Source organism: Grus americana, chromosome 1 (assembly GCF_028858705.1).
Source record: "Grus americana isolate bGruAme1 chromosome 1, bGruAme1.mat, whole genome shotgun sequence".
NCBI classification, from domain to species: domain Eukaryota; kingdom Metazoa; phylum Chordata; class Aves; order Gruiformes; family Gruidae; genus Grus; species Grus americana.
The window spans coordinates 12,536,011-12,680,189 of NC_072852.1; positions in this window are offsets into that span (position 1 = coordinate 12,536,011).

Sequence of the window (144,179 nt, forward strand, 5' to 3'; positions counted from 1 at the left end):
CACAAAGAAGGACAAACAGATGAATTTCCATGGCTAAGCTTAATGTGTATATTCCTCGTAGACCAGCTTCAACAAGTATTTAAGTACGAAAAATAAAGATATCACATCCATACCACTAGTACCACTAGTAGAGTAGACATCTTTATCCCTTTTCTGATTATACTGTCATCTGGAGGAAAAATATAGCTCTGTATTAGTGATCAGATCATAAGTTAAATTGCAGACCAAATGTTCATTAAACTGTGTTATCATTCTGCAGCTGGATAACCTTTGTGTTTCTGTTACCCACACTTTCTTACAGCTTCTAATAATTCCTGCAGAGTCAAATTTCTTACTAAGAAATATGCTGAGACATAAATCTATAGCTTTCCTTTGATCAAAAGTTCCAACTGTGGATTGCCACAACCTTCTTTATATTCCACACTAGGTGCAGAGTAGTGGAAAATCAAATCGCTAACAACAGTTCTATTAATTTTAATGTGAACTCAAATTTATTATTCTAATTTGAAATCATTACAGTGATTCCCTCTGAATTCCCTCTGAATCTTCTTCTTCATAAGACTTACTAGCAAATGTGCCAAGCTCTTTCATTAGCACAAATTAGAGCAAGTGCAAGGATTTGTACTTTAATAAATTTTCACAGATGCATGAAATTGCATGGCCAATAATTGTAGCTAGCTCAGTTATTTCAGCGATTATACAGTATGCAGAGGAAATTAAACCATTGCAAACTCTGATCCGGACAGTTTCCCACAAAATAAGCAGGATCCTGCTATACTCAAATGAGGGCCCTCAAGAGAAAAACCTTGGTAATTTTATTTTTGCGATCTGTGATTCTGGACCTCATGCACCATGCTGGGGCACGAGCTCAGTTCTGGCACAGATTTCCAAAAGGCACCACTAAACCCTGGCTCATCAAGGGATTTTAGAGGTCCTACAATGGTTTTCAGAAACTTGGGGTTTCTACAGCTTTAGGTAGCATATTTTTATTCTCCCAAGTTTTTGAGCAGAGCATTGTGCTTCACCCTGCATCATCGCTGTTTGCGTGCTGCTGATACAAACTGTTAAACAGCTGCTGCGTTCCACTGGAGAGCTTCTCTTTTATTGCAATGTGACTGAAACGCAAATCGTTACAATTAACAAACACATCTGAATAACAAGGAACCAACAGATGAAAACACACAAATTAGCCAGACAAATAAGTGCAAGCAGGGACCACAAACCCGCTGCACAGAAGCCACTAAACCTGCTCGCTCAGCACATGCCAGACTCGGGCTCAGAGCAGGGAAGTTCCCATGTGGAAAATGCCGGGTCGCTGGCAGACCCTGGCTTCGTCAGACGTATTTCTGCAGCAGCCACCACTCTGTCCTGTGTCCCAAACCAGCCAGTTAACTCACCATCTGCCCGCACGCTAACCTCTTAGCCAGGCAGAGTAATTTAGGAGGGCAATGAGTGATACCCACATGCATCCCGATGTCTGTGGACTGCTGGAGGTGTTCCCCGTAGCGATAGACACAAACCCAAACACAATCTGGAACAGACTCAAGCACTCTTTAATTATTCCCCTTGCCTGCAGCTCTAGGCTGGGACATGGTATGTGGGCACTGATAATGAACCACTTAGTTAGCCAAATCTCTGGTGCAAACCAGCCCTGAGGGTTACAGTTTTGGAGAAAAGAAAAAGCAAACCTCAAAATAAAAAAAAAAAAAAAAAAGGATACCCAGCAAATATAGGGTGTAAACTGTTAGGGAATCACCTCTTCATCCCAAAATACTGACTGAAATTGTAAGAACTAAAAGTTACTTTGTATGGACTTCAGCCTACCCAATCACCTTACCCTTAATTGCCTGAAAGGACTGCAAACTTCAGAGGATACTACACACCCCCAGTGTAGTGTACTACATGTACTACACGTCACCTCAGTGATCTTCAGATGTCCAGGTAGGGAATAAAATCAGAGGCTGTGGTGTAAGGAGCAAGTATGGCCGATTCTGGCACAGGGGCTGAGTCTGCAGGAAGGATTGCTGGGGACAGACTTGGTGAGGCCAGCGATGAGGAGACGGGGCCAGGAGGGATGGAGGAATGAAAATGGCAAAACCAGAGGTAAGTGCTGTGAGAAGAGTAGATAAATACTGGTCCACAGGGTTTATGAAGTGTGCTAGACAGCTCCATTTTCCAAAATATCCAGCCTTTCCTTTTCTGGGACTGTAACTGGTCACACCATTAGGGATAGGGAGAATTAAGATCTTTTTGCTGTCAGCGCTGTTCATCCAGTGTCCCATTAATTCAAAACATATCTGGTGTATGGGGCAAGCACCAGTCCTGGATTACTCTAACTCTTGGAGGAATGCCCTGTCTACACCATCACGTTTGCAGCTATTGAACGCCCCCTTCTGTATCTGGTATCACGTTCCTCGCTGAAATAAATTACTTTCTTAAAAACAGAACAATATTTGCTTCAAAAATCATGAGCAAGTGTAAATGAAGGTATATAACAAGTCGTATCTTGAAAAGGAAACATTTTGTGCAAACCAACTTTCACAAGTGCCCAAAAATCCACTTTCATTGCAATAACTAAGCGTTTTGCTCAGATGAGGCTCCTGTACAGCAACTCTACAAAGATAAATGAACCTTTCTACTATCTATAAGTGATTTATTGTCTCCACAGTGATGCCACATTTCATAATGGATGAAATTAGGGTTAAAACAAGGTTATGTATAATTGCCGGCAATGCTCAGCGTAAGTACCAGTTTGTCCCACCTCTGTACATCAAACCTAGTATTTTAAAATGTAATTAATACCTGTCTCATTATTAACTGCTAACATTGATATCAAAGGAAACAAGCCCAGACTTAAGATGAAAAGGTACTCTGCAATGGTTTTATTAACATTTGTTTTTCTAGTCTATGGACCAAAGCCTAAAGAACCTCCTGAAGTTAAAGATGACTTTGCCAAAATACAGAACATGCATCTCATTATTTGACCTTATGACTATGGCCTTCATAATTACAGGTAATTAGTGATGTAACTCAGAACTATCTTTCAGAAAGCAACATTAGTACTTCCTGGGAGATCTGGTCACAGCAACCTATTCTCCAATTTTATTGCAAATCGCACTGAGCGCTGATATCTAGTCTTTCGAATGTACTGTGGTAGAAATCCAGAAGCATAATCAAGTCTTCTCCAAAAGTGCTGAAACCTGCAGAGTTTGTTCCATTGACATCTTTGCTCCCGCTCTGGGTTTCTTCATCTCCTGTACAATCCTTCTAAAGTTTCCTGCTGCATCCTAATGCCGCTAACGTGACTGGAAGAAGGGAATTCAGTATGCTTAATAGTATACTCTTTCTGTTCAGACTGGTTTTATAATGGTAAGTATACTGAGAGTTCTGACCCACAATAGATCTGGGAACTATCAAACAAATATATTTTCAAAAAACCCCAACAATAAAAAGTGTGCTCCATCACCATGTGTTTCATTTTTCTTTTCTTCTGATAGCGAATCTTCTTTCATGTTAACTCAAGGATCCTGCTGTTTTAACTTTTTGAAATAACATATTCAAACTTATCTTCTATTACACGCTGCATATTTGTTTCCTACATGTCTGCAGGAGATTTATATACGGAGTGAATGATAAATGCAACAAAAAGGAGATACACAGCATGGATTAGGGAAGATCATTTTCATTTTAGATGACTTCTAACAGAGCCTGCAGTAATTGTAAGCCTTGTAGATAAGTTTATGAAAATTTGAATGCAAGAGCAATGCATCTCACTCTGTTGATGATAAATGACAGAGAAGAATGCAGTAGCCCTGGTCTCCCACATGACAAAATTCAACGGGGTCCTTTCGGTGCCAGCTGAAATAATTTAATATAATTTTATATTATATATATAATAAATATAATAATTTAAAAAATGGAAAATACACAGAAATAGGGGTTAATGCCACAAAAAGGACTTAATTATTTTTCAAGCTGTAAGGCCTGTAGATATCACACACAGAAGAGAACAAATGTAAAACCAGGTGGGATTGATTTGTCCTAACACAAGCAGTTAGAGACTGGATTCAGCTCATGTTTGCATGAAATCAAGCGTCTACATAAAGGGTGACAATTCAGTTGCCTGAACATTAGGATCTGCTGCTGTCTGAGGTGCCTGAGGTTATTCCACATGGTTTCATACTGCCTCTCCAGAAGGACACAGGTCTTCTGTAAACCACGTATCCCTGTGTCCTTCCTACAGAGATATTTTGGACAACCTAGGATATCTCAGAAAACACCTGGGACCATATTTTAGGCACCTGAATTTCACTTTAGAGGTACACAGCTGAGCTGAGTGCCCAAGTTTCCATTGCAGTCAATGCAATCAATGAGGCTTAGAAAACTACTTCGGTGCCTGATCAAGAGATGTCTATTCTGGGGTGAACTGAACCTCTCCTGTGGCTCCACTGCGTGTACTGACTTCGCCACTTCTAAGGACTAGCATTGGACCTGACATAGCTAGTTCACATGTAGACACCTGCATCACAGACACCTTAATTTAGAAGTCTTGATCTGGACTAAAGTCTGATCTATATTCAAAGTGTTCAACAGAAAAGGCTCAGTTCAGCTACATTTGTCAGGTGAATTGCCCTCTACAAGGGCATATCCTGGAACCCACAGAGGCTGGTTCAGACTCAGACACTAACTTTTAGACATCAAAGGTCAGATAGCATGCATCTATTTACCTTCATGATTTGGAAAGTTAAATGGCTACAAGAAGATAACACTGAAAAAACCTTGGAAAAAATAGAACTGAACTGTTTTTCCCTCTGTTGTAGAGGACAGGAACATGGATAGAGACTATGTCTGAGGGAGAAATCCCCAGCTGCAGTGGATCTAGCTCTGGTCAGCACTGAGGGCCTTGTTAGCTGAGGCTAGAGTCAGATTTATGGTCTATTTATCTCTGCAGGCCAGTGTTCATTTATGGTGCGGTAATAAACATATTGTACTCCTCTCCCAAGACTTACCACCATCTACTGGTTGTCTGCAGGCTGTTTTCCTGAGGTTACTCGTGTCTTAGTGATTTTAAACCATTTCTGCTTGTGAGCGATTGTCAAAGTGATTTAGAGCAGCCTTTACCCAGATCATAGCACATTGCTACAGATCCATTGCCAAGGCTTCTTGACCTTTTTTTATTTACAATGTCTAGGGTTGAAGGATTACTTACGTGCACATTTTGGTCATTTGAGATAAGAGCCCTGACAATTTCATTCACACGCTACTAACTTTATCGAATTGTCCTTTGTGCCATGGTGTACAGCGTATGCTATGAGAAGCACACAGATTTTTGATGGACAAGAGCAGTTATTCTGTTTTCTCTGGACTAAAACCTGCATGCTTCCAGATTCCTAAAGAAAATGCACCTTAAAATTTGTCATCCAGTCCTAGCCCTTGGGCACTTTCCCAGCTAAAAGGGACAGATCATCACTGGGCTTAAGTCAGCATGCTTCTACTGTAGAAACCTCAGGCGTGATAGTTTATGTTCAGAGATGATCTGATTTAGCCTTTGTAAACTTTGGCACCATAATTCTGCTCTTCTTTCAGCCCTACCACCACGTGGCACTCCTTAAAGAAAAAAAAAAAAAGGCTTTTGCTGCCATAAAAACCCAGTAAGATCAACTTTTAAGCAAAGCAGAGGAAGTAATATATAAGGAACTTCATGGGGAATATATTCAGGGTTCATTAAAAAGCATCAGTCATTGCCCCAGCCTCTGAGACACAACCCGGGTTAAACTTTAAGAGGTATCCATGCTTTCATTTCCTCTTCTCATTTTGACTGAGCATGTACTGTTCACATCTCTATTGCTTTTAATTCACCGACTAAGCTGAAAAGGATGAGTTTTATGTCCTCCTCCATAGCGCAGGCACAAAAGCATACAGAGCCACGCAGAGCAATGAAGCACAGTCTCACTCAAAGCCAGCACAAAACTGCTCTGTCCAGAAACAAATGGGGTCACAGCTCCTTCCTTTGATGCAAAGGAAAAGAATTTATGGCAGGCTTTAAAATGGTGCAACTTCTGCCCTTCTCTGCAACGAGCCCTGCCCATTGCAGTGGCCAGCGTTAAGCTGTGTAAAGACCCGTTACATTGCCTGCCGTATATCACATATCGCCTGCTCCTCAGTGACCCCCAGAGGAGGCACAGCCAAATCAAGGGTACTCAAAATCTTGCCCATATTGATTCAGTGATATTAGATATCAGTGTTAGATATCACTTCACTGATATCTATAGACACCTAAATCAACTAATTCCCTCTGGGCAAATTTTATTCATGGTAATACCACACATTTTTTTAGTATTGAGCTATTTATACATTTATTTATTGAACTGAATCGCCACCCTTTTATCCATATCCAGTTCCTGTTATTTCTCATTTAAAAGTACAAGTAAATGCAAGAAGAAAATAATACTCATCTGTAAAATGTTATAGATTTATATCATTTTTTGGACAGGAGCCAAAGCCTACTCTAGCAGAATAATCTATCACAGTAATGTTGGCTGGAAATAAGTGAGAGAAGAAAGACTGAGCGAGGATGCTGACCTGTACTAATAAGACGTTAGCTGTTAGCCTGTGAGCACAGAAGCGCATATAGGTATATGGTATAATCATCTTAACGGTATCTGTCGTGCTATACTTTGGAAGGGCAGGGTATAAAGGATCTGTTTTGCTGGTTTGCAAAAAAAAAAAAAAAAAGAAAAAGTCGATTCTTTATAGTCAGCAGAATTCTTTACAAAACTTCCCAAGGAGAAAGCAGATGCTGAGTAGCACAAAATTAATCTTGTAACATACTAGCTATAAAATACAGTAACACAAATCAATATTGCAGCCCTACACTATCAGCTGCTGAGCACAGAAAGACTCAGCTGTATTGTGTAGGACATATGCTCTGCTCTCTGGTTTTTCACCACGAATTTCTTTTTCAGGTCCTGAGTCAGTGCCTGTTGGAACCAGTGACAGAAACATGGCTTTGAATCAAGCCCTCAATCGTAGATTTATACTGACCTGTAACCGAGAAATACTGCAGTTGAGGCAGTGCTGCAGCAGAGTGGTGCTGGTTATGTTATCCTCTGCTGGAGCCAAATTGCTCTGTGATAGAAGAAAGCCAATCACTTTTGAACTGTATAATTTTAACACAGCTAAATCTGACCCTGTAAGTGTAAAACTGCACATGGCAATTATTCGGTTCTGCAGGAAATGAACTCACTGTGTATTTAACGCTTCTGTCCAAGAGCAATTAGCTTACTTTTATAGCTGAATGTGTAGCTCCTAATGCAGAAAACCCACCGCCTGTAACAGCCATGGCTTACAACTTCAGCTGCAGAAATACAGGCTCTTTCTGGCGACACAGTCATTAGCTCTTTTGCAGCTGACTGCAAAGGCAGCCCACGTTCTGCAGTAGCTCAGCTCACCGGGCCAAAGCTCAGGGAACAGGAATTTGTTGTACAAATACTCTGTGCCCAAAGCCTGCGTCTCATTCTGATTCACAGACAGCCTTCCTCAGTCCCCATGTTTAGCAGGTGAAGGCATGAAACAAGCGTTCAGCGCTGAAAATGAAACAGTCCAGGCAGCAACATCTCTTCCTTGAACTGATCATCTTTGAGGGCTGATATTTGCAATAAGAAAACATGGTGGACAAACGCAAAATGTACCTATGGGCTAGTAGGATTCATTCAAGTCCCTTTGGCCCTGGCCACAAAGCCTGACATCCTCAAAAGCATCTCCCACTCTGCCTTCCGAATGTCCCCATGATCTACGACACTGTGTGAGGATCTGCTGTACTCTTCAGCTCCTGGCATATTGTGGAATGACCTGGCAAAGCAGCTGTATGAAATCAAAGTAGAATTAAACAAAGTTTAATATCTTGACTGCTGAAAGTGATTGTTGACAATGAGCCTGGCCACAGACTTTCACTATAATAAAAGTGCTATTCATAGCGCTGTAGGTCAAATTGAATAATCTCTTGCAATATTCCTCTTTGATTCCCCTTTTCCAGTGAACAACGGTCTGATGTAAAGGTTTATCAAAGGACATGTTTACACTGATGTCCACAAATCCTGGGATCTCAGCTATCCCTTCTGCCATCTGCTTTCGTTTAGACCTCACGCGGGGGCAATACAAGTTACCGTTACCACCCCTTGGGGGGAGACTATAGCATATTGCAGATGCAACCTTCACAGCTGGTGAGGTAGGACCGCCCCGATGAAGCAATTTACTTGGTCTATACCAGCCACTTATTACCTCCAGTGCCCCACTCTCTGCCTTTCCGTTTTGTATTTGCTGTGTCATACCTTTCCTATATGAAGCCTTTTCCAATAAACCATCAAACCTAAACTTTAAATGGAAAAATATATAAAGCTTATATAATAATTCTCCTTAATCAGCATCTGCTGATGAGTTTTATATTTTATGACACTTTCTCAGTTTATATTTACTTACCATATCTATAAAGATGGCAATAAATCCCATAAATGTTCAGCACATAGATGAGAGTTGCTGTGAATTCCAAGATGCAGCTCCTGATTATATAGCACACGGAACGATGAAAAACGCATAAGTAACTCACTGTAAAACAGGAGCCATACTTGGGCACATATTTTTTGTTCTTTGTATCAGTGATATGCAAAGGCAATTATGTTTATTGGTGCTTTATCAAGCACTCTGGCAGGAAGATGCAGAGACACTGGAAGAGACATGCTTCATTTCCTTGCCAGTACCTGACGTTCAAGACATTTCAGACACAGAGAGAACTTAAAAAATATTCTCTTTGCTTTTCCCTGTGCCCCATTATAGTACTAGATCTCTGAAAATAACAGATTTTATAGTTCAGTGGCTCAACCTGGGGAGAAAATAAATAGTTTGGGTTGATATCATTCTTTTTCCTAAGGTTTCATATCATTTTGAGGTCATAAACCTGTGAATTTTTTATCCTTAAAAAAAGTTACATCTATTTGGAAAAGAAAGCAAAGTTTTCAAAGGAAACCAGGGGAAAAAAAAAAAACACAAACCAAAACCAAAACCAAAAGAAACTATCCAAACTTAAAACTTCAATATTTTCTCAACCTTGTTTTGAATTAGTCTTGGGCTTCTTGAGTCCATGCCAATTCAGCCAAGCGTGTCTGTGCATGACAGTGGTTCAGTATGTAGGACATCAGCATTGCAGACAGAGGATGCCAGGACATACCCGTCTTTTTGTGGTCTTTCCAATTGCTGCTGTCCCTGCCATCTGCCCATCAATGTGACTACTCCATCCTGCTTCCAGAGGAGCATTAGCAGCAGTGACCAAAATCATAAGCAGGGCTTGGATACACTTGTCTCTTCTGTGCTTCTCCCTATAGCTCTGAGCTTGAGTGGAAGCTGGGAAGATAACACAGAATAACAATTGTGATCTAATGTATAATTCTTACTGTGTTTTGCAATAGCATCTGCTTGCAGACACATCATTAGAGGCACACAGGTGCACATCTGTAGTTTTGTTAAGCCTTCAGAATGTAAAATTTGATTAACTCTTTCTTGGTTTTTCATAATTTATTCTACCTGATACTTTATGACTTGCATGGATTTAATGTAAATTTAACATGTTCAATGTCCTGGTTTCAGCTGGGATAGAGTTAATTTTCTTTCTAGCAGCGGGTATAGCGCTGTGCTTTGGATTTAGTATGAGAATAATGTTGATAACACACTGATGTTTTGGTTGTTGCTAGGTAGTTGTAGTGTTTCCAATTAAGATAACGACTTTTCAGCTTCCCACACCCTGCCAGGTGCACAAGAAGCTGGGAGAGCACAGCCAGGAGAGCTGACCCAGACTGGCCAAAGGGATCTTCCCTACCATAGAACGTCATGCTCCTGTGTAACTGGGGAAGCTGGCCGGGAGGTGGGGTGACTGCTTGGAAACAGACTGGGCATCACAGGTTTTTTTTCCTTTTGCATATGGTGAGCAATTGCATTTGTTCACCACTTGGTTTATATATATGTATTAATAGTAATAGTAATCATCATCATCATCCTTTGTTATCCTATTAAACTGTCTTTATCTCAACCCACATGGGGTTTTTTACCCCTTGGGTGGTAGGCGTGAGCAAGCAGCTGTGTGGTACTTAGTTACTGTCTGGGGTTAAACCATGACACCAAAGACCACTAAGGAAAACAACTGCTAGAAAACAGCTACCACTGCTTGATTGGTGTCTGTCAAATTCAGTTGGTTACAGACTTTTTAACTGGAAGATAATTCTTGCTATTATTCATGACCATTGATGCAGAATTTCCTCTCTGAGTTCTTTAGCTAACTGAATAGACAAAGAATTAGATTTTAAGAGTTTAAATGATGAGCTGTTAATTAGACATACCATGGCCAGGCTCACACAATTAATTAATATATCAATCAGCCACCTAATCATCATTACTCAAATTACCATTGGAGGTTTTGTTTTTATTCTGAATACAAAGATATTATTTGGCTTATGAATCTGCTTAAATGTGTAAGTGCAAACACATTTCTAATTTTTTGCAAAAGATACAGACAATCAACATCACACCATGGGGAACACTGCCCATATTATTTTAAGAATTGACATAGCCTGTGCAAATACAGAAAAATTTCTAACAACTGGCACATTCTAACATAGTCTTATATTAAGGAAATATATAGGCTGATGATGGGTAACAGCTGAGGATGTTAAAATATATAAGGTCTATTACCAAAAGACATCAATTAATTACTATGTAGAAATTCAGTGAATATATCATATTATCCTGAACTCAGTTTCTATTAATACAACCATTAGTCTTGATTTGCATTGGATGCTGGAAATGGCAGGTCGATAAAGCAGGGACCTGTGGGATGCTTTTGCAAATATTATAGAAACAAATATGCTGATTAACATTTTATCACAGTTGCCTGTCAGAAAACCTTCTTGTAGACACACGCTGAATATGCTCCCACCACCAGGAATGATCTATGCTTCTCCAGGCTAGTACCCACTTCTTCATAATTTTTGTATTAGCCCTGAACTGCTGCAGCCACTGAGCAGGACTCTGAGGTACCAGACACTGCAAATGCAGATAAAAGGAGTTGTTCTTGAGAGCTTATGATTTACTCCTCCATCTTCCGCAAATGCATGTCCACCTTCGGCAGGGGAAGAGGTGCAGCCTCCCTCCTCAGCCAAGTCTCTTTGGGCGACAAAGACTTGACTTTTCCCATTTATCACATCTGTAATTTGCTTTTCCATTGCTGACAGCAGCGTACCCTAGACGACAGGCAGGCCTTGAGAAAGCAGATCTGTGGGAACCCCCTTGCCCCCAGCACGTTCTGCGAGTGAAATGGGGAGGACGGAGAGGTAGAAGCCAAGTAGGGCCCGAGGACCCTCCTAAGGAGTCTCAGCATCTCAGCGGCTGGGATGATACCCGTCCCCTGCGCAGGGCTCTGTGGTTTACAGCTGCACCTCTCGTCCTACTCCAAGCCATCTTGCTTTCAACAGTTGGCTGCATCGGCTCAGGGTTTGTTGTTGTTTGTTTTGGGTTTGTTTTGTGGGTTTTTTTTTTTTTAACTGAGGTCCCTGAACCCCAGAATATCTATGAATGATTACTAAGGGGTTTACAAAGAGTAGCTATGAAAAGCAGAACTACTGCCTGTGGTTTTCATCCTTTAGGGTCCACAGCTCCACTGAAAAGCAGGAAGGCTCTGCAGGCCAGAGAACCCCTGTCCTCGGGGCTGCGGGGTCTCCTCCAAACACTGCACCCGCTCCTCTCCCTCATGGCTCTCCCTGCCCACAGGGACTGACCAAACATCTTGAGCCTGCCCTTACCCAGAACTGTCTCCAGCAATGATGCCTATACTTTTTAGATGACAAATAATTGATAAATTGGACCACTAGATCTCAGTTAATTTACTTGCAGAACAGATTTAGATCCCAGGAACTGAAAAAAGATTTGCACGTTATAGGCCATCCAGCAATGTAGATGGTTATGGGGTATCCAGGATCAATACCAATTCACAGAGGACGCTACCCAGGACCTGCTGCTAGGAGTTTCATTTCTGACTTTAATGAAACCTGCATTCTACATTTGGTCAACAAGATTTCTTGCAGCAATAAACTGCTGCCTCTGCTGTGGGAGCAATAATGCACTAAGTTCCATAGCTTGCTCCTTCACAGAAGTCCCAGGCTGTTACAATAACTATCTTTACCTACCAGCTGCACAAATAATTGTTCAGTAGTTATTTAATAACTGTTAAATATCATTAATGTAAATATGTATATTGATATAAATATTCCATAAATGAAATGCTAATATTATTAAATATTAAGCAATTTTAAGAATTTCTCAGGAACTTAATTGGTCTGGATAAAACACTGATTCTTTTCCTCTACAGCACAGGGCATGAACAAATGTTCAGCTCTATTGCAGTAGAGAACTCAGCTGGTTTCAGTGAACTCTAAAGATGCAGCTTGCTGTATCACACTTCACACTCTCATCTTATTGCTTATGCTCAGGTATAAATGAAGCTATAAAATTTGTTATTGATTGCATTTTATTAGGAAAGTCTGAAGTCCTAAAGCAGGCAAGCAGAGAACATGATACTTACGTTGAATGATGTCTCCATTATCTTGTCCTTTCTGCTGGTCTTTAGTAGTTGAAATGCTCATGTGGTGGCTTGACATGCAAGTAACAGAAATGCATTCAGATCCTACATACAGAAACAACAAACACATTCTCTGACATGTTTGTCAGGCTGCTCACTCGATGGCCACCAGCATAAAATGGACAGGAAAAGCCCAAAAAGTCAGCAGGAAATCAGGCAGAGAGCTTGCAGTGCTACCAGGATACACAAAAATTATAAATTCTAGACCAACGCATCACACGGTAAAGTAATGAACTCACACACCTTCCCTAGGCAATTCTAGTATCTTCACATCTGAAATGCCGTGATTGCACCCATCATTACCAGAAAATCGTGGCAAAGTTAGAGACTACTCAGAGTAAGGCAGCAAAATTGCTCTAGCCGCTGAAAGGTTAAATTATAACATAAAGGCTAAAAGTAAAAAAGATGTATAGTTTGAGTAAAAAATGTCTTGGCAGTAATGCGTAAAATTAATTGGCTTATAAAATCACAGTGATGTTGAATATTTATTTAGTGAGATGCACAAAACAGTAATTAGGAGTAATGGGATATAAAGAGGAAAGTGATGTGTTGGACAGTTATCAGGATGTGTGTCAAAGCATAATTCATTAGGTTGTGGAAAACACTAACACTGAACATGGTGGAACACTAACAGTTTGCAAATTAAAGATATACCAGGCAAAGCGCAAAAGTAGTCGCAGGAAAAATCAGGCTGCTTTGACACCATTTGTTTGTTTTCTGCTGCAGCTGTATAAACTACCACTCAGGAAAACAATGAAAATACGCAGGTACAAATGACAGCGATACCACCAGCTGCTTCTACAGCTAGAAAAGACTTAATGCAATTATGACTGGGCACGGTTTTTGTAGTCTTATAGCTAGATTTATATATTTGGGCTTAAAACATCAGTCCTCTGACGCAAGTTACCAACCACTCTCCAGTTCCCACACGAGTTGCCTGCGTTGGGCTGCGATTTGAAAATCAGTCACAGCCCTGCCAAGGGCAGTTTCTGATGGTGCTCCTCGGATATGTCTTGTAACAGCGGTACAGTCACGTCTCTCAGAGTCAGGACGGGTCCAGGCACCTGCGCTGTGCCATCCCATCATAACCCAGGTGAACTGAGCCAGTTTAAGCAATCGCAAATCTATAAAAGCTAAGTAGAAGGAAAAAACCCAACTGCCCACTGTGATCTTCTTAGCTTCTCTGCCAGTGTAAACTTTTTGCCAGCAACAAATCAAAAAGAGTAGATGAAAATATGTTTTCTCCATCAAATAATGCATTCAGCAGAAATGCTATTTTGAATACTTCGCTAGAGAGGTTCTATTTAAGCGACAGAAAATGAAAAATGTTAAAATGCATTTTCATGTAAGAATTTATTTTTTTTACATTTATGAAATGGTTAACTTTTTTAAAAAAAACCATTTTTCAATTTTAAATTGACAACAATTACAGAAAAAAGGTTTATGAGAAAGGTTAAATAACCCATAAATGAAGCATTTAATCCATTATCCTGAAGTCAAGCAAAACATTCTGATTTATCCCACAATGAATCCTCCATTATTTATGCAGCTTTAATTCTGAATCATTGCCTCCAACCAGGATGTGCAGAATTTTGCTAACAGAACTTCTCCTGGCGTGCAGGCAAGAGCTGATTTTCTGTCTAGTAGATCAATCCCTTAAGTAGCTTTACCCTTTATCACCTTGAAAAGGGATCAGTGCCAAGCATAGGCCAAGCATTTATTATCCATAAGTAATAAACTTGCGATTATGGTGATCATACAAAACATGCTTTGTCTTTTTACAGTTACCAAGGGGAAAGGCAACACTGATTTATATTTTGCTAAACAACGCTGCTGACTGCTTTGTAAACAGAAATGTTCAGATGATCTGAACACACCTGGGGATATATTCATCACTGGACTTGTAGTATTTTGCCCTTTCCAGGTCTATTTTAAGTCATGAGCATATGCAGGATCTGGAATATGGTTTCAGAGGGAAAGTAAGCACAGCAGATTGATGAGAGGTTTGCAATTTTCTAGTCACTCCGTTACCATTCTGTTGAGTGTAAATTGGCATCCTTAGGCTCCTGACTGGAAGTGCGATTCAGAAGTGAGTTACGGGGAATGGTTACAACAAATCTGTGGTACTCGATGTTTTGTCTCAAACAATTTTTTTGCTCAAATTCAGTAGCGTTGCCTTTAGGAAGCCTAACGTACAAGGCAAAGCACTATCTCACAGGCATTCAGAATTAGATACAGAGTATCTAAGGATTCCCACAAATACTGTTACCGATCCGTAGATGGTTGTCTATTTATCGTATATAATACAATCACTGAAGAATATAAGCTCAATGTCACATTAGAGGTGCTTTCATGGTGAAACTGTGTTTTGATTAAATTTCCATGTTGAATTGTTTCAGTATTTGTGTAAGGCACAAAGCAAACCAGCCATTCTTTGGCATCTGCTAATAAAAATCTATGACTTAGAGTAAATAATAAAAAGTAACCTGCCTACTCATTTCAGATGAAACACAGAGCAGTAGCTTAGGATGATGTACACTGGAACAAAATTCATCAAAGAGCACTCCACATATAAGGGCTTGAATTAAATCAGCATTTTGAATGGCCAAAATGATACACAGTGGCCAGTTCAGCACTATCACAGGAATTCCCTTTTGTTTCAGCAATGAAGCATTAAAAAACCATCCTAAATCAGAGCAGCCATAAGGCTAAATGACCTGTGGTTTTGACCTACTGTGTTCTCAGTCCTTGACAATAATGCAGGGAGTTAAAACAACGATATACTTAGGAGAGGAGCATGCCTCATGCCTCAGCCTGCACATATTGCCTTTCTGTCAACATCTCAGGGAAACGCCAGCATGTGCTTATTTTATCAGAGTGTGTGCACCTACGTGTGTGTTAGCAAATAATCTAGTAACAACAGATGTACCGTAATTATGACTGAGCTGATTAAACTGCCAGGAAGAAATGACTACTTTTTCTGTAATGGTTATTTCCATCACAATTCAAAACTCAGTACTGGATTCAGCAGGAGTCCTGTAATTTAATAGAAAAAGGATTGCAACCTTAAGTACACAAATACTTTGATAATTGCTGCTTGATGTTGTGGGGTCTAGAGATCGCACGTGCTGCTGTGGTATGAAGGCAGCCTGTGGCACTGACGGTGATGGGGGCTGTGGAGTTCGGTACTCTTACTACGCTTCAGAGGAGGCTGTATCCTTTGACGGCTAATAGTAGTCCTATGCTTGCCAGAGTGTTCCTGCTGCAGAATTCAAAAGTATGGTTTGACAGCTCCAACTAGAGATCTCTATTCTCTCTTTGCTTCTGTGAGACTTCCCCATGAAAGCAAAATTTTCTCAGCATCAGTTTCCACCTGTACAGGTTCACAAAGAGGACCAGCAAGAGCCCAGGTTGTCCCTTCCTCAGGCTGTGCCACAACATGTCGCATTTCAAAGGACCAAAGCAGAAGAGAATAAAACCTTAGCACTGAAGCCACGAGAGGACGGGCCTATTCCTGAACCTCTTTAGCACATTCTCCAGTGGTACATCAAATGGGGCGGAAATAATTCTCAGGGGTTTTCTTTAAAAATGAACGCAGTAGCAGTGGCTTCATACTTACAGAGGGTCTTTATCTATTGTGGACCTCAAAGCATAGGGGAAGCCTCCCTGCTTATTGAAGAAATATTTCTATGGACCAACCTTGCAACGAAATGTTTTAAATTTGCCAACCGTTTCCCATAATATAACCAGTATACAAAATTGACTGTCATCTTTACAGCGTAACAATGGCTTGTGTCTACACAGTTGCTGCTGTATTTTGCTAGGAATTTTCACCAAAACCAAAAGAAAAATGGTTCCTTCCTTCCACTGATAGTCTTAAAATACATGACATAAATTAGACCACTGAGCTGCAGGAACAGAAGGAAAAGGAACTGCACCATTTCTGTGCTGCTGAACTCATGGTAGAGTTCAGTCCTAGGCTGATGCTTGTCCTTTGCCCAGATTTTTGGATTCTTCCCTTGAATTTTGTTGCAAGTGCCAGAGGGAGTTAGGAGTGATGTGCGTGGACAGAATGATCTTGTGCTTACAAATATTGCTTTTCAAAAAACCAGAGCTTATGAACTGTATTTCTGAAATATATTATGTACCTTGAAGTTTTATGGATCCCCAATGTGCTTTATTTTAAGATTAGTGGGACTCTTTCAGGCAGAGACAATAAGAATTGTGAAGCGAGTGCACATTATTTTGAGAGAATATAACTTTTTTTCTTGCTTAAAGTGACCAACTAGCAGGAAAAAACACTTTAGAAGAAGCTTAGACTTTATTTTAATCAAGATTTATGAAATTATTTTTGTTTCAAAAGACTTGCATGAGATAGAACAGGAAAAATGGGAGAAATAATAACCATTTTCGATTTAAATATCCGCTTTCTCCCCTGAAGGGATTCTAGAGCACTTTACAAGCCATCAGACTTAGCATGCCACAGGGACCACTTGTCTGAAATGCCGCCTCCTCTGGGGTGGAGCTGAGCAGGCATTTTCCTGCACGTAGTGGCAAAATATAATGCATTATCACAGAAACTGAGAAAAAAACCTTCTCTGTCAAAAACCGCTTAAGAGAAGGTGTAGTGCAGCATTCCTGATGCCTCATCAGTCTATACAGCAGACGTAATGACCTGCAGTTGCACCGTCCTTGAGCCCAAGGACAGCACTCCTGCCCAGATGTGTACCTACCCGCCACAGTGAGGATCGTGCCCGTGCCACGGGGCTTGGGGCCGTAAGGCTGTCTGTTCCCCTCAGCTTCTTCTGAGATGAGTTGTGACAGTGCCTATTACTGCAAGAAATCTCATATATAACCTCCATCTCCCTGTGTCTCAAAGTCCCATCCCCAAAGTACCTCCCTGTGGCTACCTCTTTTTGTGTTCTGTCTAGATGGCTTGTCGAGCCTAGGGGACAATTTTGAGCATAATGAGATACTTTGACCACCGAGCTGAATATCCTCCAAAAACTCACATTTTAACTGTTTTGATTATGTTTCTAAAACATATTCCTATCCTATTCCTACGGCTCAAGGGGGAGATTCTTGCTCACCTCCTTTCAGTCTTCCCAATCTCGATAGCTGCCAAAGCAGACACTGTATCCTTTAGTTACACTATATTAAACCTCCTCCTGGTTACAGATACGCGGTGAGTGACAAGAAAGTGCACCGGGACACTGATGTGTTGGACAACCCTGATTTCAGCAAGGCAACTCAGTTCTCCTCTGCCTAAGGCTGGGATGCAGTGCCCTCTGCAAGGTAATGGATTCCCACCATGGGGTGCACAGGTACTCAACTGCTTTCTCTGATATTAAGATCATTGTTAACAATTTTCCTTCCAGTGAAAGACTCTGACATTTTCATATTTCTCCTAAAACCCAGTGGAGTACATCCGTTTCTAAATTTATGAGGAGGAAGAAGAATTTGAAAACATTTCATTTCAGAAAATTCTACATCATCAGAATGCTTTATTTTGTTGGTGTCAGGATGGTTCATGTTGTCACTGTAAATGTCACATGCAATGATACAGTTTAAAATCAATCTTTTAAAAATTAAAATAATTGAAATTTCAGTGAAATGAAAACATAATGTTGAAAGGAAAGCAAACTAAAAATGGAACTGAAACAAAAATAAAGAAAATGAAATACTATTTAAAAATCTGTTGAAAACTTCATTGAAGTTTTAAATGTTTTATCTAAAACATTCCAGTGTTTTTGAAACAGCATTTTTCAGTAAAAATTCCCTCATTTATCAGTTTTTCTTTGCCATAGCTCCCCTTAGTTAGAACTCCAGATAGTAGGTGCTTTCTGCTGCATCCCAATATGGGTGAGGGACTTTGAATAGCTTCTAAAAGCAGCTTATTTTGAGGAGTCTTCTTCCAGATCATCTCCAAAACACTTTGGGAATTATCATAAACAGTGAGAAATTCAGAACTGATTAGGTAGCATAATTGAAATAAGAAAAAAAGAGAATTATTTTTGCTTTTGAGAAGCAGCACTTCCTTATCATCTCCTCCTAAAAGTCCTGTATGCTATTGCTTTACATCTGTAGAGGATTCTGACTGTCAAAATGAGCCTTTGATGGAAAATGAACAGCATCGGTTGTTGAATTCTGCAGCCTTTTATGTAGTCAAACAGTAAAAATAATACCACTGAGCAGCACAGTGTAAAGAATTGAAGACGGTCTGTCTGCCTGCACCTCAGGATGCTGGGTATACACTACCCAAAAACTGTGTGCGAGGTTTAATGTGCTTAGGTTGCATTCCTACTGCTAAAGGAACCCAACCCAAGGAGTTAACCATAGCCCTGAGCAAACTGGTGAAGAGCGGAAAATATTTTTGCTAATCAGAGCTAGCTCCTTTTAAGTAGGCTCAGGCGTAGCTTCATGGAGGCAGTAACCTTGTTGCCTTGAGACAATGATTTATTTTTTTTTTCCTGTGAGCCTTTTTTAAGTGAAATTCAGTTCAAATATGGGTTCAGTTGTGTTGCAGGCCACTTAACTGAAATTGTTATCATCTGGAACTGAGGGTAGGCACTGCAAGTCCTCAAGTATGTAGGACTTTCTGTCACTAAAGACCAGTGAGGGTAGAGGTGCAGCCCTGTAGGCGTGGGGTGGTCCCTGACATGGGCTGCATACAAGTTTTGTCTCAGTGGCTCTGGTTGGCTCACTGTAAAAGAAATCCCAAAAGCAAACTAACAGCCATGCAGTGCAGAGAGTAAGGGCACAGGATCCAGTGCCTGCAGTGAACTCAGGAGCTAAATTACGTGGTCGTGTGGACAAACCCTAAAAAGAAATAAATTACACCGTTAAGGTACTAGAATGGAAAGGAACTGCAATTATGGGCTGCTGACAAAGTTACCATGGAGTACATTTGAGTTATCATTCATGCAGTTTTTCTTATTTCCATAATATTCTTGTTCTTTCACACATAGACTCAGTGTTTATGAATGGGGAAATGCTGCTTATTGAGAGTTCCTCAGGGAAACAATTTCTGATTCCAGAAACTCAGACAGCTGTGTTTCTTAAGTTCAACAGGAATGTTTGCTGTTTGAACTAGTTCCCTGTGGCTGCTGTCACCTTATACCAGAAGGCTTCCTGCACTCCAACCAAACGCCAGATTTTTTCATTACACCAGTAACTGGGGATGATACTGATTTATATTTAGATAAGTGAAAGTTAGGTGCCAGTGTGAGCAGTTCATCTAAACCACTCTATAACTAGTGGAGAAACTTGCTCTAATCAGCCTCTATCTATATAGGCTATAAAGGAAGATCAGAGCACTGATTTAGGCTGCATGCCTCAATTTTGTAAAGCTAAGTGAAATGAACCATGATTTGATAGGATAGTTCATGCTTTTGGGAAAAATAACAGAAACTTCTGTAAGTACTTCTTTAAGTAAAATGCTTAAGTAAATATATATCCATGAGGATTTAAAGACAAAATGTAACTCTATGAAAACCATGACATTTTCCAATGTATAAACTAGTCTGATACAGCAGATTAATTAACTCCCCCTTATAAATGTAATACAGAAGCTTCAAAGTGTAACTTTGTTAATAATTTCCCCTAACGTATTAAGGATATTTGGGATTGGAGATATGGCAAAATCATATATTTCCCCATGGTATCACCAAGGACACATCTACATAGCAAATAGCAAAACAGCTGTAATGATAAAGGAGAGTTTCTGTGGGAGTTTAGATATCTTCCATGTCTTCAGAGAATGATTAGAAAAAAATTCTGTTCTACTCCCTACTTTGCTGCTTATCTTATCCTAAACTCAAAGGATTTTTTTTTTTTTTTTTTATATTTGGAATGTATTTTGCTGCCTTTGTACAGCACCTAACACATTGTGGAAACCAATGTAATGCAAGCAGTAAATAGTATCTCTTCTTGGTACAGTGATAATTTTAAGACATTAATCCTTGTTTTCTTAAGCAACTGGAGAGTTACAGGCTGTTTATTTAATGGAGTGAGAAAATACTGAGGACAACAGCAACATCACCATTACCTTCACTGGGGGCAGGTGACGTTTTTGTAACTGACAGTTCAATAAGAACTAATAAGCTCTGCCTTCACACATTTTTAGGCTAGCTAAGAAGGTTGATTTTTCTTCTAGCTTGCTGTATCCTACTGAAAATCTACTCCCAATCAAATACAGCATTACCACTGCATTTATTTTTTACTGTATTAATATGTTCTTAAGATAATGTGGTTCAGTTCTTTTGGGCCACTTTACCTGTTCTTAAAACATTTTGTTATAGCAGCAATCTGCTATGGCTTCCATCAAATTTTAGGTGGCTTCATTTGATATAGGGCACCAGCTCATGTTCCAAGCATCCATAAACACACATATATTTCAATCCAGATCAGCTAGGCATGAAGTAAAATCCCTGTCCCAGCTTGAGATAGCCCTGTCCTACCCACAGCGTTACCGAATGCATTAATGTGAAGGTTGCCTCCACTCTGTTATTTCTAACTTTCACAGCATTACCTTGGCCTGGTGTTAGCCTCAAGCTAGACAAAGGCCATGACCAAATTGAAGTACCATGATTTATTTACATGAAAGGCAAGGAATGTGACTTTTCAATTAAAGCCGTTCCCTACAGAGCTGCAGGATCTCATTTACTTGGAATGCAAAGCCTTTTTCTTGTGAACTGAACTCCTCCAGATTTAGGGAATGCATTTAGCATCTGCAGTACTGTACTTCTGGTTTTATCACACATCTGTGCTTCCTCCTGAAGAGTTAGATAACATATGTGGATTTTTATTAAGGTATAAGTCTGTATGGCCTGATCTAAAACTCTTGAAGCTAAAGACACTGATTCTAATCTCACTTAAACTTTTGGCATCATGAAGTTAGTCTTAATATACTCATATCTGTGATTACTCCCTCTCAGCTACCTGTTCCCAAGACTGCAGGCTCATGCAAAGGTCCTGAATGCATCTTTGCGTGAACCTTCAGTCACTCATTAAATTTCTTCATGGTAAGATTTTGCATAAAAGAAAAAATTTCTTCTCACTTATTTTCCAATTCACTGTAATCACACTCATGCCAGTCTGGAGTAATTAACAGCTATTTTCCTTTCTGGAGTTAAACTTTTGCAATGATGTCATTAAAACCAGACTCATATATGCTTTCATGCAGGATAAGGGGCAACTAAACCAGGGGCCTTGTTGTAAGATCAAAATTTGGCTTTAAAAACCCACCCTTCAATTAACTCTTTTTCCCCATTCACTCATCCCTTCACTTCCTTCAGAGCCTTTAAAAGCAGGTTAGGACATATGTGGGAGACAAAACTAATGTCTTTTTTGTTTTTATTTTTTTTCCTTTGGCAGCAGAAATGGAAGCCACCGGGTGGAAAGGCTATTGCTGGCTAAGCGAGAGAAGGAACTGGAGATAAGTCACAGGGCTGTCTGTGGGTTCAGAAAAGCATACTGAATGTATGCCTTGAAATACCAGACAGTTTGCAAAGTGCAGAGTGTTGTCAAAGCATTTAGGATCAGCTGGGAAAAGCTCATTTAAGCACATGATAGTACTGAAGTATTGTCAGATGCTTGCAGTGCATCGGCTTGAATCACAGCCCTCCCCGTGCTTCTGCCATGGGTGGTCTCACGGGTTGCATGGACGTGGCTGTGTAACGAATGTACTGACACTCCGTGAGTGTTCAGACATTTTGGTACAGAGCTGGGGATCCAAAGGCTTTAGGGATTATTATAAAAAGCAGGAATAATATTTTTAAAGCCAAGGCTGTCTCTGTGTCAGGAGGTTAAGCAGTCTCAGCACATGGCCTACCCTGAGCTTCCAGGAACAGCAGGTCCAGAGCTTTTTTTTTTTTTTCTTTTTTCTTCTCCCCACTATTTTGTGTTCATTTTGGACAGTCTTCTCACAGGCTAAACCAGTGTCCTAGGGAGCTAAGTCCTGCAGAAGTGGGTCAGCAGTGGTAGAGACAGCAGGTCACACAGAGAGGGCCAGGGTGCCACTGCCTCAACTCTGCCTTCAAACAAATTCATCCCTGAATCTGAATCATCTGTCTTGACTCCAAATCTGAATGAAACATTATAAAGGAGAAACCAGAGCAAGACTTTTCATCTTCATTCCCCCTTCACAAGAGTGCCTGGTTATGTTGAAGACTCAGAGTTTAAGCTCCCAACTGAAGAATGGTCACGACCTCAGCTGCTATTACTGAGAAGGCTTTATGCTTTCAGACCATGTCATGATCTGCATCAGCCACCTGACAGGCAGAGAGGTTCAGGAAACAACTACTTTAAAAAAAAAAATAAAAAAAAAAAGGAAAAAAGAGGGAATAATTGCTTTTCTGTTGCTTATAATACAGAGGTACCATTCTACTGCATGTAGCTCTATAAATGGTCTTACAATCAGGTTAGAAAAGCACTTTTAGTAGACTAGCGCTCAGCTTTAACCTCCCCCAGTGTTAACTGGATGACAACAGATGGAGCAGATGGAATAGTGTCAGAGGCTGCAGGAGCAACTGGGATGTCGAAGTTGAACAGTCCTTCAGGCAAGAAAATTCTGTCTAAGTGTAGTTTATGTCTTGGCATTTCATTCAAGCTCAGCTGAACTTTTAAGACATGTGGTCTGTTCCGAACTCTTTTAAAAAATATCAACAGGTTTGCAACAATTACTGTGCCGCTTCAGTGTGCAGCCAAATCATTTCTACTGCTTTGGTGACAGACAATCCAGGCAGATGATTTATTTGCTTATTCCAATTTTTCACTGCAGAGTTTAGCAACCCATTAAAAAAAGCACATTCCTCATAATGCAGAATGTATTGAAATTTGCCATCTGCTTCACTCTAAGTATCTATAGGGTTTGGTTGACATCTGGAGCCCATCACTTTTGGCACTGGTTAATCCGCAGCCTCATGCTTTTGACTCCCCTTTTCCTGAATTTGGCATTGTTCTCTACAGGGTTGAAACAAAACCTCCACACCTCCTCACAACTGCTTTTAACCTTTTGGACATCAGTAGGGAGAAGACTGTGCTTCTGGAGTGTGAAATTAGAATATTAACAAGAGTGTGAATCTTTTCTTCACACCACACAGAGGAGCAGGGACGCTAGCAGATGAATCCTCTGCTCCAGAAATGTTGGCAGTTGAGAGAAAATACTGTGAAGTGGGTAAGAAATATATATGCTGGGATGTAACTGTCTGTTGCACCCAGCCCAGCTGGCACACACTGCACTCTATGCACCAGCTGGCAGGAGATCAGCATCTATCGTAGAAACATTTAAGATGCCTATTAAGCTTTTGGCGTAGGCAACGGGGACTGTTACCAACTCTCTTCTGCTCTATGGGATACCTCTGCAGTTTCGATCCATTTCTTGGGAGAAAAACGTCCACATGACAGAACTGTGGGTGCAGTAGCACCCAGAAGAAGTATCTGGATAGAGCCCAAGGACTGAATGGCATCTCTAACTACCGTACTGCCACCAGCTCTTCCACTCCATTTTGGTAAGCGTTCTGCTGCATTTCCAGCCGCCCAGCAGCCTGCCTGCCACGCTGCCTGTCCAGAGACCCCGGCCCCAGGGCCCCTGAGCGTGGCCCCGTATCACACCCAAGTGCGAGCATCCCCTGCCTGCCCACGGCACGGGGAACAGATCTGTGCTCGCTCAGTGCGCTCCCCAGAATATCAGGTTCTTTCCATTGCCCAGTGCCAGAAGAGATGGAAGAGCTACAGAAACCGGACACTTTTTCTTTGTTGCCTTCCATGCTTATTTGATATATAATGGTACTACAGTGCAGAAACGCATATACTCCTGGAATTATTGTTGTCAATCAAAGGCAAACCACGCAGTAAATTCAACAGTGACATGAATGACAAATAATTTTGAAGGAAAAGAGAACTGGGACTTTGCTGCCTACTCAGTACTTTTCCAGGAGACAGACAAAGGACTTCATATTCTTGTGCTGTCAGTCTTGCACCTTTTATAAGCAGCGACTTAACTAAGAAATCTTAAAACACTAGAGAATGCTGATAAATATAGCAGCTATTTTATCTGCAGAAGAGCATTGCATATTTCATGTAGCCTGTTTAATGATGTTTTATCTATATTAACAGTATCTTCCAGGCAGCAACGTATCTTTTGTGTTTCTCTCCCTTTCTCTTCCTTTCTCTCACTCCACAGAGCTAAAATGTTTATTGAGGGAAAATGTGGTACAAAGAGAAGTATTTGATTGTCACATGACTCAACCTTATTTTAAGCAACTCTTAATCCTAAGGCTCATTAAAATTTCCTACTGCTCTAACATTTCTGAAAGAAAAAAAAAAAAAAGATACCTTTGCAAATGGGTATCAAAAGTTGTGTTGCACCAAAATGATTTATGCTAAAACATTTCCCATTTAGATCTTTTAAAAAAACAATGTAAAACCTTTCACATCTAAGCAACAGAAAGGTATCAGTCATTAGTCATGGTCTGCACTGGTTGTAATGAGACAACAGTAGTCAGGTGTATAATTTATAATTTTTCATCATTTTATTTTATTGGTAGAATGATATGCCCTTTCATTTTTCTCACATTTGTCAATCACATTGTATTACTCAATTGATCCAATTACATATCTAGTATCAGCTATGCCAAAAATAATTTACTATTTCTGTCTCAGTCTGTGATTGGTAATTAACATCTTCCACATGAAATAGTTAAATTGCTTTTGCATTCTAACATAGCCAAATCTTTTAGGTATTCAGTTTTAAGATAGGAACAACAACTGCATTCTACAAAACAGTGCACAAATCGCTTTTAAATTTTCTTCTATGGTCCCATTTAATAAGAACATACCTTGAAAGCAATACTAATGCATTTTATACGGCTATGAAACACCTTTCATTTAGAAATATCTTGTAAAAAAGGAGGTCTTTATTCTGAATGTTATATCTAAATTAATAGTGTCTGAAAGTAATTATTACTAAACCCAGGATGTTCCTTACCTAATAACCTCAATCTGTTTTCCTAGTGAAAACTGCCCTGTTCACAAAGGACACAGCCACAACAGCGTGGTGTTGCACCCCTGGCAAGCCAGGACAGAAGGTCAGGGAGTCAAGGACCAGAGAGATGTGTGTTTCATGCAGGCATCTTCCTGCTGGGTTTGAGGTGCCCCAGTATCAGCAGTGCGGGGAATCACATTACTTCAGGCCATACAACTTTTTTCACATGAATTAGTTTTAATTAAATTAATTACAATAGAAGGAAATTCATCTACAACTCTGTGACAATGGAAATGATCATGCAAAGAAATCTATGAGGGCTTCATTGTCATGTAACACATGACACATACACAAAAGATCGCATTCAGATAAAGCGTGTTTGTAACAGGAAATTCTGTTGCTTTACGAGTTAACGATAAATGTAAGGAGAAATCCTGTTGCACCGGTATACAAGGGTTTATACAGGTACATGCCTTCCAGTCCGTGATGTGAAATGAGCTAAGTCAGTGTGAGATCCGACACATTTACTAGCAGGCCTATCGCAGTAAAACTAACATACATGGACTAATGCATCATACATTAACTGACATAGTTGTATGGCTTTCACCCTGTAAGCCAGGCCTGAAATGCTGCTTGTATCTGACGACCTTCATATCAGCAATTAAAAGGAGGGCTTCTTCATTAATCAGATTCCATAAGTACTGTACATTAAATATATGTATGTACTGAAGGAAAAAAGAAAGGTAGGAATTTTCTTGCATGGTGTTTTAGGGTAACTTTCTAGAATATCATGTTCCAGTCACTGCTTTCCACTATGTCACACCTGCTTATGCCATTTATGACATATTACACTACACAACCATAATGCAAAGTGACTTATCTAGTGTAACAGAAAGTGAGGCATTAACAAAAGTATAAATAGCTTTGGGAGGGAATCAGATTTAGCAAAGAAATTTTGATTACATCAGACAGTTCAGATTTTGATAGACTTTTAGTCAGTTTGCAACAGAAGTCTATAGGTTTGCATTATTCAGTGCAATTTAATTTGAATTACAAGATGAAAAATGTAATGAGACATTCTGGTAAAACTCAGAATAAAGAAACATGGGAGCTTTATTTATGGATATTACATACCAAATTTGAAGAACAAAACCCCCCAAATGTCTAGAGACTCATGCCATTTAACAGATCATGGCCCAATCCTGAAAATACTTAAGCCTATGACTAATTTAACATATTAACAGTTAAGATAATATGTGCCAGTTATTCTGTTGATGTTGAAGGGACCGAGCAGGTATGTGCATTTAAGTGTGTGTGGACAGTGCATAATTAGTCTCCTAGGCTTTTTATTGTCGAACAATTTTTCCCCTCTACTTTGCAAAAAAGTACTTTTAGTAATTAGGAAAATAAAATAAAGTCTTAAAGTATGGAATTATATGAAAAGATGGTAAATTATGTAAGAACTATTATACAGGAATATAGTTTGGCTCAATTGAATATTTGTAATTACATGGTTACTTTACTTCCATTTTTTTATTTGTTACAAGTAATAATCAGAAAATTAAAGAAAGGTTCTTCTCCACATTCTAGAATAAATGACTGTAAAAAATTTTGCACTGAAAGTTTTACTCAATATGCTCTCTTCAAAAACTGTGGGTTGTTGACAAAAAGAGTAAAACTTCCCACCAAAAAAACTTTAGAAAAATAGCTAAATTTAAGCAGAATAAAACCTCGATAAAGAATTTCCGTTATAATAAGTTAAATATAGAAATACTGTATCTTATTAGTTCCATGACATAATTGGAAACTATATGGAAAACATATACATACGGATACAATGTTAATATAAGCAACCTTTACATTGCTGTCCTGTGATTTAAAACCTTTTTATTGTGCTGCACTAGTACTTCCTTCACATAGTTTTGGATGAAGAACACCTAATACTTTTAGAGCTCTTCCTTGATTACTCCAATATGCTTTACAGGAAAACATAAATTCTATCAGTAAATGTATGGGAAGGCAGCATGTCCTCTTCAGATCTGAATTCTGAAATATTTTTAATTTATGTAACATGGCAGTGGTATTTCCATCTACTGAAAATTACATATATATTTCTGCAATGAACCACTCAAAAGTGACTCATAACAGTTACGAAGTGGTAGAACATGTGCACTTAACACGATTTTGGCATTGTAATTTTTAAGATACATGATATATCAAACGGGGAAACATTTCTGCGCTCATTACCACACTTGCTTTTCGCAACAGGATTGCACACATGTAAATTCCAACATAGACTGGAATATAGATTAACACTGGAACATAAATTAGCAATAATAAAATAATAAAAAAGAATAGGTTTAAATATTCTTTGTACCTAGAAATATTTCAGGTTTGGCAGTATGCTTGAGTTTTAGCAAACAGAAATTAACTCCAGAAAGCCCAACATCCCTCTTGGAAACAGGGGATTAGCTTTATTTTAGCAGAGTTATTTTATCTGATATCAACAGTTAGTAGACATGCAATAGAGAATCAGACTGTATAAAAGTAAAGCACAGCTTTTTTCATAATAAAAAAAAAGATAATTTTAATATATGCTAATGCTTTTTTTTTTTTTTAGGTTCATGGGATTAGTTGACTGTCTCTGACACATAACACAGCTGAGATACACGAGACACTCATTTGTAAAGAGTAAGAATAACAGAGTTGATTAGCAGATGTGAGTGTGAAATAGCTTTCCAACTGATGAAAATTTTCAAGATTTTAGAAAATAATTATTGCAAAAAGGCATGAAAAATAAAAAATTCAAACATTTATATTAGCCAAACCCTCAAGGAGAATTGACTGCAGAGCAGTTAAAACATTAGATTGGTTTCTAAATATTTGATAATTTTGATTTTTTTTTCCATTCCATCACACAGAAATTTAATTTACCTTTCAAATTTTAGAAAGGGAATTTTTGTCATCTTTGAAATATTGCTGGAATAATTAATTCTGTAAATTTTTGAGAGCAACATGCATCATGGCTTAAACTTTCCATAAATTTGTAAAAGTTTCAGTTTTGACAATTAAATGCCACTGAAAAAACCAAACCAACAGATGAAATAAAACCCTTGTAACACTTCTGTTAATCCATTCCTTGCTGGTGGAGAATTCTTTTCATACTTGGATTCCTCCCACATTCTTCCGCACTGCAGAATCTTTCTAAGTAAAGCCATTCTTTGATGTAATGGGGAAAACAAATTTTCTTAGGAAGTTCCTTAAACATATTTTTCCAGTTCTTCAGGTTGCCAAATCATTCTCATAGGAAAAATGTTGCTATACTTACAGGCTTTTGAAGGCAGAACTGAAGAGTTCCTGCTTGCTACGGTGCATCTGTAAACATTACAAAGCTCATCCTGTAGCAGTTAGATCCCATTTTATCTGCAGGACGTGAGATACCTTCTATACAGTCGTTTCATACTATCAACTTTTAATTACAGATCCCATGCGTTTCAAACAGGGACTTTTAATTCCCAGGAAATGGCTCTAGGTGAGCCTGTTACAGCAAGATAAACATCGAAGGTTAACCTGAAACTCCATCATTTCCCAAATCCATCCCCTGCCCAGTTCTGAAGGGCTGCATCAGAAGGAAATAAAATTTAAATGTATAACTCAGTTTTGCCTAAAAAACCCAATTTCTATTTATTTCCCTGAAATTTAAAATTACACAGGCAAAACAAGTGATGGACCCGCAGAATCCCAGAAATAAGAGTCAAGTAAGCACCGTAAGATTCCCAATTGCAGATATTGTCTTGGATTCATCTGACGCCAACTTGGAGTCATTCCTCTTTATTTCAAGCAATGACCTGAGAGACCCACACAAGGAAAGTTGTCCAACTTTCCATTTCTAAGAAGAGTAAACAACACTTCCAGAGGGTCATCCAGGTTTCAGGCGTACTTTGAAGAGCACAGATTTTAACTGGTCCCAGTTAAAGTTGGGTAGAACAAAATCTGCTTCCTATGATAAGCTTCAGTGTTGAGGTTCACTGGCAGGGTGGTGACAGCAATGGAGACTTTTCTTCTAGCTCTGAAGATGAGGTTGCAATAGCCAGAAAGAGCAAAATGTTAGAGGATGATTCATTTAAAAACACCAGAAATGTGAGGGGAAAAAATGTGGCACGATTCCCACAGGAATACTAATCTATTGTTTTGCTGAAACATTTTTTTAGTTCAATCTGAAGAAGGGAGGTAATTAAGTGTCTCATGGTTTGTGCTAATGGAGAGAGGGGACTGATTCTATTATGGGCTGTGTGTTTCTGTTAGAGGCAGAGGCACAAAGCCAGCGGGAAAATTATAACACCAAAACACAACAAATCTGAAAAGCTATGATATTACTGTATAGGAATTTCTGGCATGGAGAGAGTGAAGAGAGCATCCTTGGCACTGCCTGGAAAGAACCTAAGAACCACATGGAGGGGAGAGGCTTCCTGGTTTTGTTCCTGCTATGTTGGCAGAAATAGGGTTTCATCTGTAAACAGAGAGGGTTTCATTCAAAAGCAGCTATTTCTGATCATCATTTTTTTAATCCTCATGGAAATAATCCCTGAGACCCTGAATTCTGTTAGAATTGCAAAGTCAAAGGAGGTAAAGTGTCTTCCTATTCATGTGTGTGCAATTACATAGAATTTCACATACTTTACATTTCATTGAAACTGCTACATTTTAACCATAATGTATTTTAATCTGTAATTTAAGAAATACAACAAAAATGGGATTACTGAATCATTTCCTCTGTAAAATTTAAAACCCTTTTACTGTTACTTTTTAAAGCACAGTGAGGCCCAGGGCACTGTACTGCAACCTTTAGATTTCTTTAACACATTCAAATGGGAATTGGAAACACTTCCATGGCTATGCATGCTATTAAACACTAACCTAATATCACAGCTGAGTATACAAGTAGCAATAGTACAGAGAACAAATTTCGATGTGCTTTTTTTTTTGAAGAGGATGAGAGTAAGAAACAATTTGTTGTTTAGGCACAGACTTCATATTTTTAAAATAGATTTGTTCACAGTTATACATTTAAATCTCTTAAAATTAAAAATACAATGCTATATTATTCCCATTTCTCTACTTCCACAATGACACTATTTTACTTAGTGTTTCTTTAAAAAAGTCTAAAGTAAACAGATTCACAAACAGACACAAATATATGCAGCAACATCTGGTTAGTTATTGCCCTTCTCTCATCTGTCACAGGTAATAGGGCAAGATGAATGATTTTTTAAGCAGTCTAGTACAATTACACTATCAAAAGCATCATATGCTATATTAAGGTAAGTACTGAGGAAAAATTATGCTAAAGCTCAACAAATATAGTTCAGCAGTCATACAACTTTGATGTAGAGCTCTGTCTTTAAAGCTAAAACGTTATGTTTCTGGTTTTGAAACATAACTGGAATAGTATGAGACTCATTTTATCTCCTATTTCAACATATTCCCTTGAAACGGTAAAATCACTCGGAGCAGTGCCCAAAACTCAGGACACCTATACCTTTGTTTGCTAAGAGGCTGAAAACATAGCGTAGGTCATAAAATGAGCTGTTCATCCCTCATGAAATCTTTGGCTATTTAGGGAAAACACAACCCTATCCTCCCCCAAATCTCCCGAAAGAGCACTTGAAATTGGAAACAATCCAAGATGCTTGATAACAGGCGCAGCTCAAACTTAAGTGCTGCACGGCTTAACTATCCCCCGCCTGTCCTGCTGCCTCGTGGGAATTCCCAAGCAAACGCAGTCTGATGCCGCCTGACGCTGCCAAGTGAGAAGCCTGGCATGGACGACTGCCACGTGCCACTGCAGACAAATGCATCTCATCTGTGGCTTGGCTCCACACCTATGGTGGCATTCATACAGCATGATTAATATTACTGACTATAAATTCAGTGATTTAGTCTAGGAAAGGCTGAAAAGTACAAAGATCTGTACCAGTTCACTGGTGTGGTTGACCAGAAACAATCCCTGGCAGAACGTACCCTCCCTCATGCCGGAAGCATTCTGGTGGTGCTGTTGCACTTTGCTGGAAAAGCTCTGATTTCCAACTAAATGAGAATGCTTTACAAGGTATTTCTCATTCATGGTTTAACAGTAGGAGAGAAATCAATAGCACATTCACAGCTGATCCCCAGCAGCTCTCATTCTTCCTATTCTAAGAAAAAAAGAAAAAAAAAAGTGCTGAGGAGTTCCTCAGTCTGGATAACTTCATTATCTAACACTAGTCCCAATTACAGAAGGTTTACAAGGTGAACAGAGCCCAGTCTCCCAAGCCACAGAAATTCTGTATTCCAGTCTATGTCAGGGATTGTGAACACCTCACATAATTGCATTTTTAAGCTACATCTACCTTGAGGAAGTTGTATACTGTTATCTTGGTAACAGTATGTGTTGGTTATGCTGCTAGTCGACTGATGTGAGGGTAGGGTAAACCTTAGGCTCTGCCCCGATATTAAGCTTGTGAGTGGCTGTAGTTAGACACCACAAATTGTAGTGTCTGTACTACGATGTGAACGTCTGTTAGCCAACATGTATTGTCTTGGTAAGGATAGGACTTACTCTCCCTTCCCGTTTCCCAGTTATTGCTGTTTTCCCATTACGGTGATTCTCTCTTATAGCCCATCTTCATCTTTAGGTATTCTGAAGCACATTACTACACAACCCATCAACTCTTCTTCCAAGCCCTGTGACAAAAGAAATGTTACCACTTTTCTGTTTTGTAGAGCAATTGAGTTCTGCTAACTAATTATCAGCATGTCCTCATCTGTGTGGGGTTTATTTTTCTTTTTGAACAAAGCAAACATAGGTGACTTTGCTCACCTCAGGCAATGATTCATAGTTTTCTCTGTTTTCAGAGCATAGACAGATGTGAACTGCTACAGCAGAGGGGTTGGGCTATAATTCTTCTCTTTTATACAATTTGATCCCAGAGTACAATGTACAGCTATTCTTCTTCATATCTATTGCAGTACCTAGAAATCCCAATTGATTATGAACTTTTGTTCTATAGGGTGTTTTATAGTCCCCTAGTACGAGATCTGAGTCCTCTGAAGCTGAAAATCTTAATGGTCAAGGGAAAGCTGTATCCCCAACTTAGAAAAGAACTAAGTTGCACAGCACCTAAATGACTTCCTAATATCACCCTCAAGGACCATGACAGGCAGGAAGATCTAAACTTGGTTTCCTGATCAAGAAAAACCTTTGACTATTTAAGAAAAGTCATCTTGTATAGTCTGGCAACTTGAGGAGTCTGGATTCAGAGAATTTCCAGCTGATGGTTCTGAATGTGAGAAATGAGATTTGTTCCCTTCCAGTGGCAAAAAAATGCAGTTCATGCGTACAGGGATGTGTTCTGTAGCTTCTCTCGTCTTCACCTGGCATAAAGCCATTTGTGCAGTAGACGCAAAGCAAGAAGCTGAAAAAGACTTGAAAAAAAATCCAAGAACTGTGACATGGGAAGAAAAAGGGTGGGTGGTAACGAGGGAGTGAATGGAGAGATCCACAGAACATGGCACCAGATGCACAGGCGTAGCCTCCAGGAGGCAAGACGCCTGGGTGACCCAGTACCAGCTAGCAGCATACCCTGTGCTCCGATGGAGAAAGAGGAAGCTGTGTTCTGCAGCTGCCGGATGGGCACGTTGTCCTCTCAGTGTGAGGACAGAGTTGGAATCATGAAGGCAGCAGGGTGGACACTGCACTTGGCAATGAAAAGAATTGTCTTGTCCAAATATAGTATTTTTTTTCTTCAGAAAAGAACTGTGAGAACTGTGAAACAAACAGAAAAAGTCTGTGCTTAAGCCCATTATACGAAATTCTTTTAAACACAAACTGCTAAAGAAGAAAATTCAGTTATATAGAATCTTCTTGGAAATAGTTTGATCTGTGATGGTTTCCATCTCAAGTAAAAAGGAGTCGAAAAAGTAATTTTATTTATGCGTGGTGACTCAACAGAGCAGTTGGTATTGCATGCTGTCTGGAGGATGGCCTCCTCGGCTGCTCAGGAGAAAGCCTGGCTGCACAAGAGCCTCAGGAGGCTAGGCTAGGGCTGCCTGAACCCAGACGTGGTGCCCCACAGCAGTGGTTCCTGCCACCCCTTTCTCTCCCTCGAGGTCTCATCACTCTGGGTGCCGATGTGCCTCCTCCCGTGTGGCAGCCGCAGCAGGACGGGACATTCTGACCCCAGCGCAGCAGCACAGCTGCCATGCCCTCACTTCCAGAACAAGTCCCACCCCTCTGCTGGTCACGTGGTCTGTTCATCCCACCTCTTCCTGCCCTGGGCCGCCATTTTGTTGAACTTCCTACCCAGGTGCTCTCAGGCAGGCCTGTGATTGGCTGGCAGAACTAGATGCTCCACCTACTACAGGAGTACCTCAGGGCAGGAAGCCCGCGTACCATAAGCTTATGGGTGCCATTTATGACATCATAACCCATGTGTTCTCCTACTGCTCTGTGATTGGCTGGTTGCCTTTTTTTTTTTTTTTGGCTCCAACACACCCACATGATCTGAGAGCACCCTCTGGTTGGCTGCCCCTTCCTTTGCAGTGGGAATTTCTCCTATTTAAAGATTTGTTGCTTTAGACATACATATTTATTTGCCTTTGTCTATATAAATATATATAGAAAAAGTGTAAAAATACACATAAATATTGTATTTATTTACACATAGAGACACCTTATACATACATTCTTATATATGTATATTACCACACGGGGGTGGGCAGAAACAGGACCCTGAGGTGCTGCTGGGGCAGCCTTAGGGCTCTGCTCGGGACTGCCCTGCATGGGCAACACAGGACCATCAAAGTGGAAATCCAGGACAAAATGCCAACAGCAGAAGAATGTGGGTGATGTCAGTAAGGAAATAAGAAACTTTACATTAGTCTTGTCACATTGGTGCCTTGGGACAGTATTTTCTTTTATCTGTGTACATGATTCATAAAACTGTGTTGAGGTGCTACAATACTGCAAAATGGAATTTTCTTATTGGTCTGTCAGATACTGCTGCTCTCAAGCTTTCTTCATCTGTCAGGGTTCAAGAGATGTAGTAGTAGGGACATGCAGAATCACATGGAAAACATTTTAACTATTTATTTATTTTACTTTTGCACGAACTATTTTACTTTTACTATTTTACTATTTTACTTTTGTATCTGGAGCTGGATGCCGTGCCAAGGTTGTTATGAAGGACAGCAATCCTAACCAATACAAAAGCCCGCAGACGTTGTTCTTTAGTAAATGAATCTGTCTTTGAACACACTTTTATTAGCAAATTTTCCTGAACATTCTAATGACTCTGAAGCAACTTTCCAAATTATTTAATGTCTGATGATAAAGTGTTGGAACAGTTTCTTTTTTTCATATTATGAAATATTATTTCTCCAGCTGTTACTAACAGAATGTGAGACTGAAGGTGCAAACCTTGTGTTGTTTTTAAAGTTGTGTTTCAGTGTTTAACATTGAATAAGACAAGCTCTGGGATGGAATCATGTGCAGAAAATAAGTTTCTTCTTACTCATATGAACTCATTAAAAATGTCTGCCTGATTCTTGCTCAGCTGAGTTTTCCTCGACTTTCTTGTAACAACAGATTTGTGGAACGGAATTTCATATTATCTGTCTGACATCATTGAATATTACACTGCTAATCTCAGGAGTGAGTCAGTTGCTGCTTTGAACTATAAATGTGGCATTTGAACCTGGATCAACATCTACATCTGATGTCAAATGACATCTCTATTATAACCAATAAATTTCTGATTAGACAGTGAGGTAGCCCTTGATGATACGTAGCAGGAGAGTTGGTGAAAGAGTATTATAACTTGGGGAAAGATTATTTAGAATATTATTTAAAAGCGAAAGAAATTAATTTTTCCATTACTCAGCAGATTTCTTTCAGTCTAGTCTGTCAATGGCAAGTGTCTCTTCCCCTTCCTCTCAAACATTTTTTCCATTTTTTCTTGGATAAGAAGGGATAATGTGTTTAATGTACAATGAGAAAGCAGGGAGGCACACCATAAAGCTCATGATAATCCAATAAAATAGGTATTTATGAAGATAGGATCACATGGAATTTGTAGGCAAAATAATTGCAAAGAAGGGAAATTATTGCAATATTAATTTGTAATTCTGCACTAGAAATATGGAAAGTTTACCATAGTATACTGCTGTATTTTGAGGGGCAACAGCACAGGTCTGGTGATTTTTGAGAAGAAAACTTACAAACCATTAGAGGTGGCTGTCATTTTTTGCCAGCAGGTACCGAAGTGCCTACAACATATTAGGAAATAGAAGCCTGGGAATCTTCTAGGGCTGTGGAAAACTGTAGGAAAAATGTTTATATTGATATGAATGGAGAGAGAATGTGAGCAGATGGATGCAAATACCAGCAGGAGAAGGGCTATAAAAATTACATGTGTTGCTGAGGCCTCCAGTGGTAGGTTGTCAAGATCCTAGCGCACATCTAGCTGCAATTTCTCTGAACAAGCAGGTATGAAGCAGAGATGGTGCCTAAATACTAATGACTCACAGCAGTGGGACAAGGTAGAAAGATTAATCACCATCAGTTCCTGACGAGTACAGTGAGACATCCAAAACCAGCACGGTCCTATGAAGAACACAGTAGGTATGGGGAGGGGCTCAAAAATGAGTGCTCTTGGTCCTCCCCAGCACAGGAGGGGGGTTCAGAAGAAGCAGAACATGCTGTGGGGCAGACAGGGATTGACAAAGCCCCAGCAGGCTGGGGAGGCACTTTGACCTCTGCTGACCCACGATGGCTTTCACCAGCCTCTCTAATGACCTGATCCAGCTGTTTCCGAGCAGCGATCCAGCCTTCCGGCCAGCTTCCCCAGTTATATCCGGAGCGTGACGTTCTATGGTATGGAATATCCCTTTGGCCAGTCTGGGTCAGATGTCCTGGCTGTGCTCTCCCAGCTTCTTGTGCACCTGGCAGGGTGTGGGAAGCCGGAAAGTCCTTGACTTAATTGGAAACACTACTTAGCAACAACTAAAACCATCAGTGTGTTATCAACATTATTCTCATGCTAAATGAAAACCATAGCACTATACCAGCTACTAGAAAGAAAATTAACTCTCTCTCAGATGAAACCAGGATATATATAGAAATATATGTTTATATATAGAAGGAAAAATATATAAGTGTGCATGTAAATTTGTACATTTTTACGTAGGTTCGCTTCCTGGCAGAAAGGAAACGGAGCCAATCAAAAAATGGCAACTGGCCAATCACCAAGCAGTGAGAAAACATTTTGGGTATAGGCAGCCAGGCATGGTGGCCGCAGTGCGTGCAGGGGACAGAGCTCCTGCGGTGCCATACATCCTCAGCACCGCCAGCGACACGCCGGGCAGTGCCCTGCCAGCTCGACCCCGAGCTGCGCCGTGTCCAGCTCTGCCTGGTGGCTCTTTCCAGGGGCCAATCTGTGTGCTGGTAGGAGTCCTTGGCAGCTTTGGAGTGCAAAATAAACACTCCCGTTATTCAACCATCTCAACAAAGTTTCCTAAAGCTTTAATGTGTTTAGTTATACTTTGAAAATCTTACCTATCTGTCTCTATTAATTGTTTCAGCAACAGACCAATTGCTGAAATTGCTGCTGTCAACTGTGGTGTTTTCTTCTTTAGCCACAGTGTCTGTCTGTGGGCTAGCCCAGGATGCTGAACGTCAGTTAATGGATGCTTTTATTAATGTTCTGCGGTTGCTGTGTATCATTTGCTTTCCAACTGTTGGCCAAGACAGGAAAATTAAGAAACATATTCTAGTCCCCAGTTTACATCCCTCATTGGACATACGTGAACTGCAGAGCCTGCTTTAGCTGAATGTGGATGTGTTTTGTACAGACTACAACACTGCCAAGAGGAAACACTATTTTTGCAGTCCAGTAGTAAGGAAACTTTCCAGTTACATGAAGGAAGTGGATTCAGATCAAACAGATTATATGAAGAGGAGCGGTGGAGAGAACTGGGGTTGTTTAGCCTGGAGAAAGGAGGCTGCACAGGAGGTTCTCTACAACTACCTGAAAGGAGGTTGTAGCCAGATGGGTGTTGGTCTCTTCTCCCAAGTAACAAGCGATAGGACAAGAGGAAATGGCCTCAAGTTGCTCCAGGGCAGGTTTAGATTGGATATTGGGAAAAATTTCTTAACTGAAAGGGTTGTCAATCACTGGAACAGGCTGCCCAGGGAAGTGGTTGAGTCACCATCCCTGGAGGTATTTAAAAGACATGTAGATTTAGTGCTTAGGGACATGGTTTAGTGGTGGACTTGGCAGTGTTAGATTAACAGTTGGACTCAATGATCTTAAAGGTCTTTTCCAACCTAAATGATTCTATGATTCCATGATTCCATAAAGTTTTTTTCATGACCTGTAGATGCACATGGCCACACCAGGGATGCAGACTAAGGGGTGTAAACTGGGCTCTGCCTTCTCTTTTTTTTCCCCCCCTTTTTCTTCTTTGTAGTAAAGAAAGAATTCACCTTGAATTTGCTGCTTAAGACCTAGAAAGTGGACACAGCTACAAATCCCCTGATACCCATGCTCCCCTAGCCCAGATTTAGCAACCACTGTCATTCATGACTGCAGTAGTTCTACTGCTGCTGTATTACATTGCTACTTTTCTCTTCATGTAATGAACATGTTAAATTTTTTTCACCTAGGATGTTGTGGGCTACTAAATATTTTCACGTATTTAGAAAACCATTAGGCAAAGCTAAAGAAGAAACCCACTGAGAACTATTAAATACAAAGGCACCTGGAAATTCCTGAGATACAAATTGCTAGAGGCTGGGAGTTATTTGCCCAGTTCTTATGCATTTTATGACTGCTGCTGTCCAGTGTCAGAGAAAGGGTCCCAGGCCAGACAAGTTGGTATTCATCACAGAAAAAAACCCACATCACATTTATTTGCTTTGCAGTGCTGCATTCACACACAGTAGTACTGTTTCACTGCAGCATTTTAGTTTTCATTGGCATTGCAATCCCATGAAGTTGAGCTGTAACTCCTGATTTGGTTTGATTTATTGTGCTGAGCTGTACTTCATTTCTACAAGATCACGAGGAAAAGCTTTTTGAAGTGAAGAGATGACACAAAGGATGTGTCAGGTACCACATAACCAGCATCTTGGGGTCTCACTGCCTACTTGGAACATAGCCTGCTACTATCAGTCCTTGCAACAAATGCAGGCTAGATTTATGTTGACATAAAACCCATGTGAAACTAATCATACTCAAGTGAATTTCAGGTGTTGAGGTGGAGGGTTTATTAGAGCTTGAAATTCAAAGCAAATTTTAACAAGATGGACATATAAGCAGAAAATGAGAGAAATAACTGCCAAAGCACAAGATTTTTCAATTTTGGATTTCGTGTCCATCCTTAACTAAAGATATGCATTTGCTTCATGCATTACATATAAGAATCTCAAACACCTTCTCATCTAGGTTGACTGCACAGTCATCATTTCTTTCAGCGCCCAGGAAATTTTGGAATAGGTTTACTCTGCTGTATTGATTTGTGCTTGACTTATCCATGCAATATACTTCAGACTCAATGTACAGCTTATGTTCTTTAATAAAAACAAAATCTTTCATATATGACTGAACCCCAAGTATTATGGCCTAACTGGAAGTTTCATTTTCTTAAGTAATTGGTATTCATCTCTCTACCAGCTCTATGATCCTAGTTCATCCTCAGTTTTTCCTAACAGAAATCCTTAACCATGATACCCACATGTTGTGATACTGTCATGTGTGTACATATGCTACATACACATCTCCATTTATAATCATGAGATTGAAATGAGATTCAAATAAACGTAAGATTCAATAAAGCTATATGAAAAGCAGAAGCATCTCTTGATAAACAGAGCTTTAAGCTCTCCGTATGCTCAAATATTTCCCTGTTCTTCTAAATCTTTTATTGCTTCATTGCTGCCTAGGTGGGAAGTGAAGGCTCTTTATGACTCTGAAATGGAAAATCCTGAAAGCTGTCCAAATCAGAATTTTGTTCTAAAAGAGTCTTTGCACAGAGAAGGTCTGTATACAAGGGCTGCAATATGAATGGGCATTTTCAATGCTGATCCAATTTGCAAGAAAATAGGGAAGTCTTTATGGCATGAGGAAAGAGAGTAGAATCTTCTGAAAAATAGACCCTGGTTTCAATATTTATTAAGTAATGTAAATACTCATTGTCAAAATATAAAATATTCAAGAGATGGAATATTTCCAACAAGATGGGGAGAAGCCATTATAGAAAGTATCAAGGCAAATTGCTTCTGTGATACCTCAGGGTCCAGATCATACATGTGCTGTCTCCTGCTGAGATGATTAGTAACAAAGTGATTTTGCAATAATTTGATGTCTTTTGTTGATTCCATGCCTTTAAGTTGCAGAACGGCTTGCATTGTCAGCACAGCTAAACAATTACATTAGCCATGTTTGTTCCACAGTATCTCAGATGCTTTGAAATCCTAATTTATGAAGTTATTCACATTATTCTAGTTCCTCCTTAGGACAGAAGTTTCCTGTTATGCCCATTAAAAACTTACCATATTGTCTTTAACTTTCCCTGCAAGCTGGCTCTTTCTGGATGAGAATAACTAATAGCAGCTCTGAATTTGTCAGTAAACTTGTAGGACTTTATGGGTAAGCATGATCTTCACTTTTTATCTTTTAGAATACATTGTAGGCATCAGTCTTAAAGAGTTCAGCTATAATGGGAATACAGGGCAAGTGTAAATCTCCCCAGTAAACAACAGAGGATTTAAAGTGTGGTTCCCCCATTTTACATAAAATTAATATAAATTTTTACATATTTTCTAGCAGTGATAGTTTGGCCATAGCCAAAGATATAAATAAAGAAGAAAGATTTTAAATGTCATTCTGATTTGTCAGATTCTGAAAACATGAACCGATCTATGAAGAAGCAAATGCCTATATTACATGCTATTCTTTCCCACAGCAATATTGAGCTAGCCAGGACAGAGACATACTACAACCTGAATTGGCTGGGAAATTAGGTCATACTAGCAATGCAATGTAGCAAGTATGCACTTCTGTTTTGGTAAAACAAATAAATCTGTACATGAATAAATTACTAAAAAGCAAATGAAGTGCCTGAAAACCTGTGAGAAAATGGGGAACAAGACTGGCTGAATAGCTGCACACAAATCATTCACCAAACTCTACAGATAATACACAAAATTACCTTCAAACTTCCTCCACCAATATATGTACAATTTATTTACACTTATCATTAATGGTATGTCAGACATATGTCTCCCTTCAGCAGGCAGTGGAGGTGGTGCTCCTCTATGGGCATCAGAAGTTTTACCAATTTGATTTCTATGTTTCATGTGTAGTGTATGAATGTTAATAGCCCACATGTGCATCTGCTAGCTGGCATTTATAAAGTTCATCAGGAGCACTTGAACTTTTTTATCTCAGATGGGATGGTACAACGTTCCCCCTGATTTACAAGAGCCATTTATCAAGGACAACACCTGCTGCAACACAAATATCAACCAAGGTCACTTTTTGATCTAGTACTGTTGTGGTTTGACCTGCAGGCAGCTAAAACAACCACACAGCCATTCGCCCACTCCTTCTCTGCTGTGGGATAGGGAGAGAATTGAAAAGAAAGTAAAGCTCGTGGGTTGAGATAAAAACAATTTAATAGGACAGAAGAGTATAATAATAATAATGATAAAAGAATATACAAAACAAGTGATGCACAGCACAATTGCTCACCACCCACTGACCGATGCCCAGCCAGTCCCCAAGCTGCAGCCCTCCTCAGCCAACTCCCCCAGTTATATACCGAGTATGACGTCATACAGTATGGAATACCCCTTTGGCCAGTCTGGGTCAGCTGTCCTGGCTGTGCCCCCTCCCAGCTTCTTGTGCACCCCTGTGGAAGGCTCATGCCTCCTGGCTGCAGGACCTGGGAAGCTGAAAAGTCCTTGACTTAATTGTAAACACTGCTTAGCAACGACTAAACCAACATTATTTTCCTACTAAATCCAAAGCACAGCACTGTACCAGCTGCTAGGAAGAAAACTAACTCTATCCCAGCCAAAATCAGGACAAGTACGCTGCCACATCCATTGATTTTCTAACTTCTGCCACCTTTCCACAGCATCCTCTGGAAACAGCCTTTTTCATTTTCCTTTATAATGTTCATAGCCATACCTAATTCACATTTCCAGAAGCTATATCACAAGAGGATCATTCACTTCCACCTACTTTGCAAATGAGCAGGAAATTCTCCCATCAAAGCCTGGGGAAGACATACCTGATAACTTCCATTAGTATTAATAGAAGTTGCCAGCATGAATCTCTGTGCATGTTATTGAGAGCAGACTTCAAATTGGACTCTGAATGTTTTCATTTATTTTTAATTGTGTAAGTAAACCTATCAAAAAATCCAATAGAAGATTTACGTCCTTTCTAAACTGTTTCTGGATGAAATGTTAGCACATTCCTAAGGGAATAAAAAATGAGTCGATATTGCTCATGAGAAGCCAGGTACTTTCCAATAATAAGAACTATAAAAGCACCCTTCAGTGCAAAAAGGAAAAAGAAGAAAAAAGAAAGGGAAAATGCTGTTAGAACTATAGCAAACTTCTGCTTTTAAATTATCAATGTAATTACTAAAGATGAGTGGTTTCATCTTTAATTTGCACACACTTTAGCACACATGTCACACTTCAGTATAATCTGACCTGCAGTAAAGAATATTTTTTTCTGGCTAATAAAAAAAGTTCTTGTCTGCTACCCTGATGACTAAAACACATCACCTCAGTTATGCTCTCCAAACGATATCTCCTTGACAAAGTGATGTCATTGTCACACTTCCCAATTGTTCTGATTCATTCAGTGTCCCCTGTTGTACAGCAGAAGTGGGCTGTCAACACAGTGAGATGGCTGGTGTGATGCTGACGGCTTGTCAGTTAGAGACATTCTGCTGACACAATAAGCAAGGAAATTCATTGAATGGTGTTGTCATGGGTAGTGGAAAAACTGGTTTCTGTGATCTTTTTACTTAGTGATTTATGCAAGGACTTCTGGAAATATGAAGATAATTGGCTGAAAAAACAAATTACCTGAAAAATTTAGGACCTGTCTTTGAAGACCCGGACTATTCTTTGCATCTGAAAACTTTTTCTGAAAAGAAAATCAGCAATACAAATAATGACATCAATGCATGTTAGAAAATCACCTACAGCTAGCAGTGAAGATTTAGAAATTGAGATGATATGGCAAATAATTTAAATCATTTATTCTCCCTTTTAGGTAGCAACATCAGCCCTCCCCCCTGGTCAGAAGGATGTTAGGCTGTTTTCCATGATGCATGTGGGGAGGTAACTGAGAGTGATGTTTGTGATGGCAGATCAGTTGTTAAAGTCTTTGTAAGGGGCTCAGAATGAAGAAGCAAGCTGAAAATTTAATCCCAAGTAGGAACAAGAAAACCCATTATGGTCAACCTAAAAATGCATGAAATGAAGATGGGTTTGGCCCAATGCTCTATAATTAAAGAGTTGTGGGCTTTCAATCAGAGAAAAATGTCATCTAATTCACTTATTAGGTGCCAGAATAACTTAGCTTCATTTCATGGTTCTTGCACATAAATTGCACTTCGATTGATCACTATGGAGAAGTTCCTCAGCGTTGTACATAGCAATTTATGTCACAGCAATTCCTTTGGGTTCTAAGAAGAAATAGAGCCATCCTAGCTGAAATCTAATCACTGGGTATACCATGGCTATGCTACACCAGTCACCTTCATTTTCAGGTGCATGCTGTATGGTCGGGAAGTGTCAGGGAACACAGCTGAATTGTTCATGAAGTTTCTTCCCTTCTCATTGATCAGTGGGCAGCAGAGTCCCATATTCACAGTTTGTATTGAGATGTGGGAGGAGTGAGGATGTGCTACTTATTGTTAGTATCATTGTGCGAAGAGGAAGGCAAACAGATGGGTTTTGCTGTTTTGACATGAAGCTCATTAGATCTGATACCATTTTTGTGACTTAAGGCATCTTTATGGTCAAAGTTAGTCGGCCAAAATAAGCTTTCATCAGAGTTGTCAGAAATATACACCTAAATCTCACACATAAGCATGGGTAGACTCTTTCTCAAAGGAGATTCCACAGTAGTTGTATCAATTCCTTTGAAAACAAAGCCATTTATATTGCAATTCCTATACAGGCATCAAATAACTTAAATTTGAACAATCAAGTCTGAAAATTATGTACAAAATCTCCAGTTGTCTCAGATCCTTTTGACCCCTCTTGAACATCTCCAGTGCTACATTCTGCAATTAATGTGAAAATGCCTTGTTATTACAAGATAGGTTGCCAGCAAAGGTTTTTGTTATAACCATGTGTCATAACCTAGTCAATGGATCCAGAATATAATGCAAATCTGACATGCAAAAATCAGGCAGAATAGCTAAGAGAAAATATGGCATCTTAGTCATATCTACAGATAAAAAGGTGCCATGAACTTCTTATGTAGAGTTATGTCACTTAGGGAGGGAAGCTGACATCGGTCAGTTCAGGCTTCTACCTCAGCTGACATCCAGGGCAGATAAAGTTGGAAGCCAAATTTTCTGTAGAGTCAGTATTAAAAAATAGTTATCCCCCAAAAGACAACCCAGTCTACCCAAATCTGATTCTTAAATCCAAGCTGTGTCAATAGCTATGTGTAATCTTTCAGCTATCAAAGAAGTTCATGAGAGGTATTTGGAGGTCTCAGTCTTGGATATAGACAGTATTACTTAGCTTTACCCCCCTAAATATCCCAAATCAAGAAAGGATAATAATATCCAAAGTCGATACTGACTTCTGTGTAAGACCTCCTTAGTAATGAAGATGAAGACATGGTTATGACATCTGACAGATCACTGGCATATTTTTTGTTAAAGTAAGTTCTGGGATAATACACAAACTAAAGCCATATTCCTTTAGTTAATATTCCAAACAGATTTTTATGGTTCATTATAAATCATTAATTTCATCAGTATAGGTTTTAAATGACCAGTATATTCCCCTACCTGCTTAAACTCTAATTTTTTTCTTTCACATGTTGATCTTGGGATTGATCTACTTTTCCTCAAAGAGCCAAAATACTGATTAAACAATGATTTATAAGAAAATTATCATTATCATTTATTGATCCATATTCTCAAAAATTACAGAAATTGAGCTGAGTTCAAATACTGTCACTTCTTTTTACACTGAGATCTCTAAACTTATTTTCATTTCTTTTGAAGTAGCTACTTACCAGATTAAGTGTCACTGTTACAGTAGAGGTGTCAGAATCTAGCTAATCATGTCTTGGTTGCTTTGTGTAAAATGCATACTTGATGTCATCTTTGGTGAACAAGACAAGTTTCCCATAGTTTCCATTTAGTTTCTTATTAAGGTCTCTTCAAATTATTTTGTGGACTTCTCTGCTTTGACAAAGTCTGTCAAAGGATTTTAAGTGATATTTGCTTCAGAAAGTAAAATGGGAGAAATGTGAATATTCTGGTATTAAAATACAGTCTAATCATTGAAGTCCAGATTAAGCACTGTTACAGAGCAATCCAAACGTGTAAGCTGCTGAAGTGTGGGCAGGTAGTCCTGTCTCATTCATTGTGTAGGAGTAATCCTCAAAGACCTGCCACGTTGCCAGCATGTCTAAGAAAGGAAGAGGTAATGGCATCTTTACTCTACACTCTGCTTGATCACAGTTAGAGAGCTAGCTGCCAGTCTGCCTCAGAACAGATGCAGAACGATTATCTTGCCAGAGCAGATCTGGAGGGAAGTGATGGTTGAGTGAAGTTCTGACTCCTGGATGGGACTAGCAGACACAACAGCCTCTCTTCCTTGGAAATATTCTTTAAATAGGAGAACAAGATTTGGGCCATTTGTACAGAATTTACAGTTGATCTGCTTTTGCACTCTGAGTTCAACAGGTCTAGAGCACATCTGGTTCACTCTCACACAAAAGGCATCTGTGCAACATGTGTGTGTGTCTTTCAGTCCAGGAAGTCCCAAGTAGAAACATGAGGACCAGTTCCTGGCTTCCTCCATTGATTTACAAACATTATAGAGAAAGTTACAGACTGTCATGTTCCAAAATTAGTGGGTTAGGAAGATGTCTTCTAGTTAGATATGTTATTTCAAAATGAGATGTGGGGAGATTTGTGTCACGCTCTGAAATATCTCACTGTCATATGTAGTGATGGACCACTGATTTGAGTGCAGTTTAGGCTAGTTTGCAGTTTGGCCCTATTTATTTCCACCATCAGCAAGTCTCAAAAACTGTCATCATTAATAAATTTATTTTTCACATGATCACAGATAATCTCCCTTTTACCTCCATATCTCTTCTTCAGAATTTTCCTGAAATTCTTCGAGGATGAGCCACTAAACTTGATAGTTACAAATTAGTGTGCTGTGATTCAGAACAGAGTGTCTCAGTGCAGATCTTCTGTCCCAGTATTTCCACTTGTTTTCATCACTTGCACTCAAAATCTTCCTAGGCTGCAAGGCAAGAGCAGCACATTTTGGTTTTTATTTGCCCTTTATCCTAAGTAGTCTGCTATGGAGAACATGTAAAAGACGTGTGGTGTGGATATTTTTTATAAAGAAGTTGCACAATTTTGTCAGTTAGTTAGATTGGTTTCCAGTGCCTTCAGAAACAGAACTTCAGTGTAGCCACCACTCGCTGCAACATTTTTTTCTTGTAAGTTTGCTCACAAAATGTCTCTTTGAATAGAGCTAAAGAAGAGTACGTTCCCAAGCTCTACCAGATCATATCTAAAATAAGGAAATCAACATGGCTTTGGTGCAATATTTCAGTCCTTAAAACAAAAACTACCAGAATCACTTATCTGCTACATCAGATACAACACAAATACTTGTAGATGCCTCCAAGCAACAGTGGAGAAGGAATCAAGCACAAACTGCAAAGCTTTGCATACAGATCACTTCAAGATAATTTTTGGATGGGTACTTCAGTTGCAAAGAAGTGTTTAGTGCAAATAATACCTGTGACATTGTATTTAAAGAATGATGCACATGAGGTTGGTAGATAGTTCTGTATGCTATCTACCCAATTCTAGGCAAATGCTGACTTGTGGGTACAGATGAACACAGGTGAACATTTACCAGCTGTCTTGAGAGTTAACAAGAAAAAATATAACCTCATCCTGTTGTACTTCTCATGACTATCAATGATTATAGCTTCAGTTTGCATTCAATAAATTTATGGTGGTCATACTTCATGTCTAAAGGGAAGCGCGGTCCTAACCAGCAGACACTATTTTAGGATCCGGACTCTGTGATTTGGCAATGGCTTTTGCACAATCAGATGATATTTTTTAAGCCGTTTTTCAACAGATTGGAACAATACAATTGCACAGCCATTGCAAACATTTTCAAAAGTTTTGAAAACAAATCACAGGAAGGAAGATGAACAGATTTCACTAGGTTCAAGGCAACACTGAAAAATGTATTCGAACAGACTTCGTAGAGACAACAAATAACTTTAATGGTAGTTGTGAAATACTTGGAGATATGGGATTCACTGAAAAATGATATTTTTCTCCTTTGTCGTCTCTCTGCCGGCCTCCTTCCAAACAAACAAATCTTTTGATAATGGTGATTTGTTTGAAGTGTCATTTGTTATGACTTGCAAGGGTCTTCCTAAAGTCTCCGGGCTGGACAGCAATAAAGTTTACTTATCATTAAAATGGGGAGAAATAGTTGGAAGGAGTAGAAGAAATCTTGTGTAAAAATATTTTCCATGTATCTGAGTTTGCAATCAGTTTGCTGTCTTGTTTCTTATCAGCAAATGGTTAAGAGAAAACAACTCTCACATGGCAATCCTTAAAACAATGTTACCAATTAGAGTAAATTAAATTTAAAGCAGCCATTTAGTGACTTTCACAGTAAACTGGTAAAGAACAATAATATTCTTCACAGTATATGTGCTTTGGGCAAATCCATCTACTATAGTACTTCACCTATTAAAACCGAGCAATCCAATCAGCCTGCTTGATTGGATTGATGGTAACATCTGTTACATGAGTCTGCTGGTCTGTTTAAGACTGTGAATGAGTTTGGTCTCAGTTCTGCATGTCTCTGTCTTTTATCTGTCTTTGGATGGCTTTTGCTGTTGTAATTAGACAGCTCTGGTAAGTGCTGAAGTCTCTGGTTGTGTATGTAAATATATTAATCACCTTGGCACGAGTAAGTCCCCTTTTAAAGCAGTGTCAGGTAGTTAACATGAAGCTTGTACCAAACTATTTCATATTATTACATATTCCAGATTCAGCTTACAAGAAGCCGGGAGCTTTACAATAGCCTCAATACATTTTGTCTAGCCTGAGAAAAGATATGCAACCCAGATCAGCAGTGCATGGGTGACATCTGAGAATTAGACTGAGGGTTAGGACAATGTCTCCTATGCTCTGCCCCAAGTACCAGAGGAACAAGTGAGTCAAAGGGGAGATTTCCAAGATTTCCAAGGGAAGGATGAAATTTAGCTTTGTAGAGATTTTCTTCCGTCTTCATTTTTTTTCCCTTCTGTGATATAACTTGATACAAAGGGTTGCCCTTTATCCTGACCATTACATGAATGTCAAGTCAGCTGGTGCCTGTCGTGAAATCTCGAATAGTGGAGAAAAGTCCTGTGATGTGGGTGTTTGAATGTGAGATGGATGACAGACTTCCGCTCCAACAGACATCTAGGGCTGAGGCTGTCACTTGGAAAGCGTGGTTTGAGAATGGAAGTTGGAAGGTACAGCTAACCCTAGAACTTCATTCAGATTTAGGACATTTCCAACTAGAATTAAAAGTTCATCCAAAATCACACCCTTCATATTACTGCACTATTTAATTGCTTTCTGCAGCAACTTATGTGAATCAGTCATGTTGATGATAAGCAGTTCAATTATGTGTAAACTAAGCACTTAGTCTCTTTGCCCTGTGAGGTACAACCTGTCCAGTGCTCATGTAATACGAGATCCAAGCTGTGTATCAAAGTCTCACACATTTTTAATGGACTGACACTTAATTATGAGCAAGGGGAAAAGTATAGCCAAGGTGAGTGCAGGTGCCCACCGGATTGCAGGCAAAAGGTACCATAATAAGCACTTTTCATGACAGGATTACCAATGATTACTGAGTATCATAGGTAGAAATCAACTCACCCCGTTATTACTGAAGTATATCATAAAACAGGAGCTTGATTCTATTCATAGAAAAATCAATAGCAAAAGTCATATTTCACATTTCACATTTCATATTTCATGTTTCCTATTTCACATTTCATATTTCATTTCTCGTCCTCAATCCCACGGACAGAGATTGTCTGATGAATCCCTAGAGTAACTGCACTGTGAAGATGCACAAGGCATTAATATAGCTCAAAACGCCTAGATAGCAAAACTAAAAATGAACTACTCTGGAAGGGAGAGTTCTATTTCCTCATCAATGAGGTTGCAAACGAATGGAGTGTAAGCTTTATCTGTCATTCATTCAGTGACCTGGTGTTGGTAGACCCTGCGTGAGCAGGTCTCAGCTTCCACCTCAGCTTCTGCTTACTAGTAAATAAAATTTAAAGTTCCAGAATCACCTTTCTGTTGAATCTCTGTTATAAAGGAACTGGATTTGTTATACACTGAGATTAAAACCAGAGCCATCACTGGTTGAACTTTATTTAACTCCTGCAAATGGTTGTCATCAATGTGTCTAACGCAATACAGTAAGAACAAGTTATTCAGTTATTCAAGTCATTTCCCTAGGGCTTAGTGCTCAGGTAGAGTGCTTTGGAAGTGGCATGTGCCTAAAGACAGTGCATTGTCTGACATGACAATAATAGCAGATATTGAATGTGCTATTATGTACCCGTCCTTTCGGACTGCCAGCGCTTCTGTGCCTGCACTGTGCAGACCGGCAGTGATTTCTTTAGGTGACAGACATGGAACTGCAGCTCGAAGCCAGTTAATAAACTTGTTGGACCCTACTAGCTCTTGCCTTATGCTGTGCCTGTGCTCTGCTGTCTAAAGCTGGCAATATACTTTGATTTGCATGTAATTCATATTTTGCTTTAATATCTAGTTTCACAGAACTAAAAATTTGACATCGATGTATTTATTCACAAGGCATAAAATTGCCATGAACTCAATAGCCATTAAACAAAAACATTATTCCACCAAAACTCTAATGGATCCAGCTTCACTTTCATGATCAGATTATGTATTTATTCAGTGCGATTGGAGCATGTGGTTAAGAATAAGAATATTTTTACTAACGTGTTATATACAGAGAAATTTTAGATCATTTGGTTTATTCTTTTTGCATTTTTATTCATCTGCGCTTTCAAAATTCATTTCATTTCGCATAAAGTTTTAATGATTTTTCAGTCTTTCTAGGTAGATTGTCAAATGTATTTGATTGCAAGAATATTTGGATTTTTAATTTATTTAAAATGACTAAACACTTCCTTTTAAGTGTAGTGCACTACAAAGGCAAGGTACAACTAATAAAAAATATTTAGGCATCCCTTGAAAAAAAGCCTCTTTGGATATAGGAACACTTAAAATTTGAAAGTTCTTTTCTGTGTATGAGGATTGAAATGGATTTTTGTTATTCTTTCTGAAATTTTTGTAACACATTTTTTGAACTATTCATTTTTGGTAAAACAATGTAAATGGAAAATTTTGAGGATACATTTTTTAGATTTTTTTTTTAAATTAGCAAAAATTTGACTCGGTTTAGAATTCTGATGAAGTTGTCTGCTTTTCCATAAGCTATCATTTTAGAATAAAAGATACGGTTTCTCTGCAATTTTCACTCATCTGTCAGAAACATTTAGTGTAAGTAGCAGAAGGCAAACTATCCTATATCTATTAATTCATTTTAGAACTAAGCAAATATTTGGGTTTTCTGTGTGAACAACCACAGAGACCCTTTTTGTATTCCAAATATTTGCTCACTTTCACCACATTAATGAACTCAAATACTTAGATTTTGTAAAATAAAATACCTCCATCTCATAAAATGCAGTCAGTAAGTTAATTAACAGAAAAAAAAAAGAGTAAGGGATATTTTAATTGTTTGGCAACGGAAGATCACAGCGTGATGGGTAAGTAGCAGAGCTCAAGGAGAACACATTAATATTAACTAGACAGCGCAGCAGAGGACAGGTTAATTAAAGAATAAAGAAGCAAGAATCAATCTTCCCCACTCGGAGCTGCTGTCAGCTTTTGTAAGTTAAGCAGAGTCATGTCTGCTAAAGGAACGGCCGTCAGACCTCCAGTGAAACCCCCTCTGCTTCTGGAAGCGATGTTAGCATTTTAGACCTCAGTCCAGTCATGCTCGCAACGGCACTGTATGGGAACCTGATAAGTAATGTCAGGGCAGTTCTGTAGAGCAAAATAAGTTCGTTCATAAGACATGTTCGCCTGCAAATTCACATTTCAATCACACCTGCAGGAGGAAGGATTGAATTTTAGAAGGCAGTGAATCAGAAAAATATTTTGATTACCAATAAGGCATATGTTCTCAGTGTGATGTAGTGGCTAATATAGTCTTTGGATGCATAGACATGTAGGGCTGTCTACCCAGTAAGGCATGCCCACGTTATCATTCAGAGCTGGGAGCAGCGTGTCTGTCTCAGGGCAGTGCTCCATGCGGACAAATCGCTCTTGCTGAGAAGTGATACAGCCCTCAGCTGTGCTGTTTTAAACCCACAGGAAAACAACAACTCTTGGCAAAAAACCCCCAAACCCAAACCCAAACCCTTGCTGCACTTGTACGCAGTATTAGAGAAATCTGATGAAATATCATACACGTTCTGTGGCCATCGTTCAACTTAGCGAAGATTAAGATGAATGATTCAGTCGTGGTGTACCAGCTCTAACTCCCAGCCAGCATCACTCACGATTGCGGGGCAGCTGTCAGACGCAGTAAGATTGCTGTGCTGTTTTGACTACAGCTGGTACACTCATGAGAACTACATATGAAACCAGAGTGGTAACCAGCTCCTAAATTTTTAAGTGTCTGCAGTATAGGCGTTTATAGATCAGTCAGATTTATCTGCCCTCAATACAGCTAATGAAGATCTAGTCGATGCAGTCAATGCGACAGGACTTACTTAATTGCCTAAATATGGATATCCAATGCCATTTGAGATACCCCGGAGGATGTCATACATCTACGCAGGGCTGGGCTGTGTGACTCCATCCTGGAGAGAGACCAGTGCCTTGCTGCAGCAGCAGCAAGCCGGAGGACTCGCAGGTTAGCCTGCAGCACCTGACTGACGCTGCACACTGATGTTTTGGCAGCTGAGTATTGCCACTAGAAAGTTATTTTTCTTCTCTGAGAACAGACGCCTACATTAGGAAGCTGAAAAGCTCTCTGGATTCACTGTGTTTATTAGATTTCTGTTGTCTATAATTGTCTAAACCTATCACACACATAGGCACCAACGATGTAACACCTAAGATTGGTGTCTAAATGTGGAGCCTTGTTTCTGACTATCAAAAAGACCTGGGAGGAGGTACTGGATGTTCCAGCCTATGCATTGGTGAGGCACAGCGCTACTACTCTTTTCCAAAGGGCTATCTCATTTCCAGAAATTAATTTTTGGAACGTAAATTTGGTTTTCCTCGGACTTTCCAAAATACTGATTTTCAAGGGATGACTCCAGGGATGGAAAATTCCAGCACACAAGCAGATAAAGAATTTGCAGGTGTGCGAATGGAGGTTATTAATGCAGTGAGGACAGCTTTGCCACAGCCTCCCTTTGAAACTCCCGATTTTACAGACATTTGCGCTTTGACTCACACCTGCAAAGCAAATCTGTCTAATCCCAGTTCCAGAGGCAAATGACCTGAGAAACGTCAAATGAAGTTTATCAGTCACAATCACTAAGGCCAAGTCTATTTCATGCAGCGGAGCACTGTACAGAGATTTAAGGTAGCGCAGGTCTGAGCCAGTAACCAGCAGAGTGTGCAAAACCTGGCAACTTGGGTCAGGAATTGATAGATTTCATTTATGAGTAGCTGTTGGCAGGGTTTGGCTAAGGGAAAGCTAAGGAGCAGTACCGAGCAAGGCTTGCAGGTTTAAGCCCTCTCTGCACTACTCAACACTTCTGAATCCAGGGTTGATGTCCCTGTGCCTGTTTGCAGGGAGACAGCAGCAGAGCCAGTGAGGAAGCCCAAGCTGGAACCCCCGCATCCCTGTCCCACAGAGTGCTATAGCCTCCCATTAAAATATGAGACAGATAACAGGAAAATCTAATCACCTGTATACAGAAAGATGAAAATGTCACTGTCATCAAAAATTCACTGTAAGAGGAAATGGATTATCAGCTATTTTGTGTTCCCTCTGGCAATGCACTGATAAAAAAAAGCATAGAATTCCAATTCTGTCTCAAATAACTGGGGTTCCGCCCCCTCCATATGTTTGAGTTTGCTTTATCAGATAAGCAAGAACAATATAATTTTAAATTTATAAAATGCTGAGTTTGTGAATAAAAGTAATGAGTCCAAAATCATAAGATTCCTGACTGTGCCCCAAGATCTTTTCAGATTTTTTTCCAGCTCATTTTTAATGCTTTTTTTTGCCACTATTTTCCCTTTTGGAAGATGGCAAAAAATAAATATACTTATTTTATTCAATGAGAATCATAAAAGTAAGTGCAACAAAATCCTGCTATTTGCAGTTACTTCGAATAGACAAATCTTGAAAATAAATAAAATAACTCTTTGAGGAATCCAATTTACAATTTCCATCAAAAATGGAGATTTGGTGTCTGGTGAAATGACACATTAACCAATCCAAGCTCCCAAATAGTAATACAGTCAATGTAGAACACACTTATATTAATAGTCCTCTTGCACTAACACAAACTACTTTTACATGTTTTCCTTATTTAATTCCCTTTTACTCTTGGTCTCATGACCTAGAACATCATTGACAACCTACAACATATGGTTAAAATGTTTTCCTTTCACTTTTCACAGACAAAATACCCCATCTGTAGCAGATGCCTTAGGCAAGTCTTGATAGGTTACAAGGCTGCACCAGGCATTAAATGGGTTCCTGGCAAGCTTAGAGAAACCTGCCATTCACGGAGTCTGTTTTAGGCTAATAGCCAGGAGATCTCTTGGCCCAGGCATAAGGCAGAGATAACAAAGAAGCTTCCCACAACAAGCTCTCAGAAATGGCAAGCAGGGACTTACATGCCTTGGCAGGCTTTGCAGTGGAATGTGGAGGGAAGAGATAAATTTTACATTTCTGGGCCTTTTGGATACTCTGAGAAAGAGTGATAAAAATTGTAATCAGATCGTTATCACATTGCCAGAATGTCCACTTCAATTATAAATCTTGGATGGATAATAAATACGTATATGTAGCCTTGGGCCCATATACCGCAGCTTTTCCATGTACTAAAACCTCCTTTGGCTACAGTACAAGTTTCAGACAAGTAGGAAATTTCAGGGCCAGAAGAATATCATGGCTACAAGATGAAGCTCTCTGCCTGAGTGGATTTTGGCTTGACAGGGCAGAGGAGGAGGAGCATCAGGGCACTACTCGTGTCTCCAGCACAGGCTCTGGCCTCCCGCCATGCTCAGCAAAAGGCTCTGGGCTTCCTTCTGCTTCACAACTGTCCTTGGTACTGGGTAGCAACGGGGTGCTGAGGAACATGGTAGGGAACTCATTCTTCTTGGCCTTACACAAGCTTTACAGAAGCTCTTGAGTATGCTAAGAGAACCTCCTCCTCTGAAACTACATTTAGCCGCATTGACATGGCTGTGATAATTCTGGCTTCAAGCTTCACATAACTCTTCACACCCTGATGATCCAGCAACCTGTTCTTAAACCCATGATCAGGCTTTACGCTAAAGGCAGTGAAGTTGTACTCCAGATAAGGGAAGCTGTGCTTTGTCTGCTGCTAAAGGAATTTTCACCTAGAAGTTTTCCTTGGTCAAGTAACCCAGAGCTGCTCACACCTGCGCTGCTCTGGGCTGCTCCCTCCTGGACATGTTAGCTGTGTCACCCTGCTTGGCCAGGGCTCCAACTGGGCACCACTTAGTGACACTGAGGCCATAATCTCTTTTGGGTTTCATTTCAAAGTTCTCAACATAGCGTTGGTACCGCGAAAGTTGGCAAGTGCCAAAGTAGTAGTTCTGTTCGTCTTGTGCGCTAGAGAGACTAACGTGATACGGGTGATTGTTTCAGTGGACAAGTCCTGCTGGAATAACACCAGATAACTGCATAAAGCAGGAGTCAAACATCAATGGCATCAATGGATGAAAAGAACAACAGGAGTTGCAATGCAAAACTCGGTGTATTGAATTTTAGAAAGCTTGCTAAGCTGTGGCAGCAAAAGCAGAATCATCATATGTAAACACAGGTCCATGTCACACAAATGAAAGATGATCTTTTATTAGTTGCTGAAACAGAGTTTGCTTCAAAATCTCTTTCACTCAGTTGCTGAAAGTACATTTATTAGCTCAACAGAAGTTGTGAGGGTCCTTTCCTCCAGCAGAGAGTAGCTGAATAAGCCTGCATTCCTGTACTGGAAGAGGCTTTTCTGACCAGTCTCATTAGAGTGACAGAGTCATTTATTTGCAAGCAGAGAATCCACAGTAATGTCATTTTTCATAGCCAACCGTAGAGGTCAACTGTATTTCCTCCAGAGTTCTTGGCATGCTAGCACTTTGAAATATTCAGTACCTAACAGGATCAACCCCTTCGTTTATTTACCATCACTCTGTGAGCTGAGCATGTTGCTTTGGAAGAAGTTTAAGCCACTCTAGTTCATATTTATGGACATTTTGCCCCTTTTTGTTGTCTTTTGGGCCTTGTGCTAACTCCCACATGGATCTAATCCAGGCAGTTCAGCCAACCTAATTGTACAGATACAGAAAAAATAATTTACTTTTCCCTTATATCTCATTAACAAAAGTATTTATCATTCCAAGGACTGATTTTTGTGAGGGAAAATCTTCTCCAGCAGTGCATGAATTCCCTAAGGATTATTAGCTGTATCACAGCTTTTCTCTAATTTACGGATGCAAATGTAAAGGTGACCTAAAAAGAGAAAAAAAATGTTAAATTCTTCTTTTCTGTTATGTCATGAATAAAGAAAGACTGTAAAGTTTCTGTTAAAAACTATTTTCCCCACTGTGCATGTTAAGCGCGCTTTCCTGTTTTGCAGGAATGCTCTGGGATTAATCAGAGAACTACTGGATGTATAAGGAACCTCTAATTCAAATTGCTCTGTCTAAGGTGGCAATGGGCTTAGTCAGACTCTTTCTTTCATTAAAAATTACATAAATGAAACTTTAGCAGTACTCTTGATAAAAATTAGCTTTCAGAAAAAAGAGATTGCTCATTCCTTTTCCATGATATACCAGGAAATACAGCAAGGGATTGATGTTCTTGAAAGCGCTGGTCTTTCTGTGTCTTGCCAATGCATCTGTCAGTTCCTGAGAATTTTTGAACTAATTGCCAATTTCAACCAAATCTGACTTTGGGACATATGGCCCAAAAGTACTACATTCCCATACATTTAACTGGAAGTGCTACAGAGGAGAAAAATCCAAATCAGCACCCCTACAGTGGAAAAACTGGATTATTAGGTAGTGTTAAATATATGGATGTCAGCTCATCAGTCAACAGATCTTTAGCTTCAAATCTGACAGCTGGTAAACGGAGATCATGGGCAGAAGCTGAGGGTACTTTAGTGGACATATTTTTCTTAGGAAGTTATCTTCAAAAGAAAATGATCTGGGCCAGATTTTTCCTGGTATAAATCACCATGTACTTAATTACGATAGTTGATTATCTGACCACAGCTGCAGTGCTTATGAAAAGGGAGACTTAGCTCATGAAGGACATTCTTGCCACAGAGAATTCCTTATGTTGTTTGCCCATCTTATTTCTGTTGGAAGGTCAAATAAATGTTTAATACTTACATAACATAGGATATTACCAGATTTCTGTTCAAATATTAATAATGATTTGCCACAGTACCTCTGTGAATGATGCATACATTCCAATAAAACATGGTAAGGACAACGATGTGGGGGACAATATGCTCCAGAACACGCAACGAGTCAGGAGTACAGGAATTCGGAGTATCTATGCATAGTCCTTAGGAGGACACAGCACCAGCATTGCCAAAGAGATAGCAGTTAAGACTCCCCCAAGCCCTCTCCCAAGGTGAAGAAATGAGGTAGAGAATGATGCCAGTGATCAGCTACCTGAGCAGAGCAACGCTGGCTATTTATTGCCCCTTTACCCTGCGATTCCTTTTCTGCAGGCCAACATAAGAGAAGCTGTGCCTGTGACACTCACACTAGACCTACCAGGTTGCTGAGTGTGTAATTTGTTGGAGATTGTTCAGCAATCTTTAACTAGAGCATCTCTAACAGCTTTTACTTCAGTAATCAAAACGGCAGCATCTGCATCCTTTCTTCCCTGTCAATTTTGCATTTTTTTTCTTTAATTCTGGGCTCTTCATCAGCTGCATCTCCTGCCAGCCTCCCCCTCTTCCTCCATCAGTTGCCACTGCACCGATGCTGATTTCCACTGTGTGACAGCATTGTAAGAATCAAAACCTGAGTAGTTAACTCTCAATTGTTGGAGCAACAGCCGTGACTGCCCCGGCAGTTATGAGTGCTGCTGTTCTGCTCTTAAATTTTCTTCATACTGCAGAATCGCCAATGCAAAGCACGTACTGCAGTGACCGAGTCAGCTAACGGAGCTGGCAGCTGGCCAGCGTGGGCTGTACTGGGGGAGGTATGGGAGGAAAAAATCCTGTACAGGTGGGACAGATCCATGCATGTGGACCCCCTAAATCAGACAGGTGTAGAAATAGATCAGAAGAGTTAAAGCAGCAAACCTTCAAGATAAGAAAGCCGTTTCAAAGACACTGCCGGAATGAGAAGGGTTTTTTTGGCTTCTTCTACTGTGTGCTTAGCTCAGGCCAAGGGAGAGAAGATGAATTCTATGATCTGGCAATAAAACTGCATAGCAATACTTTGCTTCTCAGTAATAACTTTCAGGGAGTTTCTCATTAAAACTGCAATACTGCATTGCACATATACACAGAGCTCAGCTTAATGGTGTAGGCAACTGCATAGCGCTTCACTGTAACTCTCTTATACCCAGTCTGACCGTCATGTATAAAATGTGCTTTATTTTTATTAACACCCTGATTCCAGAAGACAGAATTTACATGTTTAGGCCCATCGCTGTGAGAACTGCTGATACGAACAATGACTTTCCAGTATCAGACAACTATATCTCACTATAGGAACTATCTGGCTGGAATTTTAATGGCAAGAACAGACTCCAAAGGAGGAGGAAAATGTATTTATTGGTACAGAAGACTGAAAGGACTTCCTGGTGCTCTCAGACACAGTCCCAGAACCGTTTTCAATATTTGCCCTGGCAAACAGAAATAGAAAGAGGGTGGGTAGTGGTAATGGGGAAAAGGGATGGAGAAGGAAACAGAAAGTAGAGCAAGAAGCGGAACTTGGTGTAACACTAAAAATACAGGAGGAAGATGTAAACCCTGGTCACTGGGATCTGCACCAGCCTTGTAAAGGAAGGTAAAGAGGTTAGTGTAAGCGTGCCTCTTGTTCATCCGATCCTTGGTTTCAAACTATATCTATATACTATATAACAGCTCCACTACAGAGGATACCCCTTTCAGGCAGGGAGAAGTAAGGCACTTGCTATGCAAGTTGCAGGTAAAGGCAGGAGATGCTGGGAGATCAAAATAATGCAGTCTTAGGCAGATATTTGGAAGCCAAGATTTTTCATTGTCTTTTAGCCATGTTAAGGCATTGGGTGAATGTAGCCATGCTGTTTACTTGCCTAAGCTTCTTCACCTGCAAAATGGAAGTAGTAATATTTAATTCTGAAGTACAAACTCGAAGGCAGGTGCATTTCACCATATATCCCTCTGTTACGCACACTTCACCCTGCGCTATTCCAAGGTCAATCAGGCTGTCAGCACAGAGATTGAAAGTGTCTGATCAGACTTTTCTCAGTATTTCACTATGTCTGAAATGGAAACTGCCTTGAAGTCATGTCTTACACTTCTTTCTGCTCCCTGAATGTGTCTCTTGTGTTGTGAGACATTATAGAAAATGATGACTGAGAAAATGAGTTTCTACTTTAAATGATGCCTACCCACTTAAATCGGCATGATGCTATTAGAACATCATGTGACAAACTCACATTGAATTGACCTTTTCCTATTGCATATTCACTGCTTAATCAGATGAAAAAATGCCTTACTACCTCTTGAAAATGTTGTACCATGAACACAGGCTAATTATCATATATTTACATATATTCAGGCAGCTTCTGGCAAACTGCACAAGTATTTATCTGTTAGTATGGTAGCTGTCTTTTTCTTTCGTAATTAAAAGGTCTTATAAATTTTCAATTTATTAAAAAACATCTCCTGGCATTAATTTGCTGACACACTCTAAAATATCTTGTACTGTCTAGAATAAGCTGCATGTTTCAAATGGTAGCAAAGGTGACGTGATGAAACCAGGTGGTACGCTCTGGGTGATATTTGTGTGATGCATTTTCTGGATGATAGCAGTCTGTGTTCGTAATGCATTCAGGGACAAGGCAATCAAGTTTTACTACCTCTTTTGCTTTCTGTGAGGCTTGAGCTAGAACTAGCATAAGGCAATTACTGAATGATGCCAGTTGTTTGGCCCTTGAAAGGAGTTTTCTGTTGAGGTTGCTGGCATTGTGGACCATGAAAGCAAGCTCCTAAGGACGGGTTCTCTCATTCCTTTTCCGAAAGGTTAATCATGTGGGTTCTCCTCTTCTCATGGCGTCACATTAGTAACTTGTCTTACTTAGGATAGATGTGTAAATCACATAGGTAGAGTGAAAATATCTCTTAGCCATAATAGCAATGATCAAGTTAGGAACCACTCTACCCTACAAGAAAACTTTCTGAAAGAATAGATTTTTTTTTTCAAAGTTGCCAAAAATAAGGTTATGAATGGGTGGTGCTGCTGACAGAGCAATTCTAATTCACCTATCCCAACCCTTATTATAGTCTCAGATGAAACACAGCTCAAGTATCACTTACTATAGATTACTCTCATAGATAACTAGCTAGCTGACAACAGGACCATATTCTAAATAGACACACCGGTTTAATACAGCATTAATATTATTAACAAGAAAGATCCCAAATGTTTGCAAAGGAAAGACAATGCACTGAAAGTTTTACCAGCTGTTCCTCTTGTATGTAAAAAACCTTAAAAGAACTATGGTCTTGTTCACAGCCCTGTCTAAAATATCAGTACGTATGTTTTCAAAGGCTCATCATGAATATTTTGTGTCATGCCTGTACATTTATGTATAAATTTTAGAGCAAAGACCATCATTGAACTCTCTAGTATTTCAATAGAGAGATATTTTCCCATTAAGAATAGAGATACTTTAGTCACAGTCAAGTTTGCATTACATCAACAGAACATCAAAACAAGACAAAATCAAAGTAAAATATTTTTTGTACTGTTCAGCTGTATGAACTGAATACAAAATGGTTGCCTTTTTGTACAGCAGAGTACAGAGGTCTCAAAATCTGGTATTAAAATGAAAGTCGAGCATAATGAGAGACTGTTTTGCAGTTACAAAGTTGCATTATGTATTTGTACATGGCAAAGAGAGACAAGACCACTATACTCTGAATGTCCCCATAAAAAAAAAAAAAAAAATTAATTTTCCTGATTACCTTCTGCTTGCAGCAGAAACTAGGGGAGTAGCCAGTGATTTTTAAATTTCCAGTGATGGAGAAGCTATTTACCACAGCTCTTGTTAAACTGTACTAATGATTAATGGCCTTTGCTGTTAATAGTGTGTGCTCTACTTATTGACTAGGCTTCTTTAGGTTTAATTTCAAGCATTTGTATCTTCTTGCACATGTCTCTGTGGAACAGAGGTGCCTCCATTGTTATCAGATTTCTGTTCCACATACAGATATTTAAAAAGGTGATTGGATCACTGCTTGTGACTTGTATACGTACAACCAAGATTTCATTAGCCTTTTGACCAAATAATTGTACTGGAGCCAATGTTCAGCTGATTATCACTGTAGTCTCAGTATGCCTTTTTCAAAGCCATTTTTAATGTGGATAGATCTCCCCATGCTGTAATCAGGTTCTGTATTCTTCCTTCCTAAATGGGTAATTTTACTGTTGATTTTACTGAAGCCCAAATTAATTGTCTGCAGCCTAATTTATCAAGTAATGATTGTGATTGGTTTCTTTTTGTAAATATCCTCACCGTTACTTACCATTCTCATTACTTGTGTCTTCTGTGAACTTTGTCAGCAGCAATTTTAGATTTTCTTCCAGGTCAGCAATGCAGTGCGGAATACATGAAGTCAAGGACCAGTCTCTAAAAGACCCTCATAAAGACCCAACTTCCAGTGTCATGTTGAGACATAGCAGTTGCTTTGCTTTTAAATTATTCTAGGTAGATTCTGGGTTCTCAGTGAAAATGATTATCAGTTTCAGTTTAAATACTTCACAAAATCTAAGTTTTCAAACTGTTCCTTTTGTTAATTCTAACTTAAAAAGAGGTAAAAAAAAAATTTAAAAAATTGTACATCACCCCTTTTAAAGTAGGTTATTAATTATATTTTGACAGTTATGCCATTATTGTGTTTAGGACTGACGGTCGAGATCATGCCTAACCCCCTGTTTGCAGCGTTGCAGCTTTTGCCTCCTTCCAGCGCTCCAGACCCTTGGTGTTCCAAGACTTGATGAAAATCAGTGTGAAGGAGCCAGTGAGCTTCTTGCCCATCTCTCTTAAAGTTATTGGATGCAAGTTATCTAAAGCCAGTAACTGAAGAATAAAATTCTGTGTCTGATGCTGAGCATCCTCCTGAGTCTCTGTTGAATTGGTTGCAAGTACTCTGAATGTGTTCTAGCCTTGAAAGAAACGTTTTGCAGCCTTTAAGGATAAACCGTCTTATTTTCTGTCGCTTTGTTTGTGACAAGGGAATTCTGTGCACTGTTGGGCAATCACATTTCTAAAGCTCTATTGAGCAAAACTAAAGTATCCACTACTACTGTCTTTCAACTTTAGATTCAGAAGTATGCATGTCTGTCTAGTGGTATTTTTACTGCAGGAAAGGTTCAGATCATTGTTTTGACATCCTACAACAACTGTCACTTATACTTTTATTTGGGTGGTCATACATGTGCACTGCATGATGGATGACCTGAATTTCTGCCGTAGGTTTTGTAACTTGGAACTCTAACGGAATTCATTTGTATAATAGTCCATCTGATCTAAATATGGCACAAACAGCATCACAAAAAGGAAGGCCGTTTGTAAGGTTTCTCTACACAGAGCTGCAACAAGCTCTTAAGATGCCCATTATTTAATTTTCTTTATTTTTTCTTTACTGTTTTCCTATTTTTTCTTTAATTTTTAAAACTTATTTCTCTTTTTAAAAACATTTAGCATTGGAGAAGAAAAGAATTCTTAACTGTACCTCATTATTGCAAACACACCAGTGCAAAAATTAAAATCCTGGAAAACAATGTTGTCTGCAGCAATACCATATGAATTGATCTGCGCATGAATATATAGGCTTTTTTTTTTCTCTTGAACTTATCCATGTTGCACTGTTTTTTTCATTATTTTACTGGCAATAATAGATAAATTCTGGATGAGAGGAATAACTAGGTCTTAACTAAGTCAGTGAAAGACATCTGCCTGACCTAATGGCAGCAGCTATTTTTAGGTCTCTCTGCAGAGAGATTTCTCCAGTGTGCAACGTATATTAAACAAATGCAAGTTGTGCATGTCTGATGAACACTTCAGGGTGCACAAGACTTATGGTGTGTTTGACATCTCCTTCTACGTGCTGAATCAGATGACTGCAACGGTGATGTTGAAAACCTATGATGTGACGTGCCTCTTGTCTCTTTAACCCTTCAGTAATGCCAGTATCTCAAGTCTGTGTCACAGCCCAAGATATACATAAATCTTGTAGTTTAGTTTTCATATCAAGCCATAGCTCATGAGGCTTCTGTATTTCCCTCAGTAAAGCAAGAACACACCTGTCTGAAGAAGACTGCCTGTTACAGTCATAAATAAATTTTTCAGTCTGCTTAAAGCAGAGGCAGAAGGTGTCAGAGATCTTGTCACATATCATCACTTAAGCAAGATAGCAAGGTGTTGACTAGAGGAAACTAAGACAAGGTCAGTGCAAATGGGTCAGATAACAGTACTGGATGAATAATAATCAGCGTGCTGACAAAATGGAAAAGATATGAAATGACATTCTTCACGGTTCTGTTGTGGGTCCGCTACTATTCGGTATTTTCATTAATGACTTGGATGATGGAACAGAGAGTGAGTTTATTAAATTTTTAAACATTATCCAGTTTAGAAGGACTGCAAGTATGTTGTAAGGCAGTTCTAATGACTGACAAATTGAAGACATAGTTTGGAAAACCAAGATGTAATTCAAAACAAAATTTCATTCTTTGAGAAGAATGAGCAACAGCAGAAATACAGAATCTGAAATTACTAATCAAGGTAGAAGTTCTGCAGTGTCAGGTTGGGATGTAATACTAAATCCTAAACTGGAGAGAAAACTAATAGCTTTGCTGTTTCAAAAGAAGTCAAACATTATACTTGCATCTGAAATAGTCCTGTGCTTAATTTTGGGCATACAGTTCAAATGTAGACTGCTTCCATAGAGACTAGAGGAGAACAAGGTGAATGTTTATAGCTTTTGGATATATAACCCACAGACAAATCATAGAATTAGTGGGTTGGAAAAGACCCTTAAGATCATTGAGTCCAATGATTAACCTAACACTACCTAACTACCACTAACCCACATCTAAATATCTCCAAGCTTGGTGACTCCACCACTTCCCTGGGCAGTCTGTTCCAATGATTGACCACTCTTTCCGTGAAGAAATTTTTCCTAATATCCAATCTAAATCTCCTCTGGCACAACTTGAGGCCATTTCTTCTTGTCCTATTGCTTGTTATTTGGGAGAAGAGACCAACACCCATCTGGCTACATCCTCCTTTCAGGCAGTTGTAGAGAGTGATAAGGTCTCCTCTCAGCCTCCTTTTCTCCAGGCTAAACAACCCCAGTTCCCTCAGCCGCTCCTCAGAAGACTCCTCATAAATAGTGGCTGAACTGGCATTATTTAATCTAGAGCAAAAAAAGTCATATCGTATTGTATATCTATACAATAAGAGTCTTCAAATACATAAAAGTGACCTTAAAGGGGAAGGAAACAAACCAACCTAAATACCTGCTGCCAGCAGGGCAAGAAGTAACAGGCTTAAATGAGGACAAGGGAGATTTAAATTAAAAAGTTATAAAAAAATATTGAATAGTGAGAATGGTTTAGCACAGCAGGGTTCTTATTGTTGGATCGTTGTCTGAAGTTTTTGAAAAATATTCCAGCCAGCCATCTAAGGGACAGAGGGAAAGCGTAGGTTCACTGGCCCTGCCTTGTGCACAGAGAAGAGCCTGGCTGGGCTGCTGAGGTTCCTTCCAGCTGATGATTCCAGCTTTGCCTTGTCTGCTGCATCTTCCACTGTGTCATCCAGCAAAGGCTGCATGGTGCCTGTGGAGCTCTGACTTCGGGAATGGTGGTCATCACTACAGAGACAAATCCTATCTGTTGACTGCGTTGCAAGAGAGCTGCTCTGTGCCTATCATCACCTCCGTTGTTCATGTTGTGAAGTGCCTCGCTGCAGCACATGGGTCAGGTGGCATAGAGCTGGTAAACTTTTCTGATTCTTTTTCTCAAGCTCCTGCTGACATTCAGTGTTATGGGGGAGGCCATTAACATACCATCCTAACAAAAGGATGTTGTAGGTGCTGAAACTACCCCGAATATTTATTGACAGAGATCATGCATGTCTGCAGCATGTGTTAACCTCTGCCTGGGGCACAGTAAAGCCACTCTGATTAGCTAATTTTTTTTTCCTGGTTCAAAACTACAAATCTTGCAAGTGGAAAGGTCATTTGGATTGGATATATCAAGAGAAGTCGTCTCTGTTTGGGAGGGCTAAAAGCTGTTCAGTAAGAACAGTTCATAGTTTATGTTTTCAAAGTTCTCTGTAGCAGTGCAGTGTCTTTTGTTCTTGGTATAGATATAAGTGGACTCAAAGGCTATAGTTATGAAGTGTGCCTTGGTTTGCTTTGGTGGATGACCAGTTTAAATATACTTTAATCCCTTTTACCAATCAACCTGTTTGTTTCCGGAAAGTTTAAAAAATTAATAAGAAAGGCGCAATGCATGTGTATTTCATTTTTCATAGATTTCATACTTTAGCTTTGTCTTATTTGTCCATTTAAAATTAAACCTACTTTCATGATTTTTAATGTAGTCTGAAAATAGCATTGCTCTAACTTTTTGGCTCAAGTTACATCAATTCACTATTATTTGAATTCTTGGCATTATTCTTCTCAACAATAAGGATGATCCTTTTCAAATCAACACATTTCTGACCAGATTAGAACCAAGGAAGTTCTGGCTCCAATGACACTTTAATGTATCATGGAATAAATATAGTGCTTGAAAAGAGAAATTTTTTCCTCATATTATAATTATTCTTGTGGTTGAAGCAAGATTATTTTATTTTTACATTCCATTACAAGATAATTTAAAATGTTACATTTATTTAACGAGTAGAGCAATACAAGTGCTTTGGCAGAACATTTTTGCTGTACCTAAAATTATTTTTTTTTACTTTAAGCTGTAAGTCCCAGCACAAGAAATATTGTGTTCTTGCTCATCATATGGTAAATATTTAATCATTCATAGTCACTGCTAAGCACAACTTTTCCTCTAGTTCTCTCTTTACAGTGTGACATGACTAACTACTCTTGCCATTATGTTCTCGTTTAATAATGTCATCATGAGGCAGTAGCTTGTCGTCTTCATAATGAGATCAGTGCCTGGAAAAAACAAAGCAGAGTAATCATGCATCATATTTACCATATCAGACATGCTTGGACAAGAATAAACTATAATGGATGAACAGCATTCAATACTGAACAGGAGAACTCCAGAAGCAAAAAACAACCCAAGATAACAGTCTCATAACATAAGCAAGAGGTTTTGCACCAGGCTGGTAAATGCTAGCATGGGCATAGCTCTGTAGGGGATGTAAGTTCATAGGATCATAGAACGGTTAGGGTTGGAAGGGACCTCAAAGATCATCTAGTTCCAACCCCCCTGCCATGGGCAGGGACACCCTCCACTAGACCACATTGCCCAAAGCCCCATCCAACCTGGCCTTGAACACTTCCAGGGAAGGGGCATCCACAGCTTCTCTGGGCAACCTGTTCCAGTGCCTCACCACTCTCACAGTCAAGAATTTCTTTCTAACATCTGATCTAAATCTACCCTCCTTCAGCTTAAACCCATTACCCCTTGTCCTGTCACTACACTCCCTGATAAACAGTCCCTCTCCAGCTTTCCTGTAGGCCCCTTCAGGTACTGGAAGGCCGCAATTAGATCTCCCCGGAGCCTTCTCTTCTCCAGGCTGAACGACCCCAACTCTCTCAGCCTGTCCTCATAGGAGAGGTGCCCCAGCCCTCTGATCAGCTTCGTGGCCTCCTCTGGACTCACTAAGTTAATGTAAAACGGACCTAAAATGAATGGAGATATTCAGTTTATCTAGACTGACAATTTAGCTCATAACACAGAAGATGACCAGTGAGGGGAAAGAAATGTGAAACACAGGAAAAGGTTGGCACTGGAAAGTGCCTTTTGTGGAAGCCCTCTCAGTACGATGGCAGAAATGTAGGGCTAGTCGCTGCTCTCGTTCCACAGAACTTCAAGAAAGGGGTGAATGAGGTTGATTAAAGGAACTTAGCAAGCAAAGCAAATATTAACTACAAGTGTTATATGAACAGGAAGCTGGACAAAAATGAATTAGTACCATTAGCAATCCTCGATATGAATTTTGCAGAAATTTCTACTCCGGCAACATTGGGCCATACGTGCAGGTGACACATTATATATACATTCTGCCATTTCTTAAATGTTAATGCCAAAAATTCTATGTCCATTGAATTGCTAGGGCTTCTTCATGTTGATTACATGGAGTCCTCTCTGCTTGAATCTTCTAAAAAATGCTGTAAAGCATTCTTTACTGAATATACCAGTGTCACTGGCATAAAAAGTTCTTGTTAAATTCAATCAAAAAAGAACTTTCATTCCCTTATGCCTTAACATTTTCTCAATCTAAAGAATAGGAGATCAGCAATGCAAAGGTCTGCATTGGTTTTAGCTTAGGTAATAGAGCAGTCTGGGCAGAAGAAAGAGAATTCAGGTTTTTTTGTGACGTGACAATGCAGCCACACAGGAGGATGTTGCTGAAATTTCCATGCAATGCATCAGCTGCCCTGCATGTTTTTTATGGAGAACATAATCATCTTTCAGACTTAGCAGGAAATAGTCAAAGTATCCAGTTCTTCTACAAAGATAATCTCATGGAGTTAGAATAAATATTATAAAACAACTGGGGATTAAGCTAACAAGCTGGATGATGAGGGGTCCAGCACTTGAGATCACCCTCTGTTGTTTTTTTTATAAGTAGGAATGTACTCAGAGACAAAGTTTAACCAATCTAAACTTTTCATCTCCTTGCAGTGTTGCTATTCAAACCTCTTCTGTGCTCCACATGACACTGAGGACATGAGCAAAAAGATCCACACAGTGGTTGCATTAGCTAGACAGGTGCATAAACTTTATTCCCTACTTTTAAGTAATACCTTCTCCTAATACTGACACCAGTTCTGTGAGCTGTAGAAATCCCTTATTGACTGAAAATCTGTATGATGAAAGTACAACAGTACCAGCACATTATATACGCCCGACTACTCAGTGGGATCCCTGGGTGGCTGAGATGAAACATAAGAAAATTCCTTACTCCCAGGTCTGGCAGTAGAGGGAAAATTGTTTTCTTTTCTAGTAGGTAATGACAATTGGCATCATAACAGTGACATGGGGGAGGAATATTGCTCACAATCCCACTGTAAAATTGTATATAGCCTATGAAAAGGATAAATAAGCCTCCACATGCACTGTATGGGGAAACAATGAGCTTTTGCTGAACCCTTCTATATGGAATAAGCACCCAGGCAATTATTCTTTGCAGGTCTAGAAGGAGGGAAAAAATATTGTTACAGCAACAGTTTTTCCCTTGTCTAAAGAAAGTGTCCAAAACTCTGAGGCTCCAGGCAGCTGGGAATTTTTACAAGATTTTCTGACATATAAAATGTTATTGTGCACAAATATTTGCACAGTGTCCTGCACACCTTGATTATGTGTGAATTAATTACTGGTGTCATTAAACAACAATTACAATGTTGTTAATAACAGCAGCAGTAACAATATTAACAAGTGAGAATTTCGGTTTCTGTTCAGGAAGGAAACAGCATCAGGAGGATGTCAGTTTGCACAAAATGTAGTGAAAGAAATGAACATGAAAGCAAAGCTTAGCAAAGAATTAAACCATAAAGGAAGGCTGGGTGAGATGCCTGGCCAGCTGGACAACATTTACATTCCAAGCAGCATTCCCATGATTTACTCTGAACACATGGTGAGGTCATGACTATCAAATAACTCTAGTCCAGATTCACATATCTTTATGTCTGAAAAGAAAATTGAAGGACAAAAAGATTAAAAGCTGGTCATCTGAAGAAGTGTTTTAATATATCACAGAAGTGCATAACTTCTTCCATCCATGTGGATTTTCAAAATTTTTCTGTAGAGAAATCATTTTCTCCTTCATTGACTTTGTGAAGATATTTGATATGGTGGGATGAAACTGAAGATGAAGTTCCCATAACATCTAGCTGAATTTTCCTATAAGCTTTGTTGCAATAAAAATATTTGTCAAAGCTGAAGGCACAATACTGGAGTGTTTTGTCATTTTAAGACACATAAAACAAGGGCATATATTATGGTTCTTGCTTTTTGTCTATTTTTTATCTTTTTCTGGCATTTTTCAAACAGATAGGAAAAAAGCTACAGCAGGTTAAATAAGAAATGATAGGGAATTCCAACACTTATAAAATTGTATTTAGCAATTAATATGCAGATTGTACACTCCTGACTCAAGAGTGGGTTCATCTTCACAGCTGCTCATTATCAGCCTTCAAAACTTAATCCTAAATCTCCATTCCATTCACTCTTCTGTGCCCTTTCCCCATGTTCTGCTAAGAAGTGTCCTCTGTTTTCCCACATATGCTTAAAGAATTGACTTTTTTGGTTTCCTTCATATCTGACTACATGTACAAAACAGGCTGATTCTTTTAATTGCTTCAGTACTGGCACATCATATTTATCTAGTCAATAGATTTTTTTCTGTCATTCCAATAATTTTCAATGAGAATTTAAGAATTTTTAACTTTTAGTCTAATATTCAGAATGAAGCTCTTACTGCAAAATAGAATTGTGTCTACACATTTTCCTCCAGCGTCCTGATTATAAGTTCATTTTTCTACTGTTCCAGATCCTTTTGGTAAATAGAGTGTGTCTAATCTCCTTCAAACAATGTGCTCATATGAAATACCTTGATTCATTAAGCCCGATCTTTTCATTTGTAAGATATTCTTTTGTCTCATAGTCAGACTCTTCCTATTACTCTAGAATCATCAGGGTTTTCTGTCATTTCTTTTGGCTGTTTTTATCTGAGAGAGACTAACTGATGAACTTTTACTCTGATATGCCTTTTTTTTGTAATATATAGACTATTAACCACATTCCTCAGGCAATAAGATAGTCAAAATCATATAATTGGCAAACCTCAGAGTTGTGAAGAACCTGCTTCCTGCCTTGGGTCACCCCTAAAATCTCCCAGGATTTTGCTTATCATCTCTGTTAAAATGAAAAGTTCTGATCACTGTCGATATTGAAAGACAAGAAGGATTCAGACAGTAAATAGGAAATAACTCAGGTGAAGGCAGCTGAAAATTTACTGAGAAAGAAGAAACGGTCCAAGAAACAAGAAAAGATCCCATATTACTTGTTGAAATAAATGAAGACAAAAAAAAGGGAAGCCTAGCACATGGACCTAGGCTGAATCACAAATCCAGAAGTCGAGCTTGAACAGAGTTTTGCAGCCCGTGAAAGAGTTTCGTCTCCTTGGTAATCATAAAGTAAAAATTTACAATTTGTGACAAATCTAAAAGGCAATACCTCTACTACCACCATACACTATGTAGTGGTTTATTATCAGTGTCAACTGAAAGGGGAAAATGCTATTCTCCTAATTACCACAATGGTATATTGCAGCGTCATGCCCCGTCTGGGGACAGCACAAACACATAATAACTGGGAAGTGCTGAAAGATCACAGCTAAATAAATTGTGCTGCAGTCTTAAAATGTAACCAATAAAGCTGTGTTTTGTATAGGTACATGAAGTTTTAGATCTTGAAGTCTGAAGCAAGCTAGATGTGGAAAAAAATTCAGAGTAAAATGTTTATCATTTTCATAGTTCCATTTGTTATTCCTAGTATCTGCAGGCTTGCTGCCTGAGAGGTAATACAATTACAGTGGACAATTAAGTCTCATTCAATTGCTGTAGTCATTATAGATTTGGAGTATCACTCAACCTATTAACATTCAGGTTTCATTAATCCAAATTTTTGTAATGGATGAAGTGAGGCTTTATTATTATTATTATTGCAAATGACCATATTCCTTATGCTTTCCAGCTACATACAAAATATTGTAGACAGATTGAAAGTTTTTACTTTGGGCACACTGGCAAAGGCTGACATCGACACTGAAGTTCAACAGATGTTCAGACTACTCCAATCATAATCACACACTTTACTCTCCTAATCACATCCTCTGAGGTCTAATTCCTGTGTGTAAAGCATGGGTGTTGAGAAATACTGTATGTCATGTTCAGGCAATACTAATTTGCATTGGTCCAGTTTTGGATTCTTGGGGGCAAAAAGGAGGGAAAATCTGGTCTAAGTAGAATCAGAGTCCCTTGCACTTTCCTAAGAGGCGGTTCTAGCAGCCTGTGTCCCCAGACACACTGCTGAAAGCCTGGCCCTTGCCCACCAGTCTGCACCTCTGTGGTGTCCTACTGAACACTTGCTGTAGATGATCACGCTGCCTTACTGGCACCTACTGGCATCCCAAGTCATGCAGCATAGCCCTCAAGGTTCATCTTTAATGGCAAAGGCAGAAAAACTGTTCAGCCACCATCAGCCTGGACTTGTCAGAATTCCTTCCTGACCCTGTGGCTGTCGATGAGCACGTACTGGGTTCATGTACTCTGTTATTTATGGTGAAATAAGTCAAAGGGGAGCACGTCAGCTTTCCTGGCTGCCTACCAATGGCCAAGCTCCCAGGCTAATATAAACTAAATATAGACCCTTCCTGGCATCCACATCACAGTAGTTGCAGTATAAAATCCTACCCCAGAGGTGCAAAGTATCCCGGTGACTCACCTGGGGGACATTTTCATTCTCATTTCTTCAGCTGAGTCTAACCGAACTTCCAGCTGAAAACCCAGTGTCAGCATTCTCTCCATAACCACAGCTCACTAACACCTTTTTTTTTTATGCTCTTCTGATTTAAGTGCATCTTCCATTTGCTAATTATAATTAATGAAATGCTTCTGAAACTCCTGTGATGGAACATGATAACATTAGGATTAGTTTGCTACAACAATTACACCATCTTCAATTTTTTTATCTTATTTTTTCAGCTTTAACAGATAATAAAATACCAAAAGTTCTTCCTCAAGTAAACACCAGCATATGAAGTTTTCCTAATATTCTGCAATACAGAAGTGTGTGTTGCATTGAAAAATAGGGACATTAATTCTAAATGTTTATATTGAATTTTCTATATTGAATTATTAAAATGACATATTAATTATTTATGTACAGCATTGATGTACTTCCTAATAAGAAAATATATGAAATAGAGTTGTCAAGTATGAAAGAAGGAAAAAAACCCTTAATATTTGCAGCAAAGGACTCCCTACTTTTTCCAGACTGAAAAGTTTGTTGTTGCCTTATCCATCACAGGTTGCCATAAAGTGCTTTTCACTGAGATATATAATTATAGGGATGATTACTGCCTTTCCACATTCACAGTATTAGGGATCAAAGAAATGCATGCACTCTAGATTCAGAGGAACTAATTGATAATTTCTATTCTGATTGATAGTCAAGTCAAATGGCACACATTAGAACGAGCAGTGAAAACAAACGCCTTAACATCTTTGGAAGATGTGATTAATTATAAGCTGATTTTTCTCTCTATTAGTACTGTAGTTAATATAACAGATAGCTCAAGGGAAAAAGGAAAAATCTTCCAAAGCCAGATCATTCTACAATGCACTTTGAATCTCGCTAACTGTTATGGACCGTACTGCAGTGCTGTCATTAACAGGAGACACCTACAAAACCAGGACTAGGTCTTCTTCTGAAGCATGCCATGGTGATTCTCTGAAGACAAGAACAGATTAAATGGCGCTAACCTTCTCCTGTACATGTGAATGACAAACTGTCTCTCCTTACACCAGACAGAGCAACTGACTTGAAATCACAAAAAATTAACCCGTTATGATTCCAGGACTGGGAGAAGAAAGAGAATAGGGTATGAGGCTGTGATCTACTGACACAGATCCCACTTCTGCCCTATTCCCAGGGCTGTCAGGCAGGATGCTGCCCTTGGGTTTATGGAATAATTTAGATGTAAAAGCTTCTGAAGAAAAGGAGGGGAAGAATGCAGAATCACCATTGTGCAGAGAAAGGTCCATCTGGCTGGTTGTTGTCCTGGTTTCCTACAGAACAGAGCCATGATGCTCATGATTGTCGCCTGCTCTCTGGACCACCTAAAGGTTTTTGGTAACTCTTGGCAACTTCAGCTTACAATAAAAAAATAAAAACCCTCAAAGAGTCTAAGTTCTTAAAAACTTCATGAAAATACAGTGGACAGGCGTTATGCAAAGAATATAAAGTATATCAAGTACAGTATATCAAGACAGCTCACCCCTACTTGAGATGTCCCAACAACCACATTTTATTAACATGCCAACTACAGAAGGAACTGCAATAGGAACTTGACCTTACATAAGTTTATATAACAAGATTTAAATGTGCTGGAAATGAGGCCTCATTAGTAACAGTTTCACAGAATAACATGTTTGTTACAATAGAAAATTCCAAAACTATTGTGGAAATATACTTGGGAAAATCCTCATTATTTTTTTTCTTTCCTGTTAAGTTTCCCAGTGACACTTTTGAAAGCCAACTTTGAGAGAAAGAGAGAAAATACTGACGTTAGAGGGTTCCTCAGCAATTACATATACCAATTACCAAGTAGCCAAGTAGTCAAGCAGGAACTTGATAATTTCTGAACTGTAGACATTTCTATAATACAGTCACATACAAGTGATGAGAAATAAATTTGTTATTTAATGATGGAAGAGGATATGATGATCCAAATTTTCACAGAACGCCCTAAAATAATGAGAAAACTTACCAATAATTTAAAAACTATGGCTAATCAGAAAAGAGAATTTTCATTCCACAGGAACATTTCTATTCCAGCATTTGTTTTTTTCTAAATTAGATCAAGGTAGAGTAGTAAGAGAGAGCAGAATAATATACTCTGAAATATTTTATTTAAAAAATCACTAATGAGCTCTGTCTCCTTTGAACCCTAATACATCCTAATGTATGAGACTGATGGAAATAATAAAATCCCTTTATATAATTAGGCATATAGAAGTTTATTTATGAAACTAATATTCCGTGATATGCCATAAGATGGTTTTCAGAATAACTCAACAGAAAGCGCATTTCAAACTTCAGTTATGGATTATTTTTGCTGTTTGTCCATAAGTTTTGTACATAACAGTTCTACCTTTCATCTAAGCACTTCATAAAAAACCCACCCACAACCCACCATGTTGATAAATTAACCTCCACAGCTATTGAAGGCAATGGAATCATGGATTCCACTTTATATTCAGCATTGGTAATATTGCAATTTATCAACAGTAATAATTATATATCCAAGTAGGGCAAATTGAGTAAAGTTCTAGGAGAAAAAATGTGCCCCTTATGCTTATAAAGCATTTGAAAGCTGATCAACTCCACTGAAGTCTTCAAAACTGCAATTATTTCAAGAAATTGGACATATTAAGAGCAGCCAATGCAGTCAGCAGTTACATACCCTCTCAGCTCAGAGGTCAGTCTAAAGGCCTCTAAAGAGAATTTGTTAGAGTGATGTGTAATATATGTATATAGTAAGGAACTATTTGTTGCTCCCTGAAGATTATTAAGATATCAATTATTTAAGACATGTTCATTTTTCTCTTTCATCTGGAAGAGTATTTATGCTCTGCTGCAGTTTTTAATAAAGGATTGTATCACTTTTCTAGTTTAGTTTCTGATTTAAACAGGTTTCCCATGCACTGTGTGAGTGATTATGTGTTCCATCTATTATTTGGGGTTGCTATAGCTTTAATGTAATTCTTAGGTAGGTCCTTCACCTACCTAATCTATTGTGAAGTAATCTATTAAATATGAAAACTGATAAGAGTTGGACTAAACTGTGCTCTCTATTACATCAGCGGAATATGGAGGAATGGGTAAAACATATCATTTGGATTCAATATACGCCTTTTAACAGAACTGCCAGTCCATGAACATCAATTGTGGAATGTGCCTGTAGTATTGAGCTGGTCCTGATTTTCCAAAAAGCTTTGCAAAGCAACGTTATAACTTCTGTACAGCTTTCACAGGGAAGAGTTATTGGATTTCACCCTGGAACTCTTTATCAAGCACAGGAAAAAAGAGTCTTACCCGAGAATAGCTTTGTGGTTCAAACCCTTGTCTCCGCAGCGGGGAAGGAGAAGGCAGGAATCTGAAACCTGAGACGTCCAAGTCAGCTATGACAAGCTCTGAGCGGGAATCCTCCTTCCTGCTGCTCCAAAGTGGTTGGGAGTCAGACCCTCTTTCGGGGCTTTAGGCTGTTTTGTTTTATTTTGTCTGTGAAGCATCTTCAAAGACATTTGTTTCATCCAGACAGATCAGAGGAAATTAAGGGAATTGTTTTTTCAACCTCTTCCCTCACCCTCTGTCCTACTCAAAACTAATAATTTTGGAGGGTAAAATTATAGCTTGGGTAGGTATTATTAAATAAGTCATAAGTAGTACTGGGTAACATCTTTTAAGAAGAAATTTAACCCATGAACATACTATTCAAAATGTCTTGTGCTGTTATGGCTATTGAATGCTATAACACTACTGATTAGCTGGAAGTTTCACTCAAGTATTTCTTTGGGCTACACAAACACATTCAAAGGTGCATCCTATGTCAAAAAAGCTGTTGCATTTTTTTTACACATAAAATGACAGGAACAAAATATCCTTGCAAGTCAAACTCAGAGAACATTTTTGCAGTCTCAGATTTGTGCAGTAATGGGCAAGGGATTTCTTAAACAGAGAGGGAATGTTTAAATTTGGTACATCATTACTGAACATTTTAGCAAGGCAGCTATACTCTTATATTTTAGGATAGCAAAGATCAGTTCCCTAAGGAATTGAGACCTCACTGTCATAGAATCATAGAATCATAGAATCATAGAATGGTTTGGGTTGGAAGGGACCTTAAAGCCCATCTAGTTCCAACCCCCCTGCCATGGGCAGGGACACCCTCCACTAGACCATGTTGCCCAAAGCCCCATCCAACCTGGCCTTGAACACTTCCAGGGAGGGGGCATCCACAGCTTCTCTGGGCAACCTGTTCCAGTGCCTCACCACCTTCATAGTGAAGAATTTCTTCTTAATATCTAATCTAAATTGACCCTCCTACAGCTTAAGGTCAGTCATTACCCTTTGTCCTATCCATTTCGTCATTACAGTTACAGTAACTTAACTTTCAAATTGAGGGGTATTCTCTAAAACTTCAGACCACAATGTATTACAGACTGCTAGAAAGAGCAGACAAAGCAGATAATATTAGGTAACCTCTGAGGCTCAGTGGATTCTGGATTCTTTGGATTCTTTTTTTTTTTTTTACGATCCTATTTCTTATCCTCCTGCACGCTTATCGTTTCATCCTGTCTCATTTTCTCTAATTTTCCTCTTATCAGTTGTTAAGTGCATTTCAAATGTAACCACATATAAATCACTTAAAATTCCAAGATGTCCATAAAAATTCTGGAGACTAAGACCCTGGAAACAGGCTTTACCAACAGGAAGGAGAGCTGTTATACCAAACTGGCTGTCTGCATGGCCCTTGAAATCATAGAATCATAGACTCATAGAATGGTTTGGGTTGGAAGGGACCTCAAAGACCATCTAGTTCCAACACCCCTGCCATGGGCTGGGACACCCTCCACTAGACCAGGTTGCCCAAAGCCCCATCCAACCTGGCCTTGAACACTTCCAGGGAGGGGGCATCCACAGCTTCTCTGGGCAACCTGTTCCAGTGCCTCACCACCCTCACAGTAAAGAATTTTTTCCTTATATCTAATCTAAATTGACCCTCCTTCAGCTTAAACCCATTACCCCTTGTCCTGTCACCACACACCCTGATAAACAGTCCCTCACCATCTTTCCTGTAGGCCCCCTTCAGGTACTGGAAGGCCACAATTAGATCTCCCTGGAGCCTTCTCTTCTCCAGGCTGAACAACCCCAACTCTCTCAGCCTGTCCTCACAGGAGAGGTGCTCCAGCCCTCTGATCAGCTTCGTGGCCCTTCTCTGGACTGTCTCCAACAGCTCCATGTCTCTCCTGTACTGGGGCCCCCAGATCTGGATGCAGTACTCCAGGTGGGGTCTCACAAGAGCGGAGTAGAGGGGCAGGATCACCTCCCTTGACCTGCTGGTCACACCTCTTTTGATGCAGCCCAGGACACGGTTGGCTTTCTGGGCTGCAAGCGCACACTGCCGGCTCATGTTGAGCTTCTCATCAATCAATACCCCCAAGTCCTTCTCCTCAGGGCTGCTCTCAATCCATTCCTCACCCAGCCTATAGTCGTGCTTGGGATTCCACTGACCCACGTGCAGGACCTTGCACTTGGCCTTGTTGAACTTCATGTGGTTCGCACGGGCCCACTTCTCAAGCCTGTTAAGGTCCCTCTGGATGGCATCCCTTCCCTCCAGCATGTCAGCCACACCACACCACACAGCTTGGTGTCGTCAGCAAACTTGCCGAGGGTGCACTCGATCCCACTGTCCATGTTGCCAACAAAGATGTTGAACAGTGCCGGTCCCAGTACCGACCCCTGAGGAACGCCACTTGTCACCGTTCTCCACTTGGACATTGAGCCATTTACCACAACTCTTTGAGTGTGACCATCCAGCCAATTCCTTATCCACTGAGTGGTCCATCCATCGAATCCATGTCTCTCCAATTTAGAGACAAGGATGTCGTGCGGGACAGTGTCAAATGCCTTGCACGAGTCCAGGCAGATGATGTCAGTTGCCCTTCCCTTATCCACCAACACTGTAACCCCATCATAGAAGGCCACCAAATTTGTCAGGCATGATTTGCCCCTAGTGAAGCCATGCTGGCTGTCACCAGTCACCTCCTTATTTTCCATGTGCCTGAGCATAGTCTCCAGGAGGGTCTGCTTCATGATCTTGCCAAGCACAGAGGTGAGACTGACCGGTCTGTAGTTCCCCGGGTCTTCCTTTTTTCCCATCTTAAAAAAAAATGGATTTATTGGACCTTTCTCCTTTATAGCAACATAAAAATGAGCTGGAGTTCACAAGAACAGAAAGTTGAAATATGCAATACGAGTCTTGCTTCTTGTCTCTTGACAGTAAACTGAGATTAACAATGTATTAAGAAATTAAAATAGGTGAGAATATAGGGTAGAATTTCTAAAAGCATAGATATGATTTAGGAGTCAAAATCCCATTGAGGAGAAAATTAGGTAAGTCAGTCAGTTTGAATGTTTTGTTCCAGAGGGCATAGGACTGAAAGATCAAATAAAGAGCTAGGTGGTCTTAGGCATCCGTAAACAATATTCGTATTTGTGGTTTAAAATTCTTCCCTTCTCACAGCATATCTCATTTCTTTTTTTTAATTTTTGTCACCTTTGGAAAATATATTCTGTACTCATGGGAAAGGCACATGAAAATAAACATCTTTCTCTCTGATGCACCAAAAAGAGGACTTTCACACAATGCTCTGATTCTCTCCCATTCCCCATCAACAAACAGTAATTGATCATCTAACTATTTATTCCTGAGAATTTTCATTTCTTGTTCTGCTTCTCTGTGATATGCTCAGTAAATGAATGCTTAAAACACTCACCATGGAGTTTTTACTATGGAGAAATAGGCCATTAAGTTTCAAATCAATGTGGATGATTGCAATGTGAAACTAACAATTTTCTTGAAATTAATACTGGAAGTGAAAAGCTGTGGCAAAGAAATAAAATCAGGCTTCATTATTAGACACACTCCTATCATTTCCACAGAACTTAGATGATTAACTTATGTAAGAAACTTAGCACATTTCTGATTTTTCACTCAATGCCCCTTTCCTAAAACCCAGTAAACTCAACGAAAAGATTTTTGGTACCTCTGATAAAATCTGAATTGAGCCTTTGCTTATCCATGTGTATATTCAAGTATATTTTCATAGCATCTCTTCACCCGGATTTATAACACCCAAAAGTCCTGAGAAACGACTTGGGTAGAGGATGGTCTTTGATGAGGAATCAGTGTGGTATGAGCGCTGACAGAGAATGCCTGTGGCAATCCACACCAGCAGCCACCAGCAGCATAAGCAATACCCAAAGAAACTGCTGAAATCTCTTTTCATTTATGTAGCTAGAGCCAGTGTCAAACTAGGGCAAGAAGAAATAGGGGTGCAGTCATCACGGAGGGCATACTGCTTATCCAAAAGGAACATATGCAGGCTTTGCAAGGCAACTGTTTATTAAAATAGTTAAAAACTGTCTTTATCGTGACAAGTTTACAATCTAAGCAGAAAAGACAGTGAATGGGCAGACAAATACAGGTGCAAAGCAGTCAAATCGCTTTGTCAAGATTAGTGACAGAGCTGGAACTAGAAATTAAAGTATCCTAAGTGCCAGCCAAAGGTTTTCAAATCTACTGAAGGATGTGTGTTGCATGTGCCTTTAATGAAGTTTTAAAAATTATCATAAAGGACATACTTATTCATGAAAAATATTTCATATTGTAGCCTGGCTGCAATCAAATGCAGCTTTTTCATGGAGAACCTATTTCTTTTCTGCCTCTTCCAAAAGAGATTAAGAAAGAGACAGAAGTCAAAAGGAATTTTGATGAACAACTGGAAATTCTTGTCTGCTGTTCCAGCATATTTTGCTGAGAAAAATAATAATAAAAAGTCCTGTAGAAAATGAAATATATAGAGATTAGCTAATTTGGATTTATTGGACCTTACTCCTTTATAGCAACATAAAAAGACTGGTTTAATAGAGGAGAATGTGAGGGACAAAGATTCACAGAGAGTAATATAATACTTTGATACAACTTTTCTTTAATGATGTGTCTGGACATGTACTTGCCTTCTCTGACAGAGCTCTGCTCATTTTTTTCTTAATCTTTACTGTCCCAAAGGCCAGATTAGATCAAACTATATCACATATCTGCAATACATAAAAAAAACTATTCAATTTTCAGAATTACACTTTCCAAACCTTATTATTTCTTATTGACTATTTCTTTTAAAATTTTTTTTAGGGGGTTTTGTGTGAACTTTTTGCAGATGCATCATAGAGCTCAGGAAACTAAGCAATAAGACATTATAAGAGCCCTGACCATCAAGAAATCGTGGCTTCCTACAGCAAGAGGCTATGAGACAAAAAGATTTGAGTTGTTACAAAATGGTGTGATTGAGACCAGCAATAAGGCAGAGCAGGAAAGAGAGCCACATCTCTGAGCAGCTGGCTCAGTGACTGCAGCACAAGGGCAGGTGATGCTGGTGTCAGCAGTTTCTCACACACATGGTATGAGTGTGAGCACCTGTATGTGCACACGTATGAGAGTGTGTCAGAAAGGCTGCCAAAATTCAATAAAGGAAGACACACCTGACAGATATAAGAATGCCTTTTTTGACAATTAGTGCAATGAACAAAGATCAAATTATTCCTCTGAACTTAGCTGTGACAGACTCTGATACAGTTCCAAAACCACATGTCAATATTATCTCCTTGCAAGTCTTTTGTTTTTATTAACCCACAGGATGAGTTTTCTAATATTCTTTGGACAATAAGCTGAATTTGCTAACTTAAAAGTAGCAATAAAAATAGGAAAGGAGAAGAAAACTGCTGTATTTCTGGTATTAGCAGCTGCACCATTCTCTGAGGATCATCAGAAGGGTCTCAGCTATTAAAAACACACATGAAAGGTGCACAATGAGCACAATGCAGTCCTAAGTAACTCCAGATGAGACATTGGCTGTTACCTACAAAGCACAAGCAACAACTGTTGAGGCACAAACACACAGTTCTGAGGGTAAATGTCAGTTTACTCAGTGATAATAAAGCTTCCCCTTGCTTAAAGAATTAGCTTTTAATTTAAAGAGGGAACTTAACGTTCAGCTAGCTGATGGATTCAGCGAGGATGTCTTGAAAAGAGATAGGTGCAGAAAGGTGTAGCTTCATCTTACTTTAGACCTCTGCAGTACTTAAATCTGAAGTAGTCAGCCCCACCTCCCTAGTCAATGGAGAGAAATAGGCACTTTCAATGTCTGTCTTGGACAACTATTTTAGGAAGAGATGAATCATCATGCCCTAGAAACATTTCTTTTTCTTGAGCCTTCTCAACTGTAAATATCTTGAGATAAGGGTCTTTTGTATGAGATTTTTACTCTTAATGACATACTACATTGACATATGACTCCTAGTTTCAGTCCCAGGAAGGAATAGCTTGTGAACGAGTATAAAGAAGAGGTAAAAGACAATCATTTAGAGTAGTTCTGAGCATGACTAGAAGCCTGGAAATGGGTGAGTGATGAAAGTGGCACAAAGGTAGAAAGACAGCCTTGTGGACCATTGACTTTTCTGACCTTGGTCCAGAAACTTGTGTGCTAAGGACTGATGGAATAAATCCGCCAAGTACAGTATCTTTGTCATAGGATGAAATATTCCCTCACAAATCTTCATAACCTTCTGCAAACTTTAAACTTTATATCTCTGAAGTAAATTATTAGCTACCACTGTCAGTGTTTCCCAGCTAATGTAATGGAGATGAGGAACAGCTTTACCAACACTGAATAACAAGTCTACAGTAGAAATGAGAAATAGCATGTGAGTCTTCTTACCAGGTTTGATTTCAGACCACTACGATTACTACAGTAATTTTCCACTTAATTCATCTAATACACTGCAATCCTTAAATACAAATTGTTCATGCTTTCACAAAAATACTTTCCTTTGAGGCATTGACTCATTGCATTAAAGTAATAGGTAAATTGTTTTAGAGCACGCAGTGAAAGGAATTTGAACCATTTTCTTTCTGATTCTTTCAAAAGAACCATACACTACCTAATAGCCTGCTCCAGCCTCTAGTGAAGTTCATAGAAAGACTCACATTCATTTTAATGAGGCTGACTCAGTCCTGTGGTTCTACTAATTTAAAATAACTATAAATGAGTCCCCTGGTTTTTAAAATAAATGGCACAATATTACCAGGAATAAGCATGTGTTCAGTAATATTTTATTTTTCTTTTATTACTGACTTGACATCTTTTCTTATTTCCACCAAATAGCTGGAAAGGGTGAAGAATAAAATGTATTCCCCAAAGAAAATATAAAATCCTATCTTCGGAGTCTTGACCATATTGCCAAACTTAGGTGATGGCTGCTTGCCAATCTAAACTGTCCTTCAGAGCTCATGAGTTAGTGTTCCACAGTGGGTTATGGTCAGCTACTGCCTCTAACTTAGTTGGAGCAACGATAAAAGGTGCCACCAGTCAGCAGTCATACCTCAGCCATACCTAAAGGTGAGAGCAAAGTGATCATATTGTCACCGAAATCCGGGAATAAACCTCCTAACACCAATGTAGTGTTAGAAGGCAGGCATTCTTTAGTGCAGCGCTGGATGCACGGGGGATAGCTCCACCCAACGTGCATGCCAGGTGATCACCAACACACAGGTTACGTAGCATCAAAACATACATATTCATCGTTTTTCTCAGAAAGGGCAGTCCTATGATAATCATTTCTTAGAATCCATTTCCGTATTCTCCTCCCCTTCACGCATGCTCAGTGATTTGAGTCGGTGGTCCTCAGGGGTCTCTGGTGGTCGTCAGTGGTCTCGCACCTGTGTCCACTGCGTGACCCTCTTCTTGCAGGCATGCACAGTATCCTTGCTGTGGATGCACCTGTCCATAATGACTTACTTCATAAGATTAATATCTCCAAACCTATTGTTCAGTTTGGTAGGGACTGTACATGGAACATAGCAGCACTGTACCTTGCCATGGTCAGTTAGCTTCATTACCTATTACCTTGGTTACAAACTAATTATCTCAACCTGATTCTATAGTTTCTGTTTCACGGCCCCTATTCCACGGTTACAATATTGCTGCCGTGTGTGCAATGAAAGAGTTCAGAGACAGAGCAGAAAAAAACCCATGGTTGATATCAGGTGCTGAAATAGAGAGTGATGCAGAAAACCACCTCTTAGCTAAATCCTTAGCTGATATAAACTGGCTTAACTTCACTGAAGTCAACTGATGTCACATCAGTGGATATCAGCTGCAGAACTGGCCCGTTGTCACTGCACACCACATGGCCTCAGGTTCAGACCGTGCCCACTGTTAGACTCACGCAACCACAAGTGGCTTTCCACTCCACTTTGCTCTCTGGGGTCCAATTAACATCACCGCAAAAATGCAACATAATGCTTGCTGGCTTCACTGCAGACATGCTTCTACTGTATATTTATTCTCTTAGTAACTAAAAGATATTCTGTGTTATATGTGTCCATTCAGATGTAAGCTTATGTAGGCTTACTTTTGGGAAGCAATGATGTATATTTACTACCATTGAAGACATTTGTGCAGAGTTTGAAACATCTGCTTCAGCTCGTCTTAGCCCTTCAGTAGGTTATTCGACACAGAACAGGGAAGCGGTATCAAACAAGCACTCCAGAGCTGGTTAACGGCACTATTGCTAGCTTGCCCCGGCCGTGCTGTGTTTGGGCAGGCTTTGCTTCCTCTCATCCCCAGGAAAGACAGAGACAGTGGAGGTCCTGGCAGAAGTGCGTCGTCTCAACCTCACATTTATTTAATAGATTGAAAAACCTGCAGAGCTTGGAAGAGTAAGACCAACACTTAGGGCAACTTTTCATTTCATCTCTCTGTTATTTCTTTATGGCTGTCTTGGATCAGTTGCTGAGCTCCGTTCACTTCTGAGAATTATCACTTCCTTTCTCACTCTGGATTTCACCAAATGATGTAATGTACTGTATTAAAAAAACAAACAAGCAGAGAGGCTCAGAAACTGTTGCTAGTAGTTGGTTTTCAGACTTTTTGTTTTAGCAGTTTATGTTTCAAGACAGGATTTCAGAGCTGCTGAACTGTCTTTGCTGTTGTTGCAACCCTTATTTTGGTAGGCAGCTCTCCAATATCAGTGCATCTAGTTTGAAGCTGACTCAAAGGATGCAGAAGCATTTATTTGTGGCCATCTTTTCTGGTATATAGCAAAGTTAAGGGAAAGCCTTACAGTACTGAGTTTGAGCTTACTGAGACAGTAAGAGAGCCATTAGGCATGTCTTGCCTGACAGTTATTCTACATACCTTTCAAGGAGAATAATATTTTGAGTGCTTATTAATAAATGCTATTGTTTGAGATACAAACATAAAGGAAACCATGACAACTGGTGAAAAACACAACATCTTATGGCTTGAGCAATTTATTTGCCAAAATTTCTGGTGAACACTTAGTAAATATACTGCAGATAATTAGTATTTCATGTTATTAACATCCTCATGTTTTCATAACAATGCTGTTTTATTATAATAGTATGTTGTTCCCATAAGGCTGCTCATGTGATTGTGATTCATTATAGCCAGAAAAGCATTTGGTTTTATCTGAAGAGTGCAGAAATCAAAACACTGCATGCAAATACAAGATAAAAGTCGAGGAGCACAGAGACACAGAAGAGAGAGGTATCGATCTTGGATTAGTAAGAACCAAGCAGCATGAGTGGGACAGTTACACATCGCTAAGTGCCTCATCACCATACTGAGGTCTGTAGCACAAGTCCACGTATTTATAAACTTCTTTGATCATCTCTGCCCAGTCCCTTTCTTCAAGGTGAGCCACATATGCAAGGAGTGGGCACAGATTTCATGTTGCAGAGAATTATATTAAACATTTATCCCAACTTGTGCAATCTGCCTCTGAATTAGTCCTGAAGAAAAATCTTGGAGTTTTTTGGTTATTCTGTGCAAAACCGTGCAGAATTAAGGTCACAGCACTTACAGGTATATGCAAACATACTAGAAACAGGCTGGGGAAAAAAGGCAAATTTTAAGAACTTTTTAAAAATATCCTTGCTTTTCTAGACTTTTCAGGCTATGGATTTTGAATTTTAATCTGGAAATGAGACTGAAAAGTATATTCTTCCAGGTGATTTGGTCGGTCTTATTCAAAATCTTGTCAGAACATCAGCTGCAGCCACTGGTTACTTTAATCATTAGAAGAATGGCACTTGTTAAAACAATAACATTTTAACTGAAATGTGTCTTCACAGTGATGACTTAGGAGATCTTCAGGACTGCTTGCTGCTTCTGACAAGACTACATTGGAAATTCGTATCAAGTAACATGATAATGAGCCTGGTGTTACAAAAATAATCCTCTTGGTTATTAATAATAAATAGGCTTGGACACTGATTAATTCATGACACATATTATTAAAAGCATTTTATGAATTAGAGTCAGAAAAAAAGGAATGTTTATGATTAATGAGTTCTTCTTTTGAACCATTTCCAAAATCAATAGATAAAGCTTTAAACTTCCTATGTCTAATGCAAAGCACAGCATGCTGGCCAGCAGCATCTACTGCTCTCTTAATCCAGGGGCTGCTACCCAGGCTCCCAGGTTGGTCTGGCTGGAAACTACCTGTCCTGCTGCCAAAGGTACCGCTGAACTCTGATCTTCCCTATTTTTCAAGAAAGGTGAGGCAGCACAACAAAAGGAACAGTAGGACATGTTGTAGGAACAGAAACAAAAGAGATCAAGGGGAGTGCATTTGATTTTAATCTGTCCACTTGACCTTCACATTTGTTCCAGCTTTTCTTTTAGATAGTGTTCACTGCTCATTGTGGCTGTAAGTTCAAAACTTGCTACCTCAGCTTCTGGTCCCACTCTCTCTGAAGAAACAAAAATCCTATTAACTTTTATAGAAATAGGGTCATGACCCATGTGATCACTTAGCAGTGTTTTTCCTCTAAAAAAGAGAATAGCCAGAAGGCTAGCAAAAAAGTAAGATATTTTTTTTTTTCCTAAAGGAAGAGTAAAAGAATTCACAGTACTCCCCCCAGGGCTCAATGAAGGAAGGCTGCTGGAAAGCTTTAATGACTTTTGCATACAGAATCCCAGAGAGATCCTCCGGAGCGACTCTGTGCCCCCTCCAGCAGCAGAGAGTCCAACCTGCTCCCAAACACATCTCCAATGGTAGAAAAGTCTGAACCTCTGCAAGCAATGTATTCCATTCTTTTGCTATATTACCATGAAAACCCTCCCTCTAACACCCAACCAACATATTATTCTTATTCTTCAGGGACATGGAGAACAACTTTTGTCTTTGCAGCAGCTTTTCATATATTTAAAGTGTTACTAGAATCTCTCCACTTTTTACTACATCTCCGTTATATCTCCATTATGCTAAACAGTTCTACTTTATTCAGCATCTCCATGCAGGTTATGTGTCCTGGATCTATGATTGCTTACATTTCTATCTATTCCTCTCACACTTTTTCTACTTTCTGTAGCAGAGGTCAAGAGCTAAGTGTGTGCAGTGTATACTAGACAGTTATGAATTCTTCTTACATCTTAAAGGCTGGTAAACTATATGAATGCTGCAAAAAGATAATACTTACATTTTTTAATGAGAAGCAAATTAATAACAAATGACTAAAATGTTGGATAAAGAGGAGTCAACAAGATAATGTATTTAAATCATCAGAAAAAATGTCTTTAGAATAAAAGGCAAAGAAATTTTCATGGATGAAGAACTGGATAGGAAACAGAAAATAAATTGTAGAAATTAAAAAAATTCATAGTGAAGTCCATTGTAACTGTATTGAGTCCAGTATTGTACTTATCAGTGAACTAGAAGAGGGACACAAATTATTTGAAAAATACCATATTAAAGAGGGTTATGAGAGACAATCGGATCTCCTACTAGGCATTTCTTCTGTCGTACATAACAAGCAGGAAAGCAGCATGAGCGACACTAATTTCTCCAATTTTTCTTAGGTCAGTTTTTCAAGATCCCTGGTCATGTTTGTTTTTCCCCTCTAGACTCTCTACAACTTTCCTTACTATTATGTTTACTAGTCACTGATAGGTAAACCCTCCATGAATTTAACCAATCCCATTTGGTCTCCACAGCGCATTATGTCAATATGTTCCACAGTCCAGTGATGTACTCTCTGAAAAAGGCTTTTCTTTTATTGTTTTAAACCTATTACACATTATTTTCTTGGCTGTCCTGGTGTTGTTGGATCGTGAGAAACAGTGAATAATCAATTCCTATTCACTTTCTTCTGGAATGTATAGACGTTTATCCAAACTGCCTAAATCACCTCTTTTCCAATCTAATTGTTCTGCTCTATTAATCACCTTCTTTTATAGAGGTCGTTTGAACTTTTGATCAGCTTTGTTCTACTAAATCCTCTCTGAGATGGAGTGACCAGGAGTCCACAAAGCATTCATGGCTGGACATGATTTTTCTTCATAAGGTCATGCTTGGCTGCTACTTGCCTTTCCTTATTCTACAGAAAATATATAGCTTTTTAATGTAATCCTGTGTTTTTCCAAGTGCTGAAGTTAAAATAATGGTTGGGTAATACTTAGGTTTTTCTTTTGCTGTGTTTGAAATAGAAGAACTAAGACTTAGTGTGTGAAACCTTACCGATTGTGATGTCTCCCATTTAACGTCTCACAGTTCAAATACTCAACAATTTCAAATGTCTACTAAATGTAAGTACTCTTTAATCTATTTTTTCATACAGCTTGTTTTGTGAAGACTGTTGTTAAAAAAACCACTTGTGCCACCGTGATATATTGATACGTTTATCTTCCCCACTCAGTAGCCGACGAACTCTTCCCTGGGTTCTTCCTTTCTCTCTTAAGGCACTTAGAGAATGTTTTCTTGTCCATCTTAATGCCCCTTGCAAGCTGTACCTCATTTTGTACTTTTTTGTGCTTTCTGCCATTGTCCACGGATGCTTATCTCTACTGATCTGTCCCTAGCAACTTGGCTTAATTTGCCCGTCTCTACACTTCCTTCCTGTATCGCCAGCTCTTGATCCAATCACAACAATCTCTTACTGCTTTTCATCCTCTGCACTTGCACAGTTTGTGGTTGTGCCTATACTACCATTTTCTTAAGAGAGGTACCTATTACCTCATATTCCTTTTTATACAGATTTGCTTTGAATGGTAATGCTCTGAGTTTAATGCTGCCTTCACAATGTGGGGAGCAGCCAGCCAGCCTCAGTCTCGAGGATTTGCTTCCTCAACAGGCTTCTGTTTTGTTCAGGGACCCCAGTGTCTTTATAAATTGTGTCTGATTTCTCTGCATACTCACAGAATCCTGCATCTGCCTCATCTTCTCAGCAAATTTGTCTATGGAGGATCCCTGCTATGGCAATTGCCTTTATTACTGTTTAAAGAATTCCTGTAAGTACATGTATCTATGTGTTCAGGATCTCAGAGCTTACATATAAATCTTTGGTATACATGGCAACACTTTTTTTTTCCTGTAAAAGATGCATATTTTGATCTTAATATTCTGATCATGTAAATAATACTTTTGTAAGAAATAAGAGAGTAAATAATGTGAACAATACAAAGACTTTGTAAAAAAGCAAGACTGTGGACGTATACATGGAATGTTTACAATACTAGCTGCCTCTCCTGAAATAGTGGATTGTAAAAATAATAAGAATTCAAGAAAGAACAAGGGAAATGAAACTGTACAGCATTACACATCGGGACCCTAACTCCCAGACTTCGATATGAAAAATATTGTTTGTGTGTGTGGAAGGTACTATAGCAGGGGCTTCTCACTGGTGTCAGTAAGATATCAGAACTTCACAGAGCTACTAAAAGGCTGCTCACAGATGTTACAGCACACAAAGTCCATTGGCCCCTTCTAAACCAACACCTTGGGAGGAACTGCAGCATCTCAGTGTCTAGTCAGCTGGCATCCCAGAGTCATTACTTTTCTACATGCACCATTTTCTTGAACCTTACAGCGCAACTCAGCTGTTCAAACCAATCACCGCAATAATTTTATTTCACATGATAAATATTGGTTTCCCTATATCTACCAGTCAGATCTGGGATAATCCTGCAAGAAGCTGAATTCAACTAATATCAGCAAAGCCATATATTCAACTTCAGGCCATTCAGCTAAACTCCTAAACGGTATTACCTTTAAAAAGCACTGCTCTATTTGATGACTGTCCTGGCTTTGTTGGGAATGTGTCACCATTGCCATTATTCAAGTTCACTCTCTATTCTTTTTGAGACTTCTAAAACCTTTTTTAAAAGTCCTCTCATTTTTATGAGTGCATATCAACTGTTCTGCTTCACCATCTTTATAGTGTGTCGCATACGCTAGTGTTGGGACTTTTTGTCTCAGCATTTTGATGAATTGCCTGTAAAATTCTCAAGTTTTCTTCCTATTTTTTTATATACAGAAACTTCTTGGTTACATTTCAGAAATAACATAAATATTAAAATCTATCCTGAAGCTAGTGCTTTGTATTTTTTGTTCGATTTTTAGCATCAGAAATAAATCCTGAAATTATTTGACAGTTATCTTTTTAACACAATACTCATATTTGATATAATGTCATCTTTTCTTACATTTTTTCAATAATCCTTTCTCTGCTAACATCTATATAACATTTTTCTCCTTGAGAAACTTTTGAAAAACAAAGTGAATGTTTGTCTTTAAGTAGTTCAGATTTCAGCTCACAATTAATGAAACTAAAGCAGGAAAAAACCCCACCCTAACAACTTTATAAAAATGTAACAAAATGCAAAACATAAATAATCACAGGTGAAAAAGGAAATCCGAATGTGATCAGCAATTAAAAGTCATCTTCTGTAAAAAAAAGAGTGAATGCTATTTTATTTCTTGATTAGCTGTTGCATTTCTGGCTGAGATGTTCTGTGTCAGCATTTCAGGAAAACTTTATAAGAGAGTGAGCCCAAAGTATATTATAAATACTTCTGGCTTCTAATGTGAAGGTCTTAATAATAAACTTTCTTTTTCAAAGGAAAAGTCTGGTGTCTGCTACTGTATGAGTTCAATTTCTAATAAGTCCTTCAGCATTAATGGAGAATACAATCATATTCCATATTAATGGATCCCAGAAGTGCTATTTGATGACAAATGTACAAGTAGTTTTATCTTTTGGGCATAGTAGCTGAATTTATTTGACTTGGCATACAAAGAACCAAGATCTCCTGGCAGCCTGAGTGTATAAATTGACATCAGTACCAAAGGCAATAATCTGGGAGGAACCAGAGAACAAATCCCGGGTTACCAACAGAAGCAGAAGAGGGTAAGATTTTTTTCTCCACACCGCATAGCTGGAGCTGGTTTCCTTATTATTATAAGCATTTGTTTGAGGACTTGCACAGCCCTGTTGAAAGGCAGTAAACAGAACAATCTTGGCAGTGCATATTTCTAAGGGTGCATTGAAAGAAACATGTAAAGGTATCTCAGCTACATACCAGTGGGCAGCTCTGAACTGCACACAGCGTTTTCATGCCACGGGATTCAGGCAAACCTTTCCATCCTCAAAGATCATCCAGGAAAAAAAACATGAATCATGCAAACCAATCGCACCAAACAGGAACCCCAATCTCTTCTCACATCAACTTTGACGTAGTTTCCTTAAACTTGCTAAAGGATAAATTTGGCTTATTCCATGTTATCAAATGTGTTTATTCATTTTTATGCAATTTTAAAGGTTAGAGACCTATTTAACTGTAGCATTATTTTAAATTATCATTTTTTATCTAAATGTTGCTTCGTATCAAAGGACCAATTTTTAAATTGTTGCATTTATTCATCTAAAACATGGACTAAATTGTATTTATATTGGCATTGTATTGAGTTGTTTTGGGGGTTTCATTCCCCGCCTCCCCCCCCCCCGCCCCGCAAAGAATGTAATGTTCTTGCTTATATAGGTAACTCTATTTTAGGCAGTTTTCTCATTTAGATATGATATTTTGTCTTTAAGTGTCATTGCAAGTGCTGCAGCTGCTGAGGTTTTATGCTCAGCCAACTATATTCAGTCACAGATTCTCATTTCTAGATGAAAGCATTTATACAGATTGTCAAAACTCTCTGTCCTGCAGTTCCTCATAGACACATCTGTGTATTTAATGCATATAGTCCCCAGTTTACATTATTTAATTTGGAAAGGCCCACTTTATTTTTTGCCCTGTCAGATAATACATTTTGCTCCTTTGTAACACTTCATTTAACAAACAGAATTAACCTCTGGAACTGGGCTGTGCCTGGCCCTAGCTCAGGAATGCTGGAGCACTTGGAGGAAGGGTGTCTCTTTGCTGTAGTACTATGGTTTCAAAGATAGCAAGTGGGATGGTTGCTGACTCCCCCTTCTCTCTGGGAGGGATGAAGGTAACCAAAAAGCAGTAAGGCAAGGCTGTGAACCAGGGAAAACTAACTTCAGATGACAGGGTATTTGGTGACCAAGTTTTAGAAGGGAGCATGCTGTGGCCTTTCCACTTCTGTATTGGTAAAAGAGAAGTGAGAGACTGAGGCAGGCACTGATGGTACCATGACAGTGTTTGCATTCACCACCAAGGGCAGCAGAAACCAGCTCTTGTCCAGAACTCTGAGCACAGGGAGCACGAACAGCTGCCTGTTTGCACTTGGTCATGACATGCCGGGAATGCGGGAGCAACCACATGCATGGGCCGTGTTTCTCTGCTGCTTTATTAGGTATAGTTTCATATTGACAGCATTGCACTGGGATATAGTCGCCCTGTAGAACCCCCCAACATGGTGACTATGTGCTGACCTGCTATAGAGACAAAACCCTCCCAAGAACACAGCTTCCAAAAAATAGTTTCTGCTCACTTAGTTTTCTTCCAAAGGCCATCAGAACTCATTCACTCAAAAATCCTATTTCCAAAGTCAAGTTGCAACTGTTCAAGTTAAGAACTACTTTTGTGAGCAAGACTGTGCCTTTTTGTGTTAGTAACAGAAGCCTACCCTGTGTTTATCATTTCCCAGGCATGGGTGAGAAGTGGTTGCTTGCACCTTCCCTGTAGCAGCTCTACCACCCACCAACTCCCTCTCATCTTTGGCTCATCTTGGCCCTGGTGACCTGCATGGAGGAAAACCTCATTTTCTGTCTCAAGATTTTTTTAAATAGGGAAGGAAAGAGTAGGAAATTAGAAGGGTGGGAAATGTTGGAAGCAATAGTGTATTTGAGCTCCTGAATTATTGAGCTTGCTGGTAAGAGAGTATATTGAGCTGAACTTTTGCTGTGTTTTGGTATTCATTTTTCTGTGTTTTTAGCAATATCTTTGTTTTCATAGAATCATAGAATGGTTTGGGTTGGAAGGGACCTCAAAGACCATCTTGTTGGAAGTGGATGATCTTTAAGGTCCCTTCCAACCCAAACCATTCTATGATTCTATGATCTAGTTCCAACCCCCCTGCCATGGGCAGGGACACCCTCCACTAGACCACGTTGCCCAAAGCCCCATCCAACCTGGCCTTGAGCACTTCCAGGAATGGGACATCCACAGCCTCTCTGGACAACCTGTTCCAGTGGCTCACCACTCTAAAAGAAAATAATTTCTTCCTAACATCTAATCTAAATCTACCCTCCTCCAGCTTAAAGCCGTTACCCCTTGTCCTGTCACTCCATGCCCCTGTAAACAGCCCCTCTCCAGCTTTCCTGGGCCTCTCTCCACCTTCGTGGCCTCCTCTGGACTCTCTCCAACAGCTCCATGTCTCTCCTGTACTGGGGCCCCCAGAGCTGGACGCAGTACTCCAGGTGGGATCTCACGAGAGTGGAGTAGAGGGGCAGGATCACCTCCCTCGACCTGCTGGTCACACCTCTTTTGATGCAGCCCAGGATACGGTTGGCTTTCATGCTTTTTTTTTTATATGTATGCGAATGAATTAATGAAATATTCAGGCTCATACTATTTTCAACTATCTGGTTTATGCAAGTTTTTCCAGCTGTTATACAGCATGAAGCACATGAGTAAAGGATAGTAACATATTTCTCCCCATCCACTTTATAACATACAACTTTATATTTTTATTTCTTGAGATATATTTGCAGTCATGCTGCGATTAACACACAGTCCTGGGGAGGCAGAACAGTATTCATATATATTTAGCAGGCCCCATTTAAGTTAATATAGAATCACTGTTCCTTGAGATTACATTGGAAAGAAGTTTTACTGCAAATGGGAAGGAATGAAGGAGCTATTGTGATGGGCAGAAAGCAGCATACATGGTTATTTCTAGGTAAGCAGATAGCTATCCTAATATATAATCTCATTAAAATATCAAAGAAAGCGGATTGAGCGTCCTGAGAAGTAACATTGTGATGCCATCAAAATGTGAGATCACTGAAAAAGCACCACATCACTTTGCCAGTAAAGCTTATTTCCACACACACTAGCGCGGAGCTGCAATGCCAAATGGTGTTACTGAGGGGGTTTTGGCCTTCCTGGACTTTAGCTGTACAGATACAGGTTTCTGCTACAAGATACTGTATCTGCATGTACAGTTAAATTACATCTCCCATTTTTAATTGTATGCAATACCATTTTTTGTTATTTAAAAAATGCTTTGTGCTGTGTATGCTTTTCAGCTTCACTGTGCCTGAATGTTTTATTGGAACATTAACTCGACTTACTCAAGAAATACTAGGTAGTAAATGCATTAGTGAAGGAATTTAGATGCGGTGGGGTTTTAATTTATTTTTCAAATAATGACCTATGGTGCAACTTACTATTATTTTGTTTAATTATTCCTGTTTGAAGGCTGTTAGTCATACTTTGCTACAGATTAACCTTGCAGATTTGAAGCACTTATAAAAATAAATCTGTGATTTCAAAAGGGGAGCACACACCTTCAGTTATGCATGTGCTGCATGCTAGAAATTATTTTCAGACATTCTCTGCTCTGATTTTATTTCTGATTATTGATTTGAATGGATTTTTTCTTAAAGCTGACCTCTCATTTGTAATGAATCACATTTGTCATTTGTTCTTGAGCCATGATGGTCTTCTGTTAATATTCCAGCTATTATCTAGGACTGAAGTATCTGCAGCCATTCACTGGCCACAACTTTTCTGCTTTCACAGTAGCTCTGATAATTTGAAATGTGTTTCCTTGGGGAGAATTCCAGTCTTTAAAAAATCTTAGTTAAAACTCATGACTCAGGATTTTTATCAGGTTCAGATCTTCAGGGATACTGAGCCACATACCCCTTGCTGATTCAGTAGCACGTGAACTCTGTAGTGTTCCAATTACTGTCCACAGATGTATAAACAACAAGTGTGTAGTCCAAAAGACTGATTCATTGCATCTGCCTTAAATACTCAGAATCCCTATCCAAATACAGGGAGATACCTCTCGGAAGGGAATTCCTAAAAGCTTTAAGATGGCACCTGTCTCTCTAGGCTATATAAAGCAAGGGCAATTCCTAACAGGGCAATTCAACTTCCCACACACCCAGCAAGAAGCTGCGTAGAACCAGTACAAAAGGGAGGCCAAGAATGGGATGGTCTGAACCATACCCAGACACAGCCCTGCATAGGGCAGCCCAAAGTTCAGACTTATAACACCAGACTGTTAATTTAAATCAGTTTTCCCCAAATGTGGGGGACAGAGGTAGCAATGCTTACCCAGAAAAGATGATCTGGTCTTCAATGCATTTTCAGCTGATGAGGGCTGGGGAGCAAACCTGCTGGTGCTTACAAATGTTGGCAAGTAACAGTCCTCCAGTATTCCCATGATATTAATTACCTACAGACTTTCTAATCTCACTTTAGGAGATGCAAAAAAAAGTAGTCTGATTATGGATCTAAGTTATTTAAACACTTTGGAAATCATTGCCACATGTCTACATGTATGTACAAGCACTGATTTTGAACACGACATTTTCTTTCTTACTTAATGTACCTAAATGCTTTTGCTTTTCCATTCTCTGAGCAGACTGGGAGCTGTTTGCCACAAAATCAAATTCTTTATTACATGAGACTGCAACTAATTCAGGGACCATCTGTGTGTAGTTATAACTTAAATCATTCCTTTCAATGCCCATTATATTGCACTTGTCAAAGTTCAATTTCATCTCCAGTGCTGTTGCCTGTTTACCTAGTTTTGCTCTTTCCCAATGGAGCTCATCACATTTCTTCTGAGTTTGCACATAAATAATTTTGAGACAGCAGCATATTTTACAAGTTTTCTGCATTTTCATGAATCATGCAAAAAGGATAGTTTCTGCACAGTTACAGTGCAAAGGATGCCAGACTGGACCTGCTGCCCATCATCCCTCAGTGTTCCCTCTCACAGAGTTGCACACCGGTGCCCCATGAAGCATAGAAAAGTGGAATTTCCATCCTAAACCCAGGCAGGGGTGGGGGAGAAGGGTGTCCTACCTCAGCCTCCCTGATGCCCACAGATCCTAGTTCAGATCAGTGAGGAGGAGCAGGTGTCTGGTAGAACAGCGGGTGGCAGTTTGAACAGTCCACTGAAGATTCCTGTGACATACCGAGCACCTTCTGATGGATGACTTCTTTCAGCCAGAGTGTGACTATAGCAGAGAGAGAGATAATTAGCTCTAAGTTTGCTGTCTTAGGTACCAAGAGCAATGATGCTTGAGGCTTCAGTGCAGCTATATAACGTTTTGCCAGAGATTGTGTTGCTGTGAGTATTCTGCTATTGATATCAAAGCCAGCTGGACTTGAGGTACTGCAGGCACATCAGCTGCAACCCTCATGCACAGGCATGTGAGTGCTCTTTAACTTGCTTTCTGTACATTTGCTGTCTTTTCAGAGATGTCAATACCTCTTATTAGGCCCAACAACTCATGAGAGGTATAAAGGGCATGTGTTTCACATGAGGGATTAATCTCCTGAACTCCAGCCCTCAAGTGCATGCAGCTGGAGCTGCAATATTGGCTGCCAGTTCTCTGCACCCGGCTCTCTGTTGCCAACTCTTTGGGTCGTATCACACAGTTTTGTAGCCTTTGGGGATTTTCCTGAAAGTCCTAGTTCTCCTGTGACTTTGTGTTTTTCATAACGTGAATATTTCTTTGTCACATGAAGAGCTGGAAAATGTTAAAACTAAAGCCACAAGCACTGGAAGGGAAAGAAAAGATTAGCATTTCTGATTACTAATGCCACATGATTTTTACAAGCCTGAATTACAATTACCAAAAGTTGATCACTGCTAAATGTAGCCCTAAATCAGAACTGGAGACAATTTAGGCAGACAGCACATGCTGTGGTTGCTGGCAGCTGCCAAACTGCAGGGATGCCCATGTCTTCTCACGCTGAATCCTGGACTCCTCTGAGAAAAAGTGCTGCAGGATTTACCAGCATCACAGGAGCCTGCAGCTAGACAAAGGAGGAAACAAAGAGTATTCAAAAGAGGAAAAAAAATGGCTTCACACCAGGTGTGAAAGCTAAAAAATAAGGAGGAAAGGGAAAAACAGCAAATCAGCAAGTGCTCCGAGAAAGGGAAGAACGTAAGCAAAGAATGAACGTGGTCACAAGGACAGGAAACAGTGAGGGAGGAGTATAAAAGACACGGGTGGGTAAGTCCCTACCTTTTAGGCGGAACCATTAGTGTGCTGGTTCCCATCTGACTGCTTGCTCTCCCACAGAGTGTTACTGAACAGGAACCTGCCAGATGGTGATCTAAGGTGAAGGAAAGCAAAATACCCTTAAAAGTCTGTCCAGGAACATTTTGCACTTGCAGAGAAGGGGAAAGTCAGGAGACATCCTTTGGGAGAAGGAAGGAAATATTGACAAGGGTTTACCTGGAGTGTTGCTTCTCTCTCTCATCCATTTAGACTGCACATACAGAGGAACAGGTTCTGTTGTATCTGCGCAATGCCTGGTGTATTTCAGGAGCTGCAGTCTAATAAAAGACGGGAAATACAGTGAGAAAAGGAAAACAGAAAGCCTATTTTTTGTGTATCCAAGAAACTGAAGACAATCCTACTGAATGACAATTTATCTAGATTTAAGGGTTTCATTCTTCCAATATGTTTGCTGGCTATCTTCAACCGTCTTAAAACCTAAAAGGTGATTTTATGGAACACAAATTTTTAGGTTTATTTTTTGTAGAAGTGTATTATAGACATGTAAATGTGTGATGGATGCCACACCAGCACTCTGCTTCATTTAAAACTTATTGATTTTCTGTTGTGCAGATTTCCTTTCCTGGTTGCTGGGAAGAACCTAACAGAGGCAAGCCATGAAAGGCAGAAGGAAGGTGCAGGGAACAAATACCCTTACAAAGGACAGAAAAGACAAATGGAAAATTAGACACAGAAAAGAGAGAAAAAGGGGGTAAATTATAAAGAGAAGGAAATTATGACCAAGCCCCAAAAGAACTACTTCCCTATGTAATGATAAGCATATTTATAATCATTTTTTTCTGAGAAAGTCATATTTTAAAATAAATTGCACAACATTTTTGTGCATAAAAATATAACCTGCTATTGCATTATTGTGTCAGAGGGCTATATAAGCCTGCTAACACTATTTCTCCTCTGTATAAATCTTGTCTTAAATATTCTTTTATCTCATCTCACTAATGAGTGCAAAAAATCAGTGAAATTTGAGGTGTGTTACTTAATGCATCTTCTTCCAGAATGCGAAAACTATGTTTATACAATTTATTGGGTACTGTTAAGGCTATGATGCAGCATTTTGTCATTAAAAGAAAACTAGGAATGTCTGTAGCATTTGCTGATGTGTGGTAAAATACATTTTTTGACATAAATACTGTGTTTCTAAGAGCCCAGAGTCAGCCTGTAAATCTGCTGTTTTCTGGTAATTCTGATTTTCAAACATGGTATCCCTGCCAGATGGAGCCTTTCTCTCTGCAACCACAGAGATCTGCAGGACTATTAAGGCTTCCCAGGATTCCTAAAAATGTTTAAGCATCATAAGAGTTCCTCAAATAACTGTACTCTTATTAAAGACATGATAATGTACATAAAACTGAAGGTTATTGCAGTGCCTTGACTGGAGTGATGCAATCCTCACTAGAGGGATTTTTCTCTTAACTCCAATTTCATGCATTTTTATGCAGTAGGAAACAATGAGGGAAATGTATTTGCCAGCTGTAAGTTGTAAGAGGAGCTTACAATATTCAAAGTTAATGTCTAACAAACAGAGTTCTGATTATGAAGTAAATGCTAATAACTTACCATGCATTCACAATGCCACTGCGTTACTCTGCTTGTTCATGTGAGATAATTATAGCAAATGAGAGAGTTTTTCAGGTGAAAGGGCTGTTCAGCTCATCTCCCTTTAGTGCATGGCTATAATTTGAAAGTCCATGTGTTGTGGTTTTATCTCATTAGATAAATTAGTAATAAATAAATAAATAAATCCATCACTGACTTGGGTTATAACCTTAGGAAAGTTTATGTTGCTTTTACTTTTCTTCTCTTTTTTTTATATCTGCTTTATCAATCTCATTCACTTTCCAAGGCAGGGATTATCTCACGATGTATTTTACTCTCAGCTATGGTACAGTATAAAAGACCTTGATCTCATTTAGAGTCTGCTCACTACTGTAATATAAAGTCATGTTAATAAAGAGTTCAAAATAGTAGTATCTCTATCGCTGTCATTGGAAACTATTCTATAGACCAATACTTCTCACTCAAAGGAAGTTTTCCTTTTTCATGTTTTATCATACCCCTTTCCTTCTCTGCACAACTCTATCTGTTCTCAGCTGTTCTCCTGAGTGCTCTCTTGAACATTCCTTCTCTACCTCAAAAGTCTACTCATCAAAGATTTATAAATTGGATTAATGGTTCATCACCTCTTAAGTTAAATACACAGATTTCCCTTTCTAAATCCTTCTTCAAATCCCCCCCAGCCCCTTGATTTGTTTTTGTGGTTCACCTTTGGTGATCTAGTATTGCATGCAAAGGTACCCTTTTTCCTACAGACAGCACAAACAAAATATCACCGAGGTAATTGATGGCCCTAAAAAATTGCTTCACAAAGAACTGAAATAGCAAAGCATTCTTATTTATCCCAAACATACCATACTACAGGAAAGTAACATTGTTCCCCAGTGACAGACCATAAACCATTCTTCTACCAGTTTTAATACCTTTCTCAGAAGAACAGCTTCCGTGTTTAAAGTTTAAAATAAATGTTTGATATTTAAAGCCAAAGGATTCGTTTTGCCCTTCAGATGCTTAGCCAGTCGTAAAGCACAACGGGAACTCCTTTGCCAGCACCGACATCCGGCTCTCGTGCTGCTGGTGCCACAACTGATTACACTTTACAGAAATATGAGAACTGCTAGCAGCAGGTCCAGGAAGGCTCAGCCTTCCCCCACCTTTTAAAGACTTTGATTCAGGATGTGATTCACAGCTCCTAAGTGTTTTTTCCCATGTGGATATGCATTTCAAACACTATGCCAAGCAAAAAAATGTTTGCTTTTCTTTTGGGGGGTATGAATACAGCACATATTTTTCAAATAAAATACCCCAGAACACTGCATTAAGTGATGGACTTTTTTTCACACAGAGATATTTTCTCAAGGTCAAATCCTGTTCCCAGTGAAATCCAGAGGATAGTCACCACTGATTGCAGTGGGATCAGGATATTGCATTTAAGGCCAAGTTCTCTCCTCAGAGCTTAGCTTTTGTGTATGCAACAAAATAAGTGGTCCACAACAAACATCGTATATGTGACCGTTTGCAAACTTTCTTATGGCTCCTAGTATTATTTTTATAACTCCAAGTTAGAGCTGGAAGAACAGGAGCAAACTTTAGCAGAATCCATCTACCTAAAATATGTAATGAACAACAATCACAACCTATTTGAAAAGCAAAATGAGAGGAAAAGCAGCTTCATTTTCCTGTAGAGTCATTTGAGTCATTTTTAGTCACTTTTGCCTCCATTCTGTTTTCCTTTTTTTCCTTCTTTCTCACTCCACCTCCTCCATTCTCTCTCTCTCTCTCTCTCTCTCCCCCTCCTCCCATTTCTTCTGTCTTAATCCTTACAGAAGAATATAAATATCCTTCTGTCCTTAAGAAGATACAAGGGTATCTCTTGTTTTCCAAAGCACATTTCTGGAATAATATGTCAGATTCTGATATAGTTCAATAATGGCTTTTCATAGATATTATCTCTGAGATTTCTAGAGACTCCAGCTCTGAACAGTTTGACCTGGACAATTTCTATGCTCATGATAGCACTAGTCACCAGGAAGGTTATAAAAGCAGACCAGCCACTGTCAGTGGTATTCAGCTGCCTAAAAATAAGTGTCTAATGATGAGATATCCTGGGGTATCTGAGACATCCACACAGTGGTGGCAGACATGCTAGAGGAACCCAACACCCTTCTGTCTGTATTTGGACAACAGAAGCAAGCCGTAGGTACCACTGTCCATGTAAGGTGAACTGCTGTATGAGCTCTGTTCCCAGAATGGAGTAGGTCTGTAATGGTTATAACCATTATATAAGGGAGCTTAGATGCCATAGCTGTCATACAGACACCTACATATATATGCTTAGATTTAAAAGTCTTGGTTTAGAGCTGAATTTCATTCATATGATTTTGATTTGCACAAGTGGCAATGTAATCATTGTCATATGATACTGTTCCCTAAGGATTTCTTATTACTTGGTGACAATTTTGATGCCAAAGCAAGGTAAGCTTTTTAGAAGATTAAAAAAAAAAAAAAAAACAAACAAAAAAACAAACAGAAAAATGACCAAACCCCAGCAACCTGCTACTTAACAACCACTTCTAAAGGAAAGGAGTGTCTAAAGTCAGTTTATAGATACACAACCAAAATCATGCCATACCAGGCAAGGTATGGGAATCAGCTAATATCTTCAGTCTGCCATACTGAAATCTATGAAGATGATGATCCTTATCCAGAGCTGCAATGAAGCCTCTCTGTTGTGGCATTGCAGGAACTGTCATTCAGAAGACTTCTGAGTATTAGCAGAGAGAATCTGGTGCTAGAATCAAGTCATTACTATTAATCTTGTGCTCAATATGTGGAGACTGCAATGTGTATGGGATTACTGCCCTACTGAGTTTGAGACACGAGTGTAGTCATTTAAAAAATAAACTTTCATTATTGCAGTTCAGAAACAATTGACTGGCTTTAATGAACTCTAATTCAAAGATTTTGGTTCCATACACCAATTAGAGCGTAGCAGAGCTTGTTTGGAAACACTGTGTTTTATCAATACTACAGTGCTAGATGAAAATCAATACTGTAACTGACGTATTTTTCAAGAAGGGAGGGATGGATTTTATCTATTACACACCAGAGATCAGCTAAGTACAGAGAATGACTAGACCAAAAGTCCTCGAGATGCGACAAAACCAACTCATGATTCAATCTCACACTGCTATAAAGATTCAAATGACTGTAGATTCCAGAAGTGTCTTGAGGCAGAAAAACCTTCCACGGTGTCTTACGTTATGGCCATTTCTGACTCTTCATGCCAGAGTCAGCTTTGATGCTCTATGTTCTTGATCCTACAAAGTGCTGAGAAATATGAAATAATATTTAATCAAAGGCAGCTACAAGTGCTTAGAATTTAATCTGCTTTTGATTTACCTGCAAGAAGTGTTGGAAGAAAGTCCATAATGTAAAATGTTGGCCATGTTGATGCATGAGCAATGTCTTCTTCAGGGAAGTAGAAACACATGACGTTTATACACAACACCAAAAGGACTCTTCTGTTGATATAAAACACTGCCTCTAATGTTTTACAAAAGCAGCTACTCTGCTTCAACCCACTAAATTCCTCAAGACTGAAATGATAAAAAAAATACTCAATCTGGGGCACAGCAAGACAACTGAAATGTTTAGAATTTAGGCTTTGTAGAATAGCAATGGATTTCTACCTTCCTTCATGTCAGCAGTTTTCAGCGTCATTTATAACTTTACTTACACAGCTTAGGACCACATCAATAAATAAAACTAATATGCTCATTATTTGGGGCACAATCAGGGACTGTACATTTAGCAGGAAAACACTTCTGAGATTATGTGATCTTGATTGTCTTTTCAGTGTCTGAAGTGGAGCATTTCAACGAGGCACCAAAAGGAAATGTATAATGAATGATGTCCTGAAAATTTCATGAAATGTGTTTTCTGATGGAGAAAACTGGTTTATTTGTGACTCTGATCTGACGCCACATGTCTAAAGCCATTTTAATGCAATCAGTGAAGCTTTCAACTGTGTAAAGCTAACACAGTCTTAAAATTGGACCCATCTTGAATAAATCATCTTTAAAATCAGCTTTAATTTATTGTATCTATCTCTACAATGCTTTTTGAGTTTTAATTTCATCAATAAATTAGCACTGATCACAAGTCTATTTTGATTAAAAACAAAACCACATTCAGACACCAAGACTATGGGAGATGACAGCAGATACAGATTCTATTAATGGAAGCCAGTGTTGCTGAATCCTCAGCTAAGACAACAATTAAAGTATAATGTGTTCTTTTAGCCTTTCACACAATGGAGGCTGTTACCAGCACTCCTTCAGTTTTATCAGATAATTTGCAGGAAAAAAAAGAGGAAGCTGAGAAATAGTTAATAATATGGAAACTGACATAATGAATACAAAAGCACTAAAGCTTTTTGAAACCACAATTTCTATAAAAACTCTTAATTACAGCATCATTCTTGTTCTCAACAGGCTTGCGAATACGCTGAGGTTTCATACACTCATCTGACCAACCAAGGAGAAGTGAAGATAGGGCAACTCAGCTGCTCCTTTACTCATCATGGCTGTGGGACCACGCAGCAGGCCTAGGGTGCAGCATCTGCTATAATGTCTACGTTCAGTAAAATTGTATATGTTCCATCCTGTTTCACTGATGTGGTTCTGGCCTCAGCCAATGTCTGTGAAGAAATGGGCAAGAATTAGAGAACTGGCCAAAGTTCACCTAAGTATGTTGGGAGAAGAAGAGAAAGTGGTAATGCAATCTCAACCTCTCTGACTTAAAGCTTGTGGCCCTTCATAAATACAGGAGGATGCATACCAAGGAAGGTGGGGTGGGTCGACACTGTCCCTTGGAACATGCTGTTCATTGACCTGGATACAGAGTCCATTTTGCTATTTTGACACAGGTAACAGACAAATAATCATTTCTTTTAGATATGACCTTGCTATCTTTATCTCAGCCACGGACACCTTCAAATTAGACTACCAAAACATGAAGCTCCACCACAATACCACAGTGCTGGGAAAACTGCGTTGGAGCTTTCAAAGAGTCCAGTGTGCCTTTGCCTACAAAGCCCATGCTTGCTGCCTCATAGTCTTCCAACTGTTTTCAAAGTGTGGAGCTCTGAGCCAGGCATTTCTTGATAGTACAGAACACACCTGTTTGAAGAACACTTTATTTCCTTTGGATGTACTTACAGGGGTGAGATTAGCTGAGTGACTGATCAAACTGATCGCCTTTTATTTTAAGGGAAAGGGCATCATCAGAAGGGCATTTCCCATGAACCGTGGAACCGATCTCACAGAGCTGCTACAAGATCTTCTCATGCATGCAGAAGTTATTGATCTGACAGCTCTGGGGGAAAGCTTGCAGGCTTGGTCAGAATGAGAGGCAAAGTAGAGTTTCTTCTGTTGCTTTTCCTTACTGGCTGGATGACTGAAGCCCTTATACCTGGGGTTTTTTGTTTGTTTGAGTCTGTGTAAACAATACCTGTAATTTCAGGTCTATTAAATTAAAGTCCATAGAGGTTTTGTATTGATATTTTTATTGCAATTTAAATTTTAAAAAATGCAGATCTATGTAATTCTCTCAACTACACAGTTAGGTGTGAAATCCAGATAAGTTCCAATAATAACTTTTTTTTCCCTTTTTGTAATGAAGTAGGATTACTGAGGTGAGAGTCAGAGGAAGAACAATGCAGATAACAACACTGAAGGTGTGAGGTTTTTTCTTTCAGAAAAATTTAGAATTTAATTAAAAGCCTTAAATATGGAATTCTTGATTAATCTTAGATTTCAATACATACATAATAGACAGGAACATGAAAACCAATTTCTTCAAGGTCAAAGATGCATGCCATAGTTGATAGAAAAGTACATCAGGTTGTTTATTAAATGTAGTCTCAACCTTCCTGTCTCCTCTACTAGCCACCTAATTATCACAGATTTCAGGAAAAAATATTGATTTACTTGTCCTGATGTATATTCAGAAAGTTATCGTTAATTCTACACAATATTGCTGTGCTCTGATTTTTTAGCATCCAAAATATTTTTAGTGGAGGAGAAGGGGTGTTACATATTAATTTAATATGAGTATCTAGTCTTTCACCATAACATTGATCAGATAATGGTTTCTATAGCTCAAATTTTCCTGTCTCTGTGTTTCACAGTTTCCTCTGTTGTGACAGGTGAGCTTTGACTTTCAAATGGAAGGTGGTAATGTGCTAGTCACATCATCCTATTTGGTTAGTTATTTCATAAAACTATTTTGATGACTAATCACTTTTACTATGTCAAAATGAATCCTACTCAGTTTGAAAGGTACCATACAGGCATAGTAGTAATGGATAAAAATTACATGTGGATAATGACTTTCAAATTTTTAAAATGCAGAAAGAAACATTAGTGCTCTACACAGTTTGTAAACCACACGTATGCCTATGCATAACAATAAGGGAACACAAGACTAGCTCCTGAAGTCTAGTCGTTAATAACACATATTGTATTATTCTTTTCATAAACCAATATGGCTCTATCTTAAAGTCAATTAGGTTTTATACTCTTACTCTTCTAATTGAAAGTCTGTTCCAGAATTTTGTTTCTCTTGTGGTTAAAAATCTCCTCGTATCCAGCCTAATTGCATTCATAGCTAGTTTATATGCATTTATTCTTGTGTCAGCACTGTCCTTTACCATAAATAGTTTTTCCCTTCCTGATGCTTACCCGTCAAGGATCTTTATAGAGAGTCATATCCTCTCTGAGACTTCATCTGACAGACTAAACAAGCAAAGCTTTTTTAGTAACTTTTTATAAAAAGGCTCTCCATTCTATTGATCATCCCGGTAGCTGTTATGTTTCTGATCTGGATTTTGATTCAACTTTTTTAAAAATAACCAGAAAAATCTGTAATATTTTAGATGGGTTTTCTCCAGCATTTTGAACAATCACTAATACTTCTATGACCCATCTGTTACATCTCACCATTGCATTGGACTTTTTTTTATTGGTAGTTATGATGTTTTATGTATTGATTGGCACATGCCAGTCTCTAATGTTCTCAAGACTCTGTCCACCTATTAGTTTGTATGTGCACATCTGGGTATTTCCTAAAATCACTAGCACTTTTCCTGTGATTAAACACAAAAATAAATGCAGAGTGTCTGTTACTCTGCAGAGTATCTCTCTCTGTACCTGATTTATAGATAATTCAACTTTATGCTAACCTGAATAAGAGCCCAAAGCCATATTATTTCATGTTTTTGTTCCAGAGATTCAAAGTTCAAAGTTCCTGAACTTCACCAAGAAGACTTCACAGTCTATTAGCAGTAATTAAACCCACATCTAAGTTTTTGAAACAAGTCTTAAAGATCTTATCATTATCAGTACTGCAGTTAAAGATACAACTACTGACCCTGTAGATGAACTCTAGCAAACTCAGGTAGGTCACATATCATGGGAACACGGAATTCAAACTGCAAAATCCACCTTGGTACCTTGGGTAGAGCAGGCAGACATTGCTGAATGACATAATGAGGCAACAACATTCCTCTCTGTCTTGGAGAGAGCGAATGAAAAATTTGTTGTGTAGAGGGAAAGCAATGTAGGAAATACTCTTGGGCATCAAACTTCCATTAAAATTCCATGACATGTGCATCTGGCCACCACAGATACAGGTAAAAATTCCAGTATCAAAGCTTAGGCTGATGGACTGAGTATAAAGGATAGGTCAGAAAGATAAAATAATTTACAATTTGTATAAATATATATATATATATTGTTTTCATTTTAGAATAATATTGCAACTGGAGAAAAAAATTTTCAAGAAAATGTTTTGGCTGAAAAACTGGGTTAGACCTGAAATACGTTTGCAGCCTAAACTGTAATGTGCCCTTGTTTTAAGAAAATCTGACTCAGTGCAAAATGAAAACATGAGCCACTAAAATTCTTACAATTAAAAGTGATTGCTTTTGCAGTGAATCTCTTTACCACTGTGTACTCAGGCAGTTGCTTCAAGAGCTTTGTCAGTTTGAATGAGTTCGCAAGCAGCTGTCACACATCTTTAGCCAATTTTTCCTTGTCACATACAAAGAGCTCTGTCACCAGAACCGGAATGACTGTCATTAGCAGTTATACAAACTACATGGATTTCTTGTAATGTTTTTAAGTGAAATTTCTGTAATATTTCTTGAACTTATGCAGGATGGCAGCCTGGCACTATGGGATAGTCTGCTAATGCACAGGACAGGTACAGCGTTGATACGTTTTCCCACACAGCCTTGCAAAGCAGCACAGCTGTATTTTATCGCAGTGTGGGAACCTGCGGGAGGAAGGATGGGCTTGGGGCATACTGCTGCTGTATACTCCCTGTGTGACCATGATCAAAACCAGGCTGTCAAGCAGAGGTGAAGAGGTGATCATAGTTCAGCACTGGGTGTGGATACATTTTAATGAATGATGGTGGGATGTTTGCATGGGGCTCACACAGGGAAAGCTTTGCTCATGGCTAGATACAAATCAGCTCTGATATAGAAGGCATTTAGCCATGGTAAAAGGGGACGGTACCTTGGGATACTGACACAGTAATGTAGCTCTTTGGCTTCAAGAATGAAGGCTGCTCTTGTCCACACAACTTAGAACACAAGCAATGAAGTCGTCTGACTCTGCAAACCAGGCAGAAAGTCACACACCTAAGAAGACATGTTCAGAGGTATTTCTGCCTTCACTTCAATTGTAAGTCTGATTAATAATATTTGGGGTTTTTGAACTCTTCTGATATGTTTAAAATGGTAAAACTGGCTTCTAGGATATATAGAACTATACCAAAACAAAGGTGTAGACTTTTCTCATTTGATGAAATGCTACTGCTAAAAGACACCTCATGGTGGTGTAAGAGTGTCTACACTAACCTTTCACTGGAATACTGATGCTTTAAAAATCATACCTTCTACTCTGTGGTCATAGCAGTAAGGCTTTATACACAGGTACATCAGTCTATTCCCTTTCACACTGATTTCCCATGGAAGTGTTCTGATGGGCAAAAGAAATGAACCTCTAGAAAGTCAGTTGGAACTGTTCTCCTACAGTTTAATGAAGTTCCATCAGACAGAAGTAACTTTCAGTGATAACTTGTCTCTAATACTGGCATTTTCAAAGACATACTAAGACACCCAACTCCCATTGGCTGTAGAGAGGAACTGGATCAGGAAAATCATAGTTTAACCCTCTGCTACGTCACCACCTCTCTTGTTTCTCTGTGTCATAAAAGAGGATTCCCTGAAGGGGATACTCTTCTCCACTTTATTCCTAGTTAGGGGTACAACAACTGAAGAGGTAAATAGATATCAGCATTTCTAGTGGTCTTCTGTAATGGAGGGACTGCATCAGTGGACAAGGGAAGACCTATGGATGTCTTCTGCCTGGACTTCTCTAAGGCCTTTGATATGGTCCCCTACAACATTCTTGCCACTGAATTAGAGAGGTATGAGTTTCAGGGATGGACGGTTGGATGGATAAGGAATTGGTTGGATGGCCACATCCAGAGTTACAGTCAATGGCTCAATGTCCAAGCAGAAACCAATAACAAGTAGTGTCCCTCAGGGGTCCGTACTGGGACCAGTATTGTTTAATATCTTCATCAATGACATAGACAATGGGATTGAGTGCACCATCAGCAAGTTTGCAGATGACACCAAGCTGAGTAGTGCAGTTGATTCACATCAGGGAAGGGATGCCATCCAAGGGCACTTCGGCAGGCTTGAGGAGTGGGCCCATGCGAACCTCATGAGGTTCAGTAAGGCCAAATGCAAGGTCCTGCACCTGAGTTAGGGCAACCTTAATGTCAGTACAGACTGGAGGGTGAATGGATTGAGAGCAGCCCTGCAGAGAAGGACTTGGGAATACTGGTGGATGGAAAATTTCATACAAGCCAGCAATGCGCACTTGCAGTCCAGAAAACCAATCGTATCCTGGGCTGCATCAAAAGAAGCGCGGCCAGCAGGTCAAGCAAGGTGATTCTGCCCCTCTGCTCTTGTGATACCCCACTTGGAGTACTGCATCCAGTTCTGGAGTCCCCAGTACAAGAAAGACATGTAGCTGTTAGAGCGGGTCCAGAGGAGGGCCACAAAAATGATCAGAGGGCTGGAGCACCTCTCTGAGAGAACTGGGGTTGTTCAGCCTGGAGAAGGGAGGGCTCTGGGGAGACCTTATTGCAGTCTTTAAATATATAAAGGAGTCTTATAAGAAAGACGAGGACAGACTTTCACCAAGGCCTGTAGTGACAGGACAAGGGGCAATGGTTTTAAACTGAAAGAGGGCAGATTTTAACTGGACGTAAGGAAGACATTTCTATGATGAGGGTGGTGAGGCACTGGAACAGGTTGCCCAGAGAAGCAGTGGATGCCCAGCCCCTGGAAATGTTCAAGGCCAGGTTGGATGGGGCTTTGGGCAACCTGGTCCAGTGAAAGATATAATTATTTGTACTTTCAATCCTGATCACAGCAACACACCATTTACTGACGTTTTGATCTTTTCTTTCCCTATTATAAGCAACACTAGCTACAATAGGCAGGAGATAAAATCTCCCCATCATACAAATTAAAAACTCAATGGGAGATCCCCACATGGATTATTGGAGGGAAGCAGTACAGTGATTGTAAAAAAAGGGAGAAAACAGGTTCTGCTTCTGGGTTTCTCTCCAAGCTGTCTATGCAGCCCCACTATAAAGAGCAGAAGGGAAATGCTGAAGCACTTGCTCCTCATTCATTCACGTGGCAGAAGCAAATCTGTGGCACAAGTTTTTAGTCCAGAAAAAGTACCTATTTCTTGCTTGTGCATAGCAACTTTGCTCTAGTCCCCAACATTTGCACAATGGAATAAGAAAGAAGCTACGCTGATAAAGTGGTGAGGTGTGAGATAGCATCTTTACAGCTGTGGAATAGCAGATGCAGACCACTGATCAAGCTAAGCTGCCTGGTTAATTCGGCCTGTTGCTATTATCAGACCATTATGGTAGAACAGTCGCTTCACCACTTGGTATCACTTAACCTTAAAGGTTATTAAGTCCCATGCTATAATAATTCTAACCTTATAATGTGCTATCACTCAAATACAGGAGGTGCATCTGAACTGTATACTTTTTATTTTTTAGAAATTGAAATGCACTTAGCCTCACCCTACCTTTTTTTCAGATGCCTGGCTGAGGTGACTGAACAGGTTAAGCATGTGGATTCTTTTGATGTTCAGACGGGATCTAACACCTATGTGCTGGTGAGACCTGTGAAAATATCAGCCATAATCATGGCTGTTAAACCATTACACTTTTTTGGGTTATATGTCAGATAGTCCACATGACTGTATTGTAGTCAAGGAGTTATGAGCCAACAGAAGTTTGAGCTGAAGATCATGCTAAAACCCATCTTTTTTTCTGTATGCTTTCCCCAGTGAGCTCCCACCATGTCAGCTTCTACAGACTGTAGAGCAACTGCAAGTTACAGTCCTGAGCTCAGTCCACAATGTGTCTATGCTCAGTTAATCATGAATCTGAGCCCAACCCAAGCATCATCATGACTATGCACCCCAAGGTTGACTGAGGCAAAGGACTCCGAGTCCTGTGCTCCTAATGCTGCTGTGTGGACAGATAAGGCACAGGCAGCCCCGTTCATGAGAAGCCACCTGAAACTGGTTATCAATAAGCATGTTATAGATCTTTTGTTCATAAGCTACAGAGATCATAAAACTTTTTTTTTTTTTGAGAAAGCCAGCTAGAATACAGAGAGAGGAAGTGCTTTGCAAGAGCTGCTTCCATAAAATTCTTTGCTCTTACTGATCTCCTAAGTGGAACTGAAATATGTGCCACCCATACCAAACCAAGAAATGACCAAAATAAAACCAGGGGAAGTGCCCCTCTCATTAAAGTATCAGGTCACATAGGGCAATTCAAGTGATGGTATGTCTGTCTGTCTGTCTGTCTCCAGGGTCTAGAGGGGTAGATGGCTGAAGGGGTCTGCAACTGAACACCCTTTTGCTCAGACCCACAAAATCTTTCTCTCTACCTCATTGATCACCTAATCATAAATTCATGACTGCTGTAAAAAACTCAGGCTGTGAGCTTTATTGACCCAAGCGTGACACCCAGCAATTCAGGACGGAACAATCTAAACATCTTGTTTCATTTTCTTTCATGAAGCCAAGAGCCCATATCATTTTCAAGTTCATTTCAGCTTTCTTGTCTGCTTCAGCAGAAAACAACCCCCCTATGTACACTTTTGGTCCACTAAAATTATATGAAATTTATCTATGCTGAATTTCACAGAGTTTCTAAGGGCAACATTATGTAGTTTGACATACAGAGAAATGCATCACGCTGAGGAAAAAGAGCGAAATTTATATATATAAATGTGTAATGCCTGAGTTATTGTATCCTTAAATAGGAGTAGCCCTTGAAAAGAGTAAAGAACTGCACAGAGCTTCTCAGAGGCTACCGCATTTTAAATAGCAGGGATTCAGCAAGTACCCTTTCTTCCTGTCTGCTTGTGTGACACTATAGGGAGTGAAACAAAATAAAAAGCTTAAGATATTCAAAATCAGGCCAAAAGAGAAGGAATGGAAGGACAGGGGTTGGAAGAGGAGTTTCTAAATATGTATATATATGATTTGAAATTTCCTTTTTTTTTTTTTTTTTACTACTTTTCAGTTAGTAAATCAATCGTACTGGAAATATATTCAGTTTCCAAGAAGAGCTAACTAGACATTTCTTTTGTGACTGAAGCACCAAAAATTCAACTAAGAACAACTTTTTCCATTGTGTATAGTAAATTCATCTTGTATCTATGAAAAATATTACCTGTAAGCCACAGTTTGTTGACACACAGACACTCTAAAAGTTAATGTGAACTTAGGTTGAACATTTGTTCGTTAAATGGCATTAAACCCATGTGAGTAGTTTAATTCACTTTCAAACCAAAATAAGTGAAGGCAATTTGTAATCACTTGAATTCTAAATAAGGATGCCCAATCAAGGATTCAATAACATTAATTTCTTTAAACTTGTATTTCTAATTTGGATTAACGGCCCTGATAGTCTTCACACAAAGAAATCCTGAGTTTGTTTGGCTCACTGAAAATTCAAGTTTTTCTGAAGTGGGAAGCTGTGGTGAGTGGACAGAAGTGTTTTTAAAAAGTGATATTCAAAACCTCTGGAGTATTTGTCATATGCGTATATTGAACATGCAGCTAGAGTAACAGATGAGGCTTATCTTAGTAGATAATAATAAAGTAGCAGTAGCTGAATTTAGCAGGAGCTTTGTCTGGCGAAGAATCATAAGATCAAGCCAATAAATTTTAATGCTTATGTTAGGAGAGTCACCTTCAGGTGAGCAACAGGAAAAACTCAGGGATGGCTTGATCAGGTAACAGGGGACCAATAGATTTTGGCAGTATGATTTTTTTTCAGTCAGATATGGAGGAGAAATAGCAATGCATTTATTTCCCACTGGTTTTGCTCCTACTCCAGAGATGTTCTTGCTCAGAACAAGCTTCTTATTTCAGGTCATGTAAGAACCTGAGAAACTTCTTTTGTGTTGTCATGTGGGTCTAGGATTTCCACAGAGAACGGGCAGCAGATACTGCCCCAAAATGGCTGCTACGTTTTCTGTCAGCACCAGAGTGCAGCCATGGCCCCTAACATCCCCGTCCACCCCAGGGCTCCCCCACCTGCCCACAGCCCAGAGCCCCGTTCCAGTCCCCGAGGCCATCAGTCCTTGCCCCAGCGAGGCCACAGGACACATCTCCATCCCCACCACAGCCCTGCCCGGCCATGGGCCATGCTGGGTCAGGCCCACCCGTGGGCACACATCCCATCCCCAGGGAGGTGCCTGGGGGCTGTGCTGGTGCCCCCCCAGCCTGCTCTGCTCCTGTCTGGGAGCTTCTGCCCCTCAGACCCTGAATAAGGGTGTGCAGAGAGGTTGGGTGGGGTCCAGGCAGCCATGAGTAATGAGCTAGCAACCACAGAGGAGTAAATCACACTCTTTCAGGAGATTCAATAACTTACCGAGCAAAAGGGTAACAGGGATTCTCCCAGACTGCTAATAGGACAGAGCAGTTACATGCTCTCCTCTATTTGGAGAATAGCAGCTGAAGTTGACTCATACAAAATGTTAAATCTTATACTGACCTACTATAGCCTCTATTACAATTACTGTGCCTCTACCAGGAGAGTCATGTTCTCCATACAACATATTCAGCTTATCACAGTGATGCATGTGTACAAGCCTACATACTCATGTTGACTTTCAGGAATTGATACATATATAAAAATGGATTCTTATAAGTATATAAATGTATATACATTTAGATAGGACGAAAATCTCCATGAAATATTTGCATATGAAGTCAGATCGTCTTTTAAGCATACAGTTCAAGCTCAGTAATTGCTCACAAAAATGCTGCCTGGAATGTGGTAGGAGTTTTAGCAAACATGTGGCTGTCCAGAAAATTCAGACCTATGTATGTACAGTATATTTGTAACATGTAGAGGGAAATATTTCTTTGTGAAGATTAAAAGTAATCAGTTGGAAAGGTCATCAATCAATTCAATCAATCTTTAGGCAAGGAAGCCAAAAGTGAAAAGTCATTTTTACTTAATTCCAATCTATCTCTCTCTCTGAAAAAGAATACTCAAAATAATGAGGTTAAAAATAACATCAAATTATTGACAACATTTTTCAGATCTGAATTTTCAATTTATTTTTTTTTTTAGGTAAAATTTTTGATGTTTTTAGATCCATAAACACTTCTAGGAAAAAACATTGGCCAGATGTATATTTATTTGCAATCAATGAATGAAGTACTTCTAAGTCTAAAACCAAACACCATGATTGTATATCAGGGATTTTAATCACTGTTACCCAGCCAGCTCTGGAGCAAAGCACTACCATTGTGTTTCACAGATCTCTCTGTGCTCCCCAGCTGAACATACTGCAAATATGCCCTTGATGACCTTTCATATGCAAGGGATCTGTATGTTTTTCTATCTCTGGCCACTGTAAATATCTTGCTTTACCAGTCAAAATCTGAACTAAAAAACAACTCACCAACAAGTTGACAGATTGTCACATTTCTAACTTGTTTCTGCATGTTCACATTAAATTCATCTGTCTCAGCAAAAGGATTGGGACTATTGTTTTATAGACAAATGTGTCTAACTGATCAATAATCTAGTCTCATCAGGCCATGAAAAGTATTTACTTGCTCTCAGTGAATGCCAAAATTCCCTGTCTAATTCAATACGCTAGCAAATGAGGACACATTAAATTGCTTTCCTGGATGTATATGTCTATTGACAAGAGATTTCAAGCTAATCTCCTTTATACTACAGAACTATTTTAATGGGTGAACGCTTCAGCCTTTGTCTCTGCTGGGTAGTAGACGTAATCATGCTTTCTCTTCCATAATTTTTCCCCTGCCTGCATGTGTATACAGAGCATTTTCTCTGGAAATTTAGTAGAATAACTTTACATTTTTTAAGAAAATACATTTATTAATAATAAACACAAAGCTCTATAAAGTCGATGTTCAGGTCTGGAATTCTGCATTTCATCCAGCACCATCACATACATTCTGTGGTGTCAGGAGATATTTGCAATACCTTGCCCATCTGTCAGGCCTAACCTAAGGTGGTGTTGAGTCAATGGTTGGACTTGATGATCTTAGAGATCTTTTCCAACCTTAAAGATTCTATGATTCTATGATTCTACTTGATACAAGGTCTTGTTAGAAGTTCCCCAACATGACAGAGGGCTAGAGGCACTATTCAGGCAACTATCTGATCTGGTCATGGTAGAGTCAGGTCATGCAGTAGTTCATTACCACCCCAGCCCAAACAGATTGTATATGAAGCAAATTATCCAAGACACACTTGATTTCACTAGGACAGAATCAGGTGGCAGTAAGTCTCATCCACTGTGCTAGTTCAGAGAGAGCACCTTCATTACAGATTTGGCCAACATTTTGACAGGTTGATGTATAAGTTAAATTGGGCAGGACTATCTATGAAGGATATACCTATAATATTACCAGCTATAATTATGGCATGGATTTTACAAACATTTCATATAATTTGATTTTTTGAATTCAGGGATGCATAACTAAATAAATAATAATAATAATTTAAAAAAAAAACAAACCTAAAAACCCAAACAAAACCAAAACACAAACTCATTGAATAAGTCATAAGGCAGAGTTAGCCATAGGTCCATTGTCATCAAAATACCACTCCAGTATCTAATTCATTATTATATTCTACCAGAAAATAGAACTTTTTTTTTTTTCTTTTTGTTACCCACAGATAATATATGCTGCAGTATCATTCCAGGGTCAGATGAAGCATTTTCAGTGCCTTTAACTGTTATGAATTTGGTTTATGTTTACTATTTCATGTTAAGAGTGATAATGTACCCTTATGATCAGAAGTATTACTAACTTCATGTTAACAGGCTTGATAAGGTGGATATTCTTTTTTAAGAAAAGAAATACCTCACGGCATTTGAAAGACAGCCCTGCAATTCTTCAAGTAATATAATTCAGTATCTCTCTGTGCTACCATGGCTGTGTACAGGTTCCTATCCACATCATGTGTGCTGATAAGGTAGTCAAATACTACAGGTCTGTGATTTGTAAACATCTGAATCAAGGGCACTGCTACATTCCTGACCGTTCATGCAGTAGAGTGCAGCAAAACGGAACAAAAAAGCACTTTGGAGCTCTGACTGCAATGCCCAGCATTTATTAAATTAGCTGAATCTGTGGGAAGGTTAGAAGCAGCAGGCTGGTTTGATTCAAGTTATAATTATTTTGCTTGTATAATTTCTGGCATTCTCAAAGCTTGTTTATGCCCTAGAAAGGCATGTACTTCTTCCAGCTTAATGCAAATTATTACTCTGTGCATGACCTTGTCAGGCAGCCACATTGAGTATTTCATTGTCTTTGGGAAAGCTCTGTTTTAATTCATCCAAATAATTGTCACAAAAGTGGTGCAGTGAAAAAATAAAATAAAATCCCTGTGTCTGATGCTGCATTACCCCAAATTTTTTGGTGGTTTGCAAGACATACAAAGTGGATGCAAGATAATCTTAAATCAAAATAGTAGTGATTTCCACTCAAGCAATTGATAAAACAATTTAATCATGAGACTATGTGCTGCATCTCAGAAGGGACATCTGAACTGCCACCAAAGATGTGACTGCAGTTCTTGTTACCATGTTATGCTGACATGGAATTTGCCACTGTCTTCCCACTTTGCCTGAAACGTAGAGAATGCTGTGTATCAAGAAGAGCTTTACCCTCTCTCTTCATCTGTTGACTTCCATTGTGATAGGAAGTGATACACAAGGATCCCCCAAAAATCTCTCAGATTTTTGGCACAACTTTGCAGTGATGTTCTGTTTGGATTCATTGCCCTCAGAGGTGTAAAATCAGATTCAGCCTCTTTCCATGAGTTTACTTTAGAATATTAGGCAAACTTTAATGACAAAAAAAGTTTTTCTTAACAAGCCAAAAAGTTCAGGTCTTCATTATAAAATTAAAATTTAAAAGGAAGCATTGCTTTTTGGGGAGCAATTCAGTTGCCTGAACATTGGTACCTGACAATGAGGGGGTTGGTATGTGTTTTTCTTTTTCTTTTTTTTTCTTTTTTTTTTTTTTTCCCCTTTTAAGAAAAGAAACCATAAATGATGCATTAATCTAACACATATGAGATATGGAACAAATCCTTTCTTTTTCTGTACACATAAACACCCTTAATTTTCAGACCCAAGCTGTGTTTTGCTTAGTAAGTTGAGATGAATAATGCAGCTATGGAATAGGGTTCAGGACACCTGCCAGGTCATGGACTCTGCGTCATTACTGACCAGACTTAGCTCTATGCTGTTGGAGATATACTACTCCACCGAAGCTGATTAAAGATAATTCCTGTAGGTCTGCATGACCTGCTGTGATACCTTTGAACTGCAGAGCAAACGTACTATTAGAACATGAAGCCACCATGAGAAGAGACTACAGTGGGACCCAATTCGTTATACATTCCCTACTAGTGCATCCCTACTTTAAGGTGCGCAAAATGGTCTTTGGGGTCCTGTTTACCCTGCACGGGTCTTAGCACTGAAGAACTCCCTGCCTCCACTTTGCCCTCCAGAACCATGGCTTTCATACAACTTAAAAGTAGAACAGAAGAGGTAACTTTGCCCCTGAAATAACAGTCCTGGCTTAAGAACCCTAGGTTTAAAAGAGTAAATTAGGTGGGGTAGAAACAATATTGTCATCAATGTTCATTTTTAGGTGAATTTCATTTTAATTTTTATTTCTGGCTTTCAAAATTGGATGAATAAACTTCTTTATGAACTTTTGTATTGCATTGTAAATCTGATAGCATATATCTTTACAGAAGTGCTAAATGTATAATATCTAATTTTATTCTGCTGATTTAGGACAAAATCTATATTTTTACACACAGCTTGTCTAGCTTAGTTTTCAATATATGTTTCACTCATTTACCATCTCTGGTTTTAGGGGAAAAAAAAAAAAAGGACTGTAATTTTCAATTGATCCTTAATCATTAGTGTTAAGCAGCAAAATTTTCTTTGATAATAAAGTAAACCCCGAAGTTACATTTCTTCCATTCAGGTTTTAAGCCCTGATAAGAAAGATAAATCACATATGAGGAAGAACCTGTTAATTAAATATTTCTCACTACTGATTGCCTTTTTAAGGTCCTGGGACACTTACTGATTGAAGTCTCCCAAAGCCAGACATTTCAAGGAAGCAAAAAGTCAAATGCTATCTTTTAATTTTAAATTATTATCTTTATTATTATTATCTTTAAAAATTTTAAATTTTGCAGCCACGTATCCCCAGTGTTTTCATGTGCTCAAATCTGTTTTTCCTGTAAACCAACAAGGTCATACTTTGGTTAAGTAAAAGTAAATAAAATTAACAACTGTGTAATACCTGACTGTACTCACATGAGAGATTTTGTGGGTTTTTAAACCATAAAATTAAGCCTCAAACAGTGTTGTTACTGGCTGGAATTTCAAGACAGAAATCTTTTGCATTACCATGTGCCTGAGGTTTTTCTCTCATTTAATACCCTCAGTTTGAATGAGCCTCTTTCAAGGGCTGCATGCTGGTATTGCTGGTGGCATTACATGAGAAGCTCCAGGAAAGCTCAATGTCTTTGGTCGTGAAAAACCAAAGCAAAACATCGGCTTTATCCCATCCCCCAAAGAATATCCCATCTGAAAGAAAACATGCATATAAGAAATTATAAGTCCCTGTCTAAACAAAAATATGCCGTAAAAGGACCTGAGGGTTTTACTGGTAACACAATAAAATAGAAGTTAACAGTTAGATCTGCTTGTGAAAGCACATCTCACACTTGCTAATAATTTATCAGGAATTATTATCAAGTTGTATTTTGCACTGATAAGTGTAGCTTACATCCTGCATCTAGCTTGTCACCTACTTTTTAAGGAAAATATTAATAACTTGGAGAAAGACTTGATAAAATGTTTATAGAATGTAAAAAAATATTGTATGCATATAACATGGTAGGGAAAATGCTCTGCATAAAGAGGTTGATGATTTAGGTTCCAAGAAAGTTTGCTTCACAGTTTGTGGTCCTGAGATGTGCAAGGGTTTGTGGACACATTCTCAGAAGTCAAAAGGTAGCTAAGAAAAATAGAGCCTTGCAAAAGCAGCATTCAAGGTACCATGCACAGGTTAGTACATTCACTGGAAAATCTTTAAGAACCGCAAACTGAAAAAGACTGAAAACCACCTGGAAAAAGACTGAGACATGATAACAGCTTTACAGTACACAGCAGTGTGTTAGAAGATGGAAGGTGATCCATTATGTGTTCTCTTTGGCCACTGGGAAGATGCCAAGAACATATCAGCTTAATTGGCAACAAATGGTCTTTTTGACCTCTTGACTAACAAATGGTCCCCCAGGTGGGATATAAAAAAAAAAAAAAAATCAAGCCACAAGAATAGTGAAGCAGATTTCTCAGCTCCTCCAGATAGGCACTGAAATCAGTTGCAGTGCATGGAGGTGGTACCTTTGTAGCATATCCCATAGATATCAGAAGTACTGAGGTACTTGTACATCACAGCACCCAGACTGCTATTCAGAGGCTCGATGCAGTTTGTTCCCCCTGCACTAAGAACCGGGATGAAGGCTGATCCTGTGGAAAAATTCTCATGATGTTCTTTAGAGACAGAGTTTCAATTCTGAAATGAAATCACGACTTTTCCAGTTGTATTCTGCCTCCAAGCTAACTTCAAGGTAAAATGGTCTCAGAATGTCCTTCACAATTGACAGATGATAATGTTATAACTTGCTGAACTTCTTTTAGCTTCTCCCATTATTTCCTGCTTTCTTTTTTCCTTTTCTTCACTAAGTTAAAATACAGCTTGTTATAGGAACAATGGGAACCACAAGAACAGATGCAGCAAGGCACCATTATAGGAGGATAATGATATGTTCTCCAGCACCTACCAGAAAATAAAAAAAGTAATCATAGTGCCATTTTGGAGGACATCCAGCAGACCATTAAGACTTGTGTACTGTCTCACTGCTTACTAAGCAGCAGAGAAACCACCTGATATTGAAGCTCACTCTCAGGCTCAAAAGAAACCTCACATTTATTATTAGGGACACAGAAACACATAATATCTGAAAAATATACTCAAAATGTTTGTGGAGAGAGAACCAAGAATCATGTTTGTGAGCATGATATATTCTTGTAAACTAAGCCACAGACAGAGTGAGATGAAAATGGAAGTGCGGATCTCAGCAGTCCTGTGCTCTTTAAAATCTCTAAGAATGCCAAATCTAATCTACTCCTTTATGAACAGCCAAACCTCTTTCAGAAGGCAGGTTTCTCCTCATGGGTTTACAATGCAACTGTTCTCCAAGAAGCTCCTTTCTCCCAGTGAATCCCTGAGCTTCTATTTTCCACATGAATTATATCCCTTTCTCAACACACGTTATTTATAAAATCATAACATAATCATCAGTTTAACACCCAGGGAAAACCGGTCAGAAAAACACAGTCTGAGCAGATTTCCAGACTGAAAGAATTAAAGAATTTATGTTTTTCCACATTAATTTATGCCTTTGAGAGCTTGGGTTGAAACTACTAAGTCATCTCTTGCCAATGCAGATTGTACTTTTACAGTAAAAACAAGCTGAAAAGTTCATTTACTATGATTGTAAGACCAGGTATTGAATTTTAAAAATGTATTTCTGCAAAGGAAAGGTCAGAGTTTTGAAGCACTGAGGAAATGTAGAAATTGCAGGGAATGAGCAACGTGGTTGGAAACATGAAATCAGAGGAAAGAATGCAGGAGAATTGCTGCTTGCTGTAGCTAGACTTCTTCAGCATAGTCTTGATGGTGAACACTGGGCTAGCTGTGACTCGCAGCTGCATGAGGTTGAATTATGCTATCATTATGCTATTTGCTGCTCTGCTGTGGTTATTTCCTATACTACTGCAGTTATGGTCTTCCTGACTTCTTGACACTGTGCTAAATAACAATTTGTGCTGCAGTTTTCAGGCCAAATTTCTTGGTCCTCTAATTGTGCCATGGTTTTGAAGAAATCTTGGTAGGCACCAGAATTTGTCATAGCACCTGTGCTGTAGGGGAAATCCTAGGGCTGTTGCCCTGTAGGTTGCCACATTAGATATTCTGGATGAACTAGCAGGAGGTCCTACACCTATGTGAAGACCTGAGGTCCACCATTGTGCATGTTCTCATACTGTGCTCAGTGCTGCTGTAGCCCGTCAGGGCAAGGACCCATAAGAGTGCAAGTGCAAGATGACCACAGAGATCCTTGAGAACATGGGCACAGGGTGATACCAGAGACATCCAGGATATAAACACAAATGACAGGTGGTTGGCCTCTGGTCCCTAAAGACATGTTTCCTGGAGAGTTAGATAGAATCAGTTTTAGAGCATAGCAAAGGGAATGAAGCACATATTTCCAACAGGAAATACATCCTGTATTGGGTGAAGAAACAAAGGCAGTAAACCAGTCATGCCTCCTGCCAGAATGAGAGCAAGGTAAGAGCAGAAACAGAGGAAGTGCTCCAGCCCTGTCTGGCTTGGTTAAAAGTGCTGCACCTTATCAATGCTACTGCAAATCTGCAGTGGTTCATCTATTGCCTCCAGCAGAGAAAGAGCACTGTTGTTGGATTTGGAATTTCCCACATTCTCCTACTGCAACTCATCAGTCATGTGTGAAGGGTTATCTTGGACTACACCATTGCGTTAAGGAAATCGGTATGTTAAAGAGCAATGACTGTGTGTCTTCTGGTCTGGCCTTCTCACGTGACAAGATAATTGATACTAAAGCATGGAGGAAGGGTGAAGATGCAACAGTGTATCTTAAAACTCTCCACAAAACCAGTAGAGCTTTTAGCCTTCTCATTTACTAAGCTGTACATAGTCTAATCTGCATAAAGCAACTGATAGAAAGAACCGAAGACTAAGGAAAGACTACAGACACAAGCTTTTCCAAAGATAGAGTCCACCTCACCTTCTCAGTTACGAAGACAGAGTTGTAGAGGAAGCCTGGCACACAGCAGCCCCTATGCATCCCTTGTCTCTTTGCTTTCCAGCAGCAAAGTAACACACCACGTTATCTAATAACACTGATGTTCTAGCTTTTGCTGAGCAGTGCTTACAAAATGTCAATGTCTTTTCTGCTTCTCTTTTTTTGCTAGGGGTGCACAACGGAGTGGGAGGGGACACAGCCAGGACAGCTGACTCTGACTGACCAGAGGGATATTCCATGCCATATGATGTTGTACTTAGCAATAAGAGCTGGGGAAAGAAGGAGAAAGCAGGGAGGCATTCAGAGTTACGGTGTTTGTCTTCCCAAGTCACCGTTACACGTGATGGAGCCCTGCTTTCCTGGAGATGGCTGAACACCTGCCTGCCCATGGGAAGTGGGGAATGAATTCCTTGTTGTGCTTTGCTTGTGCGCGTGGCTTTTGCTTTACATGTTAACCTGTCTTTATCTCAATTCACAAGTTTTCTCATTTTTGCCGTTTGATTCTCTCCCTCATCCCGCTGTGGGGGGAGTGAGCGAGCGGCTGTGTGCGGCTGAGCTGCCTGCTGGGGTTAAACCACGACAAAGGATTAATCCTGTAATAATCCTATATTTAATCCCATTGCTTGGCCTGAATGTATAAAGCATTGTAACACTGTTTCTTACAGGTCACATCCTTTAACACTTACTGGATTTCTGGACACATTTGCACCTCCTATAAGTGCTTGTGAATTGGACTCAAAGGTCAGCACCCTTCAAATTCTGTGACATTTGTGGAGCTCTCTATATCAAGAGAATATCAACCAGCTTTCAGTCAAAAGTTTTTCATTTTATATGAATGAAAAGATGCACAGTTTTTCTTAGTAGATGTTAGAATAGAACTCAGAACATTTGGTTATTCAGTTTCTGCCTAGGCGTGCTTCATCACAGCCCAACCATTTCTGAAACTCCACAGGGATTATAGAATGTAAGAGATAAAGAGCCTGTTAAAATACCACGGTTCTTATAAATTCTTATCTTGTCAATTTGTCAATTTTTCAGCTGAAAGGGATGGTACAAGCATGAAAAAACATCCTGAGAGTACAGAGACCATCAGTGCCCTTAAAAGAGACATGAGCGTTGCAGTCACTCAGTATTGTTGTCTTTGAAGGATGGATAAGAAAGAGCTAGAGGTTGCAATGTGCAATGAAGATTAAAAGCACTTTTCTTGTAGAGAGGAGCACATCTGACATCCATTTAAAGATAATGATAGCACTCTATTAAAGGCAGGTGAAACAAAGGAGCAAGGAAAAATGTGTCTAAATAAAAGTAATGGTCATGAAGTTTAAAGGACTTAAAAATAAACACACATCAGGTCACTAACTGGTAAACAATAAAATCTTAAGTGCCATTTATCACAGAACTGAACAGATATACATAAAAAGAACAATGTTCTTCACCTCAAATGCTAAATCAAAAGTATGCTTTTAACCAGGAAGAGCCCAACAGAGGGAAACAGAGAAACTCTTTTGATTCATTCTTGACATTGCAGAGATAATGGCATCACCTCTCAAGACAGTGAAGTATGAAGTCCCTTCTTAGGGCCTTTTTGATTTAATTAAAAATAGAAGTAATTGAAAGGAAGATAGGGAGTTTGAGAAGTAACTTGTGCTTTATGCTGAGGGCTGAGTGACAACTCCATCCAGCTGAACTGTATGTCTTAAATGATCTCTAAAACTCTAAAAACCTATAAAACTCAAACAGTGTTCCCAACCAATCTGGTCAGCACAAAGTATAAGACTCGTTTCATGAATTTTTTAATTTTCCCTCATTCAGGCTGTGCTAAGAAGATAAGAAGATACAAATACAGCTTTGTGCCAGACTGCAGTTCACAGAACAGATTCTCAGCTTTTATACATGGTTGCATCTTGTTAAACTCCACAGAGACGTGCAGATTCAGAGAATCTGAGTATCTTGTCCGTCAAGCAAGTAATGCTATTGTATTTGTGGAAAGGAACAGTTTATTTTAGGACTAGAAGAGGAAACTATTTTATGCAAGATTGCACTAGCCTTGCAGAGTTTGGTTTGCAACAAAATTTGCACACAGAAACTGGATTTGGTTCACCTACTTCAAACTCATAAATAAGATCTTGCTCAATAGATCTGACCATATTTCCTCAACAAATTGTGGGAGATGGCTCAAATATCTTCCAGAGTCTTTAAACCTGCTGGCACAGAAGTCACTTATACATGTTGAATAGATGCTTCATGCCAGGAGAATTTAGAACTTCAGCCTCTTTCTTTTTATGTTAAAGGAAAGTGATTATTTGCTTGGTCTTTGATATAAATGTGGGCAGTTTTGATGCCACCCAGCAGACAGCAATGGTATGCACACACAGCCACATGTACAAGCATGTGTGCATTCACATGCACCCATGCATGACAATCAATCTATTACAGTGCTTTTGAATAACATCTTGCATGTGACCTTTCTAAAATCCCACATGTCTACTTTGGATATAACCCACTTGTCAAATTCAAACGAAAAGCAGAAAGATGAATGTTTGAGTTGGTACTCTAACATGCTTGGATTACAGAAACACACACTGCCAGTAAAACTGTTCAAGATCTCTCATGAGAACTTAATATACAATTCCAGTATCTTTACTTGTCGGTAATGTCTCTGGAAAGGTAGTCATAATCATCATCTTAATTAAAAGATGTCCAAAATTAGACTGACAGAACCATGAGCCTAAGTCTGTCTTCTGTCAGACTCACCATAATACGTTCTGAAGCTATCCTATATCCCACATACTATTGTGCTAGTTATTATGTAGCTGTTAGAGGAAAATGTTTTGCTTTGCAGTAGGAAGCACCAGAGAAGAATTTTTGCACATAAAAAATGCTACTTGCGAAGGGATATTTTTCAATCATCAGTGTTTAAAAAAACCCATCAATTTCTATACAGGTAATATATGTAAACCACTTAATGGAACTAGTCACAGTAATGCTTGCTTTGTGTCAATTCCATTACTTTTATCAGTGCCCCTTCAAGGTGGAAAATAGCTTGTGGAGAACAGTTTAAAATGCTTTATCCAGAGAAACAAATACTTAGTGAATTTGTGACTTTTGCTCCACAAAAATCACAGATGTGTTTGACTGAAATGCTGACATGAATTAAGAATTAAGACTAGAGGATAAATGGCCAATGCCCACTTTTTCAAATTTTCATTCTGTAAATCAGAACAAAATCCACTGAAGCTGAAAATAATTCACTGTTAAAAAATTGGTGCAAATAAGTTTTGACTTCGTCCTCCCTATTACCTGTTTGCCTGACTTGAGATTCTGATGATTTAATGTTGTTGCTATTTCCATTGCATTCAAGCATTTCACATTAACGAGCACATAGGACGAGTCATTATGTCAGTTCTTAGACGCCTCTTGCAATTCTTCCTCCATCTGCCCAGGACAGACCAGTGCAAGTCTAGGTGATGCTGCTGTTATGAGCATCTCTTCTGAAAAAAAGATTTTACTGAAAGCTTTTACACTTGTCAGGAACACATATTGATCTCTAGAAATTTATTGCACAGGTGGTCCTGAGCAGAAATATTCTATTTCCCATGTCAGTCTAGATATACCAAAGTGGAATGCACATGTCTTGGTGACTCATGGATTTCTGCTCAGAGATAAAAACTCTCCAGTCCCCCAGGTTCTCAAAAGTGCAGGGTTCCCATCCTCCCTCCTTCCCTTTCCTCAGGGGAAGATGAAAAATATCATGAGGGAAAGGTTTGGCTGGGAACAGAGCAGAGGATTTGGCAGAAGGAGCAAGCTTTTTTTGCATGCTTCCAGCAAATCTGCCACCACTATCCCTCCTTTTCTTCTCCTTCCCCCCGAAGAAGGTGTAGACTTTGAAGCTGCCTGTGGAAAAGCATGGAAGGAGAAAGGAGAGCACAGGAAAAGACTTTGGAAATCAGTGTACCTTGGGCCACGCTGCTCAAGGACTAAACCTGGTACCCTCGACTTCTTGAATCATAGGTCAGATGTATTTCCTACTTGCAGACCACTGAATTGTGTCACAGCCTCAGTTTTGTTGAGGCTTACATGGTATTCCTTATAAGAATAAATTACTGTAGTCCAGCACAAATCAATTCTTTGTCTATCTAAACTACTGTTCACAGAAGTAAGTGGTGGGTAGAACAAATATTAATACTCTGTAAAATAATAACAAACGTTTATTCCCAAGTTCCTAATGCACCCATCCATGCTGTATAAAGATGACTCCTTTCAGCCAGTTCTTCCTCTGCGTATACAGAGGACCTAAGTCAGTCAGGCTCTAAAACCACTTTGGTAATTTTGAAAAGGTTTCCCATTATGAACTGAGTCATTTGTGAGGTCCTCTGAAATGGATGAACACTGAAATGCCTTTGATTTTATCATTGTTTCTCAGAGTAATAATTATAATTAGCTCTTTTCTAATATCCTCTTTTGGCTTTAGTACAGCTAAGGCTATAAAACAGACTTGAAATTTATCCCAGGCAGTGTTGGGAACTCTTTTGTATTTTAAGTCAATACCTAAATATAATCAGCTTTCTTAATGTGAATGAAAAGTCTGTACGAAGTCAAAGGACTTTTATGATGTTCTACAAAGATATTAGACTATAACTCCTGTGAAATAACCTTGACTAGATGCCTAGACACTATGGTGAGGGGCATAGTAAAATGTTTCCTGTTTTTCTTCCCTCCTCCCCCCCATTTCATCCCTTTATCCCTCTCTTGCTCCTTTCCCTCTCTTACTCCTTTCCATCTACAAAGTCTTCCTTTCCAAGTGACCTGAGGCTCTCCCACATTCTTACCTCTCTGAAAACTTATTCCCTTTTCTCCTTTTCATTTCTAAATACTTCATATGCATCATTTACAGCCACTGTGTTTCCTTCTGCAGTGAGAAACAATTTTCAAAGACTTCTGCCCATGGCTCCCTAATAAAACAAGCTCATGACAAATTGTCTGATAACTGCTTCCTAAAATCAAGTATTCCATCTCCACTACTCCTTGCTGAGGACTGTCCTGTCTTCTCATATTTGTGAACTATTAGTCTCTTTCAACTTCTAGGATTTGGCCTTTTGTTGGTCATCCAGATGTCTATAGGTGTCCCAGAGGGTTTAGTCATTGTCCACTGCTCTTTCCCTTCTGCATACTGTCACTGAGCAACAGCATTCAGAGCACCTTTATTCTGAGGAGTCTCCAGTTTACTTCTGTGTGGAGCTTTCACCTCTGATACACATGTAAACCTCATCTTCTGTTTCTGTCATATTCTCATCACAGGACCATATGAAAATCCAGATGGGAAGACATCAGGAGGTCTCTAGTCCAACCTCCTGCTCAAAGTAAGGTCAGCCCTGAAGTCAGACCAGGCTGTTCAGGGCTTTATCCAGCTGCATCTTAAAAACCTTCATGGAAGAAGACTGTGTAACCTCTCTGGACAGCCTGATCTAGTGCTGAATTGTTCTTGTGAATCGCAGTTTCAACACCCAGAAGAGTACTCAGAGTGCTGCTTTTCTTTACTACTCACTTACTATGAAAAATCTATATTCTTTCTTGCCGTCAAGTTCCATCACCTGGGTGCTGGTGTTGCACAGACACTAAGAGACAGAATTCTTTGTGTAGAAATTAATTTATTTGGATTGTGGCATAGGGTCATGCACACAGCATAGGGGATTGTGGCTGTCTGGTGGCAAGAGGTGTCTCTGTTGCAAGGGTTCTCACAGCAGCATCTTCAGCTGGATAGAGTGTGGCTCCTTGATTTGCTGTTCTGCTCATTTCATATCATCTAGCTGGCCCGTGGTTGTACGGGACCACTTCAGCACATGTTTAATAAATTCTTATTGATTGTCTTAACTATATACAAAACATCTCCAAAACATCTTACCAAAGAGCTGTGCTACGTGACCATTTCTGCATCTGTAGGAACATTTTGTATTGGCTATTTGCACGTTTTATCCACGTACAATCTGATCGATCCTGCAGCAAGAATCTCTGTGACACTCCACCCATGACATTAATCAATAGATTTAAGCAAATAAATTGGACTTGACACAGTAGGAGCTGCCCAGTTGAATCTCTAGGGCTGTCTGAAATTCCCACCTGGGGAGCCCTTGCAAGAATCAATAAAATACTTAATTTTCAAGGTGGCTGGGGGCTCAGACAATCACCTTTTTTTTTTTTTTTTAATTCTCTGTTGGCAAGTGATGATGACAGTGAGCTTAATTCCTAACTTTCATGAGATGTGGGAGTAATAAAGTCCTAGGAGTCTTTTGCTGTCACTGGTATGTATCTCAGTCATTTCAATAAACCATGTATGCCTCCAGGCGCTAAATGGAAGTCTCCAGCTGGGATTCAAATTAGCAAATTAGTTTACGATAGCACCATCATATTGACACAAGCATCGAAATGGATTTTCTGTTTGGCATTTTTTGGTTACTATATTTAACTATGTATAAAGAAGAAGGATATTGTATTCATTCAGACAGGATGGACAGGTCTGGATTGTTGTCAGCTTGTACGCATTTGTCAGTAACGTATTTTCGTTTCTTGTTCCAGGTGTATTTGTTCTATCTTATTCAACTCTGCTAAGCCAGGGTCGGTGTCTGATACTGTTGTTATTTGGAATAAAAACAAAAAATAAAACCAAAACAAACAAATAAAACCCCTTCTCCTTTTGTCTCTTACTTTGTATCAACACTGTATTCTTGGAATGAAAGACTGAATGAAAATATTCTGATGTTACCTTAATGTGGATTCAGGGTTGACACTTGATTGTCCAAGTCCTGCTTTGAGTTACCCTGGTACAACACAGCAAGGCTATTCATTTGATCATGTTCAGAATGCACTTAAAACTCAGAATTTATGAACTCAAGATTGTGAAGAGAGGGAGGGTATATGGCCCAAAGAATCTATTAGAAAACTTTCACAGAAAATAAAACTTTAAGTCCTCTGGAGCTTGGATATCTGAGGTGAAATGGCAATGAGTGAAAGACATTACAATGAACATAATTTGCTTTTACATGTTACTTTAATCTTTTACATGAAAACCACTGAAAAGTCTTAGTCATGGTACTTGCTTGAAAGCTGCATAGAAAATTAAATTTCCAAGTCATTCAATCACTGTTCGGTCAAACAGTTCAGAAAACTGTTCATAGTACTATAAATTATACTTTTTCAATTTTGTATGTATGTGTGATTTTTAATGAAGACAGTCCTTACACACTGGAAAACTGAAATATTGATAAGTTCATTTGACCTGGCTGACTGGAAGCTTTACTTTGACTTCACTCTGAAGACCACAGTCACGTTTGAGAACGAGTATACCATGCACACAGAAAACCAGATGCTCCAACCCATGAAATATTTGCATTAATTATATTTTGACAACAAAAAGCAACTTCAAAATGCCTGTTGTTAGCTTTGCTGTATGCTTTAGGTAAGGAAAATGTCCACCAGCAGAAAGCTTATAGAAGCACCTCAGCAAAAATATAATGGCAAGCGGATATGTCCTATATAAGGACATAAATATGTGGGATAAGACAAGAACAAAGCCTGGTATCCTGTGGCTGACAATAGCCAAAACAAATGCCCTGGGCACGTAGGAGAGGGCTAAGTCCATAATTATTTTCCCAGAATATTTTTCCACATTCCAGCTATTTGCAATTCAGAAAGATCTTGGAAGAAACATGTTATTTTTATATTTAAGAGACCTGAGGTAGATAGATCATCACCTGTACCAGCAATACCCCATTCCCCACTAAAGAAAAAGGGCAAGCAGGTAAGAAACAATCAGCTGATGGGCAGTGCTGGGGGGTGGGAATGTTTCTATTGCCTGAACAAGACTCAAGGAGATTTTCCTTCTCCTTCCCATTACTTTTGTTTAACTAATACAGTTAAGAAAATCTTATCTCTTTAACCAGTTGAATTAAATAAGTGTGATCTTTTTATGTGAGCATTATTGGTTTGGATTAATTGAATCTAGTTTAAATATTCTGAATCAATTTATCCCAAAAAGAAATAAAACCAGTATTGGACTGGAATACTTACACACAGATTTCAGTGTTCCCCATTTAACTCTACAGCTTAGGTTAAGCTAGTGTGATTTTGGATCTTGGACAGTATATGATGCCATTCCACAGAACATCCAATTTTTGAGACAATGTTTTCTGGGATTGCATTTACTTCATCATCTATTTCTCCTTAAAAATTCATCACTGAAGAGAAGCATTTGGTAAAAAAAAAAAAAAAAAAGGCTAGAAATCTATTTTCATTATTAGCGACAGCAAAAACCGTACTTGGAGTCTACAAATGTTCAGATCCAGAAGCTCGTGAAATCAGTGGGAAAATGCTTATTGACATTAAAATTTTGGATCACAGCAGACCAAATCTTCAGAACTGATAACAATTTTTTTGGTGACTAACACTTTCCAAAATTAAGTTTTTCTCTTATTTGAAATAGTAAAAAGAGCAGTTCCTTTAGGCTATTTTACAGAGCTAAACATCAAAAGGGTCTATAATAGCAAGATTTAAGCTATTAAAAGGAAAATTTTTAAAGGCAATTAATGGGTTTTTTTGCAAGCCAGTGTCTTGTAATCTCCAATTTGGGATAGTTTTATGACACTCTATTAAAGAAGATTTTTATACACAGTCTGTCAAAGTAAGCCTCTCTTCTTACAAATGTTGTGTGCTAAAGCTCAGTGAAATTCTTGTTAGATGGAAATTATTGGCATAATCTTTTTCCCCCCCCATTGGGAAATTGCTAATCTTAATCAAAGATATGTGTCAAAATATTGTCCACCCATACACTACTTTATAAGGGACTCTTAGAACCTTTATTAAGACAAAACACAGAGCTGGTGACAGCAAAAGATATTTGTAGCTAAATGTCAGGGGCACTCAGGTCCTTTGTATGTGCAGAACTGTATGAAGTATCTTTGAGAGCAAATGAGATGTGTCCCTTCTGTCATTGGCTTTACAAGGAGCAGGGCTGGGTCCTCACAAAGTAAGAGCGAGATGGCAGCAGGCTTCTATTCCTTGTGTATTAACAGTGATGGAAACAAAGAAAAGAGCTGTTTGGGCAGCCTGGTCCACACCAGGAAGGCCAGTGCCAAGGAAGTGATACACATCATCGCTCTCTACAGCTTCCTGAGGAGGAGAAGTGGAGAGGGAGGTGCTGAGCGCTTCTCCTTGGGATCCAGTGATAGGACGTGTGGGAATGGTTCAAAGCTGCACCAGGAGTGGTTTAGGCTGGACATTAGGAAGCATTTCTTTACTGAGAGGGTTGTCAAACAGTGGAAGAGGCTTCCTAGAGAGGTGGTCGATGCACCAAGCCCACCAGTGTTCAGGAGGCATTTGGACAATGCCCTTAGTAACACGCTTTAACTTTCAGCCAGCCCTGAACTGGTCAGGCAGTTGGACTAGATAATGGTTGTAGGTCCCTTCCAACTGAAATAGTCTAGTCTATCCTTCCCTACCCCACCCTACCCTATCCTATCCTACCCTATCTTATTCTCCTCATAGACCTTCTTCAGTTCCAATGTTTTTTTCTTTCCTCACAGCATGGAGAGTGATCCAGAAGATTCTAGGGAGAAAGCAAGGGAGGATATTCTTCTTCACCAAACTGATTACTTATCACCAAAATATCAAATTCCATCTATTCCTCGGTGTGTGATAGATTTCTATTTACAGCGTGATTCCTTAGCATTTAATGAAAGAGATTATATCGTTAGAAACAAGCCAAATCTCCACCCTTAAAATCTGGGAAAGAGGGTAAAAAGTGTCATCTTGGATTCAGTCAGGAACTCAGCACATTCACTTTTAAAAATAAAATAAAAACTTCATTCTCATACTAAATTTTTCAGAATATGACTCTTTTTTGAGCTCTATCAGGAATAGGGATAACAGTAGTTCTGCAGATGAAAATAAATTATTCTCTGATTCTATGATTAGTCTTTAGCCAGGTAAGTCACTTGACTTTCCTGGTAGTCATGTCCTGAAGCCTCTTTACAAAGTTTTGCTAGCTCTCACCTTGTGTACATTAGACCCAGCTCCAAGTGGAACAGCAGAATGGAGAGAATATTGTGTGTATTCAGATCCCTCATGTTCTTGTTCAAAAATCAGTGTCTCACAAGGCAAACCCATGAGAGCTCATTAATGCAAAGCCTGATTCTTGACTCTGTCTGTCAGCTTGATGCCACTGAGTCCATGGAGTCACTACAGAGCAAAATTGATGTAACAGAGTGAAGAGAAAACCCCTTCTCATCATCCACATCTTGTCTCTTTTAATAAAAAAGTACACATTTCTTCTGTATTCCTGTAAGAAATTTATATTTGCTGGGAATGAGACTTGGGGTTTATAATATGACTGCATTATTATTCTTTCTCCTGCTTGTTTTTGTTCCCAACCAAAGTTAAGCTGAAATTGAATACTGAACTGTTATGTTTCAATAGTAGAAGTCAGCTCTACTTTTCATCTTTGATGCTGGGCTGGGAAGGGGTCCCAGAATCACGACCCTCTCCCAGTGTTAGTGGAGACAATCCAGTCATTTTTGCAAACTGTGGCACTAGTATCCTTTTTTTGACATTTAGACCACTTTCTGTCAGCACCTGTAACAGTTCTGCTCCCACTAGGCAGTTGTCAAGTGGTGTAAACTGAGTTTAAGCAGAATCAAATTCTGTTCCTGGCACGGGCAAGTTCTGGAAGCAGGATGCATTTCTTCTCAAGGGGATCTCAGAAATTTCCTTACCTCTTGTTCCACACTAGAGTCAGTTTGGTTGCATTTGTGTGCAGATACCAATGCGAACTTGGAGGAAGAGGTAGGCTGTGGTCTCAGTGCTTGCCTTTTCTCAGTTCCCTGGAGTATCTACTGGAAAGAAATGGTAAAACATGGAGATCTCTTGGTTTTATTTATTGACAGTGTTTATGTTAACTCAGTTTTAGCAGATTGCAGCAGCTGTGAAACCCCACCATAGAGATGTTCCTGGAATAATTATCTCCTGCAGTTTAATCAGAGTAGAGAATGTGACTGGGTCAAAGTTTTGGAATTTGTTAAGATGAGATCCATGCAATGATAAATAATGTATGTGTCTAATGTGTTGCAACAAGATGTAAAAGAAAATTAATTCCAGAGGCAGTTTTTATTATTCTCAAGTCTGTAACCTGTCATCTTTACTGTGAGTCAAATGCCAAATTACAGCTAAAATCCTGTTCTGCAAATGAAATCCTTTAGTCATGCTAATTTTAATTTTAAATTTAATTGTTTGCATTTTACAACTCTTACTATTAGCCTGGAAGCCAGTTCTATCTCCTAAATTTTAAAACACACAAAAAGCTATTCTCCTATTCTGGTACTGCAGATGCAAATGATGATGCCATAGCCTTATCTCAACTGCTTGTCAGGAAGGCATCGGTAATGAACTGAGGAGGACATGTGGGCTATTGGGAAAGCCTGTAGGAAGGGGAGGACTTGGGGCAGGAAGGATCTAGAGACCTTTGTAGATATAGTATGTAGACTACAAAGCCATAGAAAACTGTATTTCCTCAGTTCTGCTAGAACAGTTTGTTTCTACAGGAAAACATATCCATGTAAATAAGCAATAAAGTCCAACTATTGCTCAGGTTCAACAAGCCATCAGTGGAGACTTATGCCGCTTTGAACTGGGAGCATGCACAGTTACTGTGTCTGAGACCTGGGGACAGTAACTTCCTACCAGCTTTCAAACTGCCTCATTCAAGTGCTCCTCTTATACCTCAACTTTTGGATCGGGTCCTGAGCATCCTAATGCTTAAGCTTCAAAATGACTTCAAGGCACTTCATCAGCCAAAAGCACTAAAAGATTCACTTTCCCCTTAATTAAATGACTGTGGAGTGAAATATGACTTTTTTCACAGCATGAATCAATTCTAAACAATATTTTATTAGAGGAAATGAAATACACCAGGTGGAGCTGCAACAGGAATTGGCAAAATTAATCAAACTCCAAATTTGACAGGTTAGTAGAGTTAATATAACTAGACTTTCAGAAAGTGCCCACTAGTGAATATTGTGCAAGTCTGTTACTTTCCAAATGGGAGAAAAAACCCACACCATTTGGATGTCATCTGCTACGTGCTATATCCCCTTGCACCCAAAGAGGTTACAGTAGTGCATTCCATAACAAGTAACTGGACATGTACAAATGACATAGGTTAATCTTTTGCTCTAAAAATTCACTAGCTCCAGGCAGACCTCTGTCTGGAGCAACTGCAAAAGTGGGTTTAGATGACCTTGATGTATATACCACCAAGTACAGAGATAATCATCTGAGAATATATATCTAAAGCTGAACTACTAAAGCTAAGTGCTAGAACTCTATGTTCAGCTGAAATTTGTTGAACATATTTGCAAACCAGCTTGGCTAATATCTAATTTTAACAGCAGAAGTTCTGCTAATTAGTTCAGTATTCAGCAACTCAGCTTTCAGACACACTTTTCCCATTGACATAGACATAAGACGCATAGACCAACTTATGAGAAGGCAAGTTATCTGGAGAGGGAAAAATAACTGCTATCACAGCGCACACAGCACAACTATTGATCTGACAGCTGATAGTTTTGAATCTCTAACAGGACATTTCTAATAACCTAAATAAGCAACAGCTGAAAATACTTATCAGAGAAATGAAAACAGAGGAAGAGAAGACAAGGACAATACTCACTGAGTCATTCAGAACATGGAATGAATGAAAAGCTAAGAGCGCACATAAAGTTAAATGGGAGAGATGAGAGGAATCTTTTACTGAGGTGAATGTAAGTTTTTTTATGTATCTACTGTACAGTACTTTTGGAGATAATCGTCAGCTTTCTATCTGACATTAGATTGTCCTGGGATTCAGTAGTTACTAAACTGATAAAATGAGCAGTAAAAAGTACTGCTTTAAAAAACTCACTGCCTCAGTGAGGGACATTCCTGTCACGGAACCAGCGAAAGAGATTATACCATCTGTTCATGCATGCCATTCTGAAAATACAGTATATTCATTTTCACTCAGGGCCAGCTACAAATGTAAAAAAACCCATGCAAGATCTTGAGTTCCTGAACTGGACAAATTGATCAAAGCTGGGCAGGATGGAAATGTCTACATCAAAAATTCTTATTGAAGGAAATCTTTCATGTTGACCACCCACTATAGGAGCGCTTAAGTCAACATGTACATGTCCATGTTACTCTGAAGGTTCCCAGGCACCTGAATGTCTGTTTTTATGCATGTCCAGGGTCACATCAGTGCCAGAATCTGGGTGTCAACCTCCCACCCAGCTGGGAGCAGGACTGGAGGCTCAATGGAGCATTACCCATGTTCCCCAAGGGACTATGCAAAGATTTTGTTTCTCTAAAATTGTAGATCCAGCTTCTTCCCTTTAAATTAGACCTGGAGGAGGCATTTGCCTCTAGATCCTTGTTTCTGAAGCAGGGCACCAGGGTCTGCAGTCAGGGGTCAGAGTGTTCCACACTCTTCCTGATGACGCTGTTCAGCAAATATTTCAAGACATTTGGCTATAGTGGAGGTACAGGGAACATAACTCTATAGCACAACAATTAGTACAGTCCCGTGGGATAACAGAAATCACAGGACTGATATAGTTACCTAGCAGGCTTTCCCTAGATCCAAGTGGATTTAGAGGATCTCACATTTCCAGACACACTTGGTAAACGGCTTAACGTTAGTGAAGAAATGTCACCAGGGGCTGGCGGGCTCAGGGGCCAGATATTTCATCAAGGACTACCATGTATCTGGAAGTCCACGCATGTTCAGGGCTCGTGTGTAGTGTTAGTAGCAAAATGTGGGGTTTTTGGAAAACATCTGGCTCACTAATCCTCTGCCAGAAGTTGCAATGTACAACAGGTCTGGCACTTACTGTGCAGGGACTCTGCATTCACTCCATAGTAGCCCCAAGGGCTTATTGTTTAACGGGTTTGTGTATTTGCTTAGATGGGTGTCTTCGTTTTGACAGTGTGAATACTCTTCTGTCTCTCCAACTTTGCATATGGAAAAGCTTCACAAAGCAAGAGCTATTTTTGGTGCTTTGGTTAAAATAACATGGACATCTCAAAAGAATTGAGATGCTAGTTGCTCTAATCACAAAATAATAATAAATTGATATAGCCTAAGAATGAAAACTTATTTGAAGGCAATATGCAGGTGTACATTTATCTTATAGATTGGAATTACCTATATTTGTACTGCATGCATTTCTGGAATTGAGTGTAAGATCTTAAAAAAAAACCAAACAAAAACCAATGTAGCCTACAGCCAGGGAGAAAAAAAAAAAAACAAACAGCAAAACAAAACAAAACAAAAAACCCAACCAAAAACCCAACAACACCTGGTTTGCTGCTGTTTTCCATATCATGTAATATTATATCAATGAATTCCTTAAAAAAGAAATTGCAACAAAACTCCCTGCTATTCTCATTGCAGCTTGCATATACAGTAAACTGTATACGAGTCATAAAATAGCTCTTGATTCAATGGTCTAATGTTTTGGTATTTAGAAGGAGACATTTTCTGGGATTAATGTTGCAGTACACTGCTACACTAAAATATGAACCACTTTTATGAGGTTACACTACAGATCATTGGATCTTTTTGTAAAACCTCTCCTGGCAAATGCTTCCTATCATATTGATTTTTGAAGAATACTTGAGATTCTCATGCTCTCATCATGGCTTATTAACATACAGTAATTCAAAAAATACATCTATTTTTGGACATTTTTTCTATCAATATTAATTAACTCCTGAGTCTGCTAGAATGACTGAGAGAGAAGATAGTTTTATTTTGCCTTTTGCTGGGAATCTTGCTCACAAACTTTGAACTACATATGTGCATTTTCATGAAGAGAAAAAATAAAATGAAAATTCTCCTGGGTTTCTACACTCAAAACTTCAGAAGAAAAAGGAATGTGTGGAATTCATATTTTTAAAAGCAGAGGTGGGAGAGGAAGGATGGCAGAAAAATCATTTATATATGTAAATACTGTCAGTCATTCTTATGTGCATCAAAAAAGAGTACAAATAGGAAAGGTGAAACGAAGACTGAGAAATAGATTTTACTGATCGCTTGTGAACAGGGAGCTCATTCCTCTCTGTGCCCTTAAATACTGTTCTCTGCAAGGCACTGTAATACTCGGTCCTCATTAGAAATCTGCTGTCAGCAACAGCCCGAAGGCTTTTGCCCTTCAAGTTGTTGAAATGGAAAGTACAGTGGACATAATATAGCCAGCCCCCTCATTTTTAGACAGTTTGGAGCATACTAGATGCATACAACTTTTAATGGCCAACACAGAAACCCAGTGAATTTCTTAAAGATTTCACTTGTGTACAGTGTATCCACCAATCACAACTGATACATTCACAATGAAGGAAAGACTCTTCTAAAGAATAATCTTGAAATGAAGGTTTAGACGGAAAATATAAAAGGAGCCACTAGAGATGATCTAATCTAGTACCTTGTGGTGCTCATGAACGAGTCCTTGTTTGATATGTTTTTAAGAGCCTGAAAAGAGATTTTGAAGCTGCCTTTTATGACCTTAAATAGATCACTTTCACAATGATTAGAAAATTTTTTCCTAATATTTAATTTAAATTATTCCGTGGCAAAAGTTAATTCACTTTCCTACTTACTTTAGACATGTAGAAAAATAGCTTATTCTCCTCTATTATAACCTTTGGCAAATCACAATACCATTATTATGATTTCCCCTTTATATCTCTCTTTCTTAGACCAAACAAAACTAATCCCTTTATGAGTTTGATTCTGATGGTTCTAATATTACTTTAATTACTGCTCTGGGTAATAATGAGTCTCCTTATCAAATGCTATCATTAGTAATGGTGAAACTATTATTTTTGTCTCACATTCCCTTTAATAATGCTTGGAAGATAAAAGTTTAATTTATGTCTAAATATTGAAAAAATGTAGAGTGTTTCCAGATGGCAAGAATAAAACTATTCAACTACCAAAAAAATCTTTCTATTACAATTTTAGTAAGATTGCTGGTTGTCATGGATTGGTAAGAAGTCTCTTGGCATCTCCATCACTGGTCTTACCATCTGAAAATGTTTTGGTTTACAGATGACCTGCAGCACAGGTGACATGTTGGAGTGCCACGCTTAGAAAAAGATTCTGTTTGTCTTATGGCGTGGAAAGTAAAGCATCTATCAGTATCCTCCTCAGAAATAATGTAGATTTCTCATTGCTTTTGTAACTTCAATACAAACTAAATATTTAATAAAGGTCTTTAAACTTAGACATATCCAACATCAAGCAATTGTTCATTCTAGTGCAAAACTCCCTTCCAGGAGACACATAGCTTGAACTACCTCATCCTTCATTAACACGTGGCATCGCTCAAAAAAATACCTGGAAAAGCCTCTTGCACAATACATCCTGCAACGTACTAACAAAAAAAGAAATGGGAAAAAACCAAACCAAACCAAAAAACAACCAAACCAACAAAACAACCCCTTTGCTTATAACTGCTTATTTTGTCTTAATAAGCATGTCCACCTACCCTCTGTAGTGAGGACCAGACTTCGCCATAGAGGACCAGATCACCTTATTACCCATTGCTTACAAATATTGCACCTTACATCCTGCCAGCATGAATTTGTGCTAGTGCAAAGTTGTTTATTGCTATTGCTTCTGGTCTCATTAGTGTCTTAAAAGTAATAAGATGGATTGAATTTCAGAGTGGGTTAGAAAAATCTGCTTGTTGGTCACCATTATAAATTGCTCATGTCTACTGAGCTTTAAAAATAAATACAGAAATTTGATGGAGGAAAGAAGCAGATCAAGTTGCAAAATTTCTGTGGACAATGTCACTCATGAGTTGAGAGTTTTGACAACAGTTGATTTGCAGATCACTGTTCCCTTGGATTTTTCACAGAGAATGAAAAGTTCTCAAATTACTCTGAGGATAGTGGCTCTTTGGACTTGAATGTACAGTACCTGATCCTAAAAGGAATATGATTTACTAACTGGAAAATTAAGGGTAAGAGGATGAGAACATTTGCATTCTTAGACTGAATTATCTCTGTCTAGAATAACCTCCAGGGAGAAATGATCTCCTGATAAGGGAAAGGACAGCTTATTGATTCAGTATTATTGTCATCCCTTGTGTTGAAAGAAGGCTTTCCCTCACTTTCCAATGGTTAGAGAGGCCCAAGGAGAAATCATGTGTAATTATTTACTGCTTCTATTCATGCGATTCTCATCTTCTTAAACAAAATATGAGAGATTCAAGTTCAAAGTGGAGGAGAAACACCCTCATGTCCCCAGTGGATTAAATTGTTATAGTCAGTTCAGCATTAAAGAGATTCTCAGAGATCGACTTAAATTGAACACAAAGCAGTCTCCAGAGACATTTTCTTCCACAAAAGCAACATTCACAAGGCAGCCAGTTAGGGCAAGAGAAAAGATGTCGTGGCTAGTATATTAAGCAATGGTGGGACTTGTGTTCAAGTATGCAAATGGTGAAACCTGCCAACCCACCCACCTCAGACAAATACAGCCAGTTCCATGGCTCAGAGAGAAGTTAGCTTCATCCTGCCAATACAGAATAGTTAGCAATAAAATTGCATACGCATGAAAAATGACATGATTCTATTGACTAATTTTAGGTTATTTTTTATTGTATTCTAAATTTAAAATGGGAGAAAAAAGTATTTTATATTAACTCAAACGTATCAGTCCACAGTAGAACAAACCTTATGATGGTGTGAAAAAGATATTTACAAATGTTTCCATTTTGCCATTTTAAATTAGATTTGTGAACATCTGTGTTGGGTTTGCGTGGCAGGGTTTTGGCAGCGGGGGGGCTACAGGGGTGGCTTCTGTGAGAAGCTGCTAGAAGCTCCCCCTGTGTCTGATAGAGCCAATGCCAGCCGGCTCTAAGACGGGCCCGCCGCTGGCCAAGGCCAAGCCAATCAGCGCCTCTGTGATAACATATTTAAGAAGTAGAAAAACACTGGGAGAGAGAACTTTTGCAGCCGGAGAGAGGACTGAGAACATGTAAGAAACTCTGCAGACACCAAGGTCAGTGCAGATGGAGGGGGAGGAGGAGCTCCAGGCGCCGGAGCAGAGATCCCCCTGCAGCCCGTGGTGAAGGCCATGGTGAAGCAGGCTGTCCCCCTGCAGCCCATGGAGGAAGGATGAGGGGGTGTAGCGATTCCACCTGCAGCCCGTGGAGGACCCCACGCCGGAGCAGGTGGAGACACCTGAAGGAAGCTGCGGCCCGTGGGAAGCCCACGCTGGAGCAAGTTCCTGGCCGGACCGGTGAACCCGTGAAGAGGGGAGCCCACGCCAGGGCAGGTTTGCTGGCAGGACTTGTGACCCCGTGGGGGACCCCACGCTGGAGCAGTTTGTTCCTGAAGGTCTGCACCCCGTGAGAGGGACTCCATGCTGGGGCAGGGGAACCATGAGAGGAGTCCTCCCCCTGAGGATGAAGAAGCGGCAGAAACACCGTGAGATGAACTGACCGTAACCCCCACTCCCCGTCCCCCTGTGCCGCTGAGGGGGGGGAAGGTTGAAGCCGGGAGTGAAGTTGAGCCCGGGAAGATGGGAGGGGTGGGGGGAAGTGTTTTAAGAGTTGATTTTATTTTCTCATTCCTCTACTCTGTTTTGCCTAGTAATAAATTAGATGAATTCCCTCTCTAAGTTTGGTCTGTTTTGCTCGTGACAACAATTAGTGAGTGATCTCTCCCTGTCCTTATCTCGACCTACAAGCATTTCGTTATGCCTTTTCTCCCCTGTTTAGTGAATGAGGGGAGTGAGAGAGCGGCTCTGGTGGGCACCTGGCCCCAGTCAGGCTCAACCCACCACAGTCTTTTTGGCGCCCAACGTGGGGCAGGAGAAAATCGAGATAAGGACAGTAATTGGAAGAGGTAATGAGCAAAACATTGACTGAACGTAGATTGAGAGTGAAATAGCGGTGAAGGGACAAGAGGTGGATTCTGTGTGTATTGTCTACTCTTGTTTAGTGTTGTGATAGTGTTGCTTTGATTCTGGTGGGGGGAATTTTTTTTCTTTTTCCTTGTTGATGTGATTAGTGTGTGTGTAGTTTTTCTGTTGAATGTATGTTTTAATAATTCTTAAATATGTGATTCACAGAGGCGAGGGGTGGAATGTGTTGGGTTTGCGTGGCAGGGTTTTGGTGGCGGGGGGGCTACAGGGGTGGCTTCTGTGAGAAGCTGCTAGAAGCTCCCCCTGTGTCTGACAGAGCCAATGCCAGCCGGCTCTAAGACGGACCCGCCGCTGGCCAAGGCCAAGCCAATCAGCGCCTCTGTGATAACATATTTAAGAAGAAGAAAAACACTTAGAGAGCGAGCTTTTGCAGCCGGAGAGAGGAGTGAGAAGATGTAAGAAACTCTGCAGACACCAAGGTCAGTGCAGATGGAGGGGGAGGAGGAGCTCCAGGCACCGGAGCAGAGATCCCCCTGCAGCCCGTGGTGAAGGCCACGGTGAAGCAGGCTGTCCCCCTGCAGCCCATGGAGGAAGGATGAGGGGGTGTAGCGATTCCACCTGCAGCCCGTGGAGGACCCCACGCCGGAGCAGGTGGAGGCACCTGAAGGAGGCTGCGGCCCGTGGGAAGCCCATGCTGGAGCAAGTTCCAGGCCGGACCGGTGGACCTGTGAAGAGGGGAGCCCACGCCAGGGCAGGTTTGCTGGCAGGACTTGTGACCCCGTGGGGGACCCCACGCTGGAGCAGTTTGCTCCTGAAGGTCTGCACCCCGTGAGAGGGACTCCATGCTGGAGCAGGGGAACGATGAGAGGAGTCCTCCCCCTGAGGATGAAGAAGCGGCAGAAACACCGTGAGATGAACTGACCATAACCCCCACTCCCCGTCCCCCTGTGCCGCTGAGGGGGGGAAGGTTGAAGCCGGGAGTGAAGTTGAGCCCGGGAAGATGGGAGGGGTGGGGGGAAGTGTTTTAAGAGTTGATTTTATTTTCTCATTCCTCTACTCTGTTTTGCCTAGTAATAAATTAGATGAATTCCCTCTCTAAGTTTGGTCTGTTTTGCTCGTGCCGATAATTAGTGAGTGATCTCTCCCTGTCCTTATCTCGACCTGCAAGCATTTCGTTATGCCTTTTCTCCCCTGTTTAGTGAATGAGGGGAGTGAGAGAGCGGCTCTGGTGGGCACCTGGCCCCAGTCAGGCTCAACCCACCACAACATCTGATGGATTTTTGTATTTAATAGATATCATAGAAGTTGCTTCTATTATAGTATAAAGAAAAAAAGACTTTTCCCTTCAGGTTTTATATCACCATTTGCTGTATATTCACTATTTTGAGCTAGCATTTTCTATCACTTTAATCAGACAATATAATTCAGTCTTTTCGATCTATATAATGGCATTAAGAAGTCTAACAAACTTTAAGAACAAAACAATATACAACCTCCAGGGTAAACATGTTTACTTTATATGCCTTTAGTATATGCTTTTATACGCCAGCTTCTTTACTATGACTTAGTCTGAAGAAATTTTACCTGTCACTTCATACACTGGGAGGGTGGAACGATAATCTTTTCAAAGGCTTAGATGTGTATTAGGGTCAAATTGCCTTTAAACATGTTCTCCAGAGTCCCAAAGAAAATCTAGTGTACTGATCAAATCAATTGGTTAACAGGTGTATGCATAGTGCCTTTCAAGCACAAGTTACTGGGCTTCTGGTAAGAATTCTTACGAGAAATTTTATGCCTTGTGTGTTATGGAAGAAATCAGGCTACATGATCATTATGGTGTAATCTGTACATAAAATTTATGAATCTGTGAGCGTACCCCAAAAGTATGTTTCAGACAAAATAAACATGTGGACTAAAGCAAGGCAAAAATTCATAAAGTGAATATGGTTTAGTTTTGGTTTGTTTTTTTTTTCTTTTTTTTTCTTTTTTTTTTTCTGGAAAATACTACTTACTTCTTTCTCCAGAAACAATTATTTGTGGTTTCCTTAAAATAAATAATGCCCCTATACTTTGTTAGTTAAACATCAGGATTTGCAGCATTTGCTGGAAAGAAAGTGGAAAAAATGAAAATATATGATGGAGCAAAAGGAAAATGGTCCCTTGAAATTAATTGGCATTGTGAAGACTGTTAAAAAAAATTTTAAAAATAATAATATTACGGTGTTTTAAAAGATAAGTGGGACAAGAAGCACTGATGTGGATTTTCACTTTAGCTTGAAAACTAACAGTAAAATTATTCAAAAATTGACTTGAGAGAAATTTGAAAAAAAAAATGTGGAAATGTATTAAATAGTAGAATTCAGTAGACAAATCTGGTAAGTCTGAAACCATGAAATGTTCAAATATCTGCCTGTGAATACATCTGAGCTGGAAAAGACTGAATTAATGATGGAGCAAAGATGAACCATTAAATCTAAAGGTCATAATTTTTGGTCATAAAAGAGATGTTGTAGAATCTATTCTAAATTTGAGTGCAAAAATATTTAATAGTAGGTAACATGTAAAAATACAATACAGAATTATTACAAATTAATTATTAATTGATTCAGAGCTAGTCATATGGCAAACCTTGACTGAACTGTACAAATCCAGCTGGAGTGATGCAGAAGAAGGGTTAGTTAAACCAAATCTTTACATTATCTGAATTAGCTGATAATATGCTGCACTGTAGAAATAAAGGGACAAATTAGAAAAAGAAGCGCGTTGGACTTAAGAATCAAAATTACCTTCTATGGAGTGCAGTTGTTTACTGAAGCATAGCTATAAAGCTTATTGCATTTGGTTGGACCGCTGCAAACAGAAATTTCCTGTAATATATGAAAGGACTTTATTCAAGACGGTGCTTTAGGAACAAATGATCCTGAAAAGGCTAGATAAAACTCAGAATGCAGACCCTCGAAAGGGGTGCAAAGGTCCAGGGACATAAGGACAATGCTTGTTGACTTCAGCATCAACAGGCCCCTTGAGACCTTGGACAGTTCTGCCACCATGCTGGGCTTTAAAGCCACTCTGAATTTCCCTGTAAGAAAACTGCTATACAAATGAACCTATAGGTGAAAGGCAATCACGTCAAAAACATCAGGCAAAGCAAAAGGAAGGAGACTAGAAATAAATGCAGACAACCAAGATCTTTAAAAAAATTTATAGTAAAAGAGATTATATTTTCCATTCATCACTACATTTTCTAGAAATCATCAATGCTGTTAGTTAACATCAAATAAAATGCAAGAAATAATCTTTACAGGATGCAGATGACAGGAAGTAATTTTTGCAAATACAGATTTGCAAAATCTATAAGTAAAATAGAATAAGAATAATCAACTTAATTTAAGAAGTGTGTAAGGCAATGAATGGCCTATATGCTTTGCTTCTACTGCTGTGTGCTCTCACCTTTAAGCTGGTGTTTACCCTTTTTCTGGGATTCTCCCAGGTATGACTCTTCTCTTTGTTTTATTTGAATTAATGGATCCTGTGATGTTGTGAAAAAAGAGTCTTGGCTAATTCTGTAGTGGAACACAGAGAAGCGTACGCAATTGTATTTACATAAAAACAGGGTTTGATGTCAATGTTAAATAAATGGGGGTGGGGGGAAAACCAACCCCAATACAAAGAACCAAAAAAACAACGCAACTAGTTAGAAAGAAGGAATTCAGATCATTCAGCCTGGAACTGCTCAAAGTCAAAAGTGCTAAGACTATCCAACAGAATAATTCTCTAGGAAAGGATTCCACATCTAACAGAGCCTACAAAAATAGAAAAATGTTTTATTGAAACAAATGATTGACAGAATAGTTATCAAAGGTTCATTGTGAAAATGAGAGGGTTTATTGCATGAGGTTTTGAAAAAGCCTATTGTGGATTGAAATTAATTGATATTTTCAAGAATGATTTCAATAATGGAATTAAGCATATTTCTTACATTCGCTAATGACACCATCCTGGATGGAACTGCAAGTACATTTTCCTAGAATTCAAACAACCTTGAAGATTCAGGAGATTACCTGAAGAAGATAGATAAAGACAGCAAAAGGCTGTCCTACAAAACAGGAACAAGAGTAAGATACTGAATACAGGGCAGGAGTAATCAGCTACAAAAATATAGGAAGGGGACATCGGATTAGGGAGTAGTTCTGCAGGGGTACATGGCTTAGAGAGGATTACAAACTGAACCTGAATCAATCAAGCATTGTTGTTGCTAAAAAGACAAATATCGTCTAGGACCTACAAGCAGGAATAGTTTCCAAGGCACTTGAAGCAATACCCCAGAAGCCTCAGCTGATGGATATTCTTGGGCTCAAGCATGGTAAGAATCAGTTGGGCAGAGTCCAGAGAAAGGTAATGAGATGAATCTGTAGTCATGCACACAGGTTCATCCTGGGAATAAAAAAAATAATGGTACTGGCTGGCCAGAGGAAGAGACAGCTGAGCAGCACCTCAATAATTACTTGAAAATGCAAAAAGTTGCTACAAAGATGATGGAAACAATCTATTATTCATGTTATTGGTGAAAAATGCAATCCGTAATCAGCTGAAATTCAAACAGGAAACATTGAAATTAAACAGCAGAGTGTTTTGATAGAAACGATAATGAAATACTGGATGTGAGGAAGTAGGATAACCTCTGTAACTGGAGATCTTTAAGAACAGGTTAGACAATGATGTCTCACTGATCTTGGTTTGGGACAGGAAGACGAACTAAGCGACCTCTCAAGGTCCCTTTCAGCACTGTGATTCTATATTTAATATGTCAGAAATAAAGTGATACTCACTAAAGTAAGACTTGTCAAAGGAAATGTTCAGACAAATCTTCAAAAGGACTATGGGAAATAAAAATTAATAAAAAAAACCAGAATGGGTTTTATCCATATAAATATAAAGACACAGGAAAAAAGAAATCAGGTGTAATATAAGAAAAAGAAATAGCTTTCTAAAATAATATTGAATTAGAACAGATATGTCAAATAAATGCTGAAAAACTCATTGAAAATCAGAGTAAGAGCAGGATGGCAAATTTTTCATCCAAGGTGGAAGTAAATAGGTTTAGCATTTTAGGAGAACTGGGCAATCT